The sequence below is a fragment of the Thalassophryne amazonica genome, chromosome 10 (assembly GCF_902500255.1).
Source record: "Thalassophryne amazonica chromosome 10, fThaAma1.1, whole genome shotgun sequence".
Lineage (NCBI taxonomy): Eukaryota > Metazoa > Chordata > Actinopteri > Batrachoidiformes > Batrachoididae > Thalassophryne > Thalassophryne amazonica.
In genome coordinates this window covers 62438163-62582341 of record NC_047112.1, presented here as the reverse complement: position 1 = coordinate 62582341, position 144179 = coordinate 62438163, and the positions used below count along the sequence as shown (strand labels likewise).

The window sequence follows — 144179 nt, the reverse complement described above, 5'->3', positions numbered from 1 at the left end:
TGCAATGTTCTATTTTCTGGTTTACTGCAGTCTAACATTAGGGGTCTCCAATTGGTTGAAAATGCTGCAGCCAGACTTTTGACACGAAGCAGAAAGTTCAACCACATTACACCCATTTTGGCATCCCTTCACTGGCTTCCTGTCCCAGTGAGATCAGATTTTAAGGTTCTGCTACTAACCTATAAAATTATTCATGGACTGGCACTCTCCTACCTAGCTGACCTAATTAAACCTTACGCACCGGCCCGGGCTTTACATTCTCAGGGTGCAGGACCACTTTGTGTCCCTAAGGTGAATAAGAAGTCTGCGGGTCACAGAGCTTTCTCTTATCATGCCCCTGTTCTGTGGAATGATCTCCCTGCGTCAATAAAACAGTCAGATTCTGTGGAGATTTTCAAGTCCAGACTTAAGACGCACTTATTTTCCCTTTCATATGGCTAGCATACTGGTACAGTTTTGTTTTATGCTTTTTATTCTTTTAATTCATTTAGTAGTAATTGGAGCGGGCTGCGGCCTCAACTTTACCTAAATTCTGGGTCTTTTAGTGAAGTTTACAGCTAGTGGCCGGCGATCACCTTAGTATTTCTCTGTTTTTCTTGTTGTTTAATGCTGGCAAATTATACAGTATTTTTTGTCTTTCTGATGCCTGATTCTGTTTTTTCTGTTTAAGGTGCAGCTCATCCAGAGATGGGAGTTGTATTCGTGTTGGCGATCCTCCTGTCCTGTGCGCCAATAGCATTTCTTGTATATTCGTCTGTAAATTGATCTGTAATTTGTTTGTAGCATGACCCAAGCAGAGGGTCACCCCTTTGAGTCTGGTCTGCTTGAGGTTTCTTCCTCAGAGGGAGTTTTTCCTTGCCACTGTTGCTCTGGGGGTTGGTAAGGTTAGACCTTACCTGTGTGAAGTGCTTTGAGGCAACTCTGTTGTGATTTGGCGCTATATAAATGAAAATAAATTGAAATTGAGCATGAGTTAGCTGCTGAATGGAAGAGAGATGGAGAGGCTGGATAGAGGAATAAGGAGGAGATGGAGGGGGGAGGCTGAGGATTGAGGCTTGAGGTTCAGTGTTTTTGCATTGCAGTGAAGAGTATTAGAATATGATTAAATATGTGAACACATCACTTTAACATCATTAAAATACACACTATTTCGTAGTTGTGAAGCACACTGAGGCAATAGTGGGGCGGCATAGCAAAACAATTGTTCATTTTGTGATAAAAGCATGGAATTTGGCACACATATTCTAAATTAATTTTATTTTCAGATCCATCCTGGAGCTGACCTCGATTGAGCGACAGGGGTCAATAAAAATTTACACGGGGTCAAAATTTAAAAATGCTCCAATCATGTTGAAAACTATACCACATTATTTGTCTGATCATAGCGATTTCAAAAAGGTATAGTTTGCACTATCTATGACTGAATGTTATGGGGTAAAATGGCAAAAATGATGACAAAGATCAGTTTCAGTTTGTACAGGGGTCAGAAGTTAAAGTTGCTTCAGTTTTGGTTAAAAAAAAAAGTGATGCAAATTATTGATTGAAATAAAAGGATTAATAAATGGAATAGTTTTGACTGTTGAATGCTTGGTCTTCAAAGTAAAGATCAAACAAGGTCGACGATTGGATTCTTTGACGTATGAAATATGTTACCCCATGACATAACTAAGCATGACAAATGGTGCAAGCTATTCCTTTTTAAAATGCTACAACCCCAATTCCAATGAAGTTGGGGCATTATGTGAAATGTAAATAAAAAAAGAATACAATGATTTGCAAATCTTCAACCTATATTCCATTGAATCCACCACAAAGACAAGATATTTAATGTTCAAAATGATAAATTTTTTTGTTTTAGTGCAAATATTTTCTCATTTTGAAATGGGTGCCTGCAACAAGTTTCAAAAAAGTTGGGATGGGGCAACAGAAGACTGGGAAAGTTGATGAATGCTCAAAGAACACCTAATTGGAAACAGGTTAGGGTCATGATTGGGTATAAAAGGAGCATCCCCAAACGGCTCAGCCATTCACTAGCAAAGATGGGGCGAGGATCATCACTTTGTGAACAACTGCGTGAAAAAATAGTGCAACAGTTTAAGAGCAATGTTTCTCAGTGTTCAATTGCAAGGAATGTAGGGATTCCATCATCTACAGTCCATAATATAATCAGAAGATTCAGAGAATCTGGAGAACTTTCTACACGTAAGTGGCAAGGCCGAAAACCAACATTGAATGCCCGTGACCTTTGATCCCTCAGGCAGCACTGCATTAAAAACTGACATCGTGTAAAGGATCTTACCGTGTGGGCTCAGCAACACTTCAGAAAACAATTGTCAGTTAACACAGTTTGTCGCTACATTGACAAGTGCAAGTTAAAACTACCATGCAACGCGAAAGCCATACATCAACAACATCCAGAAACGCCGCCGCCTTCTGTGGGCCTGAGCTCATTTGAAATGGACAGACACAAAGTGGAAAAGTGTGCTGTGGTCTGATGAGTCCACATTTCAAATTGTTTTTGGAAATCGGACGTTGTGTCCTCTGGACAAAAGAGGAAAAGGACCATCCAGATTGTTACCAGCTCAAAGTTCAGTTCTGTATTGGTATGGGGGTGTGTTAGTGCCCATTGCATGGGCAACCTAGACATCTGTGATGGCACCATCAATGCTGAAAGGTCCATCCAGTTTTTGGAGCAACACATGCTGCCATCTAAGCAACGTCTTTTTCAGCGATGTCCCTGCTTATTTCAGCAAGACAATGCCAAGCCACATTCTCCACGTATTATAACAGCGTGGCTTCATAGTAAAAGAGTGCGGGTACTAGACTGGCCTGCCTGCAGTCCAGACCTGTCGCCCATTGAAAATGTGTGGCGCATTATGAAGCCCAAAATCAGACACCATAGACCCCGGACTGTTGAACAACTGAAGTCGTACATCAAGCAAGAATGGGAAAGAATTCCACCTACAAAGCTTCAACAATTAGTGTCCTCAGTTCCCAAACACTTATGGAGTGTTGTTAGAAGGAAAGGTGATGTAACACAGTGGTAAACATACCACTGTCTCAGCTTTTTTGAAATGTGTTGCAGGCATCCTTTTCAAAATGAGCAAATATTTGCACAAAAATGATAAAGTTTATCAGTTTGAACAGTAAATACAGTGAGGAAAATAAGTATTTGAACACACTGCGATTTTGCAAGTTCTCCCACTTAGAAATCATGGAGGGGTCTGAAATTTTCATCTTGGGTGCATGTCCACTGTGAGAGACATAATCTAAAAAAAAAAAAAAAAATCCGGAAATCACAATGTATGATTTTTTTATTTATTTTTTTAATATAATTTATTTGTGTGTTATTGCTGCAAATAAGTGTTTGAACCCCTACCAACCAACAAGAATTCTGGCTCACACAGACCTGTTAATTTTTCTTTAAGAAGCCCTCCTATTCTGCACTCTTTACCTGTATTAACTGCAGATGTTTGAGATTGTTACCTGTATAAAAGACACCTGTTCACACACTCAATCAATCACACTCCAACCTGTCCACCATAGCCAAGACCAAAGAGCTGTCTAAGGACACCAGGGACAAAACTGTAGACCTCACTTTGTGGGGTAAGGATGATTCTGAGACGGCTCAGAACTACACAGGAGGACCTGGTCAATGACCTGAAGAGAGCTGGGACCACAGTCATAAAGATTACATTAGTAACATGATGCTGTCATAGTTTAAAATCCTGCAGGGCAGCAAGGTCCCCCTGCTCAAGCCAACACATGTCCAGGCCCATTTGAAGTTCACCGGTGATCATCTGGATGATCCAGAGGAGGCATGGGAGAAGGTCATGTGGTCAGATGAGACCAGAATAGAGCATTTTGGAATCAACTCCACTTACCATGTTTAGAGGATGAGAACATCCCCAAGAAAATCATCCCAATCGTGAAGTATGGGGGTGGAAACATCATACTCTGGGGGTGCTCTTCTGCAAAGGGGACAGGACGACTGCACCGTATTGAAGGGAGGATGGATGGGGTCATGTATTACGAGATTTTGGCAAACAACCTCCTTCCCTCAGTAAGAGCATTAAAGGTGGGTCATGGCTGGGTCTTCCAGCATGACAATGACCCCAAACACACAGCCAGGGCAACTAAGGAGGGCCTCCATAAGAAGCATTTCAAGGTCCTGGAGTGGCCTGGCCAGTCTCCAGACCTGACCTCAATAGAAAATCTTTGGAGGGAGCTGAAACTCCAAACCTGAAAGATTTGGAGAAGATCTGTATGGAGGAGTGGACCAAAATCCCTGCTGCAGTGTGTGCAAACCTGGTGAAAAACTACAGGAAACGTTTGACCTCTGTAATTGCAAACAAAGGCGACTGTACCAAATATTAACATTGATTTTCACAGGTGTTCAAATACTTATTTGCAGCAGTAACATATAAATAAATTATAAAAAAAAAAAAAAATCATACACTGTGATTTCCGGATTTTTTTTTAGATTGTCCCTCACAGTGGACATGCACCTAAGATGAAAATTTCACACTCCATGATTCTAAAGTGGGAGAACTTGCAAAATCGCAGGGTGTTCAAATACTTATTTTCCTCACTGTACGTACGACTATGCTGAGCTTATGCAGCCGTACGGCGAGTTTTATGCGCCAATATCAATCAATCAATCAACTTTTTTCTTATATAGCGCCAAACTCACAACAAACAGCTGCCCCAAGGCGCCTCCATATTGCAAGGCAAGGCCATACAATAACCATGGAATAACCCAACGGTCAAAACGACCCCCTATGAGCAAGCACTTGGCACAGTGGGAAGGAAAAACTCCCTTTAACAGGAAGAAACCTCCAGCAGAACCAGGCTCAGGGAGGGGCAGTCTTCTGCTGAGACTGGTTGGGGCTGAGGGAAAGAACCCAGGAAAAAGACATGCCGAGAAGGGGGGCAGAGATCGATCACTAATGATTAAATGCAGAGTGATGCATACGGAGCAAAAAAGAAAGAAACAGTGCATCATGGGAACCCCCCACAGTCTACGTCTAAAGCAACATAACCAAGGGATGGTCCAGGGTCACCCGATCCAGCCCTAACTATAAGCCTTAGCGAAAAGGAAAGTTTTAAGCCTAATCTTAAAAGTAGAGAGGGTATCTGTCTCCCTGATCTGAATTGGGAGCTGGTTCCACAGGAGAGGAGCCTGAAAGCTGAAGGCTCTGCCTCCCATTCTACTCTTACAAACCCTAGGAACCACAAGTAAGCCCGCAGTCTGAGAGCGAAGCGCTCTAATGGGGTAATATGGTACTACGAGGTCCCTAAGATAAGATGGGACCTGATTATTCAAAACCTTATAAGTAAGAAGAAGAATTTTAAATTCTATTCTAGAATTAACAGGAAGCCAATGAAGAGAGGCCAACACGGGTGAGATATGCTCTCTCCTGCTTGTCCCCGTCAGTACTCTAGCTGCAGCATTCTGAACCAACTGAAGGCTTTTTAGGGAACTTTTAGGACAACCTGATAATAATGAATTACAATAGTCCAGCCTAGAGGAAATAAATGCATGAATTAGTTTTTCAGCATCACTCTGAGACAAGACCTTTCTGATTTTAGAAATATTGCGTAAATGCAAAAAGGCAGTCCTACATATTTGTTTAATATGCGCTTTGAATGACATATCCTGATCAAAAATAACTCCAAGATTTCTCACAGTATTACTAGAGATCAGGAAATGCCATCCAGAGTAACGATCTGGTTAGACACCATGCTTCTAAGATTTGTGGGGCCAAGTACAATAACTTCAGTTTTATCTGAGTTTAAAAGCAGGAAATTAGAGGTCATCCATGTCTTTATGTCTGTAAGACAATCCTGCAGTTTAGCTAATTGGTGTGTATCCTCTGGCTTCATGGATAGATAAAGCTGGGTATCATCTGCGTAACAATGAAAATTTAAGCAATACCGTCTAATAATACTGCCCAAGGGAAGCATGTATAAAGTGAATAAAATTGGTCCTAGCACAGAACCTTGTGGAACTCCATAATTAACTTTAGTCTGTGAAGAAGATTCCCCATTACATGAACAAACTGTAATCTATTAGACAAATATGATTCAAACCACCGCAGCGCAATGCCTTTAATACCTATGACATGCTCTAATCTCTGTAATAAAATTTTATGGTCAACAGTATCAAAAGCAGCACTGAGGTCCAACAGAACAAGCACAGAGATAAGTCCACTGTCCGAAGCCATAATAAGATCATTTGTAACCTTCACTAATGCTGTTTCTGTACTATGATGAATTCTAAAACCTGACTGAAACTCTTCAAATAGACCATTCCTCTGCAGGTGATCAGTTAGCTGTTTTACAACTACCCTCTCAAGAATCTTTGAGAGAAAAGGAAGGTTGGAGATTGGCCTATAATTAGCTAAGATAGCTAGGTCAAGTGATGGCTTTTTAAGTAATGGTTTAATTACTGCCACCTTAAAGGCCTGTGGTACATAACCAACTAACAAAGATAGATTGATCATATTTAAGATTGAAGCATTAAATAATGGTAGGACTTCCTTGAGCAGCCTGACAGGAATGGGGTCTAATAAGCATGTTGATGGTTTGGATGAAGTAACTAATGAAAATAACTCAGGCAGAACAATCGGAGAGAAAGAGTCTAACCAAATACGGCATCACTGAAAGCAGCCAAAGATAACGATACATCTTTGGGATGGTTATGAGTAATTTTTTCTCTAATAGTCAAAATTTTGTTAGCAAAGAAAGTCATGAAGTCATCACTAGTTAAAGTTAATGGAATACTCAGCTCAATAGAGCTCTGACTCTTTGTCAGCCTGGCTACAGTGCTGAAAAGAAACCTGGGGTTGTTCTTATTTTCTTCAATTAGTGATGAGTAGAAAGATGTCCTAGCTTCACGGAGGGCGTTCTTATAGAGCAACAAACTCTTTTTCCAGGCTAAGTGAAGATCTTCTAAATTAGTGAGACGCCATTTCCTCTCCAACTTACGGGTTATCTGCTTTAAGCTACGAGTTTGTGAGTTATACCACGGAGTCAGACACTTCTGATTTAAAGCTCTCTTTTTCAGAGGAGCTACAGCATCCAAAGTTGTCTTCAATGAGGATGTAAAACTATTGACGAGATACTCTAGCTCCCTTACAGAGTTTAGGTAGCTACTCTGCTCTGTGTTGGTATATGACATTAGAGAACATAAAGAAGGAATCATATCCTTAAACCTAGTTACAGCGCTTTCTGAAAGACTTCTAGTGTAATGAAACTTATTCCCCACTGCAGGGTAGTCCATCAGGTAAATGTAAATGTTATTAAAAAATGATCAGACAGAAGGGAGTTTTCAGGGAATACTGTTAAGTCTTCTATTTCCATACCATAAGTCAGAACAAGATCTAAAATATGATTAAAGTGGTGGGTGGACTCATTTACTTTTTGAGCAAAGCCAATAGAGTCTAATAATAGATTAAATGCAGTGTTGAGGCTGTCATTCTCAGCATCTGTGTGGATGTTAAAATCGCCCACTATAATTATCTTATCTGAGCTAAGCACTAAGTCAGACAAAAGGTCTGAAAATTCACAGAGAAACTCACAGTAACGACCAGGTGGACGATAGATAATAACAAATAAAACTGGTTTTTGGGACTTCCAATTTGGATGGACAAGACTAAGAGACAAGCTTTCAAATGAATTAAAGCTCTGTCTAGGTTTTTGATTAATTAATAAGCTGGAATGGAAGATTGCTGCTAATCCTCCGCCCCGGCCCGTGCTACGAGCATTCTGACAGTTAGTGTGACTCGGGGGTGTTGACTCATTTAAACTAACATATTCATCCTGCTGTAACCAAGTTTCTGTTAGGCAGAATAAATCAATACGTTGATCAATTATTATATCATTTACCAACAGGGACTTAGAAGAAAGAGACCTAATGTTTAATAGACCACATTTAACTGTTTTAGTCTGTGGTGCAATTGAAGGTGCTATATTATTTTTTCTCTTTGAATTTTTATGCTTAAATAGATTTTTGCTGGTTATTGGTGGTCTGGGAGCAGGCACCGTCTCTACGGGGATGGGGTAATAAGGGGATGGCAGGGGGAGAGAAGCTGCAGAGAGGTGTATAAGACCACAGCTCTGCCTCCTGGTCCCAACGCTAGACAGTCACAGTTTGGAGGATCCAAAAAAATTGGCCAGATTTCTAGAAATGAGAGCTGCTCCCTCTAAAGTGGGATGGATGCCGTCTCTCCTAACAAGACCAGGTTTTCCCCAGAAGCTTTGCCAATTATCAATGAAGCCCACCTCATTTTTTGGACACCACTCAGACAGCCAGCAATTCAAGGAGAACATGCGGCTAAACATGTCACTCCCGGTCTGATTGGGGAGGGGCCCAGAGAAAACAACAGAGTCCGACATTGTTTTTGCAAAGTTACACACCGATTTAATGTAATTTTAGTGACCTCCGATTGGCGTAACCGAGTGTCATTACTGCCGACGTGAATTACAATCTTACCAAATTTACGCTTAGCCTTAGCCAGCAATTTCAAATGTCCTTCGATGTCGCCCTGCTCTGGCCCCGGAAGACAATTGACTATGGTTGCTGGTGTCGCTAACTTCACATTTCTCAAAACAGAGTCGCCAATAACCAGAGTTTGATCCTCGGCGGGTGTGTCGTCGAGTGGGGAAAAAACGGTTAGAGATGTGAACGGGTTGACGGTGTACACGGGGCTTCTGTTTAGGGCTACGCTTCCTCCTCACAGTCACCCAGTCAGCCTGCTTTCCCGACTGCACGGGATCTGCCAGGGGGGAACTAACGGCGGCTAAGCTACCTTGGTCCGCACCGACTACAGGGGCCTGGCTAGCTGTAGAATTTTCCACGGTGCGGAGCCGAGCCTCCACTTCGCCCAGCCTGGCCTCCAAAGCTACGAATAAGCTGCACTTATTACAAGTACCGTTACTGCTAAAGGAGGCCGAGGAATAACTAAACATTTCACACCCAGAGCAGAAAAGTGCGGGAGAGACAGGAGAAGCCACCATGCTAAATCGGCTAAGAGCTAGTAGCTACGCTAAGCTAGCGGATTCCCAAAAACACACAAAGTAAATAATGTGCAAATAATCCAAAGGTGATTCAGCAGAAGGAGTGCCCCAATCAAGGCACCAAACAGGCCATGAAGCAGCACAGGCAGCGCACGACAACGGTGCTAAAATAAAATAAAAAAAAATAAAATAAAAACGAAAGCGTTAGCAAGCTAGTTAGCCTGCCAACGCTAATAAAAGTTAGCTGATAAAAGTGCTCCGTCGCGATGTTTCGACCGTTAGAGGTCTTCCTTAGGCGTTGGAGCACAGTAAAAGTTAAAAAAATTAAAAAGTAAAAAAGTAAAAAACTAAAAAAGTCTTGAAAAGACTGTTAGTTCAAGTCCAAAGCAGCAGGTAGCAGTCTCTGTGTAAACAGTCCCAACAGAGAGCCCTCCAAATCCAACCTACTACCCGAACCCGAACAAGACTCGTGGAAGGCTGGTAAGTGAACGTGGAAATACAACAAACTACCCGAATTTGAGAGTTGTTTAGAAGCTCCTAAGTTGCTACTCATTAGATGAGATGCAAAAGAGCTGAGGACACAAAGGGGTCCTCCAGATGTATGTGAAAAATTAAACCCGTTTAATGTTTTTTGCTGACTTGCACGAAGAGCACCTGACGCAGTGCTCCACGCCAAGTCTGCACAATGCTCTGCTAGTGTATGCAAGTCTATGCAACACTGGACTACTGTACACCATGCCTCCGCAATTGCACACAGTCCTACACCAGTCTGGTGAAAAATACTTTAAGGTTGTTTTTTTTTTTTTTTTAAATCAGTACTTACAACCCCAATTCTAATGAAGTTGGGACCTTCTGTGAAATGTAAATAAAAACAGAATACAATGATTTGCTAATCCTCTTCAACCTATATTCAATTGAATACACCACAGAGACAAGATATTTAATGTTCAAAGTGATAGACTTTTTTGTTTTTGTGCAAATATTTGCTCATTTTGAAATGGATGCGTGCAACACATTTCAAAAAGTTGAGATGGGGAAACTAAAGACTGGGAAAGTTGATGAATGCTTAAAGAACAGGTATTTGGAACATTCCACATGTGAACAGGTTAATTGGAAACAGGTGAGTGTCATGATTGGGTATAAAAGGAGCATCCCCAAAAGGCTCAGCCGTTCACAAGCAAAGATGGGGTGAGGATCACCACTTTCTGAACAACTGCATGGAAAAAAATAGTCTGTTTAAGAACAATGTTTCTCAATGTTCAGTTGCAAAGAATTTAGGGATTCCATCATCTACAGTCCACAATATAAGATTCGGAGAATCTGGAGAACTTTCTACATGTCAACGGCAAGGCCAAAAATGAACACTGAATGCCCATGACCTTCCATCCCTCAGGCGGCACTGCATTAAAAACCGACATCATTGTGTAAAGGATCTTACCGTGTGGGCTCAGGAACACTTCAGAAAATCATTGTCAGTTAACACAGTTTATTGCTACTTCTGCAAGTGCAAGTTAAAACTCTACCATGCAAAGCGAAAGCCATACATCAACAACATATAGAAACGCCGTTGCCTTCTCTGGACCTGAACTCATTTAATATGGACAGACGCAAAGTGGAAAAGTGTGCCGTGGTCTGATGAGTCCACATTTCAAATTGTTTTTGGAAATCATGGACGTCATGTCCTCCGGACAAAAGAGGAAAAAGACCATCCAGATTGTTACCAGCGCAATGTTCAAAAGCCAGCATCTGTGATGGTATGGGGGTGTGTTATTGCCCATGGCATGGGCAACTTACACATCTGTGATGGTACCATCAGTGCTGAAAGGTACATCCAGGTTTTGGAGCAAAACATGCTGCCATCCAAGCAATGTCTTTTTCAGGGACGTCCCTGCTTATTTCAGCAAGATAATGCCATGTAGGGCTGTCACGATTAGGAATTTCTGGAGACGATTAATAATTGTCAGACAAATAATTGCGATTGACAAATATATTGTCTATTTTTTCTTTTTTCCCTTCTTTATATTCTACTATCATAGTATAGTTACACAATTCTAGAAGAACGTTTGGCTTCTGTGAGTGGAGAAACTGGGAATAGTACAACATTTTTATCTTCATTTTACGTACAGTCCTAACTTTTTCTGATTTGTGGTTGTATCTGTTGCATTTCTGAAATTCTTTCTCCTCATCAGTCACGTTTTGTGCTTAAACACTAAATTAAGCTCAAGATTGAACAAATAAATACCTTTGGAATATAAAAGCTGTTCTGTTCTGTTCTGTTCTCACCTGCTTTTCTGTGCGTCTGAACATCACCACAGCTTCTCCACGTCAGGGTTTTTCTTAACTCATGTATGCGTAATTTTTTCTCAGTTCATTCATATATTCTCATCTTTTAAATATGTTTTTAAAGATATTTGACTGTTTACTTCATCTCATGATCTCATAAATTCAGTATACGACGCACACATGATGTGAATAGGACGGTAACGGCAGAATCACACCGGGAGAGAAAGTTCAGAGAGAAGCAAAGGCAGCTCCACGTTTTGGTTTTTTGTTCACTCGGGTTAAAATCCTCTCTGCTCCGCGCTAGATGTGTGCACTGATGGTTCTCAGGAGACTGTAACGTGTCGTGCCTCCATTCAGGAATCTTCCTCCCCCACCCCTCCCTGGCAGTCTGTTGAATCCGCGTGCACACACACAGACACACACCGACAGCTCCTCCTGTAAACTCAGCATTTTAGATGGCTTTGAAGAAGACGGCCACTGTTTTAATCGGCCGCCTTATCCAAACGGCAGGACGGATCGCTCCTCACCCTCCATGTTATTGTCCTGGCTTAAGACGAGAGTGAAACAGAGTGAGCGAGGCTGCAGCACAATGACGTCAGATTGAGTCATTTTGTCCTTTGTCGACAAAATAAATAATTCACAGTAATCGCGAATATGAAAAATAATCATGATTGGCGAATATTATAATAATTGTAACTGCCCTAATGCCAAGCCACATTCTGTACGTGTTACAACTGCGTGGGTTCGTAGTAAAAGAGTACGGGTGCTATACTGGCCTGCCTGCAGTCCAGACCTGTCACCCATTGAAAATGTGTGGCGCATTATGAAGCGCAAAATATGACAGCGGAGACCCCGGACTGTTGAACAACTGAAGTCGTATATCAAGCAAGAGTGGGAAAGAATTCCACCTACGAAGCTTTAACAATTAGTGTCCTCAGTTCCCAAACGCTTATTGAGTCTTGTTAGAAGGAAAGGTGATGTAACACAGTGGTAAACATACCACTGTCCCAGCTTTTTTGAAACGTGTTGCAGGAATCCATTTAAAAATGAGCAAATATTTGCACAAAAACAATAAAGTTTATCAGTTTGAACATTAAATATCTTGTTTTTGTGGTGTATTAAACTGAATATAGGTTGAAGAGGATTTGCAAATCGTATTCTGTTTTTATTTACATTTTACACAACGTCCCAACTTCATTGGAATTGGGCTTGTACCTGCATTGCTAGATTTTATTCATGTCGCTGACCTTTGCTGGCAGTGAGGCTTCAAAACTAAGAAGAGGCAGGCCAAGCTTCCATGTCCGCTGTAACTCCAAAAAAGGCTGATCACCAGTGAGAGGACATGTCCACGTCCAAATAACTCTTCACAGATGGATTGTGCTTGTGATCTCCTTCTGTAGCTCCGCCTTCACCTTCTTGAGTTCTCTCATGATTGTGGCAATTTAAATTAAGTCCATTAGCTCCTGGACATAATGTATTATGACGTTTTCCAATGTATCAAATCCATCTGCATGTCCAGGCAGTCTGTAACAACAAAGTCATGGAGCCAAGATTCTCCCCCTGCATGCAACTTACGCAGCCATTTCTGCGTACTAGATACACAGCACAATGCAACTCTGCGTTCCAGGACTCGGCGCTGGGATGGAGCTTATAGCGCCTGAGTCCTGGAGAAACTGCAAACAGAAGCTGTGGAGATGTGTGCACACATCGGTGGGTCCACCTACTCTGGTTCCTCGTCCAGAACAAAAGAGGGATCATCTCCTCATATTCAGAATTCTCACTGTCTGACGACATGCTGCACACTCCGTCTTGCTCCAATTTAAAAACAAAACACTGGTGTGCCATGGTGCTGCCATATATATATATATATATATATATATATATATATATATATATATATATATATATATATATATATATATATATATATATATATATATATATATATATATATATATATACTAAGCCATATATTTTGATTTATAACAGAAAACTGTCAAAAGGGGGAATAAATGAGTGTAAAGATGATTGAATATATCAGAGCAGTAAATTGATCAGTGCGTGTGAATGCGCAGTGCCTCCCCATGTGTGGTTATTTCCACCAGCTGCCACTGATCCACAACGTGAATTCTGCTTTCCAGAACAGCTCTTTATATAATAATCTGTATCATCTACCTGTTGCCACATGTACATAATCAATCAATCAATTTTTTTATATAGCGCCAAATCACAACAAACAGTTGCCCCAAGGCACTTTATATTGTAAGGCAAGGCCATACAATAATTATGTAAAACCCCAACGGTCAAAACGACCCCCTGTGAGCAAGCACTTGGCTACAGTGGGAAGGAAAAACTCCCTTTTAACAGGAAGAAACCTCCAGCAGAACCAGGCTCAGGGAGGGGCAGTCTTCTGCTGGGACTGGTTGGGGCTGAGGGAGAGAACCAGGAAAAAGACATGCTGTGGAGGGGAGCAGAGATCGATCACTAATGATTAAATGCAGAGTGGTGCATACAGAGCAAAAAGAGAAAGAAACAGTGCATCATGGGAACCCCCCAGGAGTCTACGTCTATAGCAGCATAACTAAGGGATGGTTCAGGGTCACCTGATCCAGCCCTAACTATAAGCTTTAGCAAAAAGGAAAGTTTTAAGCCTAATCTTAAAAGTAGAGAGGGTGTCTGTCTCCCTGATCTGAATTGGGAGCTGGTTCCACAGGAGAGGAGCCTGAAAGCTGAAGGCTCTGCCTCCCATTCTGCTCTTACAAACCCTAGGAACTACAAGTAAGCCTGCAGTCTGAGAGCGAAGCGCTCTATTGGGGTGATATGGTACTACGAGGTCCCTAAGATAAGATTGGACCTGATTATTCAAAACCTTATAAGTAAGAAGAAGAATTTTAAATTCTATTCTAGAATTAACAGGAAGCCAATGAAGAGAGGCCAATATGGGTGAGATATGCTCTCCTAGTCCCCGTCAGTACTCTAGCTGCAGCATTTTGAATTAACTGAAGGCTTTTTAGGGAACTTTTAGGACAACCTGATAATAATGAATTACAATAGTCCAGCCTAGAGGAAATAAATGCATGAATTAGTTTTTCAGCATCACTCTGAGACAAGACCTTTCTGATTTTAGAGATATTGCGTAAATGCAAAAAAGCAGTCCTACATATTTGTTTAATATGCGCTTTGAATGACATATCCTGATCAAAAATGACTCCAAGATTTCTCACAGTATTACTAGAGGTCAGGGTAATGCCATCCAGAGTAAGGATCTGGTTAGACACCATGTTTCTAAGATTTGTGGGGCCAAGTACAATAACTTCAGTTTTATCTGAGTTTAAAAGCAGGAAATTAGAGGTCATCCATGTCTTTATGTCTGTAAGACAATCCTGCAGTTTAGCTAATTGGTGTGTGTCCTCTGGCTTCATGGATAGATAAAGCTGGGTATCATCTGCGTAACAATGAAAATTTAAGCAATACCGTCTAATAATACTGCCTAAGGGAAGCATGTATAAAGTGAATAAAATTGGTCCTAGCACAGAACCTTGTGGAACTCTATAATTAACTTTAGTCTGTGAAGAAGATTCCCCATTTACATGAACAAATTGTAATCTATTAGACAAATATGATTCAAACCACCGCAGCGCAGTGCCTTTAATACCTATGGCATGCTCTAATCTCTGTAATAAAATTTTATGGTCAACAGTATCAAAAGCAGCACTGAGGTCTAACAGAACAAGCACAGAGATGAGTCCACTGTCCGAGGCCATAAGATCATTTGTAACCTTCACTAATGCTGTTTCTGTACTATGATGAATTCTAAAACCTGACTGAAACTCTTCAAATAGACCATTCCTCTGCAGATGATCAGTTAGCTGTTTTACAACTACCCTTTCAAGAATTTTGAGAGAAAAGGAAGGTTGGAGATTGGCCTATAATTAGCTAAGATAGCTGGGTCAAGTGATGGCTTTTTAAGTAATGGTTTAATTACTGCCACCTTAAAAGCCTGTGGTACATAGCCAGCTAACAAAGATAGATTGATCATATTTAAGATCGAAGCATTAAATAATGGTAGGGCTTCCTTGAGCAGCCTGGTAGGAATGGGGTCTAATAAACATGTTGATGGTTTGGATGAAGTAACTAATGAAAATAACTCAGACAGAACAATCGGAGAGAAAGAGTCTAACCAAATACCGGCATCACTGAAAGCAGCCAAAGATAACGATATGTCTTTGGGATGGTTATGAGTAATTTTTTCTCTAATAGTTAAAATTTTGTTAGCAAAGAAAGTCATGAAGTCATTACTAGTTAAAGTTAATGGAATACTCAGCTCAATAGAGCTCTGACTCTTTGTCAGCCTGGCTACAGTGCTGAAAAGAATTCTTTCAACCTGGGTACATAATGGCTGGATTGTCATTCCTACACTGATATTGTTATATTTAATAAAAAAAATAAGCAGTGCACACAGTAGCTACTGCTACCGCTGCTTTCTTGGACCATCTGAAAACATTTTTGTTGTTTCAAATTCAGCAGTTATTTGTTGCAAAATAATGAATTGTATCCACACAATTAATTCTGGCCTATATAAGGTGCCTGAGCCCATTGAAGCTGACCCCCCCAACCAGATTAAAAAATCCAAGCAAACAGGCTGTTTGCCCTTAATTTCTGATGGTACATGAACACAGCAGCAGCAACACTGCTCACACAACGGCTTCTGTACTGTGTGAAAACATTCAGCTGGTTGAACGAAGTCAAACTTAATGCTCACATTACAAAAACTACGCAAATGATAAAAAACCGTCATGAACAGTAGCAAAATGAAGTACGGACAAATTGAGGTTTTCTGTGGCATTCATTCAAATTTTTCAACAGTTTAAAAATCCTGACGAAGTGCCAACTGCAGGAACGAAGGTTAAACGATGCCACCGAACGTCCAGATTTCTTGTTTCGTTTGGGCTTCATTGCCATTCCTTAAGTGCCGTGTGACTGGACCATAAAGTGGACTCCATGTATTTGAGTTCTTAACTGAAGAACTATTTTACTCATGGTATGTGAAAACAATCAATTAATTTTATTTATATAAACGTGAAATCACATAAGTTGTGGTGGTGTAGCTTAGCTAAAATTTCCATAAAATTTTCATTTTGTGATAAAATCATGGAATTTGCCACACATATTCTATATTAACTGTTTATTTTCAGATATAGAGCCATCCTGGAGCTGACCTCTAATGAGCTACAGGGGTCAATAAAAAATTACACAGGGGTCAAAATTAAAAATGCTCCAATCATGTTGAAAACTATACCACATTATTTGTCTGATCATAACAATTCCAAAAAGGTACCGCCTGGACTATCTGACTGAATTCCATGGAGTTATGGGGTAAAACAGCAAAAATGATGACAAAGGTCAGTTTCAGTTTGTACAGGGGTCAAAAGTTAAAGTTACTCTAATTTTGGGAAAAAACTTTGCAAATTATTGGTCGAGTTAATACAACCCCAATTCCAATGAAGTTGGGATGTTGTGTAAAATGTAAATAAAACAGAATACAATGATTTACAACTCTTCAACCTATATTCAATTGAATACACCACAAAGACAAGATACAGTGAGGAAAATAAGTATTTGAACACCCTGCGATTTTGCAAGTTCTCCCACTTAGAAATCATGGAGGGGTCTGAAATTTTCATCTTAGGTTCATGCCCACTGTGAGAGACATAATCTAAATAATTTTAAATAATTTATTTGTATGTTACGGCTGAAAATAAGTATTTGAACACCTGTGAAAATCAATGCTAACATTTGGTACAGTAGCCTTTGTTTGCAATTACAGAGGTCAAACGTTTCCTGTAGATTTCACCAGGTTTGCACACACTGCAGCAGGGATTTTGGTCCACTCCTCCATACAGCTTTTCTCCAAATCTTTCAGGTTTGGAGTTTCAGCTCCCTCCAAAGATTTTCTATTGAGTTCAGGTCTGGAGACTGGCCAAGCCACTCCAGGACCTTGAAATGCTTCTTACAGAGCCCCTCCTTAGTTGCCCTGGCTGTGTGTTTGAGGTCATTGTCATGCTGAAAGACCTAGCCATGACCCATCTTCAATGCTCTTACTGAGGGAAGGAGGTTGTTCGCCAAAATCTCGCAATACATGATCCCATCCATCCTCCGTTCAATACAGTGCAGTCGTCCTGTCCCCTTTGCAGAAGAGGACCCCCAGAGTATGATGTTTCCACCCCCATGCTTCACGGTTGAGATGGTTTTCTTGGGGTTGTTCTCATCCTCTAAACATGGTAAGTGGAGTTGATTCCAAAAAGCTCTATTCTGGTCTCATCTGACCACATGATCTTCTCCCATGCCTCCTCTGGATCATCCAGATGGTCACTGGTGAACTTCAAACGGGCCTGGACATGTGTTGGCTTGAGCAGGGGGACCTTGCTGCCCTGCAGGATTTTAAACCATGACAGCATCATGTGTTACTAATGTAATCTTTGTGACTGTGGTCCCAGCTCTCCTCAGGTCATTGACCAGGTCCTCCTGTGTAGTTCTGAGCTTTCTCAGAATCATCCTTACCCCACAAAGTGAGATCTTGCATGGAATCCCAGACCGAGGGAGACTGACAGTCAGCTTGTGTTTATTACACTTTTGTAATAAATAATCATAACAGTTGTTGTCTTCTACCAAGCTGCTTGCCTGTTGTCCTGTAGTCCATCCCAGCCTTGTGCAGGCATACAGTTTGTCCCTGGTGTCCTTAGACAGCTCTTTGGTCTTGGCTATGGTGGACAGGTTGGAGTGTTATTGAGGTGAAGAGGTGTCTTTTATACAGGTAACAAGTTCAAACAGGTGCAGTTAATACAGGTAAAGAGTGCAGAATAGGAGGGCTTCTTAAAGAAAAATTAACAGGTCTGTGTGAGCCAGAATTCTTGCTGGTTTGTAGGTGTTCAAATACTTATTTGCAGCACTAACATACAAATAAATTATTAAAAAAAATCATACATTGTGATTTCCAGATTTTTTTTTTTTTTTTAGATTGTCTCTCACAGTGGACATGCACCTAAGATGAAAATTTCAGACCCCTCCTTGATTTCTAAGTGGGAGAACTTGCAAAACCGCAGGGTGTTCAAATACTTATTTTCGTCATTGTATACCTCATCACATATGTTTATGTATCACGCTCCTCGTACATTGGGGCGTGATACATAAACAGACGTGATAAGATATTTATCACGTCACAACAAGAATAAAGAACAAGAACCATATAATTATTGTCAACTCATTTAGTAACTCATTTAGTCACTATACCAACAATGTTCATTCAACACTTGTGCTAATAATAAATAGCATAACACACTAGGTTTGATCTGTATATTCATCAAAATAGCTAAAGAATAATCATACACATGAATCATGTAGAATGAATAACAGGTAAATCATGTTGATATGTAAATGTTCTTATGTCTCGCTATAAAGTCATAAGTGTCCTCTTCACTAACTTGTTGATCTCTCACAACTTCAGTGTGAGACTCTCATGTCATCTTGAACCGCTTATCCGAGATCTTGTCCCGGGAACCCCAGACTTTCCTCTCCCATGCCACATTAACCACCTCTGACTGGTGGATCCTGAGGTGTTCCCAGGCCAGTGTGGAGATATAATCTCTCCACCGAGTCCTGGGTCTTCCCCAGGGTCTCCTCCCAGGTGGACATGCCTGGAACACCTCCCTAGGAAGGCACCCAGGAAGCGTCATTACCAGATGCCCGAACCACCTCAGCTGGCTCCTTTCAACGTGACGGAGCAGGGGCTCTACTTTGAGCTCCCCACGGATGACCGAACTTCTCACCCTGTCTCTAAGGGAGATGTTACTTAAGTTGATAAGTATCTTATTGCATCTGTTTATGTATCACGCCCTGCATCATGCCGTGATGTATCTGTACGTGAACTTCACATGAGCATTATGCAAACAATTCAAAAATACTGTGATTGCGTCAGCGCACTGCATCAGAGCGCAGTTCGTCTGAACAGTTATAAAGAGATGTTAAATCTATCATAAACATACCTTTACAGCTGCACACAAGAAGGGATGAATATGCAACTGTTTTACCGAGCTATTACAATACAAACATGACAAATAATTACTTTTTTGGACTGTTCCAAATGCTTTCTCCACCTTATTAAGCACACGTGAGAGAGAGAAAAGCTGAAGCTGGACCAGCCCTCTGTGATTCCGGAAGCAATTAGAGGCGTTTTCAACAGCCAACTCTGACAGAAAATGATTAATCCGCCATGAAATAATTATTTTATATAAGACGCTTCCAGCGCACAACGCCTGACATCCAACTGGGAACAAAGCAGGTGGGATCGTGACGACGAAGTGCGTTCAAGTGCATGGATCAAAGTCGTGCAGATGTCAGGGCACCTTAACAGTGGGGTTTAAGGGAATGTAGATGTTGCATCATAAATGAAGTACACTAGTACTTTTGAAAGCAGCACTGAACTGCTTAGAATAAAGTTTTGTAAAGATCATATCCTTGCTAGTTGATTGTTACACTAATTGTAAAATCATACAAAAAGTGTGTTTCCTGACATTCACAATTTCTCTGGTTGTCTCACCATGGATGTTACTTCTAAACAAGGAAATTCCAAGCTATTTGATGAGGGGTACATCTATGTAAAGCAAAAAATAAATAAATAAAAATTGAAATGGTGTGATATGTTATGAATGTGAAAATAGAAAAAAGGGAAGGTCAACGGCAAGCAATGCAAGGGTTAAAGAACGGGGAGGATGTCCACGGGGAAATGACTGGGGTGGGAGGGGGTGGTTTCACTGATTAACATCACTTTGAGCAGGTGGAATCAGTTAACATTTTCACCATACTGTGCATCCAGAAAGTATTCACAGCACTTCACTTTTTCCACATTTTGGTTAGCTATGTTAGTCTTATTCCAAAATGGGTTAAATTTATTTTTCCCCTCAAAATTCAACTCGCCACATCGCATAATGACAACATGAAAAGATTTATTTTTTCTTGCAAATTTATTACAAATAAAAAACGAAGAAATCGCAAGTACATAAGTAATCCCAACCTTTGCTTAATACTTTATTGATGCACCTTTGGCAGCAATTACTGCCTCATATCTTATTAAATATGATGCCAAAAGCTTGGTGCACCTATCTTTTGGCAGTCTTTCCCATTACTTTTTACAGCACTTATCAAAGCTCCATCAGGTTGGGGTGCACAGACATTTTCAGATCTCTCCAGAGATGTTCAGTTGGATTCAGGTCAGGGTACTGGCTGGCCCACTCAAGGACATTCACAAAGTTGTCCTGATAGTGCAGCAGATAAGAGAATATTTAGAGTGGCATCCTGCAAATGGTGATAAAAGCTTCAAATTCGGCAGAAATGCTCCTCAGACAATCCTCTTTTGAAAAAACCGATTGGCCACTTTAATTTTCAGTTGGCCTTCAGGTAGAGGTCAATTGAAGAATTACACAGGAGCCAAAATTAAAAGATGCTCCAATTATATTGAAACCTATGCCACATTATTTGCCTGATCATAAAGATTCCAAAAAGGTATGGTTTGGACAGTCTGTAACTGAATTCTATGGCGTTATGGGATAAAAATGGCAAGAATGGTGACAGAGGTCAGTGTCGGTTTGTACAGGGGTCAAAAGTTAAAGTTTCTCCAGTTTTGGTAAAAAGTGATGCAAATTACTAGTTGAGTTAACACTGTTTTAAAAAAGAATAGTTTGGACCATGTATCATCCTTACTTATCACATATGTCACATGTCATAGAATCCAATAGACGTAGACCTTGTTTGACCTTTACTTTGGAGACCAAGCATTCAACACTATCAAAACTATTCCATTTATTAATCCTATTAGCTCAACCAATAATTTGCATCACTTTTTACCAAAATTGGAGCAACTTTAACTTTTTGCCCCCTGTACAAAATGAAACTGACCTTTGTCACCATTCTTGCTGTTTTTATCCCGTAACTCCATAGAATTCAGTCACAGACAGTCCAAGCTATACCTTTTTGGAATCTTTATGATAAGGCAGATAATGTGGAATATTTTTCAATATGATTGGAGCATCTTTTAATTTTATGTAATTCTTCAATTGACTCTTACCTGACCACCCATTGAAAAGTCAAGTGGCCGAGCAGTGTCTAAGGAGTATTTCTGCCGAATTTGATGCTTTTATCACCATTTGCATGATTGTTTCAGTTAACTGCTGCACTATGAAGCCACTCCTTTGATATCTTGGCTGTGTGCTTAGCAGTGGTGGGCACAGATAACCAAAAAAATTTACTTTGATAAAGTGGTGGGCACAGATAACCAAAAAATAACTTCGATAACAGATAATCAGGTAACTGAAAAGTTATCTTCAATAAAGCTAAAATGATAAACCACCCAAAAATGTATCGGAAGTTACAGATAACCGATAAATTCCAGTATTGTCTTGGGTACACTTGCAACTACTAACAAGCTGATTTTGAGTTTTAACACCACAATCGCTTTTGGAAGCATCAAAAGTGACAACAGACCCAAACAAGGAGTCAGCACATCTGTCTTTGAGCATCCTGCCCCCTGCTGGAAGCTCCAGTTTACTACATGGCTTCCAGTACAGCAGCAACTGAGAGGAGCCACAAACCTCAACTCTCTACTCAATCACAACGCTGCCATCAGGCCGAGGTCTTTGAAAATAAAGCAGTGCTGAGTAATGGTTTGGTGTATAAATAAAATGAATACTGATAGAATAACTCCATTAATGTCAATTCTGTCATTTGTGAAAAGTTAAGATATATATCTTTTAATGTTGAATAATGCACTAATTCTGAAGTTTTGTAACAGACCGATGGCATTCTGGGTAAAATGTGCCTCCACTAACACTGATTGGTTGATTCATTCTATGTAAACCAACATGTTAATGTGAGGTGTGTTGGTGTTTACAGATAAATGTGCTTTTGTAAAATATGCCATTTTTAATTTGTAAAAAAAAAAAGGCATTTTCAAAAAAAAGAAAAGCCAAGTTGTAATTAGATAACCATCTGATATAACCGGTGTCAAAATAAATAGAACACTGCCATGATCTACTCGTGCCAGTGCGAGTTTTAGCCCTTTTTCAGCTGATTTTTCATTAGTGCGAGAAATTTTTGTATCGCACAGAGTTTCAGGTTAATCGCGCGTCCTGCATCGTTTAGTATACATGGAGTAATGAGCTGTGTTTAACGTCTCACGACCACCCTCCTGATCGGCGATTGTGTGGTCAGATGAAAATCAAACCTGTTTGATATTCTGGTCGGCCGTCGTGAGGGTATCCCGCTGCTGAAGTGCTACAAGCGTCCTCTCGCACTGTGCTTGTGCAAACACAGCAGACCTGTCTTGTAATGCTTTTATTATTATTTTTTTTTTACTTTGATGTCTCCCATTGAGAGTTTTTGTACATTAAGTTTGAAAAAAAAAAAAAAGCTTCTGTTTACGTTTTGCTTCTGGAAACATGAGTCCGATGTGTGGTTTTTGAACATACAATGTGTGTGAGAACATAAATCATGTGCTCTGAACTTTTACACTGTGCAGTTCTGTGGTACAGTTTGAGCTGGAACCGAGTACAGTGATTGAAAATATCATAGTGTCTGCCCAGCTTCAGTTTGAATACTGCTATGAACACTACTGGCCAAAACAAAATTCCAGATAATCTGTGTTGATACTTGCTATGTTTAAGATGCGTGGAATTTAATAAATGCAAACACAAAAACTGTCTATAAACCCAGAGAATATATTCATGAGAGTTTTCGGCATTAGACTTTAATGCTGTTGTCTACGACACGACACGATGCTGTTGTAAATACGACACGACAAGATGGCGCCAGCGTGTACCGGCAGTCGTCTACCTGCTCTGCGTTTTCTGTTGGTTATTGCTGTATTATTTATTCTGTGTGAAAGCACCACTGGATTGCTAGTGTATGATCGCCAGGCACTCATTGATCTCAAACTTTCTCACGAGCTGGTTCTACGGAACAGTTTTTGGGACCAAACATCCAGACTCCCTCCTCCCTTGAGCTCTGTACCTGCTTACCTGCTGCGCTCACCTGTCTTCACACGGAGGAAGCGAATCAGAAAGCGCGGGAAACGCGGAGGTGTCCTTGTGAAAATTAAGGTTCACTGGAGGTCCAACCGTGGAATTGTCCCTCTCTTCAGGACTCCTGGATTCCCAGTATTAAAAGATCGTATGGGTTACGATGGATCCAGCCCGTGTTCCCTGCGCGTTTGGACAGTGGCCTGTGTCATCTGCAGCTTGCAGCACCTCAGCTCAAACGGTGGATTTTGGCCCCCTCCGGCCGCTGTGTCGCTGCTCCTCGTGGGTCTGTGAAACTGTGTCATTACCCTTGGCCTGTTGAATGCTAGATCGCTAGCTAACAAAACGTTTTTATTGAAAGATTTCTTTACATCGCGCAAACTGGATCTAATGCTGCTCACAGAGACCTGGCTCCAAGTCGGTGAGTCTTCACCTTTCTCCGAGCTTTTACCCCCTGCATGCCTTTACTTTAGTACGCCTCGGATGACTGGCAGAGGTGGAGGCCTCACTACTGTATATAAAGAAAGCTACACCTGTCGGCAGGTACCGGCAGATCTGTTCTCCAGCTTTGAACTGCAGACTTTTGTGATAAGCTCTGATACTCCAGTCCTGTGCGCACTGGTGTATCGCCCTCCAAAGCCAAATATTGACTTCATTCAGGACTTTACTGACTTTGTGGCCAGCTTATCATTGAATTACGATCACTTTCTGATTGTTGGGGATTTTAATATCCACGTCTGTTGCGAATCCAAGCCGATGGTTAAAGACTTCTTGGATTTGATTGACTCTTTTAATTTGACTCAGTCTGTGTCAAGCTGTATGCACGAGAAGGGGCATATTTTGGACATTGTGCTCTCTTTTGGTCTTAATCCTAATGTAATTGAGATTTGTGAAACCCACTTCTCTGATCACTTTGCTGTTTTATTCTCTGTAGCGTTGTCTCGGAGCGTGGTCAGTCCGTGCGCCACGGCGCGCTAGGTGCGCACATTCAATACTGAGTCAGCCGCCCTGTTTTCTGATGCTTTTCATGAAACGTATAGAAACGACTCAGATAACGCAACTCCTAATGAACTCCTTTCTTATTTTAATGGTGCGTGCACAAAGGCTTTGGACTCTGTGGCTCCTTTACGGCTGAAGCGCTTAAAGCCCATGGCACAGCCTTGGTTAAACGAGCGCACTCGTGAACTCAGGCGTTCTTGTAGGCGCGCTGAGCGACAATGAAAAAAAGATCATCTTCACATTTCCTTGCAAATACTGAGGGACAGACTGAGTATCAGAGAGCAGCTAAAGCTGCTAAAACTAGATTCATGTCAGATCTTGTCCTCAAACTGTCATAAACCTCAGGTGCTTTTTAACACTCTGAATTCGCTCATAAATCCTCGTGCAAGCAATATTGCTGTGCCCTCGGCCAGCCTTTGTGAATATTTTCTCTCTTATTTCAGCGATAAAATCTCTGATCTTAGATCATGTCCTGTATCTGAGGTGGAGTCAGCAGATCCGTCCATGTGTCATGCTGTTTTTGATTGTTTTAATCCTGTATCTATTTGTGAGCTGACTAAAATTGTTAATCATTTTAAGTCTTCTTCCTGCACTTTGGACATTGTTCCAGGTCATTTGTTTAAAGATGTTTTTCAGTGTATTGGTCCATACATTGCTGAACTTGTGAACGCTTCACTATCAAGTGGCTGTTTTCAGTCAGCTCTAAAACATGCTGTTGTCCAGCCGCTCATCAAAAAGAGCAGTCTTGACCAAAATGTGTTGTCCAACTATCGACCGATCTCTAAATTGCCATTTGTGTCTAAAGTCTTAGAGAAAGCTGTTTATGACCAATTACAGGCTTATCTGGATCTTAATGAAATAGGTGAGAAGTTTCAATCTGGTTTTAAATTAAGACACAGTACTGAAACAGCCCTTTTAAAAGTTTTTAATGACCTTATTTTAACTGTTGATGCTGGGAACTCTGCGGTTCTTCTGCTTTTAGATTTTGACACAGTGGACCACAGTGTGCTTGTGACTCGCCTCGAGACGCACATAGGTATTAAGGGTGCAGCGCTGATTTGGTTTCGGTCCTGTCTTTCCAACAGAAGTTTTTCTGTTAATGTAGGACAGTACTCTTCCTCTGTGTCTCCTCTTAAATATGGCGTGCCCCAGGGCTCAATTTTAGCACCACTTCTCTTTGCTTTGTACATGATCCCTCTTGGGTCTGTTTTTAAAAAGCACAGTCTGTTTTCATTGTTTTGCAGACATTCATATTTACCTTCCTGTAATTTCGTGTGATACCCAGGCTGCTGTAAAAATACTACAGGACTGTCTGAATGATGTACAAGTCTGGATGAGAGCAAATTTTCTGAATCTTAATAAAAATAAAACTGAGATTTTAGTGTTCGGGCAAAGTAACCCTCTAAAGTTTTGCTGATTGTTTTTAAGTGTCTGCACTGTATAGGCCCGATGTATCTGAGTGAGCTCTTGCAGCCGTACACTCCACGTAGGGCTCTGAGGTCAGCTGACCAGCTTCTCCTGGCTGTTCCTAAAGCCAGGCTTAAATCCAGAGGTGATAGAGCCTTTTCTGTGGCAGCACCACGACTCTGGAACGATCTTCCGCTGACTGTCAGGTCCTCAGAGTCTGTGGGACAGTTTAAGTCCAGACTGAAAACTCATCTCTTCTCCCTGGCTTTCAGCACTGGCTAAGTGGTGTATGCTTTGCTCTGCTATTCTGCGCTGTATTTTTAGATTTATTTATTTATTTTTATTCTTTTAATATTTTACACTTTTGTATTGCTATTATTGTGAAGCACTTTGGTCAGCTGCAGCTGTGTTTTAAATTTGTTTTTTTTTAATTGTCTAGAACCAGACCGATATGGATTTTTTTGAGGCCGATGCCGATAACGATATTTGGATGAAAAAAATGCTGATAATTGATAAATCGGCTGATTTGCCGATAGCCAATAAATCAGCCGATATTATTATTTTTTTTTTCATGAATAAAATTTTCATTTTTGGACCTTTAACAAAAAGGTATGAGCTAAAAGCTGAAGCTTTGTCCTCATATTGATTAACTTCATAACAGAGAAGAATTTTCAAATTCAAAAAATGCTATCAAGAATTAAACCTTTGTGAAATGAGCAAATACGAGGTCTGTCCAAAAAGTATCGGACCTTTTTATTTTTTGCAAAAACCATATGGATTTGAATCGTGTGATTGCATCAGCCAAGCAGCTAAGCAGGCTTTGTGTGAGCAGTGGTCCACCCCTCTCATCAGATTTTTATTGCGAATAAATGTCTGAACGATTTGGAGCTTTGATGCATCAAATTTTTCCAGAAACTTTGAGAGACCTCTAGCTGGACACCATTCGGAAAATTTAGATGGCTTTCAGCGACAATTTTATGGGGATTACACAGATTAAACCGGCTGGAGCACTCCTTAAAGTCCGCCCACAGCGTCTGAGAGCGCGGCGCGCTCCGAGCGCCGATTGACAGGCTCAAACCCTGCTCAAACAACCAGATCATTTCCAACGTGAAGGCTTTGTTGATCCGGGACGTCGTCTGACTTTCACAAAAAAGGCAGAAGGCATGGACATCAGCACTTTTTCGGCACATTCTACTGTTACAGGAGTTTTTTTCATGGAAAAAGAAGCAGAGGATTGCGCCACCGTGCCGCTCATGGCGCGGGACAAAACCACCTCCGTGTTGGTCTCACAGGACGGCTTTCAGGTGGCTTTCAGACGGCTTCTGGTTGCTTTTCAGTCGTGTGAGTATCCGAGAAATTGTGCATGAGCTGGACAGGCTTCATCACGGCGGTGCTTTGTGCCATGCGGCTCCGCCGTGACGCGTGGAGTTCCTCCGCTCCTCTTTCCATGACAAAAACTCCTGTAACAGTGGAATGTGCCGTTCATTTCTAAACTGGACGCTGTCTTGATCCGGTATGTCGTCTGACTAGCACAGGAATTGCAGAAGACGTGGACATCAGCACTTTTTCGGCACATTGAGACAGACGTGCGGAGGGACTCTGCTCGTCGCGGCAGAGCCGCATGGCGCAAAGCACCGCCATGATGAAGCCTCACAGGACATGTTGGAGCATGTCCAGTTCATGCACAATTTCTCGGATACTCACACGACTGAAAAGCAACCGGAAGCCATCTGAAAGCCACCTGAAAGCTGTCCTGTGAGACCAACACGGAGGTGGTTTTGTGCCGCGTAATGAACGGCTCCGTGGCGCGTCCCTCCGCTTTTCTTTCCATGAAAAAAACTCTTGTAACAGTGGAATGTGCCATTCATTTTCTTTTGTCCCGCGGCATGGTGGTGCAATCCTCCGCTTCTCTTTCCATGAAAAAAAAACTCCTGTAACAGTAGAATGTGCCGAAAAAGTGCTGATGTCCACGCCTTCTGCCTTTTTTGTGAAAGTTGGATGACGTCCCGGATCAACAAAGCCTTCACGTTGGAAATGATCTGGTTGTTTGAGCGGGGTTTGAGCCTGTTGATCGGCACTCGGAGCGTGCTGCGCTCTCAGACGCTGTGGGCGGTCTTTAAACCGGCTGGAGCACTCCTTAATCTGTGTAATCCCCATAAAATCGTCGCTGAAAGCCATCTAAATTTTCCGAATGGTGTCCACTTGGAGGTCTCTCACAGTTTCTGGAAAAATTTGATGCAGCAAAGCTCCAAATCGTTCAGACATTTATTCGCAATAAAAATCCGACGAGAGGGGTGGACCACTGCTCACACAAAGCCTGCTCACAGGTGAATGACGCAACCGACAGGCGTGAAAAAACTCACGCATGCGCACGAAGGTTCAAACTTGGTTGATGCAATCACACGCGTTTCAAATCCATATGGTTTTTGCAAAAAATAAAAAGATCCGATACTTTTTGGACAGACCTCGTACATATCCTTAAGAGTTGTGAAATACATCTGATCTTGTACCTCTTGTTGCTGCAACTTAGATATAGGTTATATTACAGGTAGAAAAACTTTTTCAGTTGCAGACAAGTAATTGTGAGAGGAAAGAAACACAAACACTAAGGAAACATTATTTTCACAAGACTCCTTTATTTTTCTATTCTGCTACTTTCAAGAACAAAAAAACTTTCAAACAACCTTAGTGCAAGCAGAGGTTGGTTTTAGTGCTGGTAGAACATTTTAACAAGAAAACATGGACCCTGATATAGCATGTGAGGAAACTATCATATAACAGTAAAATAAGATTGTTTTCACAAGACCCTGTAGTATGTTTCTGCAGTTTTCAAGAACAGTGACAAAGAACTGTCTAGTACAAAAAAAAAAATCTGTGCAAAGTTGCATTAATCTCTAAGGAAAAGATAAATAACATTTACAAAAAAAAAAAAAAAACTCAACTCTACAAAAGTTAAACAAATCTTGAAACATTTGCCCTTCATTCTTGGTCCCGTTGGGTGGAAATCAAAAACCTATTTTTATTCTCTTTATGAGTAGTTTTTATTTTGTTTTATTCTTTTACTTCTGTTTTTAATTAGGTATTTGAATTTTTATTTATTTTAATTGTTTTATGTTGAACTGTTGAACAAAACGGCTTTTGTTGTAATTTGGCGCTTTATAAGCTGATTACATTGAAATTGAACAACATTTTAGTCTTAAAGTAAATAAATATGAAATTGGTTACTGGATCCTTAAACTCTGGACATAATAAACTCTACATGGTGGATCCTTGATCTCTGGACATAAACAGAAATAAAATCTGTTTTTGTCAAAAGCATTTCCTTTCAGACATTTTTAGTGGCATGAATGTCTTTCCATACCTATGAGCTGAGCTCTACAGCTCATAGACGTCTCATTTTGGGAGGAAAAAAAGTTTGTCGATTGTAGTTTATTGTCTGTATTGCAACATTTGTAAGAGGTGTCATTTTATTTAAAGCGGCGATTTGTTTTGAAGTTATTAATTCCGAGCGGACTCTGTTTCAGCACAGCCGTGCAACGTTTGAATCTGTGACAAAGGAACAGAGAACGATTCTCGTTTGTTGACTGCAACAAGACGAGTCCCAGTTAATGACTTTAATACACACAAAAATGACTCATGATATTTTAACGGCTTTGAGAGGGGTTAAGAAGTGGGCTTACTGCTTCTGAAGAGCAGCGAATCAAAGAGCTACGAGCCATTGAATTGAAGCATTGCCTCAGTGATTCACGCTTCAAACTGGAGTTGTGCTGCAGAAACGGTTGATTGCACTGTCCAAAATAAGCATAACGGTCCAAAATTATATCGTAACGGGCTGTAACGCAAGGCGAACGGCAGTAATTCCCAGAACCCTTCCGGACGACGAGTGAATCTGAATGTTTCAACCTCTTAGCAGTAAACAAAAGTTTTTCATGCTAGAAATAAGGTCTACACAACGTGGGCTTAATAAAAAGCGTGACCGACGCAATGAAGCACATTTGACACATTACTACATAAACTGAGTTAATCAAACTGAGTTGAACTGAAACGGGAGAAATGTGGGGTGAATGTGATCGCAAAGTTATTACAAACAACATCCTTATAAACTTACTTGTATGCTTTTGTCAAGCCGATCAGTGCAGTGTTACGGCGAACTACGGGGCAGTGATGAAGACATTTAAGCAAGGGTGTAAGCAGCTCTCAGTTGAATGGAGTCAGAGCTCCATCTACTGGACAAACGGTGCAAGGACATTTTACATTGCCGACACAAACATTATTTCAGTAACTGTTCTGTTTATGAGAAATTATCTGCGTTTTATCGGCAAAATTTCAGCCGATGGTGAGTACTTTTTAAAGGGCTTATATCGGCCGATATATCTGTCGGGCTCTACTGTTGTCCATGGAGCCTGACCAGAGTGTCTCAAATGCATTTCTCCTGTCGTGAACGTACTGAGATTACCCTATCACCCATAATGCACCTGGACACAGCATGTCCACACTAAAACCTTAAAAATTAGTGCATTACTTTAAAACTAAAACGTTTATCTGGTATTTTCACTTTATAAAACTTCAGACGTGACATTAATTTAAATAACTTGTCCGAAATAAGTTTGGTTAAAAATGTATGCCTCTGGATGACTTGGGTGATATTGGCCGTGTATCAGTATGGGGTTAAAACTAAATTTTTTTTTTTTTTTTTTTGGTGACCAGTTCTCTTTTGCCAGCAGAGGGTAGAGCGGTTTCTTCTAGAAGCAGTTCTCCTCCGTTTGCAGAGGGTATAACTACACATCTGTTCACCTTTGTTTACCACGTTAATGGTCAAAAAATTATCTGACAAAAATTTATCGGAAGATAATTAATCCGATAATGGTTTTCAAAGTTATCCGAAAAGATAATCCGATAATGAAAACATTATCTTTGATAATTATCGGTTATTGGAACTGTGCCCACCACTGGTGCTTAGGGTCACTGTTCTGAAAGATGAAGCATTGCCCCAGTCTGAGATCAAGAGTGCTCTGGAGCAGGTTTTCATCCAGCTCACAACAGCGTCACCCCAAGGTGCTTCACACAAAGCAACCCAAAAACAAATTAAAATAAATTAAAAGATTAAAAAGCACAAATAAGACACAATTAAAAAAGTAAAAGAAATATTAAAAGAAATAAAAAGCATAATAACAACAATAAAAAGCATAGTGACAAATATGCTAACTAAACGAGAGGGAGAACAGATGCGTCTTCAATCTGGCTGCTTTATTGACACTGGAAGACTGTTCCACAGAAAGGGGGAACGATAGGAGAAAGCTCTTTGGCCCGCAGACTTTTTATTGACCCTAGGAACAAAAAATAGTCCTGCATCCTGCGAGCGCAAGGCCCGGACTGGAACGTAGGGTTTTGCCAAGTCAGCCAGGTTGGTGCCAGTCCATGAACAATTTTATTGGCTCGTAGGTGAACCTTAAAATCTGCTCTCAGAGACAGGCAGCCAGTGAAGGGATGCCAGAATGGGTGTAATGTGCAGCAATGCCTCTGTACATTGCTGCATTCATTTTTCCCTCAGTCCTGACTAGTCTTCCCATTCCTGCCACTGAAAACCATCCCCATAGTATGATGCTGCCACCGCCGTGATTCACTGTAGGGATGGTATTGACTAGATAGAAACCTGTGCCTGGTTTCCTCCAAAGATGACACCTGGCATTCACACCAAAAAGTTCAATCTTAGTCTCATCAGACCAGACAATTTTGTTTCTCATGGTCTAAGAGTCTTTCAGGTGCCTTTTGGCAAACCCCAGGTGGGCTGCCATGTGCCTTTTACTACGGAGTGGCTTCTGTCTGATCATTCTACCATACAGGTCTGATTGGTGGATTTCTGCAGAGATGGTTGTCCTTCCAGAGGGTTCTCTCTCCGCAGAGGAATGCTAGATCTCTGAATGACCATCGGGTTCTTGTTCACTCTGTCAGAGCTCTGGCATTCCTCTTTGGAGAGAATGCAAGCGCTCTGACATGGAGATGACCAAGAACACGATGGTCAGTCTGACTAATGGCCCAGTCACACGGCACACGACGATTCCTGAACGAAGGGAAAAAGTAAAAAACGTTACAGTTTGTTGAGAAAAGGTGGACGAAAGAGCTTTTATCACCGAACAGTCTGCGAAGCAAGAGCGCAAAAGGGACGAAAGAGGAACTTAACAAAACCGAAGCTCACAATCTCAACGAAACGCACCTGGAGCCACTGCTGGAGCACTCGGCGCTGGAACGGAGCTCATAGCACCTGAGTCCTGGAGAAACTGCAAACAGAATCTGTGGAGATGTCGATGGACTACCTGCTCTGATTCCTTGTCCAGAACAAAAGAGGGATCATCATCATCAGAATCCACACTGTCTGTCGACACGATGCGTGCTCCGTCATACTCCAATTAAAAAAGAAAAAAAAAGTGTTCTGTGGTCACTGCTGTATCACAGTATTATGTTCTAAGACATATATATTGATTTATAATAGAAAACTGTGAAAAGGGAGAATAAATATAAGTGTAAAGATGATTGAATATATGAGCAGTAAATTAATCAGTGCGTGTGAATGCGCGCATTGACTCGTGCGGTTATTTCCACCAGCTGATCACTGATCCACAACGTGAATTCTTCCTTCCAGAACAGCTCTTTATATCATCATTTTGATTCATCTGTCTGTTGCCACATGTACAGAAGGACTGGATTGTCATTCTTACACTCATATTGTTATATTTAATACAAAATAATAAGCGCACGCAGGAGCTCCTGCTGCCGCTGATGTTGCATTCAAGTACCGTTGGAAATTACACAACTTTTTCGTTGTTCCAAATTCAGCAGTTGCTTGTGGCAAAATAATTATATCCACACAAAAGATTAATTCTGGCCTATGTAATGTGCCTGAGCCCATTGAAGCTGTCCCCCCACACAGATAAAAAAAAATCCAAGCAAGCAGGCTGTTTTCCCTGTAATTTCCGACGGTACATGAACGCAGCAGCAGCCTCAGCGCTCACAAACCGGCTTCTGCACTGTGTGAAAACGTTCAGCTGCTCCAACGAAGTCAAATTAAACAATAACGTTACAAAAACTACACAAACAAATAAAAAAATGTCAAGAACGACAGCAAAACGAAACACAAACGAACTGAGGTTTTCGTTGCCCTTCGTTCACATTTTTCAACAGTTTAAAAATCCTGACGAAGCGCCCGCTGCAGGAACGAAGCTGCGCAAAGGTTAAACAATGTCAACGAAAGTCCAGATTTCTTGTTTCGTCAGGGCTTCGTCACTCTTCGTTAAGTGCCGTGTGACTGGGCCATTAGGTCCTTCTTCCTTAATCACTCAGTTTACGCAGGTGGCCAGCTCTAGGACGAGTCCTGGTGGATCCCACTGCATTCATTGGGACCTTCAAAGCAGCAGAAATGTTTCTGTACCCTTCCATTATGGGGTTTTGTGTGTAGAATTCTGAGGGGGGAAAATGAATTTCGTCCAGTTTTGGATAAAGCTGTAACATACAAAAATGTGGAAGAAGTGAATCACTGTCAGTACTTTACAGATGCACGGTACGTTCTGACTGCCAAAGTCCAGGAAATCATCGAAAGTCTCCTTCCATGCCACCAAATTTCATCAACATAGCTCTGTATGTTTTGACTGATCCTGATGACTGAATCAGTCGAGATGAAGGTGAAAAGATGAAAACACGGGGTTTTTGGGGAAGGTGACAATGGCTCTGATTCTTAATTCAGTTTATTTTATTTGTCCATCCATTTTCTTCCGCTTATCCTACAACGGGTCACGGGGGCAGCAGCTCAAGCAAAGCTGCCCAGACCTCCCGATCCACACACACCTCCCCCAGCTCCTCCGGGGAAACCCCGAGGTGTTCCCAAGCCAGCTGAGAGATATAGTCCCTCCAGCATGATCTGGGTCTTCCCCGGGGCCTCCTCCCGATGGGACGTGCCCGGAACACCTCTCCAGCGAGGCGTCCAGGGGGCATCCGGAAAAGATGCCCGAGCCACCTCAGCTGACTCCTTTCGATGTAGAGGAGCAGCGGCTCGACTCCGAGCTCCTCCCAAGTGACAGAGCTCCTCACCCTATCTCTAAGGGAGTGCCCAGCCACCCTGCGGAGGAAACTCATCTCGGCCGCTTGTACTCGCGATCTTGTTCTTTCAGTCATGAGCCAAATCTCATGACCATAGGTGAGGGTCGGAACGTAGATCGATCGGTAAATCCAGAGCTTTGCCCCCCCCGCTCAGCTCTCTCTTCACCACGACGGTCCAATACAGCGACCACATCACTGCAGACGCTGCACCGATCCGTCTATCGATCTCATGCTCCATCCATTCCTCACTCGTGAACAAGACCCCGAGATACTTAAACTCCTCCACCTGAGGCAAGGACACCCCACTGACCTGAAGAGGGCAAGGTACCTTTTTCCGGTCAAGAACCATGGCCTCGGATTTGGAGGTGCTGATCTTCATCCGGACGCTTCACACTGAGCTGCAAACCGCCCCAGTGCACGCTGAAGGTCCTGGTTTGACAAAGCCAACAGGACCACATCATCCATCAACAGCAGAGATGAGATTCTGTGGTTCCCAAACTGGACCCCCTCTGCACCATGGCTGCGCCTAGAAATTCTGTCCATAAAGGTAATGAACAGAACCGGTGACAAAGGGCAGCCCTGGCGGAGGCCAACGTGCACTGGAAACAGGTTTGACTTACTACCGGCAATGTGAACCAAGCTCCTGCTGTGGTCGTACAGGGACCGGATATCCCATAGCAAAGGACCCGGACCCTGTACTCCCGGAGCACCGCCCACAGGGCGCCTCGAGGGACACCGCCAGATCCACAAAGCACATGTGGACTGGTTGGGCGAACTCCCATGAACTCCCATGAACCCGCAAGCACCCGATGGAGGGTGTAGAGCTGGTCCACTGTGCCGCAACCAGGACGAAAACCACACTGCTACTCCTGAATCCGAGGTTCAACTATCAGTCGGATTCTCCTCTCCAGCACCCTGAAATAGACCTTACCGGGGAGGCTGAGGAGTGTGATGCCCCTGTAGTTGGATCACACCCTCCGGTCCCCTTTCTTAAACAGAGGGACCACCACCCCGGTCTGTCAGTCCAGGGGTACTGTCCCCGACCGCCGCGCGATGTTGCAGAGACGTGTCAACCAGGACATTCCCACAACATCCAGAGACTTAAGGTACTCAGGAACGATTTCGTCCAACCCAGGAGCATTGCCACCAAGGACCTTTCTGACCGCCTCGGTGACTTCAGCCTGGGTGATGGACGAGTCCGCCTCTGAGTCCCCCCTCTCTGCTTCCTCTTCGGAAGACGTGACGATGAGATTGAGGAGATCCTTGAAGTATTCCTTCCACTGCCCAACAACGTCCCCAGTCAGGGTCAACACTCCCACCCGCACTATAAACAGTGTTGGCAGAGAGCTGCTTCCGCCTCCTGATGCGTCAGATCGTTTGCCAGAATTTCTTCGAGGCCGACCGATAATCTTCCTCCGTGGCCTTTCCGAACTCCTCCCAGACCCGATTTTTTGCCTCTGCGACTGTACAGGCTACAGCACACTTGGCCTGCCGGTACCTGTCAGCTGCCTCCAGGGTTCCATCTGCCAACAAAGACAAGTAGGACTCCTTCTTCAGCTTGACGGCATCCCTGCCTTCCGGCGTCCACCACCGGGTTCGGGGATTGCCGCCATGACAGGCACCAGAGACCTTGCGACCACAGCTGCAGGCGGCCGCATCGACAATGGAGGTGGACAACATGGCCCACTCGGACTTCATGTCTCCAACCTCCCCTGGGATCTGGGAGAAGCTCTCCCGGAGGTGGGAGTTGAAGATGTCACTGACAGAGGGTTCTGCCAGTCGTTCCTAGCAGACCCTCACGATACATTTGGGCCTGCGAGGTCTGACTGGCTTCCTCCCCTCCCAGCGGATCCATCCAAGGTAGCTTAGCCGCCGTTAGTTACCCCCTGGCAGATCCCGAGCAGCCGGGAAAGCAGCCCGACTGGGTGACTGTGAGGAGGAAGCGTAGTTCTAAACAGAAGCCCCGTGTACACCGCCAACCCGTTCACATTTCTAACCATTTTTCCCGACTCGGCGACACACCCGCCGAGGATCAAACTCTGGTTATTGGCGACTCTGTTTTGAGAAATGTGAAGTTAGCGACACCAGCAACCATAGTCAATTGTCTTCCGGGGGCCAGAGCAGGCGACATTGAAGGAAATTTGAAACTGCTGGCTAAGGCTAAGCGTAAATTTGGTAAGATTGTAATTCACGTCGGCAGTAATGACACCCGGTTACGCCAATCGGAGGTCACTAAAATTAACATTAAATCGGTGTGTAACTTTGCAAAAACAATGTCGGACTCTGTAGTTTTCTCTGGGCCCCTCCCCAATCGGACCGGGAGTGACATGTTTAGCCGCATGTTCTCCTTGAATTGCTGGCTGTCTGAGTGGTGTCCAAAAAATGAGGTGGGCTTCATAGATAATTGGCAAAGCTTCTGGGGAAAACCTGGTCTTGTTAGGAGAGACGGCATCCATCCCACTTTGGATGGAGCAGCTCTCATTTCTAGAAATCTGGCCAATTTTCTTAAATCCTCCAAACCGTGACTATCCAGGGTTGGAACCAGGAAGCAGAGTTGTAGTCTTACACACTTCTCTGCAGCTTCTCTCCCCCTGCCATCCCCTCATTACCCCATCCCCGTAGAGACGGTGTCTGCTCCCAGACCACCAATAACCAGCAAAAATCTATTTAAGCATAAAAATTCAAAAAGAAAAAATAATATAGCACCTTCAACTGCACCACAGACTAAAACAGTTAAATGTGGTCTATTAAACATTAGGTCTCTCTCTTCTAAGTCCCTGTTGGTAAATGATATAATAATTGATCAACATATTGATTTATTCTGCCTTACAGAAACCTGGTTACAGCAGGATGAATATGTTAGTTTAAATGAGTCAACACCCCCCGAGTCACACTAACTGTCAGAATGCTCGTAGCACGGGCCGGGGCGGAGGATTAGCAGCAATCTTCCATTCCAGCTTATTAATTAATCAAAAACCCAGACAGAGCTTTAATTCATTTGAAAGCTTGACTCTTAGTCTTGTCCATCCAAATTGGAAGTCCCAAAAACCAGTTTTATTTGTTATTGTCTATCGTCCACCTGGTCGTTACTGTGAGTTTCTCTGTGAATTTTCAGACCTTTTGTCTGACTTAGTGCTTAGCTCAGATAAGATAATTATAGTGGGCGATTTTAACATCCACACAGATGCTGAGAATGACAGCCTCAACACTGCATTTAATCTATTATTAGACTCTATTGGCTTTGCTCAAAAAGTAAATGAGTCCACCCACCACTTTAATCATATCTTAGATCTTGTTCTGACTGTCTGATCATTTCTTAATAACATTTACATTTACTCTGATGGACTACCCAGCAGTGGGGAATAAGTTTCATTACACTAGAAGTCTTTCAGAAAGCGCTGTAACTAGGTTTAAGGATATGATTCCTTCTTTATGTTCTCTAATGCCATATACCAACACAGTGCAGAGTAGCTACCTAAACTCTGTAAGTGAGATAGAGTATCTCGTCAATAGTTTTACATCCTCATTGAAGACAACTTTGGATGCTGTAGCTCCTCTGAAAAAGAGAGCTTTAAATCATAAGTGCCTGATTCCGTGGTATAACTCACAAACTCGTAGCTTAAAGCAGATAACCCGTAAGTTGGAGAGGAAATGGCGTCTCACTAATTTAGAAGATCTTCACTTAGCCTGGAAAAAGAGTCTGTTGCTCTATAAAAAAAAGCCCTCCGTAAAGCTAGGACATCTTTCTACTCATCACTAATTGAAGAAAATAAGAACAACCCCAGGTTTCTTTTCAGCACTGTAGCCAGGCTGACAGAGTCAGAGCTCTATTGAGCTGAGTATTCCATTAACTTTAACTAGTAATAATTTCATGACTTTCTTTGCTAACAAAATTTTAACTATTAGAGAAAAAATTACTCATAACCATCCCAAAGATGTATCGTTATCTTTGGCTGCTTTCAGTGATGCCGGTATTTGGTTAGACTCTTTCTCTCCGATTGTTCTGTCTGAGTTATTTTCATTAGTTACTTCATCCAAACCATCAACATGTTTATTAGACCCCATTCCTACCAGGCTGCTCAAGGAAGCCCTACCATTATTTAATGCTTCGATCTTAAATATGATCAATCTATCTTTGTTAGTTGGCTATGTACCACAGGCTTTTAAGGTGGCAGTAATTAAACCATTACTTAAAAAGCCATCACTTGACCCAGCTATCTTAGCTAATTATAGGCCAATCTCCAACCTTCCTTTTCTCTCAAAAATTCTTGAAACGGTAGTTGTAAAACAGCTAACTGATCATCTGCAGAGGAATGGTCTATTTGAAGAGTTTCAGTCAGGTTTTAGAATTCATCATAGTACAGAAACGGCATTAGTGAAGGTTACAAATGATCTTCTTATGGCCTCGGACAGTGGACTAATCTCTGTGCTTGTTCTGTTAGACCTCAGTGCTGCTTTTGATACTGTTGACCATAAAATTTTATTAGAGATTAGAGCATGCCATAGGTATTAAAGGCACTGCGCTGCGGTGGTTTGAATCATATTTGTCTAATAGATTACAATTTGTTCATGTAAATGGGGAATCTTCTTCACAGACTAAAGTTAATTATGGAGTTCCACAAGGTTCTATGCTAGGACCAATTTTATTCACTTTATACATGCTTCCCTTAGGCAGTATTATTAGACGGTATTGCTTAAATTTTCATTGTTACGCAGATACCCAGCTTTATCTATCCATGAAGCCAGAGGACACACACCAATTAGCTAAACTGCAGGATTGTCTTACAGACATAAAGACATGGATGACCTCTAATTTCCTGCTGTTAAACTCAGATAAAACTGAAGTTATTGTACTTGGCCCCACAAATCTTAGAAACATGGTGTCCTTACTCTGGATGGCATTACCCTGAACTCTAGTAATACTGTGAGAAATCTTGGAGTCATTTTTGATCAGGATATGTCATTCAAAGCACATATTAAACAAATATGTAGGACTGCTTTTTTGCATTTATGCAATATCTCTAAAATCAGAAAGGTCTTGTCTCAGAGTGATGCTGAAAAACTAATTCATGCATTTATTTCCTCTAGGCTGGACTATTGTAATTCATTATTATCAGGTTGTCCTAAAAGTTCCCTAAAAAGCCTTCAGTTAATTCAAAATGCTGCAACTAGAGTACTAACGGGGACTAGAAGGAGAGAGCATATCTCACCCATATTGGCCTCTCTTCATTGGCTTCCTGTTAATTCTAGAATAGAATTTAAAATTCTTCTTCTTACTTATAAGGTTTTGAATAATCAGGTCCCATCTTATCTTAGGGACCTCGTAGTACCATATCACCCCAATAGAGCGCTTCGCTCTCAGACTGCAGGCTTACTTGTAGTTCCTAGGGTTTGTAAGAGTAGAATGGGAGGCAGAGCCTTCAGCTTTCAGGCTCCTCTCCTGTGGAACCAGCTCCCAATTCAGATCAGGGAGACAGACACCCTCTCTACTTTTAAGATTAGGCTTAAAACTTTCCTTTTTGCTAAAGCTTATAGTTAGGGCTGGATCAGGTGACCCTGAACCATCCCTTAGTTATGCTGCTATAGACGTAGACTGCTGGGGGGTTCCCATGATGCACTGAGTGTTTCTTTCTCTTTTTGCTCTGTATGCACCACTCTGCATTTAATCATTAGTGATTGATCTCTGCTCCCCTCCACAGCATGTCTTTTTCCTGGTTCTCTCCCTCAGCCCCAACCAGTCCCAGCAGATGACTGCCCCTCCCTGAGCCTGGTTCTGCTGGAGGTTTCTTCCTGTTAAAAGGGAGTTTTTCCTTCCCACTGTAGCAAAGTGCTTGCTCACAGGGGGTCGTTTTGACCGTTGGGGTTTTACATAATTATTGTATGGCCTTGCCTTACAATATAAAGCGCCTTGGGGCAACTGTTTGTTGAGATTTGGCGCTATATAAAAAATTGATTGATTGATTGATTGATCTCACTACCAGGTGGTGATCGGTTGACAGCTCAGCCTCTCTCTTTACTCGAGTGTCCGAGACACGTGGCCGAAGGTCAGATGAGTCGATCATCAACCTCCAGCTCAGGGTGTCTTGGTGCCATGTGCACTTATGGACACCCCTGTGCTTGAACATAGTTTTCATGATGGACAAACTGTGGCTAGCCCAGAAGTCCAACAGCTGAACACGACTCGGGTTCAGATTGAGGCCGTGCTTCCCAATAATGCCCCTCCAGGTCTCACTGTCGCCACCCACGTGGGCATTGAAGTCCCCAAGGAGAACAATGGAGTCCCCAGTCGGAGCACTATCTAGTACCCCTCCCAGAGACTCCAAGAAGGTTGGGTACTCTGCACTGCTGCTTGGCCCATAGGCCGAGACAACAGTGAGAGACCTGTCCCCAACCCGAAGGCGTAGGGACACGACCCTCTCATTCACCGGGGTGAACTCCAACACATGGTGACTGAGGTGGGGAGCAATAATCAATGCTACCCCAGCTCGCCGCCTCTCCCCGTGAGCAGCGCCAGAAGAAGCATCCAGCCCCTCTCGAGGAGTTGGGTACCAGAGCCCAAGCTGTGCGTGGAGGTGAGCCCGACTATCTTTAGTCGGTACCTCTCAACCTCCCGCACAAGCTCAGGCTCCTTCCCCCCCCCAGCGAGGTGACATTCCACGTCCCAACAGCCAGAGGCTGTGAGCACAGACCGGGCCGCTGGGCCACCCGCTCTCGTCTGCCACCCAGTCCTTTCTGCACTCGACCCCCATGGCCCCCTCTGCAGGTGGTGAACCCACAGGAGGGCAGGCCCACATCGCTCTTTTGGGCTGAGCACCTGACCTGACCACCAGGTGCTCGCGTGCAAGCCCCAACCCCAGGCCTGGCTTCAGGGTGGGGCCTGGCTCCGCCATACCGGGCGACGTCTCGGTCCTTGATTTCGTGTCGCTCATGGGAGGTTTTGAACTGCCCTTAGTCTGGCCCGTCACCTGGGACCTGTTTGCCATGGGAGACCCTACCAGGAGCATGAAGCCCCCGACAACGTAGCTCCTGGGATCATCCGGGAACACACACTCCCCCACCACGATAAGGTGGCAGTTCGAGGGGGAGATTTTATTTGTATAGCAACAAATCACAACAAAGCTGCCTCAGTGCACTTCACATGAGTAAGGTCTAACCTTATCAGCCCTTCTGAGCAAGCACACAGTGGTAAGGAACAACTCTCTGGCGATAATGAGGAAGAAACCTCAAGCAGACCAGACCCAGAGGGATGACCCACTGCTGAGGCCATTCTCACAGTTACAAGGTTTTTACAGATTATACAAAAGTTGTGTGTGTTGCTCCAAAACCTGGATGTACCTTTCAGCATCAATGGTGCCATCATAGATGTGTAAGTTGCCCAAGCCATGGGCACTAACACACCCCCATACCATCACAGATGCTGGCTTTTGAACTTTGCCCTGGTAACAATCTGGATGGTCTTTTTTCTCTTGTCTGGTGGACATGACATCCATGATTTCCAAAAACAATTTGAAATGTGGACTCATCAGACCACAGCAAACTTTTCCACTTTGCGTTTGTCCATTTCAAAGGAACTCGGGCCCAGAGAAAGTGGCAGTGTTTCTCGATGCTATGGATGTATGGCTTTCGCTTTACATGGTAGAGTTTTAACTTGCACTTGCAGATGTAGCGACGAACTGTTAATGACAATGGTTTTTTGAAGTGTTCCTGAGCCCACGCGGTAAGATTCTTTACACAATGATGTCGGTTTTTAATGCAGTGCCGCCTGAAGGATCGAAGGTCACGGACATTGTGTTGATTTTTCAGCCTTGCTGCTTAAGTGTAGAAAGTGCTCCAGATTCTCTGAATCTTCTGATTATGGACTGTAGATGATGGAATCCCTAAATTCCTTGTAATTGAATGTTGAGAAACATTGTTCTTGAACTGTTGGGCTATTTTTTTCATGCAGTTGTTCACAAAGTGGTGATCCTCACCCCCTCTTTGCTTATGAACAGCTGAACCTTTTGGGGATGCTCCTTTTATACCCAGTCATGACACTCACAATTAGTGTCCTCAGTTCCCAAACGCTTATTGAGTGTTGTTCAAAGGAAAGGTGATGTAACACAATGGTAAACATACCACTGTCCCAGCTTTTTTGAAATGTGTTGGCAGGCATCCATTTCAAAATGAGCAAATATTTACACAAAAACAATAAAGTGTATCATTTTGAACATTAAATATCTTGTCTTTGCGGTGTATTCAGTTGAATATAGGTTCGAAGAGGATTTGCAAATCGTATTCTGTTTTTATTTACATTTCACACAACGTCCCAACTTAATTGGAATTGGGGTTGTAGATGAAGATCTGGTCCATTGCTAATAAGATGAGTTAAAGGGATAGCAAGCTTGGTTCCATACTAATACCAATATGTTAGCCATATGGGAGGGAGAATAGATGTGTCTTAAGTCTGGACTTGAAAGTCAGAATCTGACTGTTTTATCTCCACAGGAAGATCATTCCACAGAAAAACGGGCACAATAAAAGAAGGCTCTATGGCCGCAGACATTTTATTCACCCTAGGGACACAAAGTAGTCCTGCACCCTGAGAACACAGAGCCTGGGCTGGTACATAGGGTTTAATTACGTCAGTAAATAGGGAGGTGCTAGTCTGTGAATAATCTCATAGGTTACTAACAGAACCTTAAAATTTGTCCTCACAGAGACTGTGGCATCTCTTCACCTAGTGAAGAGAGCTGAAGAGATGCCAAAATTAGTGTAATGTTTTCAGACTTTTTGCGTCTTGTCAAAACTCTGGCAGCAACATTTTGAACCAATTGGAGACCCCTAATGCTGCACTGTAAAGAATTGTTCTGTAAATAAACACTAAGTTACTAACAGCAGGATTGCCAGTAACTTACTGTTAATTTTACAGTTTCCTACAGTTATCTGTTTTACAGTATGTTACTGTAATCATAAAATCCTCTGAATTACAGCATATTGCTGTATTTTCTTGAATTCACAGTAAAATACTGGCAGCAGAGTTGCCAGCAAATTACTGTTTTTCCACAGTTTGGTTACTGTTAGAATACTAAGTACTAAAACATGATATAGTGCTGTGTTTTATTTAATTTCTAATATGCTAGTGGCAGGGTAGAAACGATATTCTTTTTTTTCCTCCATTAGCAATGGAATATAATAATATAATATAATAATCTTAAATACAGTACCATGCTGTTTTTCCTTAGTGAATAAACGTTGCTGTCAGCATTCATGACAACCAATTAAGCACCGTCTTTACTTTAACCATGATTAGCAATTTTAGTGTGTATTCTTTATTCTGTACAACATATAGCCTACTGAAATGTAGTTAACTAAAATGCAACAATACAAAATCTATGGAAAAGAGACTTACATGATTAATTATAACAACATTTATTAAAAGTAAGGCATTACTTTGATCAATCAGCAACTCCATCAATACTGAAGGTTCACACCTTAAAAGTCAAAACTCAACCATACATTTAAAAGTGAAAATTCAAAGTAAAGGTTCACGCCTTAAAAGTTAAAATCAAACATAAATTTAAAGATGAAAACTCATGCCTTAAAAGTTAAAATTCAAAAATAAATTTTAAAGTGCAAACTCACGCCTTAAAAGCAAAACTCAAATATACATTTAAAAGTGAAAACTCAATGTGAAGATTCACACCTTAAAAGCAAAACTCAAAAATACATTTAAAAGTGAAAATTCAAAGTGAAGGTTCACACGTTAAAAATCAAAATTCAAACTTGTACTTAAAACTGAAAACTCAAACATAAAGTAAAAGTTTAAAATTCAAACTTATACTGAAAACTCAAACATTAAGTGAAAGTTCACACTTTAAGAGTTCAAAATTCAAACACTGATGACAAAAAGAGCTGGGGTAGAGCGCTCTTACTCACCTATATGAAATTCCACGCAAAATCCATCAGGTTCTTGAGCAGAGTAGCTACCTAGGGATCCACTGTGGCCGACTTTTTTGAACAACTCTACCTGTTCTCTTGGAAGTGACCGTGGCATGACTGGCCTTGTTCCTCCTTTCAGGATTGATCCAAACGTATCACCTGAAAACAGCAGTCTGAGATCAGAGGTTTGACATAAATAAAGTTTGCTATATAGAGCATGGATGGGTAATAAAATTAAATGTCAACCTATGTTTCACCAAATATATTGATAAATGTTGTGATGATATTTCAGGGATGGCTATTGGTGTATTCAAAACATTTGTACATACAGGATTGTTGATAAACAATCACAAGTAATTTGGATGCAATGACCAACCAGACAAGATGATTATTGTTTACACAAGAAGTGAACCTTATATATTGTTAATTTAATTTCAATTTATGTCATTACAGCACCATAATAGAGTTAACCCTACAATTTAATGTCAAAATGACTGCTGCGAATAAGGTCGTTTGGACAAGACGAGCCTTACCTTTAAATGAGTTCAAGTGTGCAGGCAGCCTCCTCTTGGTACTGTATGTTAAAGATGATGTACGCTGAAACCAGAGCAGTTACACTCTCTGTCCCACCTGAAATATGAAATTAGAGTTATTTCAGAAAGCATCTTGAAAATATCTCTAATTGGATGAACATTCATGCTTTGCTGGGATGAATATAACTTCAGCTCATCTGATGTGAAATAAATAGTGTGTTAATTCACTAAATACATACCGAGCAGTATTAGGTGAGAAGTCAAGGGTAGGGTGAGGGTCTTCTCAATATCAGCTAGTGTGGAAGACGACTATAGGGCACAGAAAATATATACATGTTGTGAGAATATTATTAAATGCAATAAAAACCTTCCGGGAGACATTAAGGTCTGTGAAAAGCTCAAAATGACAATTGATGCCCATCTGGTTGAAGAGGTAAATCCAACAGCAATAAAAACTGCCAATACAAAAACACAAACATTTTAGCTCAGTGTTTCGTATGACTCACTTCAACACTGGAAAAAAAATGCTTTGGTAGAAAAGTTTAACAGATAGGGCTACTGCATTGTAAGCATGAGCAAGCTAGCATTTTCTCTGAGCAATTCTTGGATCCTGATCGCAATGTCAGACAGTAAATGACTATGCCGCACACATTTTACAGTAACATTAACATATAACCCCAAGCATCTTGTCCGTACCATCGTACATTAACAGTGTTAATGCTCACACAGTTTATCATGGTGTTTAATTGACCATGACACGGATATGCAGAGCGAACATGAAATAAGAGCCAGACAATTTAAGCGGCTTTGTGTGTTTAACGTTATCCAACTCGGGCAACTCACATTACTGTCAAGCTGTAGAGTTGCGTTACATTAAGCTACACTATGCTTCACCATTCATGATGGAGTTTCATCAAGTGCGCTTACCAGAGAAATGAGTGGTACAACACCAGGCAGATGTATGAAGGTACTTAAATCAACTCACTGTGTCCAAGGGCGGAATTTAGAACTAGAAATTGGGGAAAGAGTGCGAGGCCCGCAGGGCCGAAGCCCATAGGCTGGGGGTCTGGGGGCCGCTTTAGGCCCCCAGAAGCCAGCGGTTTCTAGATAAGCTCAGATGCATTCTGAGCCTCCAGAACAGTAATTTTAATGTTTTGAGAATACCATAAAGTGGACACCATTTGACTTATGCAATTTGAAACTGTGATATAGGTACTTTATTCTGAGAATAGCCAGCATTAATTTTATTAACATCCTGGTGTAAATAAGGTATCACCACATGTGTAGAACTCAAAAAGAATGATAGGTTGAGTTTTCATTAAAAAAAAAAAACTGCAATGTGGTAAAATGTATTCAGAAATATGAAAGAACAGGCTCTTAATAATTATTAACTATCGCATACTGTATTTTTTTTCTCAAGATTTCATTTTGCATAGGTTTGAAAAAACAAAAGATCATACGTTTTTAGGATAAATTACTTATTAATTTAATTTTTGAAGTAGCACTAATGACAACACTCATACTGAACATAATTTTGCTTGCATAGACTGATTTTGGAGATCAAGCAATAATTGCAGATGGGCTTTCTGAGGTCCCAGATAGCTTTTCTGATTTCCTTTTTTTTAACTTTCAGAATTTAGTAAATTAGCATATGGTCCATTGATACTTATGTGTAGACACTAGTGCCTAGAGGCAACTATTTTTGGTTTCAAATCTGGGCAAATGCAGTCCCAGAAAATTCCGAATGTGACAAACAAGAAACAGGTCAAGTCAATGCTGCTAAAAATGCAAACTTGCAGAAACAAAGATGCTATTCTGACATGGTTTTGCAAATAAGACTGACATGGTTTGCACATAAGACTGGCATAGCATGTTTGAAGTACACACATATGTGTCAGAAGGTGGGGGGACATACCATATTCTGTCCCCCCTGGTTGAAAAGGTTGAAAAATGAGCTTACAAAATGGCTCAAAAACAATCAAACCTGTCAACACAGGTGAGATGTATTGTACATAATGTCATGTTTTGTTTTAATTTATTTATTGTAATTGTTTGTTGTGTGTCTGAGGACTACTGATGGAAAGTAGCTTTTAGCTAAATCTGGCATATTTACACTAAGGCATGAAAATGTACAAAGTGTTCATAAATGTGCATTGTCCTCATCAAATAAACAATAAGTAAAATAAAGTCCAGATGGCCTCTGCACTCTTCCATGTGTCCTGCATGCAACTGTATTTTTACTGCCTTGACCATTTATTCAAAGATATTTACAGTATATTGCAGTATTTTCTTGGAAACGGGAAGCTTCCCATAAATATTGCCCAGGATGCATTGCTTTCTACAGTATATCTATCCATCCATCCATCCACCCATTTTCTTTCGCTTTATCCGGAGTCAGATCGCGGGGGCAGCAGCTCAAGCAAAGCTGCCCAGACCTCCCGATCCACACACACCTCCCCCAGCTCTTCCAGGCGAACCCCAAGGCGTTCCCAAGCCAGCCGAGAGACGTAGTCCCTCCAGCGTGTCCTGGGTCTTCCTCGGGGCCTCCTCCCAATGGGACGTGCCTGGAACACCTCTCCAGCGAGGCGTCCAGGGGGCATCCCGAAAAGATGCCCGAGCCACCTCAGCTGGCTCCTTTCGACATGGAGGAGCAGTGGCTCGACTCCGAGTTCCTCCTGAGTGACTGAGCTCCTCGCCCTGTCTCTAAGGGAGCGCCCAGCCACCCTGCGGAGAAAACTCATCTCGGCGGCTTGTACTCGCAGTCTCATTCTTTCGGTCATGAGCCAAATCTCATGACCATAGGTGAGGGTCAGAATGTAGATCGATCGGTAAATCCAGAGCTTTGCCCCCGTGCTCAGCTCTCTCTTCACCACAACAGTCAGATACAGCGACCGCATCACTGCAGACACTGCACTGATCCATCTGTCGATCTCATGCTCCATCCATCCCTCACTCGTGAACAAGACCCCGAGATACTTAAACTCCTCCACTTGAGGCAAGGACACTCCGCCGACCTGAAGAGGGCAAGGCACCTTTTTCCGGTCGAGAACCATGGCCTCGGATTTGGAGGTGCTGATTTTCATCCCGGACGCTTCACACTCGGCTGCAAACCGCCCCAGTGCACGCTGAAGGTCCTGATTTGACGAAGCCAACAGAACCACATCGTCCGCAAACAGCAGAGATGAGGTTCTGTTGGATTCTTAGCAACAGTCACATAAAATAACTATAAATACATCTATGTAGGGATGGGTATTGGTAAGATTTTATCTATTGATGCCGTTATCGATCCAATTCCTTATCGATTCCATTATCAGTACCTTCTTTGAATTTTCTGTGAACTAAAAGTAGGCTTTAAGGGTTTTCTATGTCATCAATATTTATTGAGTCTTTAAGTAAATAAATATGAAATTTGTCACTGCATCCTTGATCTCTGGACATAAATAGAAATAAACAAAATCTGTAGTTTTTGTCAAAAGCATTTCCTTTCATTCATTAATGGCATGAATGTCTGTACATACCTCTGAGCTCAGCTGGCTGTGCTGCACGTCAGCATCATTGTAATTCATAAAGAATGCAGGACATCTCATTTTGGGAGAGAAAAAACATTTTAGTCAATTGTAGTTTATTGTTTGTATTACAACTTTTGGAAAGAGGTGTCATCTTATTTAAAGCGTTAATTCCTTTTGAAGTTATTAATTCCGACCAGACTCTGTCTCAGCAGAGAGCCGTGCAGCGTTTGGAGCTGTGTGAATGGAACGGAGGACGATTCTCATTTCTTACCTTCAACAAGACAAGAGTCCCAGTTAGTGACTTTAATCTGCACAAAAGTAACTCGCATTTGACACATTGTAATGGCTTTGAGAGGGGTTAAGAAGCGGACTTGCCACTTCTGAAAAGCAGGGAAGCAAAGAATCAACAAAGCAGCGGGTTGGAACCCTGCTTCGTTGGGTCATGTTTCAAAGCGGAGCTGTTACAGATGCAGTTGATTACACACCCTGCAGTGGATATGTAATCAATGTAAAGAAATGATCTTTTTCCCGATAAAACAACAGCTGCTCTGAAGAACTTATAAGGGAATCGGTAAGCAAAAAGGCTATTGACGGTGGATCGAATCATTTCTGAATGGTTCTCGATACCCATCCCTACATCTGTGTTACATGTTGTATTTCAGAGTGTTAATATCTCACTTGGTAACATATTTCTTGATCATTGCAGAGTTAGTAGCCCAATCCTTTTGACCCTTTTCTGTGTTTTCAGATGTCGGCAAGCAACATGGATCAGGAAGAAGTTATGGCAAAGCTCAAGAAAGATGTGCGGTCTCTTCTCATTTCCTCAAAGACGGGCTTGGCACCAGACCAGCTAAAGAGGGACTACTTAGCCATGTTGGGACACCCTTTGCCCTTCAAAATACTTGGCTTCCGAAACATCAAGGACATGTTGATGGAGATGGTAGATGTTGTGGCAGTTGACTACCTTCCAGATGGCAGCTTAGTCTTAAAGGGTAGCAGCTTTTTTTTTAAAACTTGGTTAACCTGCAACGTTTTGTTTTGGTGAATGAATTTACCTGTAAATGGTTGACACTACATTTTAGGTCGATACAGAAGATGATGGGGTGTGTGTGTGTGTGTTGACAGTTACACTGTGATGGCTGTGTATAGCATGTTGAGAAGTCCAACCAACAAATAGTGTTTGACATGCTCCTTGTTTAAATTTGCCTCAATGTAAACATCTCAGCAGATACTTCAGTTTTGTGTTTTAACTTCATCCATAGCTATTGGTGATGAAACCACCCGAGGTATTGAGAACCTGGTAGCTAAGCAACGCTTGCCTAAATCCAAGGTGAAGAAGAGACAATTGAGCTACTTCACTCCCCACTCCTATCACCCGCCCCCAACTGTGGTCCTTCCCAGACGAGGTGGGATCCCTTCAGCTCTTCCTGCACAGCTGAGGACTCAACTCCGCATCTTACTGGCTCAGGTACAACTTAGTTATCTGTCAATTTTCTGAACCTGCTTTTCCGGTTAAGGATCATGGGGTAGCTGAGTACTATCCCAGCAGTTATTGGGCAAGAAGTGGGGAACACCCCAAACTGACCACCAGTCTGTCTCAGGACCGACACATATAAATGCACAAAATTAAGACTCCCACTCTTACATCTATGGTAACCAATTCACCTAACCTGCATATCGTACTATGCAGGTGGGAGGAAGCTGGAGCACCTGGAGGGAATCCATGCAAGCATCCACACAAAAAGGACTAGGTTAGATACAAACCTGGGACCTTCTTGCTGTGGGGCAACAATGCTAACCACTAAGCCACCATACTGTCCTACAACCGTAACATTCATCTTTTAAAAGTACCAGGCATTTAAAAAAATACAAACAAAAACAAATGAACCTTTTATGATTTGGAAGTGTGACACATGTTTCCAGTTCTCCACCTGCTTCTCCTATACTTGATTACAGCAGACTAGTACTTGTTTCAGCAACCATACAGAAAGACCCTCCTGTTATGTCCTAGTGTTAATCTCTGGTTTGTATTGTGTTTAATTATTGTATATTTGCAAGCTATGGTACCATCATGTGTCGTATTGTGAACTGTTACAGCTAGGCAGGTGACATATTATCTTGAATTTGGTGAGATAAACTCTGCCTCATTACCTTATTGTGCTGTTAAATTAATAGTCATTTATTTGGCTCTTGTGCAGGGTAGTTTCATGCATTTGCAGTTCAGACGCTTCAGCAAATCGGAGAACTGGAGACATGTGTTACATCCAAATATGCATGCTCGCCTACTATAGTCAGTAAAAAGCAGTAACTGGTGGATATCCAGATAGTCTGTATGTATTTAGTAGTAGTCAAAAGTAGAGGTGGAACAGTAGACTTAACCCTGGGTATGTTATGTATGAAGAAACTTCAGAAATGTGATTTTACAAGTATTGCAATAGATGTGCAATATATTGTGATTTGCTTTTTGTAACACTAGACCACAGAGAACAGTTAAATAATACACTTGTAAAGATTATCATTTAAAAAAATTCACATCACATTTGAGGTTTGTCATCCACCCACCCAGAAGAATCATACTGCATTTTTTTTTTTTTTTTACTGCCTGCCTGCCTGTTTAGTGTGTGTCTTTATCCCCAGACATGGCTGCATGAAAAGTGGTAAATAGGGCTGAGCAATATCTAATTAGTTGGCATATCATGATATGTGGCACATTGTATCATGCAGGGAACTGTTTTTCTATCTTGGATTATTTTCCATGATCACAGTAGAAACTGGATACCACCTTATGCCTTTGCACAACAGCGGGCCATTCTGAGTACAGCAGTCAAAAGACAGGTAAAATGGCAGTGGCACAGTATGTGTCTCACTACTACTCCCTCACTTCTAGTATGTACTACAGTCAGTAACTGTTGAAAGTTTGTCCTAACAGGGCTTTCTGATTGTCAGATATTATTGTCTTATTGCACAGACATGCTTGGCATAAATTTGGATTCACTCTGCCAGGGTCCACTCCGGTTGTCTGATCTTGAGGTCAGCTTCCAGCGTTTCTTTGGCCACCCACTGCGCATCCACACCTATGGGTTTTACTCAACTGGAGAGATGCTGCAAGCAGCGTCGGACCTAGTCCATATTCATCAGGGCAGGATGGGCTCGATTCTGTCCTTGAGACAGCAAATGGTGCCCAGACCACTACTTGTATCACCGCCAAAGGAAACTAGAGATATGAATCCCATTCAGTACAAACCCAAACCATTCTACAAAGGACCAGTCGGTGCCCAATCTCAGACACCTGCAGTTTCATCAGGTGGGTAATGAAGGGTCAGCGTGTGGGTGTCTGATGGGTCATTAATGTGAATAATACTAATCTAGCATTATACTGGACCAGTTAGAATTGTGCCATTAGATTTGAAAAAAGTTGTCTTTTCTGGAACCACTCTTTTTTGTATCCTTGATGTTTTGTCAGTTAGAGCATTTGAAATAATGTTTTGTTTTTTGTTAAACCTCTAGTCCCTGTGAAGCAGACTCCTCCAGATGTGTCCATTAAACACCATAGCTTTGAGCTTGTCCACAACAACTCCTCTGTACTTGAAACCAAACCTGAGGTGGATGTGAAAAACCAGGAAGCAGAACCAGATCCATGTCAGGAGGGTCAGCTTTTCAAGCAACGTGTCATTGAGGTTTGTTCATGTTTCACAATGTGGTGATTGAGTAGCTGCAGTTTCGTTGTCAAAATGCATTCATGTTTCGGGTAAGGGTGTACTTGGGTGATCCCCGGCACCAGTTGATTATGGTGACCTTGAGGTCAATTTCAAGGTCACAGTGACCTATTCAAGATATTGTCATTGCCACCCTTGTTAGTGCGATATCTCGATAACCAGTTGACCAACTTCATTCATATTTAGCATAAGGGTGTACTTGGGTGATTCCCCCCACCAGTGCTTCATATTACTGATCTGTGGTGACCGGGTGGGATATGTCATCTTCTCATGGATCCTATTTAAAAAAAGATCTCCAGTCAGTGACTTTAGTGTTCTGTGAGACCACAGCACTGTGTACAGCAGCTCAGAGAGCTTCTCTCTGCTGCACCACACAGCTGAAAGCAGCATCTCTCTCTGTAAGTAAAAGGAAAAACTTCATCAAAATCTTTAAATAAATAATCCATAGTTCCTCCTTTCTCTTTAGCTACTGTTACATTCAGAGATTAACTGTTTATTCTTAACAGACTTCCTGTTCCCAAAAGCTCTGGTTTCTCAAAGAAAACAGTGGTCTGTTTTGTTTTGTTTTTTATTTGTTTCGAAGCTGGACAAGGAGAGGGGTGGGGGGAGCAAGCGCGAAATAGATGCTGCTTTCTGGGTTGTAATAAAGTAGTAAAGTCCTGCCCACAGCACTGCTTGGTTTGTTAGACATCACAAGCCCATCGGTGCTGAACGCTGCTGTCCCACATACTGGCATAGAAGAAGATAACAGTGTGCAGACTGGAGTTGTGTTGGCTGTATTTATTTATGCATTTGTTCAACGTCATAATGTTATTTGTAGCTCCTTGACCTTTTTGTGTGAAGGTTATGTTGAAAGGTTCTATGCAGTAAACGCATAGCACAGAACATTTAAAGAAAGTTTTGTGTTAAGGGTGTGTTATACTAAATTTTGACACCTTTTTCTTATTTTTTTTACTCAAGGCAAATATTGGTATCTGCCTCCAAACCTTGTTGATAATTGGTATCACCCTTAAAAATCCATAATGATCGACTCCAAAATAAAAGTTAAACAAGGTCAATGTCTGTTGGATTTATGACACGTGGCATATGTTATTCTGTAATGTAACCAAGTCTGACAGATGGTACAAACTGTTCCATTTTAAAACCACGTTAACTCCCACTACTTTGCTACCACTAATTCATAACCACTAATTTGCTTGACTTTTTACCATAATTGGAGCAACGTTACGTTTTGACCCCTGTATAAACTGAAATTGAGCTTTGTCCCCATTTTTGCAGTTTTTACCCCATATCCCCAATACCATTCAGCAATTTCTCCAAACTACACCTTTTTAGAATCTTTATGATCAAACAGTGTGGTATACATTTCATTGTGATGTGACTGTTTTTAAATGTTGACACCTATGTAATCCTTTATTGGCTCCTACCTAGCAATAGTTGCCACTCTGGGATGACATCACACATTTTTGTGGAGGCCATGGTAAACTGAGGCTGGACATGTTGTTTAATCTCTTTAGGTGGTACCCATTAGGTTAAAATTAGCTTCAGACTCGTGGACTAGTTTGGTTATGTGCAGAGGAGGAAACCAGGCTATATAGAGAGAAGGATGGTGAGGCCAAAGAGGAGATTTGTGGATGTAAGGAAGGACATGCAGGTGTTAAGTGTGAGAGAAGATGATGTACAGGACGGTGAAAGAGAGAATGATAACTGGAGCAGCCAGAAAAAGAAGGGTTCTGATTCATGTATTTCATGGCAGCTATATACAGGTGCTGGTCATATAATTAGAATATCATGAAAAAGTTGAATTATTTCAGTAATTCCATTCAAAAAGTGAAACTTGTGTAATGTATACATACATTACACACAGACTAATATATTTATTTCTTTTCATTTTGATGATTATAACTGACAACTAATGAAAATCCCAAATTCAGTATCTTAGAAAATTAGAATATTAAGACCAATACAAAAAAGGATTTTTAGAAATGTTGGTCAACTGAAAAGTATGAATGTGAAAACTATGAGCATGAACAGCACTCAGTACGTAGTTGGGGCTCCTTTTGCCTGAATTAGTGCAGCAGTGCGGCCTGGCCTGGAGTCTATCAGTCTGTGGCACTGCTCAGGTGGTATGAGAGCCCAGGTTGCTCTGATAGTGGCCTTCAGTTCTTCTGCATTGTTGGGTCTGGCGTGTTGCATCTTCCTCTTCACAATACCCCATAGATTTTCTATGGGGTTAAGGTCTGGCGAGTTTGCTGGCCAGTTAAGAACAGGGATACTATGGTCCTTAAACCAGGTACTGGTAGCTTTGGCACTATGTGCAGGTGCCAAGCCCTGCATCTCCATAAAGTTGGTCAGCAGCAGGAAGCATGAAGTGCTCTACAACTTCCTGGTAGACGGCTGCGTTGACCTTGGACCTCAGAAAACTCAGTGGACTAAGACCAGCAGATTACATGGCACCCCAAACCATCACTGACTGTGGAAACTTTACACTGGACCTCGAGCAACGTGGATTCTGTGCCTGTCCTCTCTTCCTCCAGATTCTGGGACCTTGACTTTCAAAGGAAATGAAAAATTTACTTTCATCAGAGAACATGACTTTGGACCACTCAGCAGCAGTCCAGTCCTTTTTGTCTTTAGCCCAGGCAAGATGTCAAGTCAGCAGTCTTCCCCATGATTGTGTAGTCTACAGAACTAGACTGAGAGACCAGTTAAAGGCCTTTGCAGTTGTTTTGAGTTAATTAGCTTATTAGAGTGTTCCACCAGTTGTTTTCAGTATTGAACCTTTTCACAATATCCTAATTTTCTGAGATACTGAATTTGGGGTTTTCATTAGTTGCCAGTTATAATCATCAATATTAAAATAAATAAACACTTGAAAAATATCAGTCTGTGTGTAATGAATATATGTATTATACAAGTTTCACTTTTTGAATGGAATTATTGAAAAAAAAAAATCAACTTTTTCATGATATTCTAATTCTTTGACCAGCACCTGCAGTATATGGACAAAATTTCTTTGGCAAATATTTGCTTATTTTGAAGTGGATGCCTGCAACACATTTCAAAAAGTTGGGACGGGGCAACAAAAGACTGGGAAAGTTGATGAATGCTCAAATAACACCTAAGTGGAAACAGGTGAGTGTCATGATTGGGTATAAAAGGAGCATCCCCAAAAGGCTCAGCCATTCACAAGCAAAGATGGGGTGAGGATCACCACTTTTTGAACAACTGCGTGAAAAAATAGTCCAGCAGTTTAAGAACAATGTTTCTCAGTGTTTAATTGCAAGGAATTTAGGGATTCCATCATCTACAGTCCATAATATAATCAGAAGATTCAGAGAATCTGGAGATCTTTTGACATGTAAGCGGCAAGGCCCAAAACCAACATTGAATGCCCGTGACTTTTGATCCCTCAGGCGGCACTGCATTAAAACCAACATCAAAGGATCTTACCGCGTGGGCTCAGGAACACTTCAGAAAACCATTGTCAGTTAACACAGTTTGTCACTACATCTACAAGTGCAAGTTAAAACTCTATCGTGCAATGCAAAAGCCATATATCAACAACATCCAGAAACGCTGCCATCTTCTCTTGGCCTGAGCTCATTTGAAATAGACAGAGGCAAAGTGGAAAAGTGTGCTGTGGTCTGACGAGTCCACATTTTAAATTGTTTTTGGAAATCATGGACGTTGTGTCCTCCGGACAAAAGCGGAAAAAGATCGAGATTGTTACCAGCACAAAGTTCAAAAGCCAGCATCTGTGATGGTATGGGGGTGTGTTAGTGCCCATGGCACTAACACCATCAATGCTGAAAGGTACATCGAGGTTTTGGAGCAACACATGCTGCCATCCAAGCAATGTCTTTTTCAGGGACGTCCCTGCTTATTTTAGCAAGACAATGCCAAGCCACATTCTGCACGTGTTACAACAGCGTGGCTTTGTAGTAAGAGTGCAGGTACTAGACTGGTCTGCCTGCAGTGCAAACCTGTCGCCCATTGAAATGTGTGTCACATTGTGAAGCACAAAATATGACAACGGAGACCCCGGACTGTTGAACAACTGAAGTCTTACATCAAACAAGAATGGGAAAGAATTCCACCTACAAAGCTTCAACAATTAGTCTCCTCAGTTCCCAAATGCTTACTGACTTTTGTTAGGAAAGGTGATGTAACACAGTGGTAAACATACCACTGTCCCAGCTTTTTTGAAACATGTTGCAGGCATCCATTTCAAAATGAGCGAATATTTGCACAAAAAACAATAAAGTTTATCAGTTTGAACATTAAATATCTCGTCTTTGTGGTGTATTCAATTGAATATAGGTTGAAGAGGATTTGCAAATCATTGTACAAGTATTCTGTTTTTATTTACATTTTACACAACGTCCCAACTTCATTGGAATTGGGGTTGTACCAGTACAAACACACACACGCGCACACACACACATATAGTGTGTGTGTGCGTGTGTGTGTAAGCTTGCTCATGATTCCACAAAACTTGTATAAACTTTGATAAAAGAATGATAATTTTTAGAATTGAGTATTTGTCTCAGTGAGATATGAGTGAGAATAGAAGGGAGGAAAGTGTCAAAGTAATAAAAGAAAGAAAATAAATCAAATAATTAATCATGGGAGGCATAGATTACGAGGGATCAATCTTACATTATCCAAAGAACAAAAATAAGTAAAGGAGAGAATCAGCTCAGTTGATACTTGAAATTGTTAATGTTCTAATAAGCTGTCTATACGGTCCGCATAAGTTGCGAGTGGCCAGTTTGCTTCAGTGGATTGTACGGATTGTGTGGGCCAGTGAGCAGATCCAGTAATCCAGATCACTGTACCCACCTATCTCAAATGGACTACTATTGTTCCTGTACCCAAAAAGCCTGCTGACACAACCCTCAGTGACTATCGCCCAGTTCCCCTTACCCTGGTCATTATGAAGTGCTTTGGTGATGGTGTTAGCACACATCAGTAACAGCATCCCTTCAGACCTGGACAGCCATCAGTTTGTACACCGGACAAACAGATCTACAGAGGATGTTGTCTCCATTGCACTTGACGCCGCCCTGACCCACCAGGAGCAGCTAAACACATTTGTCAGGATGCTCTTTGCAGATTTTAGCAGTGCATTTAATACTGTAAGGACACAGACTAATAAGCTAAGGAACAGCTTTTTCCCCAGAACTATTGCCTCCATCACCACACCCGGTCCCCCTCCACAAACAGACATTCCATAATGGATATCAACATGTGCAATCAATAATAGTCTTTTCATATATCTAAAACTAGAAGCACTCAGAGTGCAAACCTCTGCCAAGGCCATGGGGTCACTGACGCCATAACATCTACACGCCGTGGAATCATTGAACCTAAAAAAGTCTAATGATGTTTGCTCAGTAGTAAAAAAAAAAAGTTTCATCTGCTGTGACTGGATAGCATGTATCCTTAGCTCTTGGCATCACAGTTTATTGCAACTTGCACCTTTCCCAGAAGCTACTGTCATCTGAGCACTGATATTGATATTGCATGTGCTTATAGACAAAAACAAATAGGAGACAAAATTCAATTTATTATTCAACTAAACTGCAAATATATGAATTTTTTAACATTTATCTCTAAACAAGGCCATAGGGCCACTGACCCTAAAGAGATTCCCTCGGCACAGTGATCTATTTCTTTTTGTCTCTTTCTCTAAAATTGTATATAATAATCATTAGATTATTAATATATAAACAAAAATAAATTTAAGAAATATTACAATATGAAAACAAATGCACCCGAACGTGATGACAGCTGCAACTGCTTAATGCTAACTTTTAACATTGAAAATGCCATAGACATGCTAACGCATTAGCATCAATTTAATCACTTGTTCCTCTTGTCATTTCCAACCACTCCACAAAATTTCATCAAAATCTGTTCAAAACTTTTTGAGTTATCCTGCTGACAGACAGACAGACAAACGCAACCGAAAACATAACCTCCTTGGCGGAGGTAACTATCCTATCTCAAAGCGTTAAGCACCTGAACAATTTATTAAGCTCTTTTTTTTTTTTGACTGTCATACTTTTTTTTTGTATTTAAGGTCTTGTCATTCTGTGAAGGTGTTCATTGTGTTGGACAGTATGTTTCATGGCCATGTCCTCGGTCTATTTGATAACTTCATATCGCCTCTGGGCAGTGGTGGGTGCAGTTCCAGTAATCCGCTAATTAGAGAAGCTAACATTTTCTTTAGCAGATTAGCTTTTCAGTTAACTTTGGAAACAATCAGCGGACCAATTAGCTTTCACTAAATTTAGTTCCACTAACTTTTAGTCCTCTAACAAATTTTTTTTTTTTTTTTTTTTTTGCTGTTATAGTGAGTAAATTTTAACGGTCAGAAACGTATATAAAACCTAAAATCCTACATGTTAATTTGTGTCGTGTGTTTTGCAATAAGCAGATTGCTGTGAGAAGCTCCCCCAGTGGGGGGGGATCTGGACAGTTTATCGAAATTAAGGGCAACCCTGTCATTTTGTAAAAATGACAATATGATATTGCACTTTTTTTTTGCACTAAATTTGAAGGTTTGAGCATTAAACAGACACATGTGCCGAAAGGCATCGTGGGAAATGATCTGCTCTTATCTTAAACTGCAGCCTGATCAGACAGTCTCAATACGAACTCTCTGAAATGTTGTGAGATTTGAAACCTCAATACCACAAACAAATTACAGTTGGTCTATTCACACTACCATTTAGTAGGTGGTGGTGTTCTCTGCATTTTGATGGGGGGGAAGTGATGAGAACAGATCATTTGAATTTCCCATAATGCATGGGTTAAAGTTATCCGTCACCACAACGGATTTCCGTCATTTGGAAAATTTAACCACACATACTCCTGCGCACGTGGTGTCATGCGTGTTTTGGGGCTGAAATATGATAGTCTCACTGTCAAAGCAACATCCCATTCTGCACTAATCAAAGCAACAATGTCAGCGTGTTTGGCGCCGCACTGTGAAGGAAGGGACTGTGTGAATTTTTCACTCCTCTCCGCTCTGTTTACTGCTTGCCATGAGCCACGGTCCTTCTCCTCTCTGTCTTTGTGGGAACATTGGCAGACACTCCCCAAGTAGAGCGAGGCGTGGCTTTGCTTTGAACCAATGAAGCAATGATCCGACTGTGCTTCGATGGTTTGTCACTTTATCTTAATTTTCCCCCGCTAAAACCCTAAAGAGCATATGTCTGTGAGTAATATTTTCCTTTTTTATATTAAACTGACCTGTTATGGTCTTCTAAACTCCAACATGTTTTGTAGGCCTGTCCTTCACCCAAAATTATTTTTGAGTAAGCACTACAACAATCTAACAAGTATGAAATAAAAATTTCATTTAAAAGGTTTAGTTTATCAACTGACCATTCATAGCATTGCATGCTTTATGTTCATTTACTTGGTATGCGGGGCTATGCTTGTACTACAATTATGGATAAAAATATGCAGTGCCATTAACATACATGTTTTGCAACACAACTGATATCTGGAAGAACACAAATTCTTAACAGACTGTAATACAGTATACTTTTCAATCTTCTTAGATTGATAACTGAATATGCAAACATTGTGCAAGGCACGATCAAGCCCAACCCATTATTTATTGCCCTCTTCAAAATCTTCCTCCCCTGCCTCCTCGTCATCACAATAATCAGTTGGATTATTTGCGAAGACCAAGATTAGCACAGCATTCATCATCGGTATCCGCTTAAACATAAAATCTGGGCTTGCATCCCAGATGTACCTCCTGGCAAATTGTTCTTTTTTTTTTTTTAAGAAAACCATCCTCTGTACAGCTTCATCATGAAGTTGTATAACTGGTGATACAAAATGAAAAAATTGTACTGTGCACAATTTCTTCAGTCACAGCTACATAAGCCTGTAACTTCTTCTGGGCTGTCTGGGTGTTTTGGTGGCTTTCCTCACTCTTCTTCTTGCACAGTCACTCAGTTTTTGAGAACTGTCCACTCTGCAGATTTACCACAGAGTGCCATACTGATGTATTTCTTCATAATTGCAGTAAATAAAGTCCATATTCAGTGACTTTGGAATGTATCATCCCCTGACTGAAGAAAACTGGCAATAAAGCTGATTATTTACAGGTATTATACCAAAGAGGCCCATTGCTTATGTAAGCCATCATCTTGGCTTTTATATTTTCTATTAATTTATATCAAGTTGTAGAGATTTGTTTTCAGTTTGAGTTTAAGGAACATAATTTTCCAAATTTTTATACAGCAAAACCTGATTTACTTTTAGTATATGAAATGGCATAAATAAATTAAAATGCATGAAATACAAAGGTTGCGAAATACTTTTGCAAAGCACTGTACTTTCACAATGTCATGCCAATGACATGAATCGGTATGTACATTTATAGCATGTAACATTCATGACAAAAAAATATCAACTGTAAATTATTATATTCACAATACAGTCCATACTATAGGCCAGGGTTCTCAGCAGGATTTTTTTCTCAGCGTAATGAATGGAAAAATCACCTTAAGAAGGAGGGTTTGTGGACTTCTTAGGCTTTGATCCCGCTGAAGCTTTTGCTTTAAAGGCTTATAAAGCGCCTTCTTTGGTGTTTTTTTTTTTACTTCAAAAAGTTGAGTAATCAGAACTTAATCTTGAAGTTAAAAAAAAAAATTTGTATGGATTTTCTGTAGTAAACTGCTGTGTATAAATTAGCAGTTCTGATGCTCCTGTGCAGTGACACGCATTTCTACACTCTTCCATATTTTAATACCTCTGATGCCTCTTTTCTTTTGCCTTTAAAGTAAGGCTGTAATAAAGATTAAAACAACAAAAAAAAAACTATGGCTTTACTTAACAAAATTTGGCCCTCCAAATGCAGGCAATAGTGTTTCAGAGGGACATAACTGTAAAACGTTTCTTTGGCCCTGGTCTCCCCTACATCATGATATTATGGAATGTGATGCATTCGAGTGAATAAATACTTTATTTGGAATCAATCAGTTCATGGCATTATCACATGATCAATTTCATTTACATCAGTCAAGCATGCAAGTACACAAAATAACTGATTCATTACAAGAAAACTCATCTTCCAGTAGTTTTTTTTTTCTTCGCACACTCTCATCATATTAAACATATTAGTATTAAAGATTGCTCTTAACCCAGCTGCAGCGCTGCTTTTACGGAGCGCTTCTCCGAAAATATCAAACTAATAAAACAGCTGCCAGCCAGGGTGAAAGTAAAATTATTCAATAATTTCTGGATCAAGTTGAAAGAAATCTGAAAACACTGCACTGAAATATGGAGCATGTCATAGAGAAATTAATCTCATTCATGTATATTAAACATTAGTAGAATATACAATGTCAAAGCAACCGTCATGTCACCCATCAAACTGAAAGAAAAACATTTCCATTCTATGCATTGGCTCTTACACAATATCTCAGGATGGAAAACCTGATGTGAAGAAGAAACCCGAGGCTAATTAAAAGGGGATAAATTGAGACTTATGAAAGTGAGACTTCTAATTGAATCACTAAACGAATGGTGAGATAGTTATCACAACAAAACATTCAGGCAGTAAAACTGAAGTCGCCACTTTACAGACTACAGATCAACACAACAAAGTAAATCATTTTCTAACCTTCATTTAGCAATTTTAGTCATTTCCCCAAATCATTTATATTACATATAATACACACTTATGAAAGCTCACTCCACAATTTATTTTTTATTTACTTAATCTTTATTTAACCAGCTGATACTCCTTTGTCAGCTGACAAAGGATTGTACAACTTGTCGCTGTACCTGAATGCTGCACAAAACAGCATTTTCTGATCACTTTAACCCAGGCTCGGACTGATAATCTGTGATTTTGGGCATTTGCCCGGTGGGCCGCTGCACGTTTAGACGTGCGTGGGCCGGCCCTCCTATATTTATACAGATTATGGAAATATACAGTGTTCTCGAACCGCGCGCTGCTGTCAACACGAGGAAAGTCCGTGATCGGTGAAGCTACAGCATTTAATCGGTGCAGCTGCAGAGCCTCTCTCTCTCTCTCTCTCTCTCTCTCTCACGCACACTTTGGAGACACAAAAACTTTTTTCCGCTTGTGTGCTTTTGCTTCCGTTTTGTCAGACCGAGCGCCAGAAAAAAAAAAAAAAATCACAGGGGGCGGGGTCGCCCCCCCCCCCCCCCCCCACAAAAAAAAAGTGCGCACCGGAGGAGACGTGCGCTCCTGGAAAGCTCGTGTATTGACGCTGCACCGTTGTAAGAGACTAAGAGTGAAGAGTGATGACAGTATTTTTTTATTATTATTATTTGAACGTATAGACCCTCGGTCAAGTGATCTCCTGCATACCACACAGAGCCGGTGTGCTGTCGAGATGAGGTGCGCCAACTTTCGACACTCTGAGCTGTGACGTACCTTCGCATTGTCCAATAGGAACGACGCGTCAGGCCAAAACACGGAAGACTCGTGGCAGAAACCACTGATCTGTACAAAATGGATTGGACCAATCCGATTGGTGCAGAAACCACTGATCTGTACAAAACATTAACGTGTGACAGGACTGCTCATTTAGAGAGCAGTTTTCTGAAGAAAAATCATTGGAAATGTTTTTTTGTTGTTGTTGCCTCAAAATTAGATTACTGTTAAAAAAAAAAAAAAAAAAACTTTAGAACACTTGTAATTAAAACAGGTAAATAAATCTATAAATGGTTCTTTAGAAACCTTTCATCTGTATTAAAACTTTTAGACAAATAAAATAACATGGAAACTTGTATATTTTTTGAAGTCTGGTAGATTATTTATATCTTATTTCAACCAGAAAAATAAACACTAAATAAATACAAATGTTTATTATAAATGCAAAAGGAAATAATTTAACAATGACTGCAGTGTGATTGTAAAGTAGGATTTCTGTGACATAAACCTCATGATGTTTTATATATATATATATATATATATATATATAGTCATTTAAACTTGTAATTTCGTCAAAATATGTAATTGCCTTTAATGTTATCAGGACGCCCCCTCGTGGCACCGGGTCCGCGTTTTGTACTATGATCAAGGTGAAATGACAGTGAAAGTGTTTAGGTGTGTGTTCATGGTGTTTAGGTGTATAGTATTTGTTCATTGGGGGTTCGGTATGGACGGGTGGGTGTGCGTGTTTGGGGGTGGATTCGTCGGGCCAATAGTGGGCTGGTCCAGAGGAAAAATGCCAGGGCCGAAATTTGTTCCCAGTCCGACCCTGCTTTAACCCAAGTTTAAGTCAGCAACTAATCTATTTCTTTGAATGACTGACGATGCGGAATAAAGCTAAGCAAGATGGAGGCTGCTGGCAACAGCTCACAGGCTTCATCTGCCATCTAGTGGATTAAATAGAAATGGCCACAGCACACCAGATGCAACTATGACTAAGGGATTAAGAACCATGGTAATGGATAAAATGTTTGTCGTCTCCCCCAATTCCCAAATTGTAATTTAATTTCTGTAATAGGTTGTTGTTCTGTTGCTTCCTTTCCACACTTCAAATGCCATAATGTGGATCAGCATCTTTTTATTTAATTAGTTCAGAATTTAACTTTGTGTAGCCACTGTTGTGTGTTACAGCTGGCTGTAACACACATTACAGTGTGTTACAGCTGGATGTGTTTCCAGGTTTCATTAGTCATATGGTGTTTGTTCCACATTCAGAATGTGATTACATGAATAAGTGATTACATAAGTAAGCAGATAAATGGAGACAACACTGTAACTTCTTACTAACTGGAAAACAAACATGAGTGTTTAAATGCTAACTTTTCACTTAATTCTACATCAGCTGGAAGAGGCCCTTCAGCAGAGGATTCTGGAAAATGGAGTTGCTGGTACCATTAGTCAAGAACTGAAGAAAAAACTTCAACAGGTTAGATTTCAAGTTTGTAATTGTACTGCAGTTCTAAATGGATATACAGTAAAACTCACCGAAACCGTCATTATATAAACTGGATCCTTGCACTCACAGGACAAATGCAAAAGCCCCAATGCTTTTGTGTGGTTTTCCATGTAATAAACACCTTATATAATGGATTTTTGCTCACATCGGACAAAACGTCCCATCCGATTACAATGCATTTTCATTAAAAACCCCTTGCATATACCTGACAAAGAAGTCTGGATGTGCATGGTAACAAAGGTATGAAATTAAGTTCAGCACCAAGTCTCGCTAATTGGAGTAAAATGAGTACCATATTTCCATGACTAAAAGACCGGCTGTTTATCTTTTTCAATCTGTGCTCAGACCCGGCACTTAAATGAGGCAGGGCATAATTCAAGGCTAGTGATTATTAACAAAATGCTCCTTGTTGCCTGCACTGTAATATGGTGTTACGTTTCACCTCATATCCCTGGGTGTGGGGAACCAAACCGCATTAGATCACAGCCCTCTGTCCGGCTGTGAACACACACACCCGGTAAACGACTGAGACCGCAAGGGCTATGATTTTGGTTACATTTTCAATCATGGATCAAATTTGTTTACCAGAAAAGTCCGCAAATATGACCAACTTTACAACACAGAGTCAGAAAAACATGCTCAAATGACTCTCAATTCATGGAGGAAATTGTAGGTACCATACTATTGGTTTGGAGGTTGATGATCGTATAAAGAAGTGGAGCTTGTTGAGAGACAGATTAATCCAGAAAAAGCTACTGTTCCTGCAGTAAATTGCGTAAAGATGTAGCAAAGAACTTTAAAAGGGTCACGCGTATGTTGATGTCATTGCATGGCCACAGAGTTGCAGAAGCATAAATCAGGCTTTAGGATTTTAAGTTACCACTCCATAGCGGCCTTAGGAAAAAAAGGATTTTGTCCATTTGATACATATAACGGCTTTCGATTATAATGGACAAAATTTGCTGGTTCTCCTGAATTCATTATATGCAAATTTTCATCTGAAGAATAATTTTGGCACAGAGTCCTAATTTTTTTCTTATTCTATCTTCCTTGGCGTCTGTGTGCATGCATGTTTATGGCTTTGATCATGGGGAAACTGGGAAGAGCTGACATTTGCTGTTTGGTGTGCTTATGTATTTTTGGTCAAGGATGAATGCTGTGAAAATGGAAAGTTGACAATTTTTTTGAGAAATTAGTGATTTTAGCTAATGGTGAACAAAGGACATAAACTCTGGAATCGCACACCATTCCAGCTGGGGGCAGTAAATCTATATATTAAAAGTAAAGCGGCCTCGGCGTACGTGTATGCAAGTATGTGTATAACTTCAATCACGGATAAACTGGGAAGAGCTGACATTTGTGGGGGGAGGTGATGGTCTAGTGGTTAAGGTGTTGGGCTTGAGACCAGAAGATCCTGGGTTCAAATCCCCGCCTGACTGGAAAATCACTAAGGGCCCTTGGGCAAGGTCTTTAATCCCCTATTGCACCCGGTGTGTAGTGAGCGTCTTGTATGGCAGCACCCTGACATCGGGGTGAATGTGAGGCAGAATTGTAAAGCGCTTTGAGCGTCTGATGCGGATGGAAAGCGCTATATAAATGCAGTCCATTTTGCCATTTGCTCTTTGGTATATTGATGTATTTTGGGTCAAGGATGAACGCCGCCAAAAGGGAAAGTTGATAGGACTAATATTTTTGGAGACACTATGGATATTACCTGACATCAATGGATGTTGATGATTAAACTCTGGACTCTGACACCATTCCAGCAGGGGGTGGTAAATCATCTATATATTAAAAGCGATGTGGCAACTATGTGTAGGTGTGTGTGTGATTTTATTTTATATGTCACATCTTGATGATTTAGCCAGCTTATGCTGACTGTCAGTGGTGGACACAGTTCTGCTAACCACTAATGATCGAAACTAATGTATATTGTGCCTAAAACTGAGTTTTAGGCATAATATACAAAGAGTTTAAAACTGTTGTCCGTGTGCAGTGGTCAAAGTGCAGCCTCATCAGAGCATCTCAGTGCATTTCTCCTGTTGTGAAACATTACCCATAATGCACTGCAGCATGTGTGGTCCAAACACTAAAAGCTTCAAAATTAGTGCATTACTTTAAAACTAGAACATATAGTTGATATTTTCACTTTATAAAACCCAGACGTGATGTAAATTAAATAACTTGTGTGGAATTGGTTTGGTTAAAATTTTAACCATAAGTTAAAATAGTATGCCTGTTGATAACTTACGTGATATGCCGGCGAGTCATTATGGTGTAAAGAGAAATTGTCTTTTATTTTTTTCTCCTCTGCCTCAGTCATTAGGTCTCTTTTACTGAGAGAGAGCTAATCTGACACAGAAGTGCTGGGTCTTTGTTGTCAGTAGCTCCTAATGTACTGAAATCAATACTGAAAATGATCAGTTTAGCTTTTATATTTTAGGGGTTTATCGGTTAGCTTTATAAAAGATAACTTTTCAGTTAGCGGATTAACTGTTATTCAAGTTAACTTTTTGGTTAGCTGTGCCCACCACTGCCAACTGTATTAAAAACGCTAGCATACGTGGGTGTATGTCTAATAAATTATGCAGCTGTCACACCTTGACAATTTAACGAGCGTATGCTGACAGCTTCATTTCCACGGAGCGGTCTGAGTCGGTACTTACTGTAAGGCCTGGTGCGAGTCGGAACAGTTGAGTCTGGCTTGGTTTGCATTTCTATCACCGGCAGAACCCTTTTGTTTGGCAGGTGGAACATGGTAAACATTGATGAGCACCTCATCGAGCGCACATACACCGTTGCATGACTTTGCTCCCTCCACACGGAGGCAAAACCAAGTAAGTTAACATCATTTTATTTTTGTGTTGGTGGATCATAGGATATCGAGTGCAGAATTATCGACTGATGCCTGTGGTAAACACGGACATGAATGAATGAGGCGCTGTGACTCTTTCAACTTTTAAAATAAGTTAATTATCTTGTGGCACAAAGCGCCGGTGTCGCAGCCTGATCGGTACCCCCTGGCTCTGTTTGATCAGTCCTCCTGACTGCTCAGAAATGCACCGGGAGCAGAAAAACCACAGAGCGACTTTGTTTAAAAATGCTACGTTTCTTCAGCCACGACAAGCAGCTAAGTATTTTCAGATGACGTTTCCCAAAATCAGGGTGCTTTATGTGGATACATTTTCTGAAACAACAGTGTGAATGATTTTTAATATTTGAAACAGTCTGTTTGCATGAGGACTGCATCTTTCAGCCAATCAGTGGACATATAAGAAACATATTAATGGACATATTTAAGAAACTTGTTTCAACAATCGCATAACTTAACAAGCAATCGGAGATTTCTTATGTCTGCCAATCTGGATCCGGATCACCTCCAAAATTCACTGGAGCCTTTCCTTGCCCTAGTATCTATTTTTGGTGCAAATTTGATGAGAATCAGTGAAGTAATTTTGACGTAATCCTTCAAAGCCTATAAAAAGAGGAATATTGATCCAGAATCTGGATCCAGATCACCTCTAAAATTTAATGGAGCCTTCCATGGCTTACGGCTGCGTGGGACAATGCTGCCCCCCCCCCCCCCCCCCCCAACATTCAACTTTGCCTCAATTCGGATGATATGTATGGGTGTTCTTAATACTGATGTGTGCCATTATTGCGTTCAACTTGTAATAATTGTGGATTAATTGCATTTTTGTCTGAGGTGATTGTGTGGGAAGAAATTTCGTTGCACTTGTTGTAATGACAATAAATCTGTCTATCTAAAGGGAAATCTTGATCCGGATCCAGATTACTTCCAAAATTTAATGGTGTCTTCCATGGCCTAATATATACAGTTGTGTTCAAAATTATTCATCCTCCACTGCAGTACAGTCTTATAGCAAGTCTGACTTTTTTTTATCTTATTCATAATCACATGAAATAAGGTTTAAATTACCACAATATTTTTTGTATTATACCAAAAAAATCCTTTCTGTGATTTCCTCACTGACAAAATTATTCAACCCCTTAGTCACATACATATTTAGTGCTTAGTTCAATGCAATGATAACATCTTTCAGACATGAAACATAGCTTGACACAAGTTTCTTGAAGCGATCTACAGGCATCTTAGCGCATTCCTCATGGGCAAAGGTCTCCAGAGATTTTCTATGGGATTTAAGTTGAGTGATTGCAATGGCCACCCCAAAATCTTCTAGCCCTTTGTCTGCAACCAAGCTCTGGTAAATTTGGAGGTATACTTGGGATCATTGTCCTGTTGGAAGGTCCAACGTCTCCTAAGCTTCAGCTTTGTCACTGACTGCATGACATTTAAACCCAAGATTTCCTGGTACATAATTGAATTCATGGTACCCCAGAGCATGACTGTTACCATGTTGCAAAGACACCATTAACTGTGAAGAAAGAGCAGAGTATTGCAGTCCTTTTACATCTGCTTACTTGTTGCTTGTTATGGTTCTGTTCACATCTGCAGGTGTTTTCAACACTTGATTGAAACCTCTGTTCTAAAGAAATAATTTAAGGTCATTTTTAGGAGGTTGAATAATTTTGTCAGTGAGGAAATCATAAAAAGGATATTTGTTGGTATATTACACAAAATATTGTTGTAATTTAAGTTGCATTTGTCTATTTTACAGGTCCTTATTTGATCTGATTATGAATAAGATAAAAAAATGTCAGACTTGCTATAAGACTGTACTGCAGTGGGGGTTGAATAGTTTTGAACACAACTGTATCTGTGTTCAAAATTTCATCAAAATCTGTGATGCAGTTTTGACGTAATCCTTCAAAGACTATACAAAGTGAAACTTGATCCAGAATCCGGATCCGGTGTCACAGACTGAAAGGTTCCCCCTAAAAATTGGCCTGCCTTACTTCACTGCGCATGCGTAATTAGCTGTGGTTCACGGATTAACGCCTCATTTCTGCTTAAAACTGCATTCCAGCCATCATCTATCTCAGCGACAGATATCAGAAGCTTTTGTACAACAATAATTTCACCAAATTCATCATTTCATCGTAAAAGATGGATGAAGTGATCAGAGCGCTGCATCTAAACGAGCTGCTAGCTGATGTGTTCACTGCACATCAGTCATTTCAAAGCGTCATGGAATTTAGCAGAGTTCTGCTTAAAACTGACTTTCGAATGATTTAAGAGTTTTACTTTTATCATCTGATGGTTAATAATCTCATTAATCCATTTGATTGCTTTTGGTGATGAGAGTCCGTCGCAGACGTGCTGCTGTGATCCAAAATGACGCATGCGCAGTGAAGCAAGGTGGGACGAATTTTAGGGGGGACCAGTCGGTCTGTGACACGGGATCACCTCCAAAATTGAATGGAGTGTTCGATGGCCTAATATATATCCATGGTGAAAATTTGGTGAGAATCTGTGAAGTAGTTTTGACGTAATACTTCAAAGCCTATATAAACTGAAGCTTAATCCGAATTTGGATCACCTCCAAAATTCAGTGGAGTCTTCCGTGGCCTAATATGTATCCATGGTGAAAATTCTGTCAAAATCCATGAAGTAGTTTTGACACAATACTTCAAATCCTATATAAAGTGAATCTTAATCCGAATTTGGATCACCTCCAAAATTCAGTGGAGTCTTCCATGGCCTATTATGTATCCGTGGTGGAAATTCTGTCAAAATCCGTGAAGTAGTTTTGACGTAATCCTTCAAAGCCTATACAAAGTCAAATTTTGATCCAGAATATGGATCACCTCCAAAATTCAGTGGAGTCTTCCATGGCCTAATATGTATCCATGGTGAAAAGTTGGTGAGAATCTGTGAAGTAGTTTTGATGTAATCCTTCAAAGACTATATGAAGTGAAATCTTGATCCAGAAACCGGATCTGGATTACCTCCAAAATTCAGTGGAGTCTTCCACGCCCTGATGTTTATCTATGGTGCAAATTTGGTGAGAATCCATGAGGTAGTTTTGACATAATCCTTCAAAGTGTATATGAAGTGAAATCTTGATCCAGAATCTGGATTTGGATCCGGATCACCTCCAAAATTTAATGACGTCTTCCATGGCCTGATATGTATCTGTGTTGACAGTGTGCCGCTCCCATTTTGAGACATTGCTCCCTCCAGACAGGCGTGGCATGTTGTAGCGTTTTTCAAAGACCATGAGCAATTCTCAGTTAATTCTTGTACTTGGTGCAATAAAAGGCCACTCCAAAATGTCCTGAAATGTGAGACGTTAGCATGCCATTGACAACTACAGTTGTTGCTGCACAGTGTAATGTCTATTTCTCTACCATCAGCCGCTTGAGATGCAGACCACCCCAGCTCAGGATCAGTATATCCAGCTTCTCCAGAAGAGTGGGACAATATCCCACAGGTCCCATTTGACAAATTTGAGATCCATGTGTTGGAAATATACCGCACTGCGAGACGCAAACTGAGGCCACACGAGATATCGAATTGTGAATTTTGACATGTGACCCCCCCGTGCATGCATTATAATGAATCTCGGTGACATCGAAATGGACATCTGAATGTGAAAATGTGTCTAATCTCTGTGAACTTGAACAATAAACCTAAATTGACTGAACTGCATAAACTCTTTCACCCTAAGTGTACAAAATATTGAAAAAATTGTCTGTTTATAATTTTCAGTATATTTTGTTGATATACTTTCACAGATTGATTTTTTTTTCCAGTGTTATTAGTTTATAATAATATAATGTTATTTTTCAAAGGCTGTCTACATTGTGAAACTTGTCATACTTTACAGGTTGTTTGTCAGACCACAGATGGATTATCGGTGTATGATCTGCCTGCAGAGTACAAGGTAACAAAAATATTTAATGGGAAGGGCATCTTGGAAGGAATCATGCATTTTTGTTTCTGACTTTTCAGAAGTTTCATGGTGAGGAGCTGCCTTTGCTGCAGAGTGGCTTTGTCAGCATCACTGAGCTAGTCAGTGCTATGAGCGATATTTTCCACATGAAGCTTGCTACGAGACATGGTGACCAGCACTGGATAGTGAATATAAAGGACACCGACAGACAAACAGGTGCATACATGAATGTGTTCAATACCACCCTTAAGTTTATTTATGCAAGACCAAAAAGTCACAAAGTGCTGTTTAGGATCAGGTTTTAAAAGGATTAAATTAAACAGATGATCAAAAGCAAGCTGCTTTTATTCACAATCTAAACATTATAACTGGAAGTGAAGACAGGTGCAGCCTGTTTAGTTACTGGTAATTGTTGTGCTTTATGACTAGATAAGGTATGAGATCAGTTATTTGACATGAGTGCCAGTCAAACTTTAGACTGTGTCTGTAACATGAAATGTGAGGTGGTTTGTCTCGACGTAAAAGGCTACAGATGTAAAGCAGTTCCTGAATGAATTTTGAACAATGTCAGGAGAAATGGGTTCACACAAGCAGCACACAACAGGAGGTTGGCCATGGCAGACATGTACTTGACAGCTGGAAATACCTCCGTTTGGGATAGGCAAAGGTTGGCACCTGGGTTGAGCGAGCAGGAGGCAGAACATGATGCAAAATCTCGACTGTAGATGGTGGATATCGGTGCTCAAAAGTTTGCAAAGCTTGTCTTTCAGTTTAATTATAATTTGTCAGTGGCATGTTGTCATCCTTGGTTTGTATTCTGCCAGTATGGCGCCACTTGTGTGGTGGCACTATTGACATGCTTGCGTTGAATCCTCCAGACAAGTACTTGCGCGATTGACACATGAGCACAATTGTGCATGACAACCACTCTCACATGCCCGCTAAGTAGTGAAGTCATTTACATAATGTCTTGTCCAAAGGATTCTGACACCGGTAATGTGAAGACAGTTTCATTGGAACATCAGTCATTTAAAAAACAAACCAAAACAAACCCAAAACATTTTTTTCTTTACTTATTGGCAATGTCCTTCAACCATCAAAAAGACTGATGGGGAAAAACGAAGTGACCCTAACATAAGCTGTGCTTTGGTTTAGGTACATATGGAAATGTTGTTTACACGGCAGGACCTGCATTATCATGTGACAAAATATTGTTAATGTGTGGGTGAGTGATTGCTTTTGAATGATCAATAAGTGAATTTGTTTTTGTAGACCCATGCAAGAGTGAACCTACCGCAGAGAATACAGAGCGGCCTAGCGTGAGCTACTATTTTCACTGTGGAGGATCTCTTTGGGAAGACAAAAGAGAAGCTGAAAATATCAAAGCAGATGAAAAGAACCAAGAGATGCAGGAGGGTGTCAATTACAGTATGACCCCAAAAATGGTGAAACAGGTTGGCTATTTTTCATTCTTATTATCTTGCTTTTTTCCCCTCAGAGCAGCCAGTGGCTGAGATGTCACTGAGAGGGAGGGAAGCCAGTCAGTCATGCAATATTTCACTAGTGAGCGAGATAAATTCACTTGTACTGGCCAGATTTTCACCAAATATGGTATATGTCTTTAGCTTAGTGATGCCAAGAAATCTCTTTTTTGGGGGTCGAGAGGTCACAGACACATACTTTCTCTAGTGCTGTAATTTCTTTAATTGTCACCACACTTTGTGCGCGTGTGCGTGCGTGCGTGTGTGTGTTAGAGCCTATGCCAAGAAGACTATGGCAGGGCACAGGCACTTCCAGCGAAGTGGCAAATTTGTACTTCCACGACTGGCCACCCAATGAAAACACGCTCAGGCTGTATTGCTTGGCAATTAAAAAATCAGCTGGTTTGGTCTCTAGCTTGCCTGTAACAGCCAGCTCATAGCTCTCATTGTCTGGAACGATGAGATTTATACACCAAGTTGACCTGATGTGAACCATTGTACATTACATTGACTTTATTGAGTCTGACCCCTTTGAAAAGTTACCAAATTACATGTATTTGTTCTGAGTTTGGTGATGTTTTCATCAGCCAGAAAGTGCCACCAAATGGCGCTGGGGTAAAGTCTGCTTCAACCCATTGTATTTGGAGTGAAAAGGTCAAGGTCACTGGAGAGTACTTTATACACACATTTTGAGCACAGTAACTCCTAACATTCCGATTGTTACCAAACTTTTGTGTTATGCATGGTGCCTCCAAGAAGCCTATTGTTAACTGTAAGCTTATTTTTTATCCAGGGTGCAGCGGGTTAGTGCAGACTGTGCAGTTGTATACAATTAGTTTATTTTCTGTTTCAACTTTTAAAATGTTGCTGTTTTTCCAAATAAGAGTAATGTGATGGTGGGTCTGATTTCTTTGGCCCTTCATTTTGCTGAAATCTAGACTCTTTCATTACTGTCACAACTGGACAGTACTTTGGACATGTGCAGAGGAGGGACTCTCCTCATTTCATCAACATTTTGTTCATTTTCTGAAAGTTTTAAAAAATTTATAAAATGGAGCAGTTATACCAGAATTCGTAGGGGCAGAGTCACAAAATTTCAAGTGAGACACATCACTTGGAAAAAGGACATAATGTAAATGGTTATGGCATAAACTTGTTGATGATAGTTGTGTATATATTTAATGGCTGTACAGATAATCACTACCTACACTTTTCTTTCTTGGTATGTCTTCTTAAACTGTAACAGTTAATGTTGTCTGGTGCTGTCAGGATGTTCTGTGGTGCCCTCTAATGGATATTTTGCTAAACATTTGAGCCATAGAGACTGATGTAGGAATTTGATGGATGTATGAACCACAGTGGAAATGTTTTCACTCTCTTGTCATCCATGTGTAATTTACAGTGGTGTGAAAAATTGTTTGCCCCCTTCAGTTTTTACATGTTAGAAATTTGTTAGGACATCAAAAAACAAGAAAAATCAGGCATTGTACAGGTGTCTTTCCTCTCTAATTTCCTTCTTATACAGTCACTCAGTTTTTGAGAACTGTCTACTCGACACAAATTTACCATAGAGTACCATACTGTCTGGATGTCTTCATAATTCATGTAAATAAAGTCAAAGAAGTCGGTTTCAGCATTTTATCCGGATATTCCACAGTTAAAGGAGATTTTTTTAATGAAAGACGTGCGGACGGATTGCAGCGTCGGCTCGCAGCCGCCGCGACGCTCCGCCACAGGAAAAACACCTCTGTTGGAAGCCTTAAGGACAAGTTGGAACATGTCCAGCTGTTAAACAATTTCTCATATACTCACTCCACTGAAAGCCATCAAAAGCTGCCTGGATTTTACAAATGGTTATCAACACGGAGGTGTTTTTCCTGTGCCGCCGCACCGCACCGGCTGCGTCCTGACGCGCGGACCCGTCCGCACATGTTTAATTAAAAAAATCTCCTTTAACAGTGGAATATCTGGATAAAATGCTGAAACCGACTCCTTCTGAAACTTCTCTGTTCTCTCACGACGTCCTGGATCAATAGAGCCTGAAATGTGGAGATTTTCAGCTTGAAACAGGCTGACGACGGCGCCTGGGACCGCTGTGCGACGTCTCGCACCGTGGGAAGTCCTTAAAGCGACAGTATCACCTCAAAATCTCTCATCAGCCATTAAAATTTTCACTGAAAACCAGCTTAATTTTTCGAACCGTGTCCACTTCGATGTGTCTCACAGGTTTAGAAAAAATTTTGATCAAACAAAGCGCCAGTCTCTCAGCAACTTCTCAGACAAAGGAATTCCGACGAGGGGCTGGACGACTCCTCCCACAAGGAGTGCTCACAGGCGAATGACGTCACCGACAGGCGTGGAAAAACTCACGCATGCGCGCGAGGGTTCAAGCATGTCTGACGTAAAAACATATGAATGAAATCCATATAGTTTTTGAAAAAAATAAAAAGGACCTATATTGACAGCCCTCGTATTTACTTTATGTATATGCATTGAATTTTACTATATAATATCAGTCAGTGATGTTAGTGTTTGTAATGCACGGACACATTTATGCATAAGTAAACGGAGCATAAATGAGTCTTCACCATATATCTACAGACATCAGACCATATGCCCATTTTTTTTTAAGTGAAAACAAAATGGTGATATGTTAAAATGAAATAAAACATGCTGGTTACATTCTCTGTATGTGCCAACAGTTGTCGGAGATTTATTCATCCTTTCAGATACACAGCAGTCCATCAGTGCCTCTGGATGCACTGCAGGTTCAACTTCTCAAACCACCAACACGTCGCAGTGTTCGACAGCTAGTAGATGTCCTGGTAGAGAAGGTGCATTCCCCTGGCCATTTCTACATCCGCTTTAGTGAGAGCAAGGAGGCCAGAGCTATGGAGGACATGATGATTGAGATGAGGTGATGGACATTTTGCTGGTAGCTTTGGATGGTTGATGATAAAATGGTATCCATGTGCTTTGTATGCATCATTGCCACCAGACTACCAGGGCTATGAAAATTCTCCGTAATATGCATATTTAATACTGTCTTGCTCTGGTTAATCATGGCTGTACATAACTGTCCCTCGGCTAATGGTGCAAGTCTGATGGCGGTTTAATCCCTACATAATGTCTGTGAGTATTCCTGGTTATTTAGGCTATGGTATCAAAGTAGGTTTAATCAGGTCAACTGGACTCATTTCGATCTTATGTCGACATTTCACTCTTCACCCAGAAAAGTTTCATGAGTTCTAGTTCTTTGGAACTATAAGTCTGTTTCGTGTCTCTTATGTTATTTGTTTTTTTAATTTCCAGGCGATGTTACACTTGTCCTGGGGTGTCAGAATGCTACCGTCTCCATAAGCGTTTTGTCCGGCCAGGTCAGGTGTGCTGTGTGTCACCGAAAGGAATGTGGTTCTACCGTGCGGTGATTCTCCAGGTCATCAGCCCCACTCAGGTTGAGGTGTATTATGCCGACTTTGGAGATGTCGGTGTGGTACAGAGCGCCAACCTCAAATTCCTCAAGTAGGAGCATGTTGGATATTAAAGCTTGTTACATTACACAATTGGTAACTACCCTAATTGGAGCTCAGTGCTTGTGTAATGTTATCAAGCATGACACCAACTTATCTTTTAGAGGTTTATGTAGTTTACTGAAGTTGCCAATATTTGTCTTCTTTTTGCAGGTCTTGCTACTCAATTCTTCCAGCACAAGCTGTACCATCATCACTTGCTGAAATCAAGCCAGTGGGTGTAAGTTTGAAATATGTTTTTCAAAGTTAGACAAGAGATCCAGTTCCCCCCCACACACATGAAAATCCCTCCCCAATGTTTATCTCTAATATTTTTTAAAGGTTTGGAATAGTGATAGGAGCTTCTGTGATTGTGTGTGTTTACAGTATGAGATATGAAACAAACGCTGTCAATGCGTATCATTTACTCATATGTGGGTTCATAAGCAATGAAGAATCTGTATAATGGATGTTGGTTTGGTAAAAATGTGAAATAAATGTTTTCGAAATCAGTTTTCTAATCATAATTTAGTTTTTATGTGTAGCATAAAAATGGCAAAAGAATGTCATTGTGCTAGCTTTTTGTCATTTCCAGGTAATGAAGTCAAGCTGCAGATAGTGTATTGTTCTGAATATAAGATGAGCCTGAATACAAGGTCTGTTAGAAAAGTATCTGACCTTATTATTTTTTTCAAAAACCATATGGATTTGAATCACGTGTGATTGCGTCAGACAAGCTTGAACCTTCATGCGCATGCGTGAGTTTTTTCACGCCTGTCGGTTGAGTCATTCGCCTGTGAGCAGGCTTTGAGTGAGGAGTGGTCCACCCCTCTCGTTTTTTTCATTGTTTAGGAATGGCTCAGAGACTGCCGCTTTGCTTGATCAAAATTTTTTCAGAAACTGAGGGACATCAAAGTGGACACCATTCGAGAAATTCAGATGGTTTTTGGTGAAAATTTTATAGGCTTCAAAGAGATTACGGAGTGTTACTGTCGCTTTAAGGATGGCCCAGAGCGACTGGTGGTGCGCCGCGCTCCAAAGCTGCCATCGACAGGCTGAGCGACCATTTCATTTCTAAATGGATGGCTGTATGGATCCGTGACCATCGTGTGCAATTTCTCTGGTTATTACAAGAGCTGAACATCAACCATTTTCCGGCAGATTTCACTTTTAACAAGAGATTTTGTCATGGAAAGCCAAGCTGAGGCTTCGCGCATCACGATGGATTCCCTACTGGAACGAGACAAAACCACCTCCGTTTTGGTCTCACAGGACGGCTTTGAGATGGCGTTCAGACAGCTGTCGGTGGTTTTTCCATCGAGTGATTATCCGAGAAATTGTGGATGTGCCTGGACATGCCAGAACACAGAATGTTCCTCTTTCCATGACAAAAACTCCTGTAACAGTGGAATGTGCCGTTCATTTCCAAACTGGACGCTGTGTTTTATCCGGGATGTCATCTGGCTAGCACAGGAATTGTGAAAAGATGGGGACATCAGCACTTTTTCGGCACATTGAGACAGACGTGCGGAGGAATTCCGCGCGTCGCGGCGGTGCCGCATGGCGCAAAGCAACGCCGTGATGAAGCCTCACAGGACATGTTCTGGCATGTCCAGCCACATCAACAATTTCTCGGATAATCACTCGATGGAAAAACCACCGACAGCTGTCTGAACGCCATCTCAAAGCCGTCCCATGAGACCAAAACGGAGGTGGTTTTGTCTCGTTCCAGTAGCGAATCCATCGTGACGCGCGAAGCCTCCGCTCAGCTTTCCATGACAAAATCTCTTGTTAAAAGTGAAATCTGCCAGAAAATGGTTGATGTCCAGCTCTTGTGATAACCAGAGAAATTGCACACGATGGTCACGGATCCATACAGCCATCCGTTTAGAAATGAAATGGTTGCTCAGCCTGTTGATGGCGGCTTCGGAGCACGGCGCACCACCAGTCGCTCTGGGCCGTCCTTAAAGCGACAGTAACACTCCGTAATCTCTTTGAAGCCCATAAAATTTTCACCAAAAACCATCTGAATTTCTCGAATGGTGTCCACTTTGATGTCCCTCACAGTTTCTGAAAAAATTTTGATCAAGCAAAGCGGCAGTCTCTGAGCCATTCCTAAACAATGAAAAAAACGATGAGACGGGTGGACCACTCCTCACTCAAAGCCTGCTCACAGGCGAATGACGCAACCGACAGGCGTGAAAAAACTCACGCATGCGCACGAATGTTCAAGCTTGGCTGACGCAATCACACGTGATTCAAATCCATATGGTTTTTGAAAAAAATAATAAGGTCGGATACTTTTCTAATAGACCTCGTATAAGACGGCTTCCTTTTTTCCAAGACACATTTTTGGGAAACAATCCCTTTTTTTTTTTTTTTTTTTTCCAAAGGCATGCTTTTGGGAAAGGCCACTTAAAAAATAAATAAAATGCCAGTGATTGAAAATAAAAGCACATCTTATGTGCTTCTTATTTTTTTGAACCTTGAACTGCTAAACTCGCCTATCAATCTTTCAAATCCCAGCTTTTAGAACCATCGTGAACCTATTCATCTTTTTGTACTCTCCAACTTTTAACATAACATTATCATACCCATTTCATGTCTGGTTGAGAGTTGTTTGACTGCTGTATTTATCAATTTGAGCTGAAAATATCATGCTTCTCAGTTGCATTGGCCCCATAGTAGCATTTGTTTCCTGACAGAAAAGCACTAACAACATAACATAATTAACTAATTACTAACATAATTGGTACCACTTGGTGTTGCAAATGTATTGACATGTAAAAGTCTAGGCCAGGGGTAGGCAATCATGTGCCATGAAGACAAGACACTGCAGGTTTCCCTTTCTACCAATCACCTTAGCAGTTGGTTTCATTGATGACTGGTTGCATGGAAAACATGCACTCTCATTGCCCGCCCCTGGTCTACGCCCTGAATATAAGACAACTTTCCAAGGTGGGTTGAGGGGTGTCTCATGTTCATATTAAATCAATATGGTATACAACAGTGATATAACCAATAAATCTGATGGAAAAATAAATTGCTTTTCTGTCTTAATCAGGGCAGCTGGAGTGCTGAGGCCACAGCTTCCTTCCAGAAACTGTGCTCAGATCGTACCCTGGTGGGTGCTCTGGACTGTTACACTGGGGATGTGCTGCAGCTCTACCTGTGTGACACACACACAGATAATGACATCTACATCCACAGTGTGCTACAGAGCGAAGGTCATGCAATGGCTTGTAGCCCCAAAATCAGTGCTGCAGTGAGTGGTGCACACAAAAACCTGTTTGTTATTCAGACATCGTTATACAGTGGCTTGCAAAAGTTTCAGCTCCTTGGTATTTCACACTTTTTAATTATTAGTTATACAGCTTCATGATGAAGTGATACAGAGGAGTGTTTTCTTTCACCAAAACATTAAATCGAGGTTTGCATCTCAGATGTACCTTCTGGCAAATTGTAGCTGAACTTTCAGGTCTTCTTTTTAGTAAAATCCTCCTCTATACCACTTCATCCTGAAGCTGTATAATTGGGGATACAAAATGCAAAACATGCACAGTGCACAATTTCTCTAGTCACGGCCACAGAAGCTTGGAACTTTTTCTGGGTTGTCTGGATGTCTTGGTGGCTTTCCTCACTCTTCTCCTTCTTGCACAGTCACTCTGTTTTTGAGAACTGTCTACACAGATTTACCATAGAGTGCCATACTGTTTGCATTTCTTCATAAGTGATGTAATTAAAGTTAAAGACATATTCATTGACTTGGAAATGTTCATGTATCCATCCCCTGACTTGTCTGAAGAAAACTGACAATTAAACTGATTATTTACGAGTATTATACCAAAGGGGCTGATTACTTATGCAACCCATCATCTTGGTTTTTATTTTTTTACTTAATTTATATCAAGTTGTAGAGATTTACTTTCACTTTGAGTCTAAGGAAGATAATTTTAGAAATTTTTATATTGAGAAGCCTGATTTACTTTTTGTATTTGAAATGCCATAAACAAATTAAAATGCATGAAATACCAATGGGCTGAATACTTTTGCAAGCCACTGTATTTAAGCTTTAATTTGAAATAATTATAGCACACCTGATGCTGTAGTTATTTGGAGCATTGATGTGTAACTACCTATGTGTTCATCTGTTTCACAATCTTGAACAAAAAGAATCATTAGTTGTTGGTGATGCGTTGCAAAAAAGAAAAAAATTGTAGGGGTATGGGCCAAGGAGAGCCCATTAAATTCTGGACCTGCTCCAGATAATAGAAACACCCCCACCCCTTTGACATTGAAAGATGCTCAACACCATCAACATTTAAGTCATAAATCTTAGTAACAGTGTTTCAGTATGGCACAAACATTTTCACTTTCTGATCATTAAAAATGCATTGGGTTTGGGCATGGATCAGCATGGGATGAGAGAGGGTGCTATCAGCCTTAGTGGTAGTATGGTGGCTTAGTGGCTGGCACTGGTCTCTCACAGCAAGAAGGTTGTTGGATCGCTTCCCGGCCTTTCTGTGTGGAGTTTGTATGTTCTCCCTGTGTCTGTGTGGGTTTCATTTGGGCAATCTGGTTTCCTCCCACAATCAAAAAAACATACTTATTTAGGGTCTGCTTCTTTCTCTGCCTCTGACCAAGGCAGTGTCTCTACATCTGGAGTTGGTCCTGGGCACTGTATTCTGGCAGTCCAGTGCTCTTAGTGGTTGGATTGTGTCAAACTGTAATTAGGGTGGGTAAAATGCAGAGGACAAATTTTGTTGTGTGTGTGTGTACAATGACAAAGGCTCATTGTAGTGGATTTATACCTGCTTCCGTGCCCTCTACTTTCAGTATTGATAGAATAATAGTACATATGTTCATCTGTAATTGATTATACAACATATTTGATCATCCTCAGCTTTGTACCCATATCAACCCTGTGAGTCTTTACATGGGGGAGAGGCTACTTGAGCTACCACCGGAAGAAGAGGAGACCACTCCATGCCTCGATTCCACTGTGTCACTCAAAGAGTCCATGAATGCACTGAAGGTAAAATATGTACAGAAGTGTAGTTGCAGTTTCAATTAATGTACAGAAAAGGAATGCTGGTGCAGCACAGATGACTGTGTAATTAAGTTATTTAAAGGTGCATAACACAAGATGGGGACTTTTTTGGTGTAATTAAATTATTTATTTAAAGGTACGTAACAGAAGATAGGGACTTAAGTTTCGATGTAAAGCTACATCTTCATCAGAGTCCTTGGAAAGAATGGGTAGTCGAGCCCTTAATAAAGTTCATAAACAGGTGTGATTGTGCGTAAAGGGGGCGTTGACTGCCTAAAAAGCCACCCATATGTCAAGGTGCTACACTCGTTACATCAGTCATTAGAGGCAAGCTGCCCACAAATAAGTGAGAAAGAGATTAAAAACCAAGCTTAAAGTGTAGGTGACACCAAAAAATGTGTACAAATAATCACTAAAAATGATTAAATTGATATTTTAAAAAATTGTGAACAATAAAAGTCGATAAGTGTGCAGGTGAAGGATAAACAGCTGTCTGAAGTCTGTGCTCTATTTCAGCCCTCAGCCGTGGCCATATTGTTGCTATGTCATCACCAGAACGGCACCTGCTGAGCCCAAATCAATTGCAACACAGCGGAAGTCGAGCTGTTTTTGGCCAACTTTTTTTTTTTTCTTTCTTTCTAGTGTGGAGCTTCTTTTTAAGCCCAGTCTGAAGGTGATTTTGAAGAAGCTGTGGGGACACAGCCTTGTGGTTTTGAGCCTTATTTCGACCACAATGAGGGAGAAGAAAACTTGGAGAAAAACCTTCAGTCTGGCAACAGTGACTGTATTGGCAGAGTTCAGAACACAGAATGGTGATTATAAATAAATAAATGGTGCAGGCGATTTCGGCATGTGGCAGTGATACTTTTTTTGCCAGCTCTTTGGCCATAATCAACTGGTAACAAAAAAAGGGAGGGGGGGGGGAACAATTTGTTTTACTATCTGTGACATCTGAAAAAAGTGATGAGAAAGTGTGGATTTTTTTTTTCTTAGAAACAGGTACATACACTCAACAAAAATATAAACGCAACACTTTTGGTTTTGCTCCCATTTTGTATGAGATCAACTCAAAGATCTAAAACTTTTTCCACATACACAATATCACCATTTCCCTCAAATATTGTTCACAAACCAGTCTAAATCTGTGATAGTGAGCACTTCTCCTTTGCTGAGATAATCCAACCACCTCACAGGTGTGCCATACCAAGAGGCTGATTAGACACCATGATTAGTGCACAGGTGTGCCTTAGACTGCCCACAATAAAAGGCCACTCTGAAAGGTGCAGTTTTGTTTTATTGGGGGGGGGATACCAGTCAGTATCTGGTGTGACCACCATTTGCCTCATGCAGTGCAACACATCTCCTTCGCACAGAGTTGATCAGGTTGTCAATTGTGGCCTGTGGAATGTTGGTCCACTCCTCTTCAATGGCTGTGCGAAGTTGCTGGATATTGGCAGGAACTGGTACACGCTGTCGTATACGCCGGTCGAGAGCATCCCAAACATGCTCAGTGGGTGACATGTCCGGTGAGTATGCCGGCCATGCAAGAACTGGGACATTTTCAGCTTCCAAGAATTGTGTACAGATCCTTGCAACATGGGGCCGTGCATTATCCTGCTGCAACATGAGGTGATGTTCTTGGATGTATGGCACAACAATGGGCCTCAGGATCTCGTCACAGTATCTCTCTGCATTCAAAATGCCATCAATAAAATGCACCTGTGTTCTTCGTCCATAACAGACGCCTGCCCATACCATAACCCCACCGCCACCATGGGCCACTCGATCCACAACACTGACATCAGAAAACCTCTCACCCACACGACGCCACACACGCTGTCTGCCATCTGCCCTGGACAGTGTGAACCGGGATTCATCCATGAAGAGAACCCCTCTCCAACGTGCCAAATGCCAGCGAATGTGAGCATTTGCCCACTCAAGTCGGTTACGACGACGAACTTGAGTCAGGTCGAGACCCCGATGAGGACGACGAGCATGCAGATGAGCTTCCCTGAGACGGTTTCTGACAGTTTGTGCAGAAAGTCTTTGATTATGCAAACCAATTGTTTCAGCAGCTGTCCAAGTGGCTGGTCTCAGACGATCTTGGAGGTGAACATGCTGGATGTGGAGGTCCTGGGCTGGTGTGGTTACACGTGGTCTGCGGTTGTGAGGCTGTTTGGATGTACTGCCAAATTCTCTGAAACGCCTTTGGAGACGGCTTATGGTAGAGAAATGAACATTCAATACACGAGCAACAGCTCTGGTTGACATTCGTGCTGTTAGCATGCCAATTGCACGCTCCCTCAAATCTTGCGACATCTGTGGTATTGTGCTGTGTGATAAAACTGCACCTTTCAGAGTGGCCTTTTATTGTGGGCAGTCTAAGGCACACCTGTGCACTAATCATGGTGTCTAATCAGCATCTTGATATGGCACACCTGTGAGGTGGGATGGATTATCTCAGCAAAGGAGAAGTGCACACTATCACAGATTTAGACTGGTTTGTGAACAATATTTGAGGGAAATGGTGATATTGTGTATGTGGAAAAAGTTTTAGATCTTTGAGTTCATCTCATACAAAATGGGAGCAAAACCAAAAGTGTTGCGTTTATATTTTTGTTGAGTGTACATCTGATACATCATCACAAATCTGAAAAATGACACGAGGGACTGAAAATATCAGCTATTTTTAAAATGTTTCCTTCTGTAGTTGGTGTACTGTACATTAGTAGCATAGCATGTTATTAAATATTAAAACCACCACACAAGGAGTAAATTAGAGTCTTACCTGTCTGTTTCAGTGCGATCATCTTCACAAACTGATGAAAACTTATCCATATTTTGAAAAAGACATTTGAAAATAACTTAATTTGTTGTCCTGGCTGAAGAAAAATCCATGAAGTATCAAGCCTCTGCTGTGTATGAATTCTCCTCCACCGCGGCCCACTTTGCGCCGCATGTTGTAAGACTCACAGCTCCTCATCTACTCATATCATCTCAGTCAGCATGCGATGAAATTATTCCATGATCCGCAAAACAATAAAATGTGTAAATGCTCCATTTTTGCCTGTGTGTGGAGTGCGCGCTTGTCAATCTAAGTGTTCCACCTGCCTGAGAATTAACCGTTCTGACAGAAAACAGCATGCAGCTCCAACCTGAACCACTCGATGGAAATGGGGCTGTCAGTAGCCTGTAAAAATCCAAAAATGTATCCAGAAGTTAATGGTTTCCGTGCTGATGTCACTTCCTCCTCCTCCAATGTCGGGACTCGCTGGGAAGGTCCTGGTTTTTAGTGGTGCACAGTTCAAAATCCATATATTTATCTCTTCAGTAACTGTGCGCGAGGAAAGGATACATTTCAAACTGTTGTTTAATTTTAGTCTTACAGTTGTATGTAAACGTTTGGGCACCCTTGATAATTTTCATGATTTTCCTTTATAAATCACTGGTTGTCTGGATCAGAAATTTCACTTAAATATATAGCAGACAAACACACTGATATTTGAAAAGTGAAAGGAAGTTTCTAGTATTTATCGAAAGTATGCAGAAATGATTTAAACAAAATAGGCAGGTGCATAAATTTGGGCACCCTTGTCATTTTATTAATTTGAATACATATGGCACTAATTATTGGAACACAAAATTGGTTTGGTAAGCTCATTGACCCTTGACCTCCTTATACAGGTTCATCCAATCATGAGAAAGGGTATTTAAGGTGGCCATTTGCAAAGGTTTCTCCTCTTTGCATCTCTTCTAATTAATGGTATCATGGGAGCCTCTAAACACCTCTCAGATGACCTGAAAACAAAGCTTGTTCAACATCATGGTTTAGGGGAAAGATACAAAAAGCTATCTCAGAGATTTCAGCTGTCAGTTTCCACTGTGAGAAAGATACAACCCCTGGCAAAAATTATGGAATCACCGGCCTCGGAGGATGTTCATTCAGTTGTTTAATTTTGTAGAAAAAAGCAGATCACAGACATGACACAAAACTAAAGTCATTTCAAATGGCAACTTTCTGGCTTTAAGAAACACTATAAGAAATCAGGAAAAAAAATTGTGGCAGTCAGTAACGGTTACTTTTTTAGACCAAGCAGAGGGAAAAAAATAAGGAATCACTCAATTCTGAGGAAAAAAATATGGAGTCATGAAAAACAAAAGAACGCTCCAACACATCACTAGTATTTTGTTGCACCACCTCTGGCTTTTATAACAGCTTGCAGTCTCTGAGGCATGGACTTAATGAGTGACAAACAGTACTCTTCATCAATCTGGCTCCAACTTTCTCTGATTGCTGTTGCCAGATCAGCTTTGCAGGTTGGAGCCTTGTCATGGACCATTTTCTTCAATTTCCACCAAAGATTTTCAATTGGATTAAGATCCGGACTATTTGCAGGCCATGACATTGACCCTATGTGTCTTTTTGCAAGGAATGTTTTCACAGTTTTTGCTCTATGGCAAGATGCATTATCATCTTGAAAATTGATTTCATCATCCCCAAACATCCTTTCAGTTGATGGGATAAGAAAAGTGTCCAAAATATCAACGTGAACTTGTGCATTTATTGATGATGTAATGACAGCCATCTCCCTAGTGCCTTTACCTGACATGCAGCCCCATATTATCAATGAGTGTGGAAATTTACATGTTCTCTTCAGGCAGTCATCTTTAGAAATCTCATTGGAACGGCACCAAACAAAAGTTCCAGCATCATCACCTTGCCCAATGCAGATTCGAGATTCATCACTGAATATGACTTTCATCCAGTCATCCACAGTCCACGATTGCTTTTCCTTAGCCCATTGTAACCTTGGTTTTTTCTGCTTAGGTGTTAATAATGGCTTTCGTTTAGCTTTTCTGTATGTAAATCCCATTTCCTTTAGGCGGTTTCTTACAGTTCGGTCACAGACGTTGACTCCAGTTTCCTCCCATTCGTTCCTCATTTGTTTTGTTGTGCATTTTCGATTTTTGAGACATATTGCTTTAAGTTTTCTGTCTTGATGCTTTGATGTCTTCCTTGGTCTACCAGTATGTTTGCCTTTAACAACCTTCCCATGTTGTTTGTATTTGGTCCAGAGTTTAGACACAGCTGACTGTGAACAACCAACATCTTTTGCAACATTGCGTGATGATTTACCCTCTTTTAAGAGTTTGATAATCCTCTCATGATCTTGCTGCAGAAAGTGTCTCGATGCATCATTCAACTATACAATGCACTTTGCACAAAGAGCTGCTGTATGATGCTGTAATGCAGAGGAAGCCTTTTCTGCATACACGCCACCAACAGTCGCTTGAGGTATGCTAAAGCACATTTGGACAAGCCAGCTTCATTTTGGAATAAGGTGCTGTGGACTGATGAAACTAAGATTGAGTTATTTGGACATTAGAGGCAGTATGCTTGGCTGAAAAAGAACACAGCATTCCAAGAAAAACACTTGCTACCTACAGTAAAATTTGGAGGTGGTTCCGTCATGCTGTGGGGCTGTGTGGCCAGTGCAGGGACTGGGAATCTTGTTAAAGATGAGGTCACAAGGATTCCAGTCAATATCAGCAGATTCTTGAGAACAATGTTCATGAACCAGTGACAAAGTTAAAGTTGCACCGGGGCAGGATCTTTCAACAAGACAATGACCCTAAACACTGCTTAAAATCTACTAAGGTAGCAGGAGGTGTTAAACTCACAAGTCAGAATTTCAATACATCCACTTGGGAAATGATTCACAATATTAGTACCAGCATTTTGGCATCAAAATTAATTCTGTATCTTGAAAATCACCCCCCCACCCCTTGAATGTAACAAAGTATGGTCTATTTTCAATTATCTGGCTATTCCGCTATGTGTAAAGTTTCAAAAACTTTATAAACACAATTCTTTCACAAAGGTTTTATTTCAGTAAGACTGTGTGAATAACAGAACTTAGGAGGAGGCCATGCTCTTCAAAAAGTTTAAAAACATAAAATATCTGGAGGGAGGAAAATCCTTATCAGCATCAAATTCTTTAGCCTGAGATCTTGTTTTTGGCTTGTCCATGACACTTGATTTACTACAACTTGCCATGCTGTGACTTGAAATTACATGTGTAATTGCATGATCACTATAATAATATCAGTACTTATGTAGCTTTTGTGACTTCTCTAAAACAAGTACTACCAAGTCAGGAGCATTATACAAGGTCTGTTAGAAAAGTATCAGACCTTTTTATTTTTTTCAAAAACTATATGGATTTGAATCACGTGTGATTGCATCAGCCAAGCTTGAACCTTTGTGCGCATGCGTGAGTTTTTTCACACCTGTCGGTTGCGTCATTCGCCTGTGAGCAGGCTTTGTGTGAGCACTGGTCCACCCCTCTCGTTTTTTTTATTGCGACTAAATGTCTCAACGATTTGGAGCTTTGCTGCATCAATTTTTTTCCAGAAACTGTGAGAGACCTCCAGGTGGACACCATTCGGAAAATTAATATGGTTTTCAGGGATGATTTTGTGGCGATTACACAGATTAAAGAGTGTTACTGCCGCTTTAAGGACGGCCCACAACTGCTGAGAGAGCGCCGCGCTCCCAGCGCCGATCGACAGGCTCACACCCCGCTGAAACAACCAAATCATTTCCAATGTGAAGGCTTTGTTGATCCGGGACGTCATCTGACTTTCATGAAAAAGGCAGAAGGCGTGAACATCAGCACTTTTTTGGCACATTCCACTGTTACAGGAGTTTTTTTCATGGAAAGAAAAGCGGAGGGACGCGCTACGGAGCCGTTCATTACGCGGCACAAAACCACCTCCGTGTTGGTCTCGCAGGACAGCTTTCAGGTGGATTTCAGACGGCTGTCAGTTGCTTTTCAGTCGTGTGATTATCCGGAAATTGAGCATGAGCTGGACATGCCCCAACATGTCCTGTGAGGCTTCATCACGGCGTTGCTTTGCGCCATGCGGCTCCACCGTGACGCGCGGAACTCCTCCGTATGTCTGTCTCAATGTGCCGAAAAAGTGCTGATGTCCACGTCTTTTCACAATTCCTGTGCTAGTCAAACGACATACCGGATCAAGACAGTGTCCAGTTTAGAAATGAACGGCACATTCCACTGTTACAGGAGTTTTTGTCATGGAAAGAGGAGCGGAATTATGCGCGTCACGGTGGAGCCACATGGCGCAAAGCAACGCCGTGATAAAGCCTCACAGGACATGTTGGGGCATGTCCAGCTCATGCTCAATTTCTTGGATAATCACACTTGTAGAGAAGAATTCTTCTCTACAAGTGTCAAGACAGATGTCAGGCCACCAGAGCAAGAATTTTAGCTGAGGAAGCTTCTGCGATTTGAAGCGAAACGTCCTCGCATCAAGCAACCTAGTGCAGTCGAAGATTCAAGCTTCTCTACTATGGAAACCACCTGGACAACTGAGAGCCTACACAGAAATAAACTTGAATGTTGTGTTCAATGCAGGGTTCATCAAAACTAATCAAGAAGTCAAAACAATTGTATTCTAATATTTCAAAAGATGTTAAAATTACAGTATATGAGCGCCGATGGACAGGCTGACACCCCGCGCAAACAACTAGATCATTTCCAACGTGAAAGCTTTGTTGATCCGGGACCTTTATTCGGGACCTAACATTTTAATTCTCAAATATCACTGTTTGTCTGCTATATGATATATTTAACCGAAATTGCTGATCCAGACAACCAATGATTTATAAAGGAAAATCATGGAAATCATCAGCGGTGTGCAAACTTTTGCATACAACTGTAACTCAAAAAACAAACAAAAAAAAATTACATTTTGTGTCACCTACACTTTAAAATGTTCACAAAGTCATCCCAGACACAATACAAGGACAAAGTAAATATTAAAGTTAAATTTAATTCCTCATTCAAGCCGAAAGGTTCTAAAGTGCCTAATGTATGGACCCAAAATGCTTCCCTACACAAGAGGTTTTTAATTAAATTACCACCCCTGGGTGGGGCTGTGATTTTCTCAGTTTCCCAGAAATTTAATGATGCTAGAGAGCAATGATTAGCCTGCTTGCAATACTTCGCCATAGCATAAGTGAAGTCTGGGTACAAATTGCTCTGTTGTGTTCAGCTACCCGTAATTTGAGTTGACGTTTTGTTGGCCTATATAGGCCAGTACCTCAGCTTTCAAAAGTTCTCGGAAATTCTGCAGACACTGACATGTTAAGAGAGATGTTCAGTTATGAAAACGATAATTGACAGAAATTGAAGTTTATGAAGAATTAGTCTGCATAAAAGACTTTTAGCAGGCCTTCAAACACACCAGTTAAACTATGAAATCAGTTTTGTGTTGAAATGTTTCTTGATGTCAGGTTGAAGATGAAGAGCTGCCTGGTCTGGAGTTGATCAATGACAACGAGATCAGCTTCCACACAGAGGTATGGCCAAATAACACAGGCTTAGTTGCCCCTAGCAGCTCTTCTACACCGCTCAACTACTACGCACCGCACTGTGTTTCTGTCCTGTTGGGGGAAAAACTATTCTAATGTCTGCTTCAATCATCCTGTTGAATGTCTATATCGGGCCCTCCAGCAGTTCTATGGACGTCAACCTGACTTTCACGAAGTTCTAGCTCTGTCTACTCTGCCCGCATCTGATTACCTAAGGCTCATTTTCATCAGCTTTTGATTGGCAGTGTTAATTAGCAGTGGATAGAACAGGAGTGGTTGGAAAAGGTGCAGAAGTAGTGATTTCCAGGAGTGAGACTTGAGACTACTGGTCTGTATCAAGCCCCAGCCTCCAGCAGTCTGAAATGAAACTAGTGCAAGGATGGCAAATCTTGCATGGCCACTTGAGGCTGGCTCCAAAAGAGTCACTTCAAATAGAAGCACATATTAAATTCCCCAACTTTACTGTAGAATAAATAAATATGTTTATTGCCTGGTATAAAAAAAGTTTAGTCTCTATAGGTTGTCTCCCTTTCATTAAAACTGAACATCTTTATAACTCACCAGGTAAAGATACTTTAAGACATAAAGTTATGTATGATTGGTGTGAGGTTGGGAATAAGCTGCTGTCTTGAAAGCAGCATATGTTAGTACAGTAATCTTTCCTGCAGTTGGAGCAGACAGAGTGATAATTGTCACGTACTGTAGGTCCATAGAAAACTAGTAAAGCAAGGTTGCAGCCTCGTACCACCTCTTCTTCAACATGATGCTCCACAGAGCCACAGAAGACCTCAGTGACAAAGACTACATCAGTTACGGTACTAATGGCAGTCTGTTCAACCTAAGGCACCTACAGGCCCAAACCAAGCCACTAGTGCAACCTGTCTGCGAGTGTCTCTTTGCTGATGATGTTGCCCTCATTACCCACACAGAAACAGCCCTATGGTACATAACATCCTGCTTTGCAGAGGCTGTAAATCTTGAACGCTAAGTCACCCTTTAAAAAGGTGGAAGTTCTCCATCAGCTTGCACCCCAAAGTAACTATCAACCTTGTCACATCACCATTGGCAAGACAGAGCTGAAAACAGCCTACCAATTCACCTGCCAGAGGTATAGTTACACCAGATGTTAAAATTGAAAATGGGCTTGAAAAGGCAAATGGCGCTTTTGGCAGACTGTACAAACAAGTATGAAATGACAAACATCTGAAGAAAGGCACAAAGATCAGCGTGTACAGAGCCATTGTTTTGACCACCACCCTCTATGGCTCAGTCAAGGTTCGCATTTTGTGCCACTTCTCCAACATTTTCACCAAAGCTGCCTCCATGCAAACATCACCTTTGTCACCGACACCGAAGTCCGCAAGCAAGCCGATGTGTGTAGCGTTAGACGCATTGGGCAAGGGTATGTCCCCAGTATGGAGGGCTGCCACCTGTGCTATACAGGAAACTCTTCACTGGCCACTGTGGCAGGGGAGCGCCAAACAAGTGGTAGAAGGGCTTGTTGAAGAAATCCCTCAGTGCCAGTCAGTTTTACCATCACCAGTGGTCAAGTCTAGTTGCAGATCATATGACCTGGTGACATTCCATTTGTCAAGTGTCACCTCTTTTGAAGAGTCCTGCAGATCCTGCCTGGAGGAAAAACAAAAGGAGAAATAACTGAGGTTTCAGCACCAGACCCAGGAAGACTATCCCTTGTGATCGCTGTGAATGGACCTGCTTATCCTGAATTAGCCTTGTCATCTACCAGTGAGCCTGCAGTAGGTGTGGCTAGCCCCCTTCCTAAATCTTAATTCATGAAGTCAAGCCAAGACGAGGCAGCGATGGTCTTAGTGCAGCAGATAACTGAACAATCCTGCAAATGGTGATACAAGCACCAATGTTGGCAGAAATACTCCTTAGGGCCCTGTCCCACTGGGGAGAGGATCAGTTGCGCATGAATTGAGTACACAAAGTACGGGCGTTCGTTGTCGTCCGCAACAAAAATGACAAATGTCCCAGTATGAATTATGGATATATTAATAATATACAGCGAATATATTTTGAACAGTCACGGTTATATAACGCATGTAGTGAGGAAACTGATCCGACACATTGAGATTATCACGGCAGTATTACGGGTGTATTATGAATGCAGCGTGCACGTGTTGCGCGTGCACGGCATCTGCATTGCGGTCATAAAATAAGCTCACTCGGGCCGTCGGCATCATTATTCACACCAACAATACAGGCTCTGGAGCATTTGCTGGACTTTACAAGTTGATCACAGAGATTACAGTAGTGTTCAGAATAATAGTAGTGCTATGTGACTAAAAAGATTAATCCACGTTTTGAGTATATTTCTTATTGTTACATGGGAAACAAGGTACCAGTAGATTCAATAGATTTTCACAAATCCAACAAGACCAAGCATTCATGATATGCACACTCTTAAGGCTATGAAATTGGGCTATTAGTAAAAAAAAGTAGAAAAGGGGGTGTTCACAATAATAGTAGTGTGGCATTCAGTCAGTGAGTTTGTCAATTTTGTGGAACAAACAGGTGTGAATCGGGTGTCCCCTATTTAAGGATGAAGCCAGCACCTGTTGAACATGCTTTTCTCTTTGAAAGCCTGAGGAAAATGGGACGTTGAAGACATTGTTCAGAGGAACAGCATAGTTTGATTAAAAAGTTGATTGGAGAGGGGAAAACTTATACGCAGGTGCAAAAAATTATAGGCTGTTCATCTACAATGATCTCCAATGCTTTAAAACGGACAAAAAAAACAGATGCGTGGAAGAAAACGGAAAACAACCATTAAAATGTATAGAAGAATAACCAGAATGGCAAAGGCTCACCCATTGATCAGCTCCAGGATGATCAAAGACAGTCTGGAGTTACCTGTAAGTGCTGTGACAGTTAGAAGATGCCTGTGTGAAGGTAATTTATTTGCAAGAATCCCCCGCAAAGTCCCTCTGTTAAATAAAAGACATGCAGAAGAGGTTACAATTTGCCAAAGAACACATCAACTGGCCTAAAGAGAAATGGAGGAATATTTTGTGGACTGATGATGTTCTTTTTGGGTCCAAGGGCCACAGACAGTTTGTGAGATGACGCCAAACTCTGAATTCAAGCCACAGTTCACAGTGAAGACAGTGAAGCATGGTGGTGCAAGCATCATGATATGGGCATGTTTCTCCTACTATGGTGGTGGGCCTATATATCGCATTCCAGGTATCATGGATCAGTTTGGATATGTCAAAATACTTGAAGAGGTCATGCCCTTGAAATGGGTGTTCCAAGCCAACAAAATTAATGCCTCGCAGATGTGAAGAAATCATGAAAAACTGGTTATACAACTAAATACTAGTTTAGTGATTCACAGGATTGCTAAAAATAAAGCAGTTTGAACATAATAGTTTTGACTTTGTAGCATCAACAGCAGATGCTACTGTTATTGTGAACACCCCCTTTTCTACTTTTTTTTTTTACTAATAGCCCAATTTCATAGCCTTAAGAGTGTGCATATCATGAATGCTAGGTCTTATTGGATTTGTGAGAATCTACTGAATCTACTGGTACCTTGTTTCCCATGTAACAATAACAAATTTACTCAAAACCTGGATTAATGTTTTTAGTCACATAGCACTACTATTATTCTGAACACTACTGTATGTTCATTTTGTCATGCGAGGGTTAACTGTTGATGAGTTTGGGAAGTGGGAGGGGAGAAGCCGCTCTGGGTGTGTTTTTTTTTTTTTTTTTTTGAGAGAGTCACAGAAAACAGACTTGAGTTGTGGCTAAACAGCAACTCTTCCTTTTGTTGGTGTTAAATAAAAGTCCTGGAGGAGACGCGATTGCAGCAGCTACATCTTTGTGGATTTACACAGCCGGACCGGCACTGACTGGCAGGTATGTCGCTTTCTGCCACATATAGTACTCTGGGTTTACGTGACATGTTCGTTATGCATTCACAGATTGTCCGCAAAGCAGATGTAATAAAAACACTTGATTCGTGGCCAGTCTGTATGCAGTCACTACAACATATTTTAGTTTATGTGGACGTGATAGGCACGATATATATCTGTTTTACACACTGTCCCGGTCCGCTGCCAAGCCGCAAATCCCCGTTAGTTGCGGATATCAACGGTTAATGGCAGATGAAAAGCGCATAGAGTGAGTATGTATTGTGTATGAATTGAGTATATTTGGAGTATGTAAGGCGGATGTCATCCGCAGCCAAATTTTGTGCAGCTCAAAAATCCTGGCAACGGAAAAACGTGCCTCTGCAGATAATTGCAGACGTGTGCGGGTGTCGGCCGACTCATACAAGCATGTTTCGTGCATATTGCGGATGTTAAGCGAATATGAGCCAATTTTGTGCACAATCCATACGCAAATCCTCTTAAATGCCAGTGGGACAGGGCCCTTAGACATTACTCTTTTGAAATAACCAACTAGCCACTTGAATTTTCAATAGGCGGCCAGGTAGGGGTCAATTGAAGAATTACTCAGGGGTCAAAATTAAAAATGCCCCAATCAAATTGAAAAGTACACAGCATTATTTGTCAGATCTTAGTGATTCCAAAAAGGTATAGTTTGGACTATCTATGATTTCAGGAGTTATGGGGTAAAAATAGCAAAACTGGTGACAGAGATCAGTTTCAGTTTGTACAGGGGTCAGAAGTTAAAGTTGCTCTAATTTTGGTTTAAAAAAAGATGCAAATTATTAGTTAACAGGGTTTTAAAAAGGAATAGTTTGGACCACGTATCATGCTACAGGGTAACATATGTCACATGTCATAGAATCCAATGGACTTTGACATTGTTTGAGCTTTGCTTTGGAAACCAAACATTCAACACAGTTAAAACTATTCCATTTTGATGCTAGTATCACTATTTGCAGGATTTTGCTCTAAATATTCTCTTACCTGCTACACTATCTGTGGTCAATAGCAAAGCATGCAGAGAACGGCTTCACACTGCTGTCTCATAAACAAATAAACCAAGCTGTCCATTTTTGTTGTATTTTTGTGTTTAAGATGTTGTCCTGTTAGATCATTTTGGAATTATGAATACTGGTTATGCAGCAATAGTTTTATTTTCACATAATTATGGTTTTCCATTAACTGTCATGTAATATATATAACCACATCATGTTAAAAAAATCTAAGCATAAATGTATTTACATTGAATTTTTATTCAGTATGTTAAACACTTTCTCTTTGAGTGATTTGCATTTAAAAAATAAATACTTGCATATATGGCTACAACAGTGGTGGGCACACTTCCGATAAACCGATAACAGATAATTATCGAAGATAATGTTTTCATTATCGGATTATCTTTTTAGATAACTTTAAAAACCATTATTGGACCAATTATCTTCTGATTAATTTTTGTCCAATAACTTTTAGACCGATAAACAAAATAAACAAAGCTGAGCTGCGACAAGCATTTTTAAAATTTAAAATCAGTTCGGCACCTACCTATTAAACGTTTTTTAACAGATGGACAGTTATACCCTCTGCTAATAGAAGAGAGCTGCTTCTATGAAAGCATCTCTATCCTCTGTAGACAAAGCAGAAATGGCCAAAAAAAAATCATTTCATCATTTCAAAATCATCATCATTTCCTTTAACACCATACCGATATGCTGGCAATATCACCTAAATCATCCAGAGGCATACATTTTTAACTTATGGTTCTAATGTTAACCAAACTAATTTTGGACAAGTTATTTAAAATTACTGTCATGTCTGAAGTTTTATAAAGTGAAAATATCAGATATATGTTTTAGTTTTAAAGTAATGTGCTAATTTTTAAGGTTTTGTGAGCACATGCTGTGCCCAGCAGTGCATTATGGGTAGGATGATGTAATCTCAGTACGTTCACGACAGGACAATTGCATTTCAGACACTCTGTTCAGGCTCCACGGACAGCAGCATTAAACTCTAGTGCCTAAAACTCTCGTGAATATATTCTCTGGGTTTATAGACATTATTATTGTATTTGCGTTTGTTAAATTCCACGCATTTTAAATGTAGCAGACAGGGATTATCTGGAATTTTGTTTTCAAGGCCTCTACTGCCATCTACTGGCCAGTAGTGTTCATGGCAGTATTCGCCCTAAGTACTAAGCGTCGGCACCAGTGTTCTATTTATTTTGACCCCAGTTATATCAGATGATTCAGATCAACTTTTTGGTTTTGCAAATGGCTTTTTTTTTTTTTTTTTTTTACAAATGAAGTTTAAAAACAAAACAAAACAGCAAAAAAAAAAAATAATAATAATAAAATAACATTACAAGACAGCTCTGCGGTGTTTGCACATGCACAGTGCGAGTGGTTAGATGCTTGTAGCTTTTCAGCAGCAGGATACCCTCACAACGGCCGACCAGAATAATATCAAACAGGTTTGATTTTCATTGGACCATACGATCGGCGATCACGAGGTGGTCCTGAGATGTTAAACGCAGCTTGTTACTCCATGTACACTACACGATGCAGGACGCGCGATTAACCTGAAACTCGGTCCAAAAAATTCCTGCATGAAAAATCATCTCGCACAGTGTAAAGCACGTTTTACAACATTATAAAACGTGCGCACATTCTCTCCCCATGCAAAACATTTTGCGGTGACACTTCCAGGGCTCCGTAAAAATGCCTGCTTTTACAAATAAAAAAATTGGAATATTTTACAAAAGCACATTTATCTGTAAACACCAACACACGACACACCTCACATTAACGTGTTGGTTTACATAATGAATGACTGAACCAATCAGTGTTTAGCAGAGGCACTTTTACCCCAAATCCTTTGTGATCTGTCTGTGTTTGTTACAAAACCTCAGAATTAGTGCATTATTCAACATTAAAAGATATATGCTATATTTTAACTTTGTACAAATGACAGAATTGACATTAATGGAGTTATTCTATCGGTATTAATGTTATTTATAAATCAAAACCATAAGTCAGCATGACTTTATTTTTCAAGACCTCCGCCTGACCGGAGCGTTGTGATTGATAGAGAGTTGGCTTTATGGCTGCTCTGAGTGCCTCTGTGCTGGGAGCTCTGTAGTAAACAAGCGTTTCCAGCAGGGGCAGAATGTTCAAAGATGAAAGTGTGGTCTCATTGTTTGGGTCTCTTGTTACTTTTAAGATTACTAGAAGCTATTGTGGCATTAAAATGTAAAATCGTTTTATTAGTAGTTGTAAGTGTACCAGAGACAATATTGGAATTTCTGTTATTGGTTATATGTAACTTCCGATACATTTTTGGGTGGTTTATTGTTTTATCTTTATCGAAGATAACTTTTCAGTTATCTGATTATCTGTTATCGAAGTTAATTTTTTGGTTATCTGTGCCCACCACTGGGCTACAACAATAGTACTTGGATTTTTGCATGAATTCATTTTTCATATTTCTGCTTTATAAAACGGCCGAGTGGGTCCTTATTTGATTGGTGCTTTGTACATCATGTGATATGGATTATTCATTCCATTTCCGTTTAGCTAAACATGGCAGGGTTTCTTTTGCTGATAAACGATGATTTGAATTATGCCCTAGGTCTGGAGGCATGAAGAGTGGTTAGGATGAAAAGCTAGACAAATTTCTGACACAATTTTTCACGGGACTGAGGAAGTGCATGAGGTCTGTATCACAGACTGCATTGTCAGAATTAGTTTTGAACTATTCTCAATTGTTTTTCCAAGTTGATTGAGAACAAATTTAGACACCTATTTAAAGTTTGTGTTGGACTGTTGATGTCAGAGCACCAGTGATGCACACCAAAATGTAAGTTTCTGTTGTTTATAAATTAATATAATATCAAATGACATGGACCTATTTTAGCTGTTATATAAAACAAATTATTTTTACATTCTTTCAATGAAACAAATATTTAATTTGGTGCAAGCTGAACATACCATTCAACGAGGTGAACATTCCATCTTTCACCTCATGAAATATTCATACCATTGAACTCATAAACATTCATTATTTGTATATTATCTATTATACCAGGCATCATGAGTAGGACTGCTGTTAAAAACTCAACATCAGTGTGGCTCTCTACCTCCAGATAATTTACCTTCATGTGCAATTTTTGTTGAAGCTACATTATACCACAGAAATACTTTCAAGTTGAATGAAAAGTTACAATGGATACTTAATGGTTGTGTTGGGTGTTACAGAAACAACAGTACTATGAATAATGTTGTAAACATTTAAACCCCCCCCCCCCCCCCCCCCATTTATTTATTTATTTATTTATTTATTTTTTAGGTCAAAGAACTCAACCCATTCAGTGCTCTGCTAAGTGACCAAAGCCTGCAGAGTTATGATGAACTGGCCGTATCTTCAAATGATCAAACACTTCATACTGCCAACACCATCTGTGGAACTTACACCTTTGCAGATGTGAGCCAGAGCAGGACAAACCCACCACTTTATAGCATCGACACTGAAGTGAGACAAGACTTTTTTTTCTTCTCCCAACCCCCCATAGAAGTCAAAAATTTTGTTCTGTGGTAGACACCACAACACAATCTATAATATAATAGCTAAGTGACCTATGTGTGCATGTGTGTGTTTGGCTTCGATCACAGAGAAACTGGGTAGAGTTGACATTTGCCATTTGGTATGCTTATGTATTTTTGGTCAAGGATGAATGCTGTGAAAATGGAAAGTTGATAGGACTAATATTTTTGGAGAAATTGCTGATATTGGCTGACAGTGAACAATGGACATTGTGCAGCAATGCACCATGGGAGTTCAGGGTTTTGGGGTTTTAAATGTTGCCACTGTGGTTCATGTTAGTTTAAAGGGTCCCTGCCACGCCATGACGTTTTTACATATTCTTGAAGAATAAAAAAAATGCTTTTTTCCATATGTTGTCTGTTTTTTTTTTTTTTTTTTTTACCATAAATTTACACTGAACAAGGATCTAGACGTTTCGTTACCCATATGAGAATTTGTATTTACCGCCTCCGAGCTTGACCTACTTTATCGCTGCGACGGCTGTGACGTCATGTGAGTAAAGGTGTCGAAGCGAGGCTCTGTTTACCAATATGACGGACACGGACACCGAAGGCATAGTGAGCGATTACAGTGAAAATTTAAGTGACATATCGATTGTTTTTGAAGAAGATGAAGTTTCTGATGAACAAAGCGACGATGAAAATAATGAGGGGCTCCAGCCGTATATGTTCGAGCCGTACGCGACAGAAGACAAGGATGAAGCGGAGGTGTCAGGATGACAACAACGAAGGCGCTGTCGAGGAGGATGTAAGCCGCTTACAAAACACAGAATGGTTTGTTTACCCACCACCTTTTCTTATAAATGATCATTTATTCCTTGGTATTAGACAGTTCCAGCTGCATTTTGGTCAATTTGGACCTGGACTGCAGTGTGTTTGTATATGTATGAAAAAAAATATTTCAGCAGGAGTTTTTAATTCAGGAGTTTGTTCTAAAATCACTGAAAATAGTTTCTGTACATTCTGTATATATTTAATCATTTATAAGTCAGTTTCTTGTGATTGCTAATTCTTCACATTTTATTCAAAGCAAATGATTGCTAATCTTTATCTGAAAAGCTGTAGACCCACATGGGATGGGGGGGGAAAAGATTTTGTAAATAAAAGAAAATTTTACTTCTATATCTGTTGTCAAATTTTATCAGGCATAATATTCTAGAAAAAAGAATATGCTAAATGGAGACTTTCATGACTAAAATACACATATAGTACATCTGTAATCATAAATTGTATCACATCTAATCTACTTTGAAGGAACAGAAGTCTGAACAAAAAACACCTTTACTCGCATGGCATCACATCTGTCGCAGCGATAAAGTAGGTCAAGCTCGGAGGCAGTAAATACAAATTATCATATGGGTAACGAAACATCTAAATCTTTGTTCAGTGTAATTTTACAGTTAAAAAAAAGAACATGTGGAAAAAGCTTTTTTTTTTTTTTCTCAAGGATATGTAAAAACATCATGGTGTGGCAGGGAGCCTTTAACAGTGTTGTTAGTGTTATTGATTCATGTTTTTGTAGTTCTGTTGGTTTAGTCTGTTTAGTTGTCATGTTGCTGTTACCATGAGTGAGAAGCGTAGTGCGTTCAATGTCTTCTGCCACATCTGATTACCTAAGGCTCATATTCATCTCAGAAGCACCTGCTTGTGACAGAATGCTGAAAAGACAAAAAGCTGTGTCTGTACGTGTGTATAACTTCGGTCACGGACAAACTGGGGAAAGCTAACATTTGATGTTTGGTATGCTTATGTATGTTTGGTCAAGGATGAACGCTGCTAAAATGGAACATTGATGGGACTCATTTTTGGAGAAACTATGGATATTATACAAATAATGAATGTTTGCGTTCAATGGTACGAATATTTCATGAGGTGAAAGATGGAATGTACCATAACTCTGCTTCGCCTCATTGAGTGGTACATTCCAGCTTTCACCAAATGAAATATTTGTTCCATTGAGGGATTAAAAAAACATTTGTTTTATATAACGGCTAAAATAAATCCTTGTCATTTGATATTTTATTAATTTATAAACAACAGAAAAGGGACTTAAATTTTGGTGTTCCACTGGTGCTTAACAGTTAAACACAAACTTTAAATTGGAGTCCAAAATTGCAAGAATGTTGTCTGTGATGCCGTCCACTGACTTTGTGTACTTCCAAAAAAAAAGAAAAGAAAAAAAAAAGACTTTGTGTTGTTTCTAGCAGAAAAACATGTCAGAAATTTGTCCAGCTTTTCATCCTAACAGCTCTTCATGCCTCCAGACAGCATACAGCGTAGTGGATTTGGTTGGTGTGTGTGTGTGTTAGAAGAATTAGCAGCATCAATTAGCTCCTTGAAATCATCATCTGCTAGCAAAACAAACTCCGCTGTGTTTTGTTAAACACTGATCCTGATAGCGTGAGCATGTGCGGTGGTTGGAGTGTGTAATAGTAAATTTCATATAGCACCAAAATTGCACTCTAAAAAAGAGCTATTGCACAGTCAGTAAAACACAACGGCAAATGCTACAAATAATCCATGTCATATGACATACAACCCACCAGTCAAATGACAGGGATCCACTCAGCCGTTATATAATTGCTAACAGTGAACAATGGATGTTGATAATTACATTCTGCACTCGCACGTCATTCTAGCAGGATGCGGTAAATCATCTATATATTAAAAGGCTGCATGATTTTATTTAGTAAGTTCAATGTATGTACATGATAACAGAAAGTGAAAACACTTATTTCCACTGTGGCCCATTAAAAAAAAAAAAATCAAATGAAGTAATAATCATAATAATGGTGTGTATATGATAAGAACCTAAACAATTTATAAATATATTAAGGCAATACATGAACATTAAAAATTACGTAATTAATAGGAAGTAAAAGGGTTGAGTTCTAAAAACTGTTGATGCCCAAGGTTCTAAAAACATTCTAGACTCACCCCTTTCCAACTTATAGAAACCTTATTACCACCATTGAAAACTGTCAGCTACCTATTTTATAAACACTAACCCAATCTAGAGCCCAAGAATCCCCTCGGGCAACACGCTAGTCTAAACTAACTGCAGAACACTTGTAAGCCAACTCGTGTTTTTAAAGTAGGAGGGACTGCAGGGCAATATAAACTGGATGATTAAAATTATAGAACAATAGACAAAAATTAGTTTTATTCAAGATCTAGCAGTTTCAGAGGAAAAATTGATTATCCTTTTTCAGGCACTGGAACAGTCCTCTCCTCTGCCACCATCCAGCACTGATCCCACATCAGAAGAACAGCCACCAGAGGTCACCACTTCCTTCCTGGTCAACAGGCCTTCAATTCTGACTGTCTTCAGCAACCTAACTCCAGAAATGATTCCAACCCAAGTTTACCCACAGGGTACACACACACTGTTTAGTGTATTGTCCAAATGTTTTAAAAACTTGTTTTCGATAGTGGAATGTTCCAAAAAGCAAACAAATATTTGTTTAAATAAATTAAATGCATGATTACTTTTAAAATTTGTTGGGTTATAAAACTGTATAAATTCTATTAAGTGGTCTTTATGCTTTTTAAAAGAAAAAAAGTCCTTATAGGCCCTGCTTCGCTTTCCATGGTGTGAAATGGAAGAGCCCATAAGTCCCCATTGATGGGACGCTAGTCCATCGCAGGTTACTTCCCAAAGCTGGGACCCATTTACAGCTGGGTGGACTGGAACAGTGCAGGTTAAGGCCCAGTCCTATTCCCCATCCTTCGCCCTTTCCCTTTATTTTGCACAAATTTGCCAAAGGGAAGCGGGTACTGGGATTGAGCCCAAGTGTCTTGTTTAATGATACAAACAGATAGCATAAGTGAGATTTGAACCTAGGTCTACATATTGGTAGGCCAGATCTGTATCCACTGGGCTACCTGCTTTGTAAATTATGAGAATGTAATTACATTCACTGTAATAATAAAAGGTTTAATGCAAGTTTTTACATACTTTATTGAGTTAACAGCAATAGCTGTCTTGTCATGTAGTGGGCTTATTTATCTACAAAGAAATAGGTACAGTTTGCGTAAAAGGTAAAAAATAGTTAAAAATTTCTTTGTATACCTACAAAGAATTAAGTTTTTATTATGCATTTATTTTTTCACTGTTTTTAACTTTACAGTTAACTAGTTTATTTAATAACAGACAAATCTATCATTATTGAATTTTAAAAAGGAATGTTTCAACATTTCATGCCAACTTCATTTTATTGATCAAGCATCAGATCTTTCTATATACTTAAAGATGAAAATGTGTGCATGCGTCTGTACAGTATTTGTAGAAATCTACAGTTTTGATCCTATCCACACTAAATTTGGCATGCTGATGGCTCGGGTCACTGAGCTGCATATGGGCATATTTTAAAATGTTTTATTGCACATTTAACAGAATACTCTCTCCTATTTACTGTTCAATCAACTGGCAGAGGAATGGTGGAGTATGGGCAAGATCCAACAATATGTGTGACCTGGGTGAGACAAATGAAGCCCAAACACGTCTTCATCTCAGAGTTACCAAACGGGGAGGGTCCACTGGTCCTAACCTCTTTATATTATTTGATTCTGTATATTGCAACCCCAGACTGATTTTGAAGTTCACAAATAAATGTAATACTTTCAAATAGCTAACAAACCGGATCCAGTTTTGTTCAATCTACAAAAGTAAAACATGATTCTGTTGACATACAGTAGTGTTCAGAATAATACAACCCCTGGCAAAAATTATGGAATCACCGGCCTCGGAGGATGTTCAGTTGTTTAATTTTGTAGAAAAAAGCAGATCACAGACATGATACAAAACTAAAGTCATTTCAAATGGCAACTTTCTGGCTTTAAGAAACACTATAAGAAATCAGGAAAAAAAATTGTCAGTCAGTAACGGTTATTTTTTAGACCAAGCAGAGGGAAAAAAATATGGAATCACTCAATTCTGAGGAAAAAAATTATGGAATCATGAAAAACAAAAGAAAGCTCCAACACATCACTAGTATTTTGTTGCACCACCTCTGGCTTTTATAACAGCTTGCAGTCTCTGAGGCATGGACTTTAATGAGTGACAAACAGTACTCTTGATCAATCTGGCTCCAACTTTCTCTGATTGCTGTTGCCAGATCAGCTTTGCAGGTTGGAGCCTTGTCATGGACCATTTTCTTCAACTTCCACCAAAGATTTTCAATTGGTTCAACATCCGGACTATTTGCAGGCCATGACATTGACCCTATGTGTCTTTTTGCAAGGAATGTTTTCACAGTTTTTGCTCTATGGCAAGATGCATTATCATCCTGAAAAATGATTTCATCATCCCCAAACATCCTTTCAATTGATGGGATAAGAAAGTGTCCAAAATATCAACGTAAACTTGTGCATTTATTGATGTAATGACAGCCATCTCCCCATTGCCTTTACCTGCCATGCAGCCCCATATCATCAATGACTGTGGAAATTTACATGTTCTCTTCAGGCAGTCATCTTTATAAATCTCATTGGAACGGCACCAAACAAAAGTTCCAGCATCATCACCTTGCCCAATGCAGATTCGAGATTCATCACTGAATATGACTTTCATCCAGTCATCCACAGTCCACAATTGCTTTTCCTTAGCCCATTATAACCTTGTTTTTTTCTGTTTAGGTGTTAATGATGGCTTTCGTTTAGCTTTTCTGTATGTAAATCCCATTTCCTTTAGGCGGTTTCTTACAGTTCAGTCACAGACGTTGACCCCAGTTTCCTCCCATTCGTTCCTCGTTTGTTTTGTTGTGCATTTTCGATTTTTGAGACATACTGCTTTAAGTTTTCTGTCTTGACGCTTTGATGTCTTCCTTGGTCTACCAGTATGTTTGCCTTTAACAACCTTCCCATGTTGTTTGTATTTGGTCCAGAGTTTAGACACAGCTGACTGTGAACAACCAACATCTTTTGCAACATTGCGTGATGATTTACCCTCTTTTAAGAGTTTGATAATCCTCTCCTTTGTTTCAATTGACATCTCTCGTGTTGGAGCCATGATTCATGTCAGTCCACTTGGTGCAACAGCTCTCCAAGGTGTGATCACTCCTTTTTAGATGCAGACTAACGAGCAGATCTGATCTGATGCAGGTTTTAGTTTTGGGGATGAAAATTTACAGGGTGATTCCATAATTTTTTCCTCAGAATTCAGTGAGTCCATATTTTTTTCCTCTGCTTGGTCTAAAAAAGTAACTGACTGCCACAATCTTTTTTTCTTGATTTCTTATAGTGTTTCTTAAAGCCAGAAAGTTGCCATTTGAAATTACTTTAGTTTTGTCATGTCTGTGATCTGCTTTTTTTCTACAAAATTAAACAATCGGTGATTCCATAATTATTGCCAGGGGTTGTAGTAGTGCTATGTGACTAAAAAGATTAATCCAGGTTTTGAGTATATTTCTTATTGTTACATGGGAAACAAGGTACCAGTAGATTGAGTAGATTCTCACAAATCCAACAAGACCAAGCATTCATGATATGCACACTCTTAAGGCTATGAAATTGGGCTATTAGTAAAAAAAAAAAAAGTAGAAAAGGGGGTGTTCACAATAATAGTAGTGTGACATTCAGTCAGTGAATTCGTCAGTTTTGTGGAACAAACAGGTGTGAATCAGATGAAGCCAGCACCTGTTGAACATGCTTTTCTCTTTGAAAGCCTGAGGAAAATGGGACGTTCAAGACGATGTTCAGAAGAACAGCGTAGTTTGATTAAAAAGTTGATTGGAGAGGGGAAAATTTATATGCAGGTGCAGAAAATTATAGGCTGTTCATCTGCAATGATCTCCAATGCTTTAAAATGGACAAAAAAAAAAAAAAAACACATGGAAGAAAATGGAAAACAACCATCAAAATGGATAGAAGAATAACCAGAATGGCAAAGGCTCACCCATTGACCAGCTCCAGGATGATCAGAGACAGTCTGGAGTTACCTGTAAGTGCTGTGACAGTTAGAAGACGCCTATGTGAAGCTAATTTATTTGCAAGAATCCCCCCGCAAAGTCCCTCTGTTAAATAAAAGATGTGCAGAAGAGGTTACAATTTGCCAAAGAACACATCAACTGGCCTAAAGAGAAATGGAAGAACATTTTGTGGACTGGTGAGAGCAAAATTGTTCTTTTTGGGTCCAAGGGCCGCAGACAGTTTGTGAGACGACCCCCAAACTCTGAATTCAAGCCACAGTTCACAGTGAAGACAGTGAAGCATGGTGGTGCAAGCATCATGATATGGGCATGTTTCTCCTACTAGGGTGTTGGGCCTATATATCGCATACCAGGTATCATGGATCAGTTTGGATATGTCACAATACTTGAAGAGGTCATGTTGCCTTATGCTGAAGAGGACATGCCCTTGAAATGGGTGTTTCAACAAGACAATGACCCCAAGCACACTAGTAAATGAGCAAAATCTTGGTTCCAAACCAACAAAATTAATGCCTCGCAGATGTGAAGAAATCATGAAAAACTGTGGTTATACAACTAAATACTAGTTTAGTGATTCACAGAATTGCTAAAAAAGCAGTTTGAACATAATAGTTTTGAGTTTGTAGCGTCAACAGCAGATGCTACTGTTATTGTGAACACCCCCTTTTCTACTTTTTTTTTTACTAATGGCCCAATTTCATAGCTTTAAGAGTGTGCATATCATGAATGCTTGGTCTTGTTGGATTTGTGAGAATCTACTGAATCTACTGGTACCTTGTTTCCCATGTAACAATAAGAAATATACTCAAAACCTGGATTAATCTTTTTAGTCACATAGCACTACTATTATTCTGAACACTACCGTACACCATTAATCACCTTTAATTGTACTGTTGTCTATAAATCTGTTGAAATGAAAAACAACAAATAATGGTAATTCACCATAATGTTTTTTGAAATTGTCACAATTTTTGTAACATTACTTAACCTATTTTAGTGCAACAAATATAGCCTACCATAAATGTAAAAACATCAACATGCTCTCCTTAAAATTGGGACTAGTGGACCCTAGGACTAGTAGGACGTTCCCTATCAAACAAAGCTAACAATATAACTTGTTTAAGGTGTCTTAATAAAGCATATTTTTGTGGATTGGGTGGCTGTATCCTTGATGGATGGCTTTGGTGGAGTGGGGCGATTTAAAAAAAAAAAAAAAAAATTGTCCAGTACTAACCTTGGAATGAATGTTATTGTGGAGTTGAGTTAACATCAGTAAAGATACAATACCTGCTAACATTAATTAACATGAAAATTTCATTTGGTGTAAATACCGGAGCACAGATGTCTTCCCTAATCTGTTGGGACAATTAATGCACAACATTTGCAAATTTCCATAACAAAATGCTGAGAAAGGAACTGTTCTCATGCTTATGTTAGCCATTTATCATCCGGTTATGACACCAGCTAGTTTTGAAAAGATGTTGCAAAGCATGAACAAGTATATTGGCGACCAGTGGTAAGGAATAACTTTTTTATGTGAATTCTTGCTGGCTTTGAATGAAACATTATGCAAATGATCAGTGTGGTTGCGCAGCTGCTCTTTTCCCGACATTGACCTACTTCCCAAGGTCAAAGGCTGCCGGTTTGTAAATGATGGTCATATTAGGGGAGGTGATGGTCTAGTGGTTAAAGCGTTGGGCTTGAGACCAGAGGATCCTCTGTTCAAATCCCAGCCTGACAGGAAAATTACTAAGGGCCCTTGGGCAAGGTCCTTAATCCCATAGTTGCTCCCGGTGTGTGGTGGGTGCCTTGCATGGCAGCAGCCTCACACCGGGGTGAATGTGAGACAATGAAGTGTAAAGCGCTTTGAGCGTCTGATGCAGATGAAAAAGCGCTATGTAAATGCAGACCAGTTACCATTTATATTTTGTACTATATGCAGTAGGTGTCTTTCTTACTCCTACACGTGGTGACTTTGTAGTATTATAAAATGACCTTTAACCTGCACATACATACTTCTCTCTCATGATGAGCACACATAAAAACCTTTTAATAAAATTAGAGCGCGTATGTGGAGGCAGTGAGGACGTATTGATTTCATCCTGCTATTTGCAGCAGTGGCTGTACCTGCACTGAGAACCTGACACAGGTTCAATTAGACCTGTTACCAGAGCTATTTGACCCAACAAGCTGCTGTCACTGCATCGGTGCTGTTATTGATACAGTGCTGCTCCCCACTGCAAAACACTCAGTGCATGTCAAAGCAGATCTATTGATAAATTGCTTTTAGTGAGCGGTAGCCTTACAAAGCTTTTCGTACAAGCACACGTGCAGATAGAAGGAATAAAGATGACAGATGTGAGGATGTGGGGTTGTGTGTCTGCAAACGTGTGGGATTAGACCGCTAACATCTGACCACGTGCTGAGGACGTTTTCTGCATTTTGCAGTAATTCTTCCATCACATGATACAAGAAACTGGGCACTAAGAATAAAATTAACACTGTCACCCACACTGAGAAATTTAACCCACGTGCACTTTGAAGGTTTTGTGTGTGTGGATCTGTAAGCAGACTCTTAGGTTATAAATCCAAATAGTACTCATGTGAAAAAGGCTTTGCTTTTAAGTTTGTAGATATTATAGGAAAGTGTTAATGAGGAAATTGTGTAGAAACATGTTTATTCACCAGCTGATGTGTATTGAAATGAGGTGACTAGATACCATGTCCACTCTATTTACTCCACAAGCTATGCTGATCTTTATATTGTTTGGTTCTGATGTGCAGGTGTGACAGTTTCTCCTCTGAACATTCCCAAATCTGCGATGGTGTTTCCTTTGAGGCCAGGTAGGTCAGGCCTCATACATCCTCCTAATCCTGAATAAGTCGGAACATGATGAAAGAAAATTCTCTTCCTTAAACATTTCACAGGAAAACTACAACTTTATCTTCATATTCTTTAAGCACTGAGTGTTGTTTGTACACATCTCAAGTCCTTGTTTGCCAGAGTTCCAATGGTAAAAGCATTTTTCAAAGCAGAATTTTTTTTTGTCTTTTTTTTAATGAAAAAAATCTGTTCTGTTGTAGATCATGCTCTCTTTATTTAATCTTTATAATTTTGTTGTCAAACTTTGCAGATAATTGGATCAAAATATATTTGTGATATGAAGATTTGTTTTTTTTCTGGATGCTGTGTTTACAGTAAAATGTCTTGTTCAAGGTTTATAATCATTATTCTGCATTTTAATGTAAATTTTCTGGTTGACATTAAAGCTTAAAAAGTGTTTTATAAGTGTGGAAGTCTTGATGAATGTGGCTTTATTTGAGTGTTGACTTTTTGATAGCTGGTGTGATACGTCCCATCAAATGCTCTAATTTGTACAGCATTCAGATTTTCTAGTTTGGAGTTTTGAATTTGTTCATTTTGATTCTAATATATTAAATATCATTACAGATGTAGTGCATTCAATGGCGAACTTGTAAAGTAATCAAGTATTTGGTTTTCATTGTGGATGTTGTTTTATCCTGTCCTGTTATAGTGTACATCCAGACCCTGTGCTGACTGCAAGCTTTAAATATGAAATTCATTTGATATGTATGCACAATCTTGAACCATCCAGCAGGAGCCAGTATTCGGTAGGAGGCAGCACAGCACATCATGACATCCTTTTCATGCGGAGTGCTGCACAATTTTCAAGATGCAAAGGATTCATTTTCAAAAGGGACTTTGAATATATGGCAAGCCGAGAGCTTGGAATAGATTTCCTTGGAGGAAAAAGGGAAGGGAAACAGATATTCTAGTGCTGTTTACAGTCCTTGGTGGTTGTGAGGGGTTGCGTGGCAGACCAGATAGCCTGCAGTCTCAGAGAGGCAGTCTCACAGTCACACAGAATGACCACAGGTGAGAATCGATCCCATGACCTTCTTGCTGTGAGGCAACAGTGCTAACCACTAAGCCACTGTGCTGCCATGGTCTTCAAATTCACAGGGAACATTCTTGGGACACAAGCCTAGGACAAGTTCAAAGACGGCGAACCTTGATCTATTTTAAGAGGTCAAACGGTCACGTTCTGTTTACTATTTTTATGCTCGCACGGCTGTAGGTATTTTAGCATTGCATTATGTTTACTAGTTAAAAGAACTTTCATACTCTGTGGCAGTATGGTGGCCAAGCAGCTATTGTTTGTTTACTGACCGCAAGGTTCCCAGTTTAAGACCACCAGCACCCATTCTCCATGTACAGTAGTGTTCAGAATAATAGTAGTGCTATGTGACTAAAAAAATTAATCCAGGCTTTGATTATATTTCTTATTGTTACATGGGAAACAAGGTACCAGTAGATTCAGTAGATTCTCACAAATCCAACAAGACCAAGCATTCATGATATGCACACTCTTAAGGCTATGGAATTGGACTATTGGTAAAAAAAAAAAAAATAGAAAAGGGGGTGTTCACAATAAAAGTACCATCTGCTGTTGACGCTACATACTCAAAACTATTATGTTCAAACTGCTTTTTTAGCAATCCTGTGAATCACTAAACTAGTATTTAGTTGTATAACCACAGTTTTTCATGATTTCTTCACATCTGCGAGGCATTAATTTTGTTGGTTTGGAACCAAGATTTTGCTCATTTACTAGTGTGCTTGGGGTCATTGTCTTGTTGAAACACCCATTTCAAGGGCATGTCCTCTTCAGCATAAGGCAACATGACCTCTTCAAGTATTTTGACATATCCAAACTGATCCATGATACCTGGTATGAGATATATAGGCCCAACACCATAGTAGGAGAAACATGCCCATATCATGATGCTTGCACCATCATGCTTCACTGTGAACTGTGGCTTGAATTCAGAGTTTGGGGGTCGTCTCACAAACTGTCTGCAGCCCTTGGACCCAAAAAGAACAATTTTACTCTCATCAGTCCACAAAATACTCCTCCATTTAGGCCAGTTGATGTGTTCTTTGGCAAATTGTAACCTCTTCTGCACGTCTTTTATGTAACAGAGGGACTTTGCGGGGATTCTTGCAAATAAATTAGCTTCACACAGGCGTCTTCTAACTGTCACAGCACTTACAGGTAACTCCAGACTGTCTTTGATCATCCTGGAGCTGATCAATGGGTGAGCCTTTGCCATTCTGGTTATTCTTCTATCCATTTTGATGGTTGTTTTCTGTTTTCTTCCACGCGTCTTTTTTTTTCTCCCCATTTTAAAGCATTGGAGATCATTGTAGATGAACAGCCTATAATTTTTTGCACCTGCGTATATGTTTCCCCCTCTCCAATCAACTTTTTAATCAAACTACGCTGTTCTTCTGAACAATGTCTTGAACGTCCCATTTTCCTCAGGCTTTCAAAGAGAAAAGCATGTTCAACAGGTGCTGGCTTCATCCTTAAATAGGGGACACCTGATTCACATCTGTTTGTTCCACAAAATTGACAAACTTGCTGACTGAATGCCACACTACTATTATTGGGAACACCCCTTTTTCTATGTGTTTTTACTAATAGCCTAATTTCATAGCATTAAGAGTGTGCATATCATGAATGCTTGGTCTTGTTGGATTTGTGAGAATCTACTGAATCTACTAGTACCTTGTTTCCCATGTAACAATAAGAAATATACTCACAACCTGGATTAATCTTTTTAGTCACATAGCACTACTATTATTCTGAACACTACTGTACAAATCGAGAGCTGTGTTCGGGTGCTCGGCAGTAAGTTGGACTCATTTCCAGTGGGGGTTGGCCTCCAGCAGGGCTGCGACTCGTCACCAGTGGCGGGCACAGCTAAACAAAAAGTGAGCTTTGATAACTGTTAATCCGCTAACTGAAAAGTTAACTTCTATAAAGCTAAACCGATAAATCCCTAAAAAATTTAGCCGAAATTACAGATAAAAGCTAAACCAATAACTTTCAGTATTGACTTCAGTACACGGCAGCAGACGTGGTTTTTGATGCGGGCGAAGCGGACAGCTGCCTCATGCGCATTTTTATTATGACACACAGGGGGCAGCATAAACACTTAAGAAAATTAAGTAATCATTGCGCCACAAAGCGGTTATATCACTGTGTGAGGAATTAGCAAATGAGCACTCACTCCGTGCAGCTGCAGGCGTCCCGCTTGCTGAGCTGCACAGAACAGAACCAGTGTAAAAGGTTTGTCGGTTGTCTCCTGCGTTGTTCCCTGGGGCGGGCGCTCTCCTCCCCTGCAGTGTGCTCCGCTTTGACTCCGGATGGATCATCCTGCAGTGCCCCCGTTTCTCTGCTGTTCCGCTCAGCAGGATCCTGCTGTCCGGTGGCAAAGTCCACTTAGGACACAGCGTAGAGCCAGAACTCTGCCCAGAACAGGGGTTTGAAAGCGAGCAGACAGAGTGTAAGAATGGGTTCGAATTTCACCAGAGAGGACAAGCTGCCCACTGGTGGAAAAAAAGTTTGCAGAAGGAGAGCCTGCTTATTGAGGGTTTAGAAATTGAGCTGCGTTCACATTTCGAGCAGAAGTGACTTGAATCTGACCTTGTTTTTTGTGTGCCTGCCTGATGCATTGTACACTTTTTTAACCCTCACCACATAACCTGATTGTTTAACTATATATACTATTTTAGCTAGTTTAACAAAATCTACACTTAATAGTATTGTATTTTACAGTATATTCTGTTTAAATAATTGAGGTATGTGGGACCAGTGTACAGAACTAGATTAGGTGAATATAGCAGAGTGTGAATGTGCCAAATCAAATTATTTGATGTGAGATTTGAGGTCCTTACTCTTTGAGCCGTCTGAACATGTCAAGTTTAATTTATGTATTTTTCCTGTTACTTTTGTGTATGTGCTCAGAGATCAAATTCAGTTCTGATTTCATTCTGCTTTCTATTTCATCACTGGTGATGTGACCGCTGTGAGATCACATAATGGTCACTTACAAACAGGAAAAAACAATACAAAAACAAAAGATTCAGGAATAACTATCACAAGGACTCAGAAATGGACGGACTGTCATCAGAAACTATAACGATGAAAACAGGGCTAGAAGGAAAGTCAGCACTACAGAATCACTGGCATCTACAGCAGGCGTCTGTCTTCATATGTCAGAAATGTCTTAGAGGATGTAAATCTAAGATTGATCCACACAGTCAAACAAGATAATCCTTCGGGTGCTACACCAGAGTAAGAAAATGGTGTGACAACTTTAAAAGTGCAGAACTGTTTTAGGTGGTTTTACAAATATCAAGCTAAATGTTGAGACAAATATGCATCTTAATAAAAGAGCTAATTGTTCCTTGCTAAAAGACAGATTAATAAAGCATCTAATGACAGACATTTACCATAAGAGGGCATGTTTGTTCAAATTTGCAATTCATGGATGTTTTGTATAAGAGTTATCAGAGGTGTCAAGTAACGAAGTACAAATACTTCGTTACTGTACTTAAGTACACTTTTTAGGTATCTATACTTTACTCCATTACTTATTTTTCTGCCTACTACTGACTTCTACTCATTACATTTTCACAGAAGTATCTGTACTTTCTATTCCTTACATTTTTAAAACAAAGAGCCTCGTTACTCTTGGCTTCAGTTTAATGTTTATATATATATATTTCACGTCATGTGCGCCTGTAATCAACTTTTCTGCAGCGCGGCTTTGCTTTGAACCGTGAACCAATCGAAGCAGTGGTTCGCAGATTGAAGCAATGCTTCGACCTATTGCTTCGTTTATTCTTTCTTTCTTTCGCTTAATTTCCCCCGGTAAAACCCTAAAGAGCATACTTCTGTGAGTATTATTTACCTTTTCTATGTTAAACCGACCTGTTATGGTCTTCTTAAACACAACACTTTTGGTTTTGCTCCCATTTTGTATGAGATTAACTCAACGATCTAAAACATTTTCCACATACACAATATCACCATTTCCCTCAAATACTGTGCACAAACCAGTCTAAATCTGTGATAGTGAGCACTTCTCCTTTGCTGAGATAATCCATCCCACCTCACAGGTGTGCCATACCAAGATGCTGATTAGACACCATGATTAGTGCACAGGTGTGCCTTAGACTGCCCACAATAAAAGGCCACTCTGAAAGGTGCAGTTTTGTTTTATTGGGGCGGGATACCAGTCAGTATCTGGTGTGACCACCATTTGCCTCATGCAGTGCAACACATCTCCTTCGCATCATCCGTGAAGAGAACACCTCTCCAACGTGCCAAATGGCAGCAAATGTGAGCATTTGCCCACTCAAATCGGTTACGACGACGAACTGGAGTCAGGTCGAGACCCCGATGAGGACGACAAGCATGCAGATGAGCTTCCCTGAGATGGTTTCTGACAGTTTGTGCAGAAATTCTTTGGTTATGCAAACCGATTGTTCCAGCAGCTGTCCGAGTGGCTGGTCTCAGATGATCTTGGAGGTGAACATGCTGGATGTGGAGGTCCTGGGCTGGTGTGGTTACACGTGGTCTGCGGTTGTGAGGCTGGTTGGATGTACTGCCAAATTCTCTGAAACGCCTTTGGAGACGACTTATGGTAGAGAAATGAACATTCAATACACGAGCAACAGCTCTGGTTGACATTTCTGCTGTCAGCATGCCAATTGCACGCTCCTTCAAATCTTGCGACATCTGTGGCATTGTGCTGTGTGATAAAACTGCACCTTTCAGAGTGGCCTTTTATTGTGGGCAGTCTAAGGCACACCTGTGCACTAATCATGGTGCCTAACCAGCATCTTGATATGGCACACCTGTGAGGTGGGATGGATTATCTCAGCAAAGGAGAAGTGCTCACTATCACAGATTCAGACTGGTTTGTGGACAATATTTGAGGGAAATGGTGATATTGTGTATGTGGAAAAAGTTTTAGATCTTTGAGTCCATCTCATACAAAATGGGAGCAAAACCAAAAGTGTTGCGTTTATATTTTTGTTGAGTGTATTTTATAACTTAAAAACGGGAGCGATGCTAACGCGTTAGCGTGTCTATGGCATTTTCAATGTTAAAACTTAGCATTAAGCAACTGCAGCTCTCATCACGTTCAGGTGTATTTGTTTTCAAATTGTAATATTTTTTAAATTTATTTTTCTTTATATATTAATAATCTAATGATTATTATATACAATTTTAGAGAAAGAGGCAAAAAGAACCTGAATAGAAACACAACAGAAAATATAAAAGCAACTAACAAAGAACATACATAAATAAATACATACATACATAAATAAATGTTTCCTGTGAACACCTAGTGACTCTTACACCTCCACTTCATCCCTGTCTTATTTAATGACAGTTTATTTCGGTCAAACCATATTTTCAATGTGTTAATTTCTTCAGTGATTTCCTCCAGAACTATCTGCCAAACTAGAAAACTGCTGCATCCTAGTAAGAGCAGAATACTACTGGAATGAATTTGAATAAGGAAAGTTGTGGGGTTTTTTTGTTTGTTTTTTCTCACTAAATGGATGCTGCACTCACTGCAGTTTATCGTCTGGAATAGTCCCAGATTGCATTTCAGAGCTTCTAGAATTGAAACATTTGCATGCAGGTGGTGTTGGGGGATAATTTTGGGTTTTAGGTCTTGGGCCACATGTAGAATGAATCAGTTTTTAAATTAAGCTTTCAATTCATATAGTGGCATCTACCCCTTTTTTTTTCTTTTTTTTTAATGTTACTTTATACTTTAAGTAGGTTTTGGAGCACATACTTTTTCACTTTTACTTGAGTAAAGAGGTCAAGTTGATACTTCAACTGTTACCAGAGTGTTTTTAAACTGCAGTATCTATACTTCTACTTAAGTAACAAATGTGTGTACTTTTGACACCACTGAGTTATATTGTAGCCTGCAGTCTTTTGATGTCAATTGCAATTTCAGGGGCACTTATAAAATATTTTAAATAATAAAAACATAAGATAAAATGGCTGTTTGTGCAAAATTTTGCCTGTTTTTTTAGGGGCGTCTGTGCTCGGAGGAGGTCTCGCCTGGGGAATAATTCATTGTAGAACCGCCACTGCATGACAGCTACTGACACGAGTCAGCGCTTGTGTCTCAGATTGGCCTTCTCTCAGCAAAAGAGAACTGTTGATCAGAGAGAAGGGAAAAAAAAAGATCATTTGTCCTCACACTGGAGTCTTGCACCGGCAGTTTTGACTCATGGCTATAATTTTAAATTTTGGAGATGATTCAGAGCCAGCCAGATTTTGGATCAAGATTTCACTTTATATAGGTTTGAAGGATTATGTCAAAACTAGTTCACAGATTCTCACCAAATTTGCACCATGTATTTATTAGGCCATGGAAGACTCCATTAAAGCTTGGAGGATATCTGGATTCTGGATCAGGATTTCAATTTGTACGCTTCCCTTTTTAAGGATTTTGAGGATTACGTCAAAACTACTTAACGGATTTTCACCAAATTTTCACCACACATTGATGTTTGACCTTGGAAGACTCCATAAAATTTTGGAGGTGATCTGGATCCAGATTCTGGATCAGGATTTCACTTTGTAGACCTTTAACCCCTTAACGCCCATCGTCGCATATATACTCCAATCTCTGACTCAAATATGCAACTTACCAAATTGACCTGTATGCTCGTTGTCGCCATTTACCATCTACTTAAAGGCAAAAACACACACAAAACATTTTTTTATATACAGCTATATAAATTTGGGCGTTAAGGATTATGTCAGAACTATTTCACGGACATGACATTGCAATGTAAAACCAAGATCAGGAAGACACTATTTTGTTTCAGCTTGTGAATTAAATATCAGATTGCAGCATCTTGATCAGTCAGACCATTTTGGATCAGTATGCAATTATTGCATTGTGTTGTGGAATCCGGATCCAGGTAAACTCCAGGTCACGATGTGAATCACATAGTCTTTATTTTGAGTCCTCGTCAACCCTTGGCGGACGTCAGAAATCTCTGATTGCTCTTGCTAATGAGTATTAGCACCTTCCATTTCTCTTCTTGCTTAGAGATGAGCAAGTGCATCTCTCAAGCCTTGTTCTCATAATGATGATCAATGAAGTTTCGTATCCCTGCCTGCTGGAATTACACACAGTAGATTCTAAAGCTTAGCCATTTGAAAAGGTATGAAAAGTGCCATCTGTGAATATTCAGTTATTCATGCTGAAGCAGACTGTTGACAGTACCTGCTCCTGTTCCTGATCTCCACCTGGACGCAGATTTGACGGGTTTAGTTTGTCAGCAGCAGTGTCCAGCTGGATCTGAGCTCCAGGCTCAGTTAATATGCAGTGACATGCACTGACAGTTCCATTAAACTATATTTATGGCAGCCACATATAATCAATATGCAGATTGCTGGCTGTCCACACTTGCAGAATTGTTTTTGGTCCAGCAGTCCAATACATCTCACTGTCATTTTTGGTGATGAGGGTGATGAGTGACGGTGTGCAAAATTACAATATGGTTTATCCCTTTTGTCCACTCTCTTCTTATCCAGTTCTTATTCTGCATCCTCCATCATAACTGCATTCTTGCAAAATCCTCTCCCTCCACTTTCACTGGATGAACAAAACTGTCCTGTATAATGTAAATCCCACAATGCTGTATGGGATTATAAGTTCTACTCATTACACCAGCTAGGAAGAAAGATACTCTTTGCGTTTGACCTCTGGTAAGTTCGGTCGATGCAGTTAAACCCTCTGTACTTACTCAGCAGTTGGCAGCGTTGGTACATTAGGACAGATTTGTATTACAAAAGACAGTAGTTATACAACATATCAGGGATGAACAGGCTCTAAGTGCATTCAGAGAAATTCCACAAAACAGCAGCTGTACTTGACCTGTGACCCACAAAGTGTTGAAGTGGGAACTTTGGCAAAGATGCACATTCACTAAAGCCACAATAAGACAGAGTCGAGCCCCGTTATCGCTTTCACGGATATGTGTACCAGAAGGTCAGAGTTTGACACCTTGTGCATAACCTGCACCTATGTCTTGGGAGATGTGATCACAGGATTGTTTGGTTAACCATCAGACTAGAAAAATCACTGAAGTCCTTTGGGCAAGGTCCTTAATCCCCATGTTATTCACAGTGTGCAGTTGAGCGCCTTGCATGACACATCAGGGTGGGTGAATGTGATGCAGTATCATAATATAATTTGGGAAATGCGTGTTTGTTCCACTTTTCCAGTTTGCAAACTTGCTGTGTGGATGTAGTTTGATCCCAGAATTCCCCTTAAAAGGTTTGTTTTGGAAAAAGTCAAGGTCAAAGTTAAAATTTGGGATCATCCACCCACTCTGGTGTCCACCAAGTTTCGCACTTGGCACACAGATGTAGGTGGATTCTCTAATTGCTTAGACAACATCAGATTTCTGATTTCTCAGGGGTCCTGAGGGAAACTTTGGAGGGAACCAGCTACTAGATGGTTTGATTAGTCTTTCACCCCTATACCCAGGTCAGATGACCAGTTTGCACAACCGGGCCGCTGTGGGCCTCCACCAGAGTTTCCTCTGACTTTGCCCTTCCCAGGCATAGATCACCATCTTTCAGGTCCAAGGGACAGTCCTATTACCATCCCCCACGGAGATCATCAGCTACAACCTTAGCTACACTAGCACCTCCTCCCCAACTGGGATCTGCTCCCCCATACAACTGCTCACAGCAAAGTCCCCCACCACGCTTCTCTCCATTCATGAGGGGGATGTCAGCAAGTTCTTCAAAAGACATGACCCACACAAAGCAGTAGGACCTCACTCTGTCTTCCCATCCATCCATACTGAAGAATTGTGCAACCAACTGTCCGTGGTGTTCACAGACATCTACAACCCCTCACTGGAGACACGCCAGGTGCCAGCATGCTTCAAGTCCTCCACCATCATCCCTGTCACCAAAAAACAAAGAATTACAGGACTTAATGATTACAGACCCATCGCCCTGACCTCTGTGGTGATGAAGACCTTCGAGCGCCTTATCCTCACACACCTCAAGGCCATCTCTGATCCTCACCTGGATCCCCTGCAGTTCACCTACAGAGCCAACAGGTCTGTAGACGATGCTATCAGCACGGCCCTCCACCTCATCCTCCAGCATCTGGATTCCCGAGGAACCTATGCCAGGATTCTGTTTGTGGAGTTCAGCTCTGCTTGCAATACGACAGTCCCGGTCCTGCTGCAGGACAAACTCTCTCAGCTTGGTGTGCCTGACTCCACTTTCAAGTGGATCACTGACTTCCTGTCCAACAGGAGGCAGCATGTGAAGCTGGGAGGGCACGTCTCTGACACACGGTCCATCAGCAGCGGCTCTCCCCAAGGCTGTGCTCTTTCTCCTCTGCTCTTCTCCCTGTACACCAACAGCTGCACCTCCAGTCACCAGTCTGTGAAGCTTCTGTAGTTCGTGGAAGATATAACTCTCATCAAACTCATCTGTGATGGCGACGAGTCTGGCTACAGACAGGAGATCAGTCACCTGGTGTCCTGGTGCAGACAGAACAATCTGGAGCTCAATGCCCTCAAGACAGTGGAGATGGTTGTTGACTTCAGAAAGAACCTAGTCCTGGCTACCCCCATCACCCTTTGTGAGTCCCAGGTCGGAGTCCTTCTGCTACCTGGGGATCATCATCACCCAGGACCTCAGGTGGGAGCTGAATGTCAGATCTCTCATCAGTAGAGCACAACAGAGGATGTACTTTCTGCAGCAGCTAAGGAAGTTCAACCTGCCAAAAACAATGATGTTGAACTTCTACACTGCCATCATTGAGTCCATCATCTCCTCCTCCATCACTGTCTGGTATACTGCTGCCATTGCTAAAGACAGGAGCAGACTGCAGTGTATCATCCACACAGCAGAGAAGGTGATAGACTGCAGTCTGCCATCCCTACAGGACCTGTGCACCTCCAGGGACCTGAGGCTAGCAAGAAAGATTGTGGCTGATCCCTCCCACCCAGGACTCAAAGTTTTTGCCATCCTCCCCTCTGGCAGGCAGCTGAGATCCATCAGGACTAAAACCTCAAGACACAAGAACAGCTTCGGGTAGACCAAATGGATGGATATATCATCAGGTCCATATACGTATTTGGACAGTGGCACCATTTTGGTCATTTTGAATCTGCACACATCACAATGGAGTTTAAAAATGAAATTTGCTAATTTTAAATTTGCATATTTTTAATATGTAGGCATATGTTGGAATGATTCAGAAACATTGGGATGTAAACAAATCTTGCAATAAACTATGAAAAAAATTAGGGATAGCTTCCAATGTTGGTTGATTAGTTCTGTTTCTTATCTTTCTGTTCAGTCTTTCAAGGAACTGGGGTTATACAGTGTTGTAATATTAAACAGATTTATTTTGGAGGAAGCATTTTTTCCCCCTTGCCCTCTGTGGGTTCTTCCTTGTGGTACTCTGTGCCCTTTTCTCTCTCTGTCACTTCAGTCTGTTTGGGGAAAAATCTCAGAAACATCATCCTCATTATCATGACTTGATGCATTTTCCATTGTTACCTTTTTTTCACTCTTATAAACCATGGGATGTGGCTCTCTGTCACAACACTCAATGTGGAGCTCACACTTTTGTGTGTCTCTTTCCTTAGCTTTTTTGGTTGTGAACTTCACCAACCTATGTCTTTGGATTTTCTCTGAGTAGTACATAGTCCATGGGTCAAGATCAGATATTTCACATATTGGTACCACCCAAGGTGGCAAATTCTAATGATGCATTTTGAAATGGTCTATGCCTATGTATAATATTTGGCCATGATAGACAGTCCAGAGTGGCAGCTTAGTCACTGTTATCAGCTCTGGCATATATCAACCATAAAGTGACAAAAATCAGATGCTGCAAAATGTAATTTTAATACATGCTTTGTTAATTTGAACACTGACACTTCACATTACCAGATTAATGACACAGTTATTGATATTCTCAAAGATATTGACAGTAGATATACTTGACAGAAGATTTAAGCTTGATAATCAGTGCTAACTTTGTACTAGACAATAATAATTCTTCATCTGTATCAGTATCATCAAACCTGCCACCTGCCTGCTTTCTCATGTTGAGGAAGAACTTAAGGTTCTGTTTCTTCATCTTGTCATGGAATTTAGCAGTGGGTGGGTCCTTCTCCAAACGATCTCCCCTGAAAGCCTGGTATGCCTGTTCTCCAACTTCATGAGCTTTTGGAAGGTCACAGGCAACATTGGGTGGGGTCAGAATTCCAGTGGACAAGTTAACAAGCTCTCTTTCCTCGTGATTCAGTGGATTTATCCAGCTGTTCTCCATTAGTTCCACAAAGGCGCAGACATCAGCCTTGTCTCTCCTTATCCTGGGAATTTGCAGATCAGGATGATTGAAGTGTTGAGAGCTGTCTCTACCAATCATGTCCCTCAGCTGCCTGAGATCATCATAATTCAGTCTTGGTCTTCACTCCAGAACTGACTTTGATTGTTTAGAAAGAAGTAATTTTCAAACTTACCTTAATCTTAACTAGAGCTTAACGAAAGTAATTTCCAGGGAAGATTCTGGGAAGTGGCAGAATCTTTCTGCAGTGCCTCTGATGCAGCTGTCCTCAGATAGCTCTTAAAAGTTCCCCCCTGAAAACCAAACTAATTACAAGCCGTTTCCTTAAAATCTGAAAAAGAAGCTTAATAAAATGTAACAACTTTTTTAGACAATGCTATAGGTTCCAACAACATTATATACCAAAAGTGGTGGAATTTTTCATAAAAATCTCCATACGACATAGTACGGCATATGCGCTATATGGCAAAAAGTAAAGCACCTTCAAAACATGACTAAGCTGCTTATCTGGAAAGTCTGTCATGGCTTAATGTGCATATTGACAGGCGGGATGCACGGGGATGGTAGGACACAAATGCACAGCTCTGGCAGACAGCTCTGTTGGTTAGTGGTCTTTACTAAGGGAAAATGCAGAGGTCGGTACACGAGCAGGCAGTCCAACAAAAGCAGCAGTACAGAAATCATCAGGCAAAATGGCGTTGTCAAAACAACAGGCAGGAGGTCAGGTACACACTATGAGGCAGGCAGGAACAAGAACACAGGTACAGAGCTGGAATGCAGGCACACGGCACGACAAACTGGCGGAGAACAATACCACCCAATGAGCTTATAAAACCCCAGGTGGCAATCAGCAAATCAGGAACAGGTGCACATGGAAAGCACCAGAAGCAGGGCGTGGCCAGAGAGCGAAAGAGAAACACCCATTACCCAGAACCAATAAGAGAAACAGAGACAGACAGACCCAAGCAGAAAAATCCCAACAAAAGAATAAATAAACCAAAAACCCGATAACACAAAAAAACAAAACTCAAGCCCTGCCAGTACCCCCCCTCCACGGCCGACCCCGGATGGCCCAGGCGAACCAGGATGAGAGGAGTGAAACTCACGAATCAGAGCGGGGTCCAGAACAAAGCGGGAGGGAATCCACGACCGCTCCTCAGGGCCATAACCTTCCCAATCCACCAAATACTGAACCCCACGGCCACAGCGGCAAGAGGCCAGGAGCCGCCGCACCGCGAACGGCGGGCCTCCATCCACGAACCGGGCGGGCGGAGGGGGAACGGCAGGAGGGCACAAAGGACTGGACCTAGCAGGTTTAATCTGACTGGTATGAAAGGACGGATGAATGCAGAGTGACCTGGGGAGACGAAGACGAACAGAAACGGGATTAATAATTCTGGACACAGGAAATGGACCGACAAACCTGGGAGCCAGTTTACGAGACAGTCCTCTCAATTTCAGATGGCGGGTAGAAAGCCACACTTTTTGGCCGGGAACATAGGCAGGGGCAGGTGACCTTCTACGGTCAGCGGCAGACTTATAGGCCTGTGAGGTGGGAACTAGGACCCTCTTGGCCCGCTCCCAGGTCCGTCGGCAGCGGAGGATGAGACGAAGTGCAGAAGGAACTGAAGAGTCGAGATCTAGAGGAGGAAACAGAGAGGGTTGATGACCAAAAACGACGTGAAAGGGTGAGTAACCAGTAGATGCTGAAGGCAAATGATTATGGGCTAGTTCAACCCAGGGCAGTTGGACGGACCAGGTGGCAGGCTGCTGGGAGGCTAAAATTCGGAGTCCCTTTTCCAAATCTTGGTTGACCCGCTCGGTTTGACCATTGGCTTGTGGATGGTAACCCGAGGTTAAACTAGCTGAAACCCCAAGGAGACGGCAGAATTCCCTCCAGAAGTGTGAGACAAATTGAGGACCCCGATCCGACACAATATCCTGGGGAAAACTATGGATTCTAAAGATGCTCATAAGCATCACCTCCGCGGTTTCCTTGGCTGAAGGTAACTTGGGCAGGGGAACAAAATGAGCCATTTTGGATAGTCTATCAACTACGGACAAAATCACAGTGTTTCCTCTAGAGGGCGGAAGACCAGTTACAAAATCCATAGTAATGTGTGACCATGGATGAGCAGGAACAGGCAACAGCATTAACAATCCTGCAGGAGGGCGATTGGGCGTCTTATGCATAGCACAGGTTTGACAAGCATTAACATAATCGGTTACATCATTCACCATTCCCGGCCACCAAAATCTCTGTTGAAGAACCGATTGAGTCTTTTTTATCCCCAGATGGCAAGCAAAGCGGCTGTCATGTCCCCACTTGATTACTTCCCCCCTGAGTGTGGCAGAAACAAAAAGCCTATCAGCAGGACGGGCGGATGGCACCGGAACCCCATCTGCTGCCGACCGGACTCTCGACTCGATTTCCCATGTGAGAGCGGAAACAAAACAGGAAGCAGGCAGGATGGGTTCAGGATCAGCTGGGGCATTGACAGATTCCCCCTGACGAGACAAGGCATCGGATTTCCCGTTTTTGTCCCAGGCCGGTATGACAACACAAAATTGAATCTGCTAAAAAATATTGTCCACCTAGCTTGACGAGCGTTAAGGCGTTTGGCCGATCGCAAATACTCCAGATTTTTATGATCAGTATAAACCAGAAAAGGTGTTTGTGCCCCCTCCAGCCAGTGGCGCCACTCCTCCAAGGCCACCTTTACCGCCAACAGCTCGCGGTCCCCGATGCTGTGATTTCGCTCAGCAGGTGTCAACTTCTTGGACAAATAGGCGCACGGATGCAGCCTATTGTCTTCAGCACATCGTTGGGACAGTACCGCACCCACTCCAAAATTGGAAGCGTCTACCTCTACCACGAACTGTCGGGCGGGATCAGGGAGGAGCAGCACAGGGGCCTCAGTAAAGCGATTCTTTAAGACCCTGAAAGTGTTCTCGCACTCCGGCGTCCAGGAAATGACCGGAGGGATGATGTGGCGTCATGAAGAGGAGCTGCAATGGAACTGAAATTACGAATGAACTTGCGGTAGAAATTAGCAAAGCCCAGGAACTTCTGGACCTCCTTACGGGAAAATGGAACAGGCCAATCACGTACCGCAGCCACCTTGGCAGGATCCATTTTAATTACACCTTCTGAAATCACAAACCCCAAGAAAGAAACAGAAGATTGGTGAAATTCACATTTTTCAGCTTTGACAAACAGGCTGTGGCTTAACAGGGTCTGCAGTATGGTGCGAACATGTTCCATATGCGAATCCAGATCAGGTGAGAAAATCAAAATATCGTCCAGATAAACAAATACAAACTTATTCAAATAGTTCCGCAACACGTCATTTACCAGGTTTTGAAAAACAGCTGGGGCATTTGTGAGACCAAATGGCATCACTAAATATTCATAGTGCCCCGAGGGTGTATTGAACGCTGTTTTCCACTCGTCTCCTTCTCTGATCTGAACAAGATGATACGCATTACGGAGATCTAATTCCGTAAACACCGTAGCTCCTTCCAATAACTCAAAAGCTGATGAGATGAGCGGCAGAGGATAACAGTTCTTAATGGTAACTGCATTAAGCCCCCGGTAATCAATGCATGGGCGGAGTGATTTATCTTTCTTCTCCATGAAGAAAAACCCTGCCCCAGCAGGTGACGAGGAGTGACGAATTAGCCCAGCTGCTAAGGACTCCTGTATGTACTCGTTCATTGCGTGGCGTTCAGGTGCCGACAGATAAAATAGTTTTCCCCGGGGTGGGCTTGCCCCAGGAAGGAGCTCGATGGCGCAGTCATACACACGATGAGGAGGTAGTGATTTGGCCCTGCTTTTGCTAAAAACTGTAGCTAAATCATGATAGCAAGCAGGAACCTCAGTGAGATCCGGGTTAGCAACAGGCTGAGAGAGAACTGCTCTTGAAAGACAGGAGTTATCACAAGCTGGGCCCCATGATACAATTTTCCCCTCAGCCCAATTAAAATGAGGACAGTGCTGCTGTAAACGGGTGCCCCAGAATAAGCGGATGTGTCATCTTGTCAAACACATGAAAACTGATCATTTTGGAGTGATTCTCTGTCACAATCAAAGAAACAGACTGAGTGCAGTGAGTGACACGTCCCAATTCACGGCCATCCACAGCACGCGCCACCAGAGGGCGCGAGAGCTCTACTAAATTCAGATGCAGGGACCTGGCAAGAGAGGACTGAATTAAATTTGCGTCAGAACCGGAATCAATGAAGGCAGACAAGGAAACAGAGGAATGCTCAGAGGACAGCCTCGCAGGAATAACATTTTGTGCTGTGGATGGAGAAATAGAATTTAGACTCACCCATATGTCTGACTTTGGCCGCAAGGTGGCACCCCTGGCTAGGCAATGACTAATCATGTGTCCTGAATCGCCACAGTAAAATCAAAGTCCGTTGTCACGACGACACTGCTTCTCGGCGGAGGAGAGGTGAATGCGGCCCAGCTGCACGGGCTCCTTCGTGCTGCGACACGGAGAATCAGCGTCGACCTTACTGGAGGAGGTGCAGAGAGGGGGAGAAACGGAGCGGCTGGCTGGGTGCCGGACGGCGTGCCGAGGACGGTCTTGCAGGCGCCGGTCGGTCCGGATGGCGAGAGCGATGAGCTGATCCAGGTCGTCGGGGAGATTCACAGACACCAGCCGATCCTGGATCTCTTCAGCCAAACCCTGGAGAAAGATGTCCTGAAGAGCTGCGGGATTCCAGTCACTTTTAGCAGCCAGGATGCAGAAGTCTATTGCATAATCTGACACTCAACGTTTTCCCTGCCTCAGCCTCATGAGGGATCGAGCCGCTTCACGGCCCGGAGACGTGTGCTGGAAAACCAAATGCAAAGCGGTGGTGAAAGCCGGAAGAGAGAAGCAGATGGCGGATTTACGACCCCACTCAGCTGTTGCCCACGCCAACGCACGACCAGTCAGGTGAGTGATGATGTAAGCTATCTTCGTCCTGTCGGACAGGAACTTACAAGCCATGAGCTCAAAGTTCAACTTACACTGCGTTATAAATGGTCTGATGTCACCTGATTCGCCTGAGAAGCGTTCTGGTGGAGACAGCAGGTTGCAGTACTCAGGTGCAGGTGTAGAAGCAGGTGCTGACAGCCCCAGTGGTGACGAACTGGTACTGTCGGTGGTCGCCGTGAGGGAAGCCTGATGATCAAGTCTGGTTAACAACTGATTCATCTGAGTGCTTACCGACTCCATAAACGAGTCTTGACGTTTTGCGAGATCGCTAAACCCGGAAGTCAGAGCAGTGAGATGGTCTTGCTGCTGTGTGAGCTGCTTACTGTGACAGCGTACTGCTGACTGAAATGGGTCAGAGCTAGCTGCGTACATCGTTGGCCAGTTTGTACTGACAGGCGGGAAGCACGGGGATGGTAGGACACAAATGCACAGCTCCGGCAGACAGCTCTGTTGGTTAGTGGTCTTTACTAAGGGAAAATGCAGAGGTTGGTACACGAGCAGGCAGTCCAACAAAAGCAGCAGTACAGAAATCATCAGGCAAAATGGCGTGGTCAAAACAACAGGCAGGAGGTCAGGTACACACTATGAGGCAGGCAGGAACAAGAACACAGGTACAGAGCTGGAATGCAGGCACAAGGTACGACAAACTGGCGGAGAACAATACCACCCAGTGAGCTTATAAAACCCCAGGTGGCAATCAGCAAATCAGGAACAGGTGCACATGGAAAGCACCAGAAGCAGGGCGTGGCCAGAGAGCGAAAGAGAAACACCCATTACCCAGAACCAATAAGAGAAACAGAGACAGACAGACCCAAGCAGAAAAATCCCAACAAAAGAATAAATAAACCAAAAACCTGATAACACAAAAGAACAAAACTCAAGCCCTGACACATATATATGCCCTACAAACAGACTGTCATAGCTAAGGTTATGCCACCTTAGGTGGTACCGACATCTGGCTTGGCCCATGGACTAACACCAGATAGGCTGGACTGTGTTTATCATAGCGTATAAAAACACCTTGCTCACACCTGGGACTAACTAATTTCCATTTTCCTATTTGTAGGCAAAACACATACATTCAAATTTATGCAGTTTGGAAACATCAGGTTTTATACCAGTGAACAACTCGTAAGGTGTTTTCTTAGTGCGTCTTTTGTAGCCCCTGTTTCTTACGTAGGCTGATGTCTGCACAGCATAGTTCCATAGTTTATCTGGTAGTTTACTCTCTAACATCTGCTCATCTCATAGAGGGTTCACCAGCCTCTGTCAGCTGTGCCATTTTGGTGGGGCAAACATTTCAAGTCTAATATTCCTGGTTAACAGTTCCTGGAAATCTTTGTTTGTCAACTCTGTACGTTGTCTGAACGGATGGACTTCTCTATAAGGTGCTATATCTGGAAAGAATCTTGCTGTGGGTTGTACTATGCACAACTGTGGTACCTGAATAGTCATCTATAAAAGACTGCGCATATCTGTGTATCTATGCTTGGGGTTTGCATGGGGCACACCAAATTAGTATGAAACAGCTGTAAAGGTTTTGTAGCTTTTCTGCCTGGCTCTCGATTTCTAGTCTGAGTGAACTTGCCCTGTCTGCAGACTTCACATATCTGAGCTGGTCTCACTCCACCACCACCCCCAATCACTATTGCTTTTACAACATTTTGCAAGTTTTACACATCTGTCTACAACCCCAGGCAAAAATTATGGAATCACCGGCCTCAGAGGATGTTCATTCAGTTGTTGTAGAAAAAAAGCAGATCACAGACATGACACAAAACTAAAGTCATTTCAAATGGCAACTTTCTGGCTTTAAGAAACACTATAAGAAATCAAGAAAAAAAGATTGTGGCAGTCAGTAACGGTTACTTTTTTAGACCAAGCAGAGGAAAAAAATATGGAATCACTCAATTCTGAGGAAAAAATTATGGAATCACCCTGTAAATTTTCATCCCCCAAATTAACACCTGCATCAAATCAGATCTGCTCATTGACATTGACCCTATGCCATGACATTGACCCTATGTGTCTTTTTGCAAGGAATGTTTTTGCAGTTTTTGCTCTGTGGCAAGATGCATTATCATCTTGAAAAATGATTTCATCATCCCCAAACATCCTTTCAATTGTCCAAAATATCAACATAAACTTGTGCATTTATTGATGATGTAATGACAGCCATCTCCCCAGTGCCTTTACCTGACATGCAGCCCCATATCATCAATGACTGTGGAAAATTACATGTTCTCTTCAGGCAGTCATCTTTATAAATCTCATTGGAAGGGCACCAAACAAAAGTTCCAGCATCATCACCTTGCCCAATGCAGATTCAAGATTCATCACTGAATATGACTTTCATCCAGTCATCCACAGTCCACAATTGCTTTTCCTTAGCCCATTGTAACCTTGTTTTTTTCTGTTTAGGTGTTAATGATGCCTTTCGTTTAGCGTTTCTGTATGTAAATCCCATTTCCTTTAGGCGGTTTCTTACAGTTCGGTCATAGACGTTGACTCCAGTTTCCTCCCATTCGTTCCTCATTTGTTTTGTTGTACATTTTTCGATTTTTGAGACATAATGCTTTAAGTTTTCTGTCTTGACGCTTTGATGTCTTTCTTGGTCTACCAGTATGTTTGCCTTTAACAACCTTCCCATGTTGTTTGTATTTGGTCCAGAGTTTAGACACAGCTGACTGTGAACAACCAACATCTTTTGCAACATTGCGTGATGATTTACTCTCTTTTAAGAGTTTGATAATCCTCTCCTTTGTTTCAATTGACATCTCTCATGTTGGAGCCATGATTCATGTCAGTCCAGTTGGTGCAACAGCTCTCCAAGGTGTGTTCACTCCTTTTTAGATGCAGACTAATGAGCAGATCTGATATGATGCAGGTGTTAGTTTTGGGGATGAAAATTTACAGGGTGATTCCATAATTTTTTCCTCAGAATTGAGTGATTCCATATTTTTTTCCTCTGCTTGGTCTAAAAAAGTAACCGTTACTGACTGCCACAACCCCTTGTTGTACAACCCCTGGCAAAAATTATGGAATCACCGGCCTCGGAGGTTGTTCATTCAGTTGTTTAATTTTGTTGAAAAAAAGCAGATCACAGACATGACACAAAACTAAAGTCATTTCAAATGGCAACTTTCTGGCTTTAAGAAACACTATAAGAAATCAAGAAAAAAAGATTGTGGCAGTCAGTAACGGTTACTTTTTTAGACCAAGCAGAGGAAAAAAATATGTAATCACTCAATTCTGAGGAAAAAATTATGGAATCACCCTGTAAATTTTCATCCCCAAAACTAACACCTGCATCATATCAGATCTGCTCGTTAGTCTGCATCTAAAAAGGAGTGAACACACTTTGGAGAGCTGTTGCACCAAGTGGACTGACATGACTCATGGCTCCAACACGAGAGATGTCAATTGAAACAAAGGAGAGGATTATCAAACTCTTAAAAGAGAGTAAATCATCACACAATGTTGCAAAAGATGTTGGTTGTTCACAGTCAGCTGTGTCTAAACTCTGGACCAAATACAAACAACATGGGAAGGTTGTTAAAGGCAAACATACTGGTAGACCAAGGAAGACATCAAAGCGTCAAGACAGAAAACTTAAAGCAATATGTCTCAAAAATCGAAAAATGTACAACAAAACAAATGAGGAACGAATGGGAGGAAACTGGAGTCAACGTCTGTGACCGAACTGTAAGAAACCGCCTAAAGGAAATGGGATTTACATACAGAAAAGCTAAACGAAAGGCATCATTAACACCTAAACAGAAAAAAACAAGGTTACAATGGGCTAAGGAAAAGCAATTGTGGACTGTGGATGACTGGATGAAAGTCATATTCAGTGATGAATCTCGAATCTGCATTGGGCAAGGTGATGATGCTGGAACTTTTGTTTGGTGCCTTTCCAATGAGATTTATAAAGATGACTGCCTGAAAAGAACATGTAAATTTCCACAGTCATTGATGATATGGGGCTGCATGTCAGGTAAAGGCACTGGGGAGATGGCTGTCATTACATCATCAATAAATGCACAAGTTTATGTTAATATTTTGGACAATTGAAAGGATGTTTGGGGATGATGAAATCATTTTTCAAGATGATAATGCATCTTGCCATAGAGCAAAAACTGCAAAAAACATTCCTTGCAAAAAGACACATAGGGTCAATGTCATGGCATAGGGTCAGTGTCAGTGAGCAGATCTGATTTGATGCAGGTGTTAATTTGGGGGATGAAAATTTACAGGGTGATTCCATAATTTTTTCCTCAGAATTGAGTGATTCCATATTTTTTTCCTCTGCTTGGTCTAAAAAAGTAAGCGTTACTGACTGCCACAATCTTTTTTTTCTTGATTTCTTATAGTGTTTCTTAAAGCCAGAAAGTTGCCATTTGAAATGACTTTAGTTTTGTGTCATATCTGTGATCTGCTTTTTTTCTACAAAATTAAACAACTGAATGAACATCCTCCGAGGCCGGTGATTCCATAATTTTTGCCAGGGGTTGTATAAAGCAAGAAATGGCTGTGTGTGCGTGTGTGGGTATGTGGCTTGCATATCTCTGACAGTTTGCCAGACCGACCTTAGCTTTCGGATATGGCTTGCACATGGCACGATGATGTGCACTCTTTATTATGAAAATTTTGGGGAGTAATTTTCAAAACCTTTTTTATATTAAACCTTTATTTTGACATTAAAACATTACTACTTCCAAGATGGCGCCCCCCTGTGGCATAGCTGTCTTGCAAAACCTCCGTGTTATATATATATATATATATATATATATATATATATATATATATATACAAGGTCTGTTAGAAAAGTATCCAACCTTTTTTTTTTTTTTTTTTGCAAAAATCTGATGGATTTGAATCTTCCGAATGGTTTCTACCTGGCTGTCGCCCAGTTTCTGGCAAAATTTGATGCGGTAGTGCTGCTCCAGTTGTTACGTCATTTTCCTTGCAATGAAAAACCACCGAGAGCACTACACACGACCTCACACAAATTCTGCTTGCCAGTAACTGACGCAATCGACAGGCGTGAAAAAATTCACGCCTGTGCACGAAGGTTCAAGGATGGCTCATGCAAGCACACGTGATTCAAATCCATCAGGTTTTTGAAAAAAATTAAAAGGTTGGATACTTTTGTAACAGACCTCGTGTGTGTGTGTGTGTGTGTGTGTGTGTGTGTGTGTGTGTGTGTGTGTGTGTGTGTGTGTGTGTGTGTGTGTGTGTTTATATATATATATATATATATATATATATATGTATATGTGTATATATATATATATATATATGTATATGTGTATATATATATATATATATATATATGTATATGTGTATATATATATATATATATATATATATATGTATGTGTGTGTGTGTGTGTGTGTGTACTGGCTATATTTTGCCATAAATGAGCTCCTCTCAAAACGTGACCCTGTGGATAAAATCAAGCACACCCTTTCTTCTTCTGTGGTGTTTAATGGTGGCATCCTTATTGTTTCATTGCTGCCACCTTCTGCATCAGTCCATTATCTATATACTAAGTGTGGAGGTCCCATTTTTTGTTCTCAATGTTCTCTGGATCTGTTCACCTCACACATTATTTCATTATTGGTTTATTTGACAGGGACAGTGCATATTAATGAACGTACAATTGTTTATAGACATATATATATATATATATATATATATATATATATATATATATATATATATATATATATATATATATATATATATATATATATATATATATATATATGTAGGGGCAGCTGATCTGCTCTGTGTCAACCTGATCCCGTCAAATCTCAGAGCTAAGCAGAGTAGGATCTGGTTAGTACTTGGATGGTAGACCTCTTTGGAACACCAGCGGCTGTGTGTTTCTCCAGGTAAAACTGGAGGTGCATCAGGAAGGGCATCCGGTGTAAAACTTGTGCCTATTACCAATGCAGATCTGGCTGTATCCGCTGTGGCGACCCCGAACAAAAAACCGGGGGAGCAGCTGAATGAACAACAACATATATACACTCAACAAAAATATAAACGCAACACTTTTGGTTTTGCTCCCATTTTGTATGAGATGAACTCAAAGATCTAAAACTTTTTCCACATACACAATATCACCATTTCCCTCAAATATTGTTCACAAACCAGTCTAAATCTGTGATAGTGAGCACTTCTCCTTTGCTGAGATAATCCATCCCACCTCACAGGTGTGCCATATCAAGATGCTGATTAGACACCATGATTAGTGCACAGGTGTGCCTTAGACTGCCCACAATAAAAGGCCACTCTGAAAGGTGCAGTTTTATCACACAGCACAATGCCACAGATGTCGCAAGATTTGAGGGAACGTGCAATTGGCATGCTGACAGCAGGAATGTCAACCAGAGCTGTTGCTCGTGTATTGAATGTTCATTTCTCTACCATAAGCCGTCTCCAAAGGCGTTTCAGAGAATTTGGCAGTACATCCAACCAGCCTCACAACCGCAGACCACATGTAACCACACCAGCCCAGGACCTCCACATCCAGCATGTTCATCTCCAAGATCGACTGAGACCAGCCACTCGGACAGCTGCTGAAACAATCGGTTTGCATAACCAAAGAATTTCTGCACAAACTGTCAGAAACCATCTCAGGGAAGCTCATCTGCATGCTTGTCGTCCTCATCGGGGTCTCGACCTGGCTCCAATTCGTCGTCGTAACCGACTTGAGTGGGCAAATGCTCATATTTGCTGGCATTTGGCACGTTGGAGAGGTGTTCTCTTCACGGATGATGTGAAGGAGATGTGATGCACTGCATGAGGCAAATGGTGGTCACACCAGATACTGACTGGTATCCCCCTCCAATAAAACAAAACTGCACCTTTCAGAGTGGCCTTTTATTGTGGGCAGTCTAAGGCACACCTGTGCACTAATCATGGTGTCTAATCAGCATCTTGATATGGCACACCTGTGAGGTGGGATGGATTATCTCAGCAAAGGAGAAGTGCTCACTATCACAGATTTAGACTGGTTTGTGAACAATATTTGAGGGAAATGGTGATATTGTGTATGTGGAAAAAGTTTTAGATCTTTCAGTTCATCTCATACAAAATGGGAGCAAAACCAAAAGTGTTGCGTTTATATTTTTGTTGAGTATATATATATATATATATAGATATATATAGTGCATAGAGAGAGGTTATATAATTATAACCTCAATTTCACAATAACACTTGTGCCCGACTGGGCTCTGTGCCAAGCCTAGCCACCAGTTGCTCGCTGATGGGCCCTGCATCCAGGTCTGGCTCCAGACAGGGGCCTTGGGCTTCCTCCGGGCTGAGTCACAGTTCCTCTGCCTCATTCTGTCATGGTGTTGGCAATGCTTCTTAATTATTGCAAACAAATGTCAGCATGTTTTTATTGCACTTTCTTTCCCGTCTTGCCTTGGCGTCATTCATCTTTAAGGTATGAACATTGCAAATTGTAATTTTGTCATTTACTGACTTTGTGCATTGTACAACATATTGAAATATTGCTTTGTGACAATTTATATATGACATGTTTGTATCATAATTAAATAAGAGAAACACAAGATGACATGTAACGTTATTAAATAAGGGCTCAGTGTGTCTGTTATTGCTGCTATTTCAAAATGTCTTACGTTGTCTCAGTATACTGTACACTTCCTACTGACACTGCACTAGTCTTCTTAATAATTATAGTGACCCAAAATTTCATGCCATGTTTGCATGTCGTGACAAAATTTGCATTTGTCAACAATAGGCTGGTAATACAAATTACCACTTTCATCAATGTCAAACCTGCTACCATCCTTCATGGTCATGTGACTGTCCTCTTTCTTGAAGGTAATTGTTGCCCCTCCATTTGCTGCCCTAGCCACTGAGATGTTGTGTGGGTATGATGCCATGTACAGGGCATCACGTAGCTGTGCTCTGTCTTGTCTAGAAGATAAATCCCTGCTCTCCCTCTGCATGGTGCTATTCCGCTGCACGTGGTTTCATCTCCCAACTTGACAGAATGTAACTCCGGTTGGAATGCTTCATCCAAACTGTTGAACTTGTCTGTCGTTCACATTGTGGGATGTCATTCCTCCAGCCACCATGATGCCTTTCATTTACACGTTGTTTGTTGACCTTATATGTTTCGCCATGAAGAGATGATCGTCATCATTTTTCTACTCTTCCTCTGCAACTTTTGTGGCAGCATCTTGTTTTCCTTCTTTCTTGCATAGTGATTTTTTTTTGTGTGTGTGTGTGTGTGTGTGTACACAAGTATACTACTTTTACAATGACTGCAACATACTTTTCGGGTACATTGTCTTGCCATGTATCCTCTTGTTCTGTACTTATTATATGTTATGATGAAATCTTCATTCTTTTTTATTAAAGTGTGTCTTGGTGCTTTGTTTCAGATTTATTTTCATAACATTGTCTGTTGATTCAGCAGTTTTCATTTCACACATTTCATTAGAATGAAAAGTACTTTTACAATGGAAAGTAACATCTCTAAATCATTTTGTAACAGTCATCTGCAAAAAAGGAGTGGTAAACATTGTATTACAGACCTTTAGTGAAGACATCTTTATGATATCTACAAAACACTTGAAATGTTCATCATTTTGTAACTCAAATTATCTGCAAAATGCCTGGGGAAACACTGTATCATAGACATTTAATAGATCATCAAATTAAAGGAGTACTTGCAAAAAAAATGAAAAGAAAAACTATTGTATTTAACAAATTAACTACAACCAAAGAGTAATGGACCAGTGATAAAACCTTGGGGCATCCCACAATGAATTTACACTGCTGTTGGATTATGACAGTGTTCTGTATTTAGTGACTGCAATACCTCTGAGTTCTTGAGTTTCACAATACCTCTTAATATGCTTTGGTGTAATTTGACAAAATGGGGTGTGACTGTTTGGAATGGAATCCATTCTAAATAATTCTGACTATGTGGATGTACATGTTTAAATCGTGTTAATGCAACAGGCTCCCCCAGTGTCGTCTTTATTTTAATATTCCCTTTAATGGCACTTGAACGGACTTTGTAAAAGTATAAAGATGTTTGTAGTCCCCTTCTGAAATGTTCCTGGCAGATTTATGAGCAGCAGCAGCTCCTCCCTGTCCAGCAGGAGCAGACTCCGTCCCTCCACCTCCCCTCACTTCTTCAATGGGTCTATTTCTGTTCTCCCTGGTGGAGGTTTATTGTTGATGCTGATGATTATTTTGCGGACATGGAGTACGGAGCAGATCCCCGCTTTTAAACAGCTACACTTTTTTTTTCTTTCTTTTAAACACGTGTGTAAAAGGCGCGTGGGTTTGTCGGACCTCCCGTGCGCTGAACCCACGGAAGACTGGTTGGTTCGGTTCGGCTGGAAGGATCGCACGCACGGAGGTTCTGCGGGTGGATTTTTACGGCCAAACTGCACGATGAGCTGGAGTGCAGCCAGCGGACCATGTAACCAGACGGAGCAGGTAAACCAGATGTGCGCGCCAACAAACTGCGGATGGCACAGATTTAAAGAAAAGCGTTTTCAGTTCGCTTGATCCTGTTTTGTCACACCGAGGTTATTTTAGTTTGAGATTCGATATTCACCCTGTACATGAAAGAAGTTAGTTTAGCTTTTGTTTCTAAGTGCACGGAGAAAAACGAACCCGAGATGCGCAACAAACGCAGACCGTCGAACAACTGCGTAATCAACTAAACAAACGTGGAACCTTGATAAGGTTAACATGACAAACTTAATGTCATTCATTTGACAAGAAAAGAACACATGTACAGCTAAAAACAGAAAATCCTGTTTGAAATGGACAAAATATATTTTCTTGATATTAATTTGTGCTAATACTTGGATGTAAAAATAAAAAATATTCATGATAATAATAATAATGATCTTTATTTTATTGAGGGTTTACAGTTAAGAGTAGAATGTAGATTGACAACAACCAGTTTAATTAATACTAATCTTAAACCTGGCCCTCATTTTGTGATGGAGGGTATATACAATATGAAATGGATGATTACATATTAACATTAAACGTGCAATCTACAATAAGATGTGCACAATATACCTACAGTATTAATATAAATGTATAAAAGCATGGTAGTTGCAGTATATAAGATTAAACATTTTATTCTAAAATTGACATAGTAATATATAAGATTAAACATTTTATTCTAAAATTGACATAGTAAAACTTCAGGTAGACATATAAAACTGATAGGTTTTTGTTGTAAAATCTTTGAGTCTTAGCAGTTCTAATATTGACAGGAAGATAACTGCATAATACAGCAGTATATGGTAAAGCGTCTCATGTCAGAGTATCAAAAGACAGTGTAGGCATATTCTTAGCCCTTCTTGCAGGATGTATGATATTTAAATCATTTTTACACCCGTGTAATCCTTAGGGATATAGTAAGTCCTCTTTTAAATATCATTTTGTGATGCAGACTGTCTGGATCTAGAAGTGTGAGACATTTTCGCTCTTTTCCTTGTATGTATGATGAAATCGATTAGTGTACTGTAAAGAAGACATCTTCAGCTTCAAAATAAAAATAATCAAAATCGGACAAATATTAAAGGAGTTATGACATGGTGAATGCAGCATGTTTATTTATACAAGCAGTTCCAAGTTTTGCCACCAGAGTCTTGCTGTGCAAATAGTGACATGAGAGTTATGGACATGGCTGCTTTGCGAATAGCCATGTCCATTAATATTTTTATTTTCCCTATACGTTTCCAAATGTTAAATGTATTTCCACGTGACCGAGCTTATATTTATGTCACGCTTGCTTCATTTTAGGTCAGATATCTCTATGAGAAAGTATTGAAATTCTATTCTTGGCATAAAATGGGGTTTATTTCTTTTTGGAAGTCCTAGGTTAAGTTTACTTTCAGATTTGTCCATGACCTCACCTTTTACAACCTTTACTTTTAGGTAAAAATCCCTACATTATGGGCAAATATGTAACTGTGCTGAAGTGTTTTAGTTTTGTTGGGTTTTTTTTTCCCCCCCAATATTTTTAGCATTTACATCATAGAGCCTCATCTTGTCATCTGTTTCAATGTGGCCACGTTTCACAACCTTTATTTTGGGAAAAATCCCAACATTATGGGCAAATAAGCAACTTTTCAGTTTTTTTCTCAATAGCTTTTCCAGTTTGCATCCATCCACTTGGGAAATAGCTTTACTTTAATTTGCAGCCATGTGGCCACCTTTCACAATCGTTGTTTAGTAGTAGTAATAAGTAGCCTGGGGCCAAAATTTTCTGTTTTTCCTCAATAGCTTTTTCCGTTTTTATACTAGCACTGGTGATATTGCCTTATTTTAAAATGCAATTATGTGGCTACATTTCGCAACCTTTCATTTTGGGGAAAATCCCAACATTATGAGTAAATAAGCAACCTGGGGCCATTTATTTATTTATTTATTTTTAGCTTTTCCATTTTCCATCCAACCACTTGGGAAATATCTTTAATCTGCAGCCATGTAGCCACCTTTAACACTCTATTCTAGAGGGAAAAAAAAACCCCAACAGTTTTTCCACTTTTCACCCTACCACTGGGGAAATGGCTATACTTTAATGTGCAGCCATGTGGCCATCTTATTGGGGGGGGAAATTCCTAATATCACAGGCAAATAAGCAGCCCGGGGCCAAGATTTTCAGTTTTTCCTCAATAGCTATGTCCACGCTATATAAGAAAAAAGTTGATTGATTGATTGATTGATAACTAACACTGGGGAAATAGCTTTATTTTAATCTGCAATTATGTGGCCACCTTTCACAACCTTTCTGTTTGGGGGAAAAAAAAAATCCCGACTCTGACTCCTAATTGCTTTAGCCATGTAATTTTGGTGCAATGAAATCAGTATACAGGGGCTAAGACTCATTACAGGGGAAAGACTCATTAAAAGCCTGCTAAAAGACTCATTAAAAGCCTGCTAACGAGTCTTTCATTGGATTCAGGTGTGTTGGAGCAGTTCGAGGACCGAACTTGGGCACCCCTGGTATAAAATATCAACATTGAGAACAGGTTCTGAGGAGTCAGGATCAAAGGAGGGCCAGATATGCCCATTAATTAGGATCAGAGATTAAAGGCAGGATCAATGATCAAAGCCCAGATCTACTTCCTGATACCTTTTGCTTTTTTCTGTACAGAATTGACTTGTGGTTGAGCAGCATGGTAGATTAGGGGTTACTGCTGTTGCCCCACAGCAAGAAGGTGGTGGGATCACTTCCCGCCCGGTCCTTTCTGTGTGGAGTTTGCATATTCTCCCTGTGTTTGTGTGGGTGCCCTCCGGGTGCTCCGGCTACCTTCCACTTACAAGTACAGGTTAGGTGAGCTGGAGTCTTGAAATTGATCGTCGGTATGTGAATAAGTTTGTCTGTCTGCAATAGACTGCCGTCCTGTAAAGTGTGTACCCCACCTCTCACACTATAAATGCTAGGATGGGCTCCAGCACCCCCCCCCCCCCCCCCCCCCCCACACACACACACACACACCGTGAGCCTTGCCTGGAGTAAGCAGGTATAGAAAATAAACTACTGAATGTTATGTAGATTAAATTTTGTTTTCAGTTGAGAATGAATTCAACTGTTATATTATGAGCGACAGTGGCCTCTAGTGGCCACCAGAATTCTGCATTTAGCAAGAAGACTTCACAATCAACTTGATCGAACTGTTTGTCTTTATTTTATTTTTTGGCCATTTCATATTTTCCTCACCTGCTCCTATCAGAACCTAAATTTTCAGTGTGGAATATGCAGTTGGGTTCATGGAGTTACTGACTGACTGATTCCATTACACACTTTCCCTGCTTATCGCCGGGAACAGGTTATTTCTCTCCATCATTTATACTGCTTGCTTTTTTTTTGCTGTTGCATCTCATCTGCATTGGTGTCTTTTATAATATATTATGTTGTTGTAAAGCATTTTGTAACAATTGATTGAAATGTGCTATAGAAATTAATTATCTGGATCCATTGCAAATTGTAACTGGCTCTACTTTGATTAAAGATAGACTTTTCTGCCAAATTTCCTTGAAATTTTTAGAGATCCTGGAGACTAATCCTGTCCTGTCCTGGAAACTAAGTGGCAGACAATGAAAACATGATCTTTGCAGGGGCAATAATTGTCACATAATTAATCCTTTAATTTCCTTCTGTCCGTGCTGTTGAAGAACACATGGGATTAGAGTCTGTATCCCAGCAGTCACTGGGTCAGAGCAAGATTGCTAATACACAATAACAAAAATGTTTTTTAAAGACCCACCATTAACCTTGACATTTAAGTCCAATGTATACAATTATCGCATGCATCACCTCATTGCAGCCCAACACACTGTACACCACACACGCCTCTCCTGTGCTCCGCCTACTATTGTTGTGATACAACTAAAAGTGATTTCCCAGAGGAGTCTGCAGTCAGAGCTGTCAGCGCTCATGCCGCAGTGTCAGACTGAATGTTATTAATGCACAGATTGTACAAACCGTGTGCGTCATGCCAAAAGTTCACAATGTAGAAAATGAGCAGCAGCTCCTGGTGGTGTTCTGTCTGTCTCTGAGGTGTTTTACAGCTCTGATTAAGACACTAAATATTTGATCAGACTCCGCACGCATAAAATAAGTCACAAACAAGTACAAAAACAAGAACATGTTGCACTTTGAGTCTCAGTTAGCAACCCAACATCAAAGTATTCATGACTGTAAGTCTATCCGTGCATGTACGGTAATAATTGGTGGTCACTGATGTATTTTATTGCTAATTGTGCCTCTTTCTATTATCTATTTCTATTATCAGGTGCATTTCCCGGAAAATGTCTTACTCAGATTTTCTTGGCGTTTGACGTACATTTTAGGATAAGCAGAAACATCCCAATGGCTGACAGATGCTGCTGCGTCCAATAATGAAACTTCTGAGCTTTCATTCGAATGTGGTGGCTGGGCTTTTCAGAAGATATACAGAGAGGAGGCGACACACTTCACCCTGAAATGCATAACTTTTTCAGAGTCTGTCGGATTTTGGATCCTAACGTGCTGATGCTGCTGCCTGTGTAGTAGGACAATATTTTACTGCCACTGGGAACGCGCACGTGGAATGTATCCATGATGCTGTTTTACAGGCTGAACATGCAGATGTATTTCTTAAATTGGAAAAAAGTCAGAATATGTTATTTTCAGGAGATAATGGACTTTCTATCGAACGCACCAGAATTGTGAGAGAAATTTGTGAGGAGCTGCCATGGGACATTATTCTCTGGCTGGCGATCGCACGTGAACCATGCATGACAACTTCTTTGATGGTATAGACTTTACATATTTAATTTTAGAAATCATTCTACAAGTGAGTGCCCTGTTCAGTTTTTGTCCCTTTTGCATTTTGTTCTCATCGGTGGAGCTGGTAGGCTTTGTTATTTTTATTGTATTTTGAGAGAGCCTGTCAGATTTTGAATCTTGATGTGTGTGTGTTGCTCTCAACCTCTACTGGTGGTTGGCTCTCACTGCGGTATTGTATCACTTCCTGTTCCGGAGCACAGCGGTGTTTTGCTGTATCTGTAGGGTGGATCTTTTAGAGAGCCGTGTCTGTAACCTAGAACAGGTTCTTAGCTCAGTGGAGTTAGGTATTACTGGTGAGGTTAGTGTTAGGCCGGCTAGTGTGCCCATTAGCTTCAGCTGAGAAACGCCAGCTGTGAATGATGGCTTTCGGACTGTGGTTAGGTGGAGGAAGTCACGTAGGGCTTGGTGCCCAGTTGCAGTACCCCGATCACACTCGCCACTGTGAACCAGTTTTCTCCCTAGGATATGCCTATTGTGAGTTCTTTGAGCCCACGGGTGACTTCCATTCTTATCTCCAGGCTGAAACATCGAGCTTTAGTGATAGGGAATTCTATCACCTGCAAAGTCAGGTTACAGACGACAGCTGACATTAAATGTATTCCTGGTCCCAGAGCTCCCGAAATTGCCTCCCATCTTAGGGTGCTGATGCTGCAGAAAGGTAGACAGACAAAGGAACATGACACAAGATACAGTAACATAATTATTCATGTCGGCGCCAATTATGTCAGGATGAAGCACTCGGAGGTCACAAAAATGGACATAGAAAGGACTTGTGATCTTGCCAGAAAGATGCGTCAGCATTAATTAATAGTGGCTATAGGCCTGGACGATATATCGAGTTTATCGATTAATTTGAATTTTTTTATTGCAGACGATTTAAAAAATAAAAAATTCGAGTTTTTTTTCTCCTCTTGCAGCGGCGCACTTTTTTGTCTGCAGGACCTGTTGTAGCTCACCCCTCCCCGTCCCGTTTCCTTCACACAATAACAAACATGGCTAACCGCTAATGGAGAGCGAGTTTCGTCAGTGGTTTGGGATTGCTGCGACAGACAGCAACAAGTGACTGCATGCTGTAAATAAATGGTAAATGGACTGCATTTATATAGCGCTTTTCCATCTGCATCAGACGCTCAAAGCGCTTTACAATTATGCCTCACATTCACCCTGATGTCAGGGTGCTGCCATACAAGGCACTCACTATACACCGGGAGCAATAGGGGATTAAAGACCTTGCCCAAGGACCTTTAGTGATTTTCCAGTCAGGTGGGGATTTGAACCCGTGATCTGGACTCAAGCCCAACACCTTAACCACTAGACCATCACCTCCCCTATAAAAGTAAGGTGTAAAGCTGTAAAGTTTGTCTAAAGCTGTGGCTATAGCCGCAAAGACGGTGTTAGGGTGAAGAGTCTCTCGTTCCCTCACAATGAGAGAGAGAGAGGGAGAGAGAGAGGGGGGAGGAGGAAAAAGTGTGAACAGACGCTCCACACTGTAAAAAAAAAAAAAAATCTTCACCACACAATTCAGTGAAACAGTAAAGTGTGAAAAACAGATTCAGATTTTTCCATCCAGGATTTCATCTTTATGAGAACAAATTTACTTCTTACAGAAGTGTTTTCTTTTTATTATTGTTTATGCACCAATGACACAAGATCTAATTACTTGTATGTGAGAACTTACTTTGCATTAAATTTGATTCTGATTTAACAATCAAATCAGTCCAGGTTTAGCTCTTGTGCAAACAAGACAATTAGGGGTTATATTGTTTTTAAAAAAGTATGCAATCCCACTCAGAAATGTTAAAAAGAAAAACTAAACTGTCAACATGACAGTAAAACTCTGCCTGTCTTACTGGATTAAAGGTACAGTGTGTTATTTTTGAAGAGAGCAAATGTTATGTCCATCAAATATTAATGTGTTTTTAAACTTTTCAATGTTATTTATTTTATTAACTTAGACAGAAATGCAATAAGAACTTTGATATTACAACATAAGTGTCATATTTTTTTTGTCTATTATTCTTGCTTTCAATGCATCTAAAACCAGTCAAAATGACTCGCAATGTGCCGCCTCAGGTGATAATTGGCAACAGCACCGCTATACTAAAAATTTTTGGGGAGAACCCTGAAAGCCCATTGCAACAAAATGCAGCTGCACAACAAAGTTATTCCAGTATCTAAAACACAGGCATCCAGCTGCATGGGAGAAATGCTACACTTTACGAGGGGAACAAGAGCGCAAACTCCCGCTAAAAACCAGCTTACTCTGGTGGAATAATTTACCCAAGTGTATTTTTTAAATCAAAATAACAATTGGAGCCTCAATTCCAGGAGGTAAGTAGGGGTTAGTTTTAAGTTTTTGATAAAATAAAAGCAAAACTTGTTTTGAGTTATCGCTGTCATTTGTACTAAATGTTTTTTTTTTAAAGTAGGGGGGGAAAAATCAGAAAAAATCAAAAATCGATTTTTTTCTGAAAAAATCGGAGATTTTATTTTTAGGCCAAATCACCCAGGCCTAAGTGGCTGGTCCCCTCCCCTCCCGGGATAACGATGAGGCGTTTAGCAGGCTGACATCATCAAATATGTGGCTGGTGCAATTTTGTAGACGGCAAGGCTTTAGTTTTATTGATAACTGGCCTTCGTTTTGGGGTTGCCATGGCTTGCTGATGCCGGTCGCCTTTACCCTACTGGGGAAGGCGCCGCCATCTTGTCTGCGACCATAGAGCTCTACAGGGAGGGTAACATTAGGACTTTACAGCAGGCCACAGAGTAGGTGATTAGAGACCCTGCAAGGCTTATGACAAATGTGGGTGTGGAATCCATTAGCTTTGCGGGGAAATTAGTACAGAAAATCCACTATGGTGATAGTGCAGTTTATGTGGCAGGGAGGGAAATTCATAAAGTTGAGACTGTGGCCTGTTTTCGCAGACGTGTCCATAGAAATCAAAGAGGGACATGCTTTGCAAACATTGGATGATGATGAAATTGTGGATGGCCCGTTGGCTGTTCCAGCAATATCAAATATTTTGTCTGCTATCTACAACCCATGTGGAATGTCTCAAACGTAAACCTACCTCCAGGCATCTTATATATGCTATTCTTGAACCACCCCTAAATCCAAACAATCAACTGTCAACCCCACTGAGGTCCTCAGTCTGGGTGTCATTAACATAAGATCACTGTCCTCAAAATCATTGCTGATTAATGATCTAATTATGGATTATCACTTAGATATGATTGGGTTATGTGAAACCTGGCTTAAACCTACAGCTGTCCTCCCCTTAAATGAGGCCTGCCCACCGGCGGACACATTTAGTCACATCCCTCATAATGCGAAGCAAGATGGCACTTATTATGTCCTTTGATCATATTGTATGAAAAACAGAAAAAAGGGGACATTTCACACTTTTATAGTTATCTTTACAATGAAAGTGTGTTAAGAAATCTGTTCTAGTAGTCTATGATGACTTTTTCACCTTTTTTCAGCATCATTATATGCAAATATTGCCGTTTTGTGCCTGTCCCACTCCCAGACTTTTGATCTTCAGTGATAAAAATGAATGGTAAAGAAACGTTTTTTCTAATGTTTTAAAATATCTCTGAATAAAATATCAGTAAAATAATCAAAACATAATTGGGGTATTCAATGTCATACAACTGTTGTGATTTTTTTTTTAAACAAAATGTAGTTGTCCCACACTATTGCCGTAATTTCCACCACAACACTGTAATGTCCCTAAACAGTTTGTGTGAAAGATTGTTTGGGTAGTTTCTATGGAGATAAACAGTGACATCAGAGCACATGTATATAGTGCCAAATCACAACAAACAGTTGCCCCAAGGCGCTTTATATTGTAAGGCAATGGTGTGGTGGAAATTGCATTTACAAGGCCAATAGTGCCCGTAGTTAAAGAATCACCCTTATAAATCTAGGTTTAGTTTATTTGCTGTTGGGGTCACAAATATAACTCGTTTGAACATCTGATTCTCCACTCTGCCGACAATGCTACATATTGCCAAGGTCAGAAAAATAAAAATCAGTCGTATTACTTTGTCACTATATATATGTATGCTCCATGGCCCATACTCTGAATTCTTAGATGAATTTGGGGAATTCATCTGTAACTTGTCGACTAGTGCAGATAACATTGATTATTGATGTCTTCAGCATTCATATACAGTGGGGTAAAAAAAAGTATTTAGTCAGCCCCTGATTGTGCAAAACAAAATGAGAAAAAAAAAAATCCAGAAAATCACATTGTAGGATTTTTAAAGAATTTATTTGTGAATTATGGTGGATAAGTATTTGGTATTTGGTATTAAGTAATAAGTATTTGGTCACCCACAAACAAGCGAGATTTCTGGCTCTCACAGACCTGTAACTTCTTTTTTAAGAAGCTCTTCTGTCCTCCACCTGTTACCTGTATTAATGGGATCTGTTGGAACTTATCTGTATAAAGACACCTATCCACAGCCTCAAACAGTAAGACTCCAAACGCAACCATGGCCAAGACCAAAGAGCTGTCAAAGGACACCAGGAGGAAAATTGTAGATGTGCACCAGGCTGGGAAGAGTGAATCTACAATAGTCAAGCAAGTTAGTGTGAATAAGTCAAATGTGGGAGCAATTGCAAGAAAATGGAAGACATGCAAGACCATTGATAATCTCCCTCGATCTGGGGCTCCACACAAGATGTCATCCCATGGGGTCAAAATGATCATGAGAACAGTGAACAAAAATCACAGAACTACACGGAGGGACCTGATGAATGACCTGCAGAGAGCTGGGACCAAAGTAACAAAGGCTACACACTACGCAGAGAGGGACTCAAATCCTGCCCTGCTTAAGCCAGTACATGTCCAGGCCCATCTGAAGTTTGCCAGAGGGCATATGGATGATCCAGAAGAGGATTGGGAGAATATCATGTGGTCAGATGAAACCGAAATAGAACATTTTGTTAAAAACTCAACTCGTCATGTTTGGAGGAAGAAGAATGCTGAGTTGCATCTCAAGAACACCATATCTACTGTGAAGCATGGGGGTGGAAACATCATGCTTTGGGGCTGTTTTTCTGCAAAGGGGGCAGGACGACTGATCCATGTTAAAGGAAGAATGAATGTGGCCATGTATCATGAGATTTTAAGCGAAAACCTCCTTCTATCAGTGAGAGCATTGAAGATGCAACGTGGCTGGGTTTTCCAGCATGACAGTGATCCCAAACACACCGCTCGGGCAACGAAGGAGTGGCTCCGTAAAAAGCATTTCAAGGTCCTAGAGTGGCCTAGCCAGTCTCCTGACCTCAACCCCATAGAAAATTTGTTGAGGGAGTTGAAAGTCCGTGTTGCTCAGCGACAACTCCAAAACGTCACTGC

At 41.0% G+C, this 144179-nt stretch overlaps 1 protein-coding gene and 2 long non-coding RNA genes across 3 annotated transcripts in view; 1 reads left to right on the top strand and 2 right to left on the bottom strand.

Annotated features, from left to right (window-relative positions):
- Positions 1–48577: 48577 nt before the first annotated feature.
- On the top strand, positions 48578–107152 carry tdrd5 (tudor domain containing 5). Its single transcript, XM_034180110.1, has 17 exons — positions 48578–48821; positions 49092–49297; positions 50833–51133; positions 51337–51506; positions 63386–63469; positions 70252–70308; positions 70377–70533; positions 71590–71771; positions 74501–74715; positions 75111–75320; positions 75482–75548; positions 78372–78572; positions 80211–80342; positions 88678–88743; positions 97020–97202; positions 100486–100648; positions 106987–107152. Exons 1-17 carry the CDS (start codon positions 48578–48580, stop codon positions 107082–107084), a joined length of 2736 nt encoding a protein of 911 aa, XP_034036001.1. The 3' UTR covers positions 107085–107152.
- LOC117518870 lies at positions 67681–68232 on the bottom strand. The gene is made up of 2 exons (XR_004563107.1): positions 67869–68232; positions 67681–67829 (listed from the first exon to the last, which is right to left on the bottom strand). It is a non-coding gene; the product is annotated as an uncharacterized LOC117518870 (long non-coding RNA).
- Positions 107153–136204: 29052 nt separating the features above from the next.
- The window catches only part of LOC117519535, an 8280-nt gene continuing 305 nt past the window's right edge, over positions 136205–144179 (bottom strand). The window contains exons 2-3 of the long non-coding RNA XR_004563333.1: positions 138667–138669; positions 136205–136295 (exon numbers count right to left, since the gene is read on the bottom strand). This is a non-coding gene — a long non-coding RNA (uncharacterized LOC117519535). The remainder of the gene's footprint in view (positions 136296–138666; positions 138670–144179) is intronic.

Coding starts and splice junctions, on each gene's coding strand:
- tdrd5 (XM_034180110.1), top strand. CDS start 48,578: ATGTCGGCAAGCAACATGGATCAGGAAGAAGTTATGGCAAAGCTCAAG. Junction 51,507..63,385: donor TCAAGCAACGTGTCATTGAG/GTTTGTTCATGT, acceptor ATTCTACATCAG/CTGGAAGAGGCCCTTCAGCA. Junction 70,534..71,589: donor GGACACCGACAGACAAACAG/GTGCATACATGA, acceptor TTGTTTTTGTAG/ACCCATGCAAGAGTGAACCT.